Here is a 144,179-nt window from a genome sequence, read left to right as displayed (position 1 = left end):
GGCATATTTTGATTTCTGGGGACCAGTTGCAGACAGGTGATTAGACGGACAGATGACTGCCATTTCCATCAAGGGGGGTGATGATGGTGGTGGTGATGAGGGGGGTTGGGGGGTTCATGGTTGAGTCAAAAAACCCATCTTCAGCCTTGTTTGTCATGAAACAACCCTGAGAGTACAGGCATCTGAAAGGACACCCCTGGACACTACAGACAGGCACCTGAATGGGCCCCATCAGGACATTACAGACAGGCATCAAAAAGAACACCCCTGTACACTACAGACAGGCATCGGAAAGGATACCAAAAGACAACCCTGAACACATCAAAAATTTGTTTAGATGATCATTTTGGGGTTCCCCCCCAAAATGAAACCTCACCTAATCGGCAGTTGATAAGACTACAAAAGAACGCCATGTGGAATACTTCGGAAAAGGTAAAACACACTGTTCGGTGCAAATTGTGTGCTACCAAATTCGGATTAACCATGCTGACGTGATGTTACCCCGACTAACAACCACACACCAGATGCTAACTGAGGGACAGCAAACTGGGATCCATCTTGTGAGAGACCTCACCAGAGACAGTTGTCCAGCAGAAACCGCTAAAACGGAAACGTAAGAATCTCCCCATAAGATTGTAGGCAAGATGTTTCAGGACCTGCTGGCACTTGAGGCAGTATACTCTTGTGTGATATCGGCTACGGTTACTGTGTGGAAAAAACGATCGCAACTCATCGCTGCCATTCCATCCAAGGCCGACAATGTTGCAGTAACCATGAGCAGCACAAACTAGCGAGTTCTTTGCCATATAGCTGATGCTTTTATCCAAAGTGACTTACAGTTGATCAAGGGCCAATCCCCCCCCACCCCACCCTACACCGGGACTTGAACCACCAACCTTTCCGGGTCCCAGTCATGTACCTTAGCCTCTAGGCTACAGGCTGCCCCCTGAGTCTGACGTGACTCTGACTAACATTAGAGCCCCAGGTCTCTCTGACTGACCGTAGCTGTGATGGTGTAATTTGACCCTAGAGGGAGGTTCCATGTCACGGTCTGAGGTTAACATGCAAATGGAGATGGAGGCAAAATGAGCATTAACAAGATAAATACACTCAAACAAAAACAAAATAGGAAGTGGCTGGACACAAAAAAAAAGAAAAAAAGAAAAAAAAAAGGACAGGACAGACGCTGGTTCCTGATTGGCTGTACATACCGATAGGATTTCAACACTCTGAAGCCACGCGCACGGCAAAGGAGAAAGAGGAAGCCCATGTAAGTGCTGCAGCTGAAGGACAGCTTCTCACACACACACACACACACACACACACACACACACACACACACACACACACACACACACACACACACACACACACACACACACACACACACACACACACCTCTCTCGCTCTCTCTCTCTCTCACACACACACACACCTCTCTCACACACACACACCTCTCTCTCACACACACACACACACCTCTCTCTCACACACACACACACACCTCGCTCTCACACACACACCTCCCTCTCTCACACACACATCTCCCTCTCTCACACACACACCTCCCTCTCTCACACACACACCTCCCTCTCTCACACACACACCTCCCTCTCTCACACACACACCTCCCTCTCTCACACACACACCTCCCTCTCTCACACACACACCTCCCTCTCTCACACACACACCTCTCTCTCTCTCACACACACCTCTCTCTCTCACACACACCTCTCTCTCACACACACCTCTCTCTCACACACACCTCTCTCTCTCACACACACCTCTCTCTCTCTCACACACCTCTCTCACAAACACCTCTCTCTCTCACACACACCTCTCTCTCACACACACCTCTCTCTCTCACACACACCTCTCTCTCTCACACACACCTCTCACACACCCACACCATCTCACACCCACCATCTCTCACACACCCACACCATCTCACACCCACCATCTCACACACACACCCACCATCTCACACACACACCCACCATCTCACACACACACCCACCATCTCACACACACACACACACACACACAACCATCTCTCACACACCCCTCTCACACCCAACATAGACACACTCACCCCATCTTTCTCGCTCTCTCTCACACACGCGCACACACACACACACACACACACACACACACACACACACACACACACACACACACACACACACACACACACACACACACACACACACACACACACACACGTGACGCCTTCAGACATGCACACACCCACACAACCATTTCTTCCCCCCCATTAAGAATTATTATTATTATTTTTTTTAATAAATACTTGTAACTTTAACATTGAGAGGGTAAAAAGTATTGCCCTGTTACAAGCGCATGTAAGTTCAGTTTCAGGTCGAGTGTAGAAATGCCATACACAGAAAAACAGGCAGTGCACATTTCACACACTGAAGCAATTACAGAGAGAGCTGCAGGGCGGGGCTTATCAAACACCTGCTCTTGCATTGGTCAGGAGAGGAGCTCAGGGGCGGGACTTGTGACAGGCGCTCAGGACAGGCCGAGTGCACATGCAGCATTAGGCAAGGGGCGTGTGTGTGTGTGTGTGTGTGTGTGTTTGTGTGCATGTGTGCATGTGTGAGTGAGTATGTATGTGTGCATGTGTGAAAGATGGTGTGGGTATGTGTGTATATATACGTACAGTGGGTGTGTGTAGGTGTGTGTAGCTGTATATACGGGTTACAGGAGGTCAGAGGGCGAGTCTCACCTCTTGAAAACAGCGGTCTCGGTTTTGGCATCTACAGTAAGGCTGACGGTCTCCTTCATGGACCCGTTAGTGACCGTCTCCGTGATGCGGTCGGAGGTCCGCTCCTCCTCCACCTCTGGCCCCACCCCCTCCGTCTTAGTCCCGCCCTCGGGCTCCGGCGCCACCGCCTCCTCCCCCAGCCAATGGTCCACCCCTGTGAGCAGGAGATGGCAAAGGTCAAAGGTGACGGCAGGGTTCAGCTGCAGCGCTGCTCTCTGTGTGCTTCCAGAACGTCCCCCCGACACCTGCCTTCAGGCTGCGCAGGTGCGTTGACGCCCAGGGGGTCGACCGTCTCCGTGCTGGTCTCCATGGCAACCGGGGAATTGCTCCTCAAAGGACCCTTGGGGCTGAAGGAAAGAATAAATAATCAGTACCCAGAATGCTTCACTTCAACAGCAGCCTGTACAGTATACAGGGCTAACAGGCTAGTTTTAGCACACCTGAATCAGGAGTCTGTTGAGAGGCTAACACGCTGGTTTCAGTTGGAAGAGCTGCCATTAACTAACCAAGCTGGCCTCAGTGCACGGAGCTGGCATTAGCTAGCCGAGAGGCTAACAAGCTGGTTTTAGTACACCTGAATGAGCAGTGTGTAGAGTTGGCATGAGCTAGCCGAGAGGCTAACAAGCTGGTTTTAGTACACCTGAATGAGCAGTGTGTAGAGTTGGCATGAGCTAGCCGAGAGGCTAACAAGCTGGTTTTAGTACACCTGAATGAGCAGTGTGTAGAGTTGGCATGAGCTAGCCGAGAGGCTAACAAGCTGGTTTTAGTACACCTGAATGAGCAGTGTGTAGAGTTGGCATGAGCTAGCCGAGAGGCTAACAAGCTGGTTTTAGTACACCTGAATGAGCAGTGTGTAGAGTTGGCATGAGCTAGCCGAGAGGCTAACAAGCTGGTTTTAGTACACCTGAATGAGCAGTGTGTAGAGTTGGCATGAGCTAGCCGAGAGGCTAACAAGCTGGTTTTAGTACACCTGAATGAGTAGTGTGTAGAGTTGGCATTAGCGAGCTGAGAGCTAGTTTTAGCACACACACGGGCCACGTTTGGACACCTACCAAGCAGCCGGGGGAAAGCTGCCGAAGTCGGCCCAGCCCGTGTCCTTCCCTGACGCCTGATTGGGCGAGCTCCACCCGTCCGGCACTGCCGGGACAACGGCTGCTACAGAGGGCCCGCCGGTCGCCGTGGAGCTTGCCGTCTCCATGGGGATGTCGTCGAAGTTAGCCGTCCACGCAGGAGCTGGAATTGGGATATCAAGTGGAATGAAGGGATGAGTCACACCTGTGGAACATCACTGCAAGGGACTGCAGCGGGGGGGCCTCGCTCTGAGACAGAGCAGCAGGGGGGCCTCGCTCTGAGACAGAGCAGCAGGGGGGCCTCGCTCTGAGACAGAGCAGCAGGGGGGCCTCGCTCTGAGACAGAGCAGCAGGGGGGCCTCGCTCTGAGACAGAGCAGCAGGGGGGCCTCGCTCTGAGACAGAGCAGCAGGGGGGCCTCGCTCTGAGACAGAGCAGCAGGGGGGCCTCGCTCTGAGACAGAGCAGCAGGGGGGCCTCGCTCTGAGACAGAGCAGGAGGGCCTCACCGTCTCCAGGGTCCACCTCCATGCGCTCGTCTGTGTTGGGGCCGCTGGGCTCGAAGGGGTCCCTCTTCGCCTCGTCCTCCTCAGAGTCTGTGCTCTCCTCACTGTCCGTGCTGCCCGAACTCCTGCACACACACACACAGCTGCTTACTGCGCACGCACGCACGCACGCACACGCGCACACGCGCACACACACACACACCTGAATACAGCGCACACGCACACACACACACACCTGCATACCGCACGCGCGCACACGCACACACCTGCATACCGTACGCATGTGCGCACACACACACACACACACACACACACTTGCACAGCGCGCGCACACACACACACACACACACACACACACACTTGCATACAGCACACACACCTGTTAACTTCACGCACGCACAGCAGTACAAGGAGGCCCTACCGGGGACGCCTCTGAGCGTCAGGGGCAAAGGTCACGTCCTTCTCGTCCCAGATGTCCTCCTCGTCCGACCCGGCATCCTCAAACTGCTGGATCTTCTCCTTACAGCAGGCTTCAAACAGAGCTATGTTCGCCTGCAGGGCCCGGTCAGCACACGTTACATTACACTACATTACATCCCGTTACGCTACATCACATTACATTACGCTACATCACATTACGTTATGCTACATCACATCCCATTACACTGCATCATATCCCATTACACTACATTACATCCCATTACATCCCATCCCATTACACTACATCACGCTATATTAGACTACAATCCATTACATTACACTCCCATTACATTACGTTACGCTATATTAGACTACAACCCATTACACGACACTACATTACACTACATCACAATACATTACGCTATATTAGATTACAATCCATTACACTGCACTCCCTTACACTACATCACATCACGCTATATTAGATTATGATCCATTACACTAAACTCCCTTACACTACATCACATTACGCTATATTAGATTACAATCCATTACACTACACTCCCTTACACTACATCACATTACGTTACGCTATATTAGATTACAATCCATTACACTACACTCCCTTACACTACATCACATTACATTACGCTATATTAGATTACAATCCATTACACTACACTCCCCCTTATGCTACATCACATGTCACTATGCTGCATTAAACATCACAAAACTGTACATTACACTACATTTAGCCATGTGTGAACTGTTTGATTCTAAATCTAAAACTCTGGAGTAGAGCCAAATCAAGAAAGAAATGTCTGTTCCAAACTTTATGGGGCTCAGAGTATATATACGTTACTGTACATACACTAACAATGCACCTCAAAGTCAAACAATAGACAGGTGAGCTGGTATATAATACACTAAAATATTCCATTACATCCTCAATTGATATCATTTCACCAATTCTGCCAACTGTAGAAGGGATACTTACACTTTCATTTGTATTCAAAGAAAAATTGATGTCTGATATCCTATCAAATGGAATACTGCAATGAGAGAGAACATGATTTAAGTACAGCACAACTAGGCAGTGCACTGGCATGGACATGAAACGGTTTCCCCGTTTCTACCCCATCTGCCCCCCGTGTTAGAGCTCAGAGACGGAGAGACTGAAAGGAGCAGGACAGCAAAGCTACCCAACCACCCGAGACACAGCACTGCCCCCACCGACCCGTCCTGTCCGTGCCCAGCCCTCCACAAGAGAAGTCCCATTTCCCAGCAGTGCTCCGAGACTACAATACCCAGAAACCCACAGGAGGAAGGGGGCGGGGCTTTAAGTGGACTTGCCTTCTGATTGGCACAGCTCTGGAACAGGTCCGCTGTGTAACTGAATGCTCATGCAGTCTCTGAGCGAACCCAGCTGCCGGAGTGTCACAGCTCATTCAACCTCCCACCACCCCACACACTATTCTTACAAACTCAAAGGAATGCATTTCAACCAGGGCTGGGCGATATACCATAATCAGGGACATTTCTGAGCGCAGTAACAAACATCGCCACCGTGTGGGGTGTTGACTTTCTATGTGTCCTCCTTTCTTTACGAATACCTGATGTGGTAGTAAAATATCAACACCTCAGGAGGTCACGTCAAATGCTTCGAGGACAAAAGCATCACCACTGATATCGATTGGGTGCTGATAAAGAGCTGACCAGCCACACGCACTAATGTTATCCACCCTGGGAACATTTCATGTGGCTCCGAAGTTTGGATGTTTACAAACAGCATCAGGTGTGAAAAATCATACCAGATCGATCATAAAGCCAATAAGCAACACAGTGGCAGACACAGGATAATGTCCTTATGGTTTATGGCCCAGTCCTGGTGCTAACGCAGCCACCCCGCCCCCCACCCCTCTGACGCTATGCACCTGCGCTTGAATACGGCAGTGTCATTCGCTCGCAGATAGCCGCAGTCTCCGCTAACATCCACCCCCCACCCACCCCACAGAACATCTGCAAACTGCATGGCAACAAGGGGGCGTCGTTATGGAAACGGCGTGCGAGCGCAGTACTCACTCCACGACATCGTCCTGATCGGCAAACTCCTCGTCATTGAAGCCAAACTGCTCAATAAAATTGGACGTCATTTGTTGCATCTGATAATCAGAAAAGGCCTGGCAGACCCAGGACCAGTGATAATGATATAGCCTTGGCACTAGACACTCTGGAGCTCAAAGCACCTCCATCACAACAGCAGGACATTAAATCACATCGTTACATTACAGTCATTTATCAAGTGTATATGCATGCATTCAAAAGGTATGTACACGTACATAAACATTAACGTTAGTTTAACGATAACAGCAATTAGTCAGTTCATCAGAAATGAGGCACATACAAGTTGTAGACATGACTATGAGCAGTTAATATGTAATAATGGTTAATAATAATAGTTGGTATATCTCTACCGTTTAAGCTCATCCGGATTATCAGCCCGTCCGGTGACAGACTTACCTGCTGTAAAGAGGAGTCCTGGTGGAAGCCATTGTCCTTAAAGTCCACTTCGTCATCACTGGAGGAGTGGATGTGATGCGTATTTACCTGGAGGGGGGGGGGGGGGGGGACAGGCACCATTACGGAGTGTGACACAATAGTCTTAATAGACACAATAGAGACCTACATTTTGGGGTACAGTGGTTCCAAAATGAATTATGTACAGTGGTTCAAAAATGAATTATGAAACGGTAAGCTATCCCATTAGCTGGCAGAGTCAGTGCACCAACATAGCAAGAGAGGGCATCCGTGAAATGAATCACTTGGCAAGAAAACAGAACATCTAATATCAGCAGTTTTAATAGGCTAATGCTAATGCTAATGGTAATGTGTCTGTTCCAGGATGAGAGGCAGTTTCTGAGGCACCAGGACGAGAGCTGAGGTCGGACACTCACTAGATCTACAGTGTTCTTCTTGTTTGTGTCCGCTAGCGTCCCGGAGACAAAGGCCTCCCATCTCTCCCGCTCGTCCTCCTGGAGCTCTGGAAGAGGCAGAGGGACACGGTTTCTCTCCGGGTCGGCCTGGCCCTGCGGGCGGGAATGTTCTGGAAGGCGGCGGGGCGCTGCCTCACCTGAGATCAGCTGCATGATGAGGGTGCTGTTGGGCCCCTTGTCACTGTTGTGCGCGATGGAGTTAGCTATTCTGGTCAGGTGACCCATGTAGCCTCGTCTCCTCCCGCCCTCGGCCCTGTACGCACACACACACACACACACACATCAGGGAGAATACCATTCTGATCAACCCATTACCTCCTCCCATTCCGTTACTATGGAGATTACAGCAGGGCCGTACTTACAGAAAGCCCTATAAATACACGCAGACAAGACAGCCAGACAGCCAGACAGACACCCAGACAGACAGTCTGGCTCCCAGTCACTCAGATTAATGGTGGTACTCACTGCTCCTTCTCATTGGAGACCCAGGCATCAAGTATTCTCTGTATCAACTGGCACTTCTGGAACATCTGCAGGGAGAGAAGGGGTTCAGTGGCTCTTTAGGGGCACAGAGGAGGCACCCCGGAAGAGCCCCCACACACTCACGTGTTTGACGAGGTGGTTTTCCCTGACCGACTCCTGCTCGCTGTCCCTGTTGATTTCGGGGTTCTCGATGTGGGCAGGGGGCATGGCGAGGATCATCGCAGTGCAGATTTCTACTTGGATGTGCAGGAAGTTGTTCCATATATATTTAAAGTACATATCCTGAGGACAGAACACATGGAAAAGACACCAGTAAACACACTTTTCACACCTCTTTCTACCACAACACTGATCTGTAGAGTTTCTGATGCTGTCGGAGAGCTGGTTTAAGCAGTACTCCAGTCGCTGTTTAAGGGAGAGAAATGCAGTTTGCCTTTAACTGGGCCAATTCACACCAATCCAGACAGGAGGTGCCTGGTCCTAACTGGGCCAATTTACACCAATCCAGACAGGAGGTGCCTGGTCCTAACTGGGTCAGTTTACACCAAAACTACCCCCTAATGTTTGAAAATAAAGGGAAGAGATTTCCTGTGCTGTTGTTCACCCAACTGGGTCAGCCAATTCTGACAGCAACATTATTTCTTACAGTAAATGTATTATGAACTTTTCGATTTTTGTTGTACTCTGCCAGCTATACCTCAAAGTCAGGTTTAACAAACCAAATGACAAAAGCCCACACAAATCATATTAATCATTTTACACAGGATTCACAGCTCCCATCCGATTCTGAGGTTCAGGATTGACGACTCCTGTTTTGAGTCTGAGGCTCACGATTCACTCACCAGAATGACTCCTCCAGTGTTGAGGTGGCTGGCTCACCAGAATGACTCCTACAGTATTGAGGTGGCTGACACCAGAGTGACTCCTACAGACTCACCAGAATGACTCCTACAGTGTTGAGGTGGCTGACTCACCAGAATGACTCCTACAGTATTGAGGTGGCTGACACCAGAATGACTCCTACAGACTCACCAGAATGACTCCTACAGTGTTGAGGTGGATGGGACTCACCAGAATGACTCCTACAGTGTTGAGGTGGCTGACTCACCAGAATGACTCCTACAGTGTTGAGGTGGATGGGACTCACCAGAATGACTCCTACAGTGTTGAGGTGGATGAGCTCCAGGTTGATGATGTGAGTGTTGGTCTGCAGCAGGCTGGCCACCAGCCGCACCACATTCAGCCGAGTGTTCCCCACAGGGGGGTCCAGAACCCCCCACGTCGTCTTCATCACATTTTTCTGAGACGGAGAAATAGTTGTTTTTTGTAATTGTAGGTGTACGTGTGGAAAGGTGTGTGTGTGCATGTGCAGGTGTGCATAGGTCTGTGTGCTTGTGTGTGTGTATGCATACCTTTGGAGGCTCCAGCAGCAGGGAGTGGAAGTCCTTCAGTCTGGGTTTAACTGCCTGCAGGACACTCTGATTCACAGAGAAGGAGGGGTGGGACATCCCTGGGGGGCAGATCTCCAGGTGCCCCTCAAACCTGCAGGGGGGCCCACACGGATGAGTCAAAGCGCTTATTGGCCAATCAGAGTGCTGCAGGGCCCATCCCTGGCCTTGTTGGTGCCATGCATGACTTGGTGTTTGTGGGTGAGTGTGTATGTGTGTGAATGGGTGAACAAGAGGTATTATTTGCAAAGCATTTTGGGGGGAAAGCACAATACCTTTTTTTATACAGAGGGGTGTGTGTGTGTGTGTGTGTGTGTGTGTGTGTGTGTGTGTGTGTGTGCATAGGCCAGTTTTTATTCGTTCATTTACTCAATCTTTATTTCAGCATCATAAAGTATAGGTTAAACAATAAAACAATCACATTACAAGTGCTATACAAATAAAGTTTGACTGATATAAATGCAATCCATTTAACATTGGGACGACACACACACATAAATCGTTGGCATTTATATAGCGCCTTTATCCAAAGCGCTGTACAATCGATGCCTCACACTCACACTCACACTGTGATTGGTTGCCATGCAAGGCACCAACCAGCTCAGCAGGAGCATTGAGGGGTTAGGCGTCTTGCCCAGGGACACTTCGACACGACCAGGACTGGATGGAACCGGCAACCCTCCGACTGCCAGATGACTGCTCCTACCATCTGAGCTAATGTCACCCACACGTCAGACGCCGCCTCCCAGAGCAGGCAAATTGCCCCACAAACCCCAGAGGATGCTGGGAACTCACGCGGGCCGCCGGGTCTCGAAGAGCGTCAGCAGGATCTGAATCACGCTGACGATGGCCGACTCGTTCTTCTCCTTGTCGAAGATGTTGGACAGCAGCTGCTCCACGGTCTCCTGCCTGAAACAGGGAGGGAGGGGTCAACTTCCTGTGAGCAGAGGACGGAGCGGTGGGCTCTCAACCAGGCCAGTCAGAGAGAGGTCTCACTCCAAGGCTGAACACGCACAGCAGTTTACAACTATAAACCTCTTCCACCCATTTCATCTAAGAAACGCAAGTCATAATATGGATATTATTTGACAGCACTAGGTTAAAATAAGGTACCGACAGGCAGCACTAAATTAGGACTCTATATACAGACATGGATGGCTGACAACTAAGAAGACAGGGATACAACAATAAGAACAGGCCCTTCTCATTCAGGATTAATATTACTGAAGACAAGCTGGATGCTGAGAAGCCACTGTAGATTGAGCCGAGACACTGTTATTAGCATTGCTGACGACAGGAATGTGTGCACACGTGACCCTGAGAACAGGGATGGGGTGGGGGGTTGTGATGAGGGGGGAGCGGGGGGGGGTCATACTTTTCAAGTGTGGCCAGCAGGGGGTCGGGCTCAGAGCATCCCTGCACCTGGAACATCTGGTCCCGGCTCAGACGGATGATCTCACACAGAGACTGTGACGCATTCGAGTGCCTCTGTGGGACACACACACACACACACACACACACATACACACACACACAATCAGAGCAGCCAAAAGTGCCTGGGCAAGTCGGCCAATGAGAGAGGAGAGCATCATCGTACTTCAACCTGGGCTGGGCTCACTTCCATTTTAATGAGTCAGTTCTAGAAATGAGCTAAATTTCACCACACTGCAGGACACTACACAACATTACAACACACTACTGTACACCACATTATAACACGCAAGAGTACACTACATCACAATACAGTACATTACATATACTACAGTATAACACAGTACGCTACATTTAAATAAATCACATTACATTATTGCCATTTAGCAGAAAATGTTGAGAAAAGAGACTTCTTAATTTCAACTTGTCGTCCTGGAATTAAGAAGCGCCTTTAAAATCACAACATCACAGAACTGCACTCAACATGAACCTGTTCATGAGGAAGAGGAGGGTGTGAATGTTACTCACATCTTCATCCTGAGAGGGCTGCACCATATCGACCAACCGCTGGACCACCTTCTCCTCGTTCAGCCACTGAGGACGAGATGCACTGATTAGCTCTGGAGGGCCCAGAGAGCGACAGAGACAGACACTCACACAGAGACAGACACTAACAGAGTGACAGAGACAGACACTCACACAGAGACAGACACTCACACAGACACTCACACAGAGACAGACACTCACACAGAGACAGACACCCACAGTGCTCGGGTGAACATTACCAGCGCTATCTGATCTGTTTACAGGCTGCCTGCTTAGAGATGCCAGGCAGCCCCCTTTCAAACACCAAAAGCACCTCTTCCACAAAACACCGTTTTATGCCCGATTCAGCAGAGTATGAAGTACGGCGCCCCCTTGAGGCCGCTGTACAAACAGACCCGGGGGTGAAGAGGTGTCCTGCCGTAGCTGCTGGGGCTCAATGCAGGTCAGCATGCAGAGCAGGAGGAAGGGGGTGTGTGTGAAGGTGAGTGTGTGTGTGTGTATGTGGAGGGGTGTGTGTGTGCGCGTGGGGAGGGGGTGTGTGTATGTAGAGGTGTGTGTGTGTGTGTGTGTGTGTGTGTGTGTGTGTGTGTGTGTGGGGAGGGTGTGAGACTCACGTTCAGGACGTCCTGCCGTAGCTGCTGGGGCTCGATGCAGGTCAGCATGCAGAGCAGGAGGAAGGGGGTGTGTGTGAAGGTGTGTGTGTATGTAGAGGTGTGTGTGTGGGTGTGTGTGTGTGTGTGGGGAGGGTGTGTGTGTATGTGGAGGGGTGTGTGTGTGTGTGTGTGTGGGGAGGGTGTGTGTGTATGTGGAGGGGTGTGTGTGTGTGTGTGTGTGTGTGTGTGTGTGTGTGTGTGTGTGTGTGTGTGTGTGGGGAGGGTGTGAGCCTCACGTTCAGGACGTCCTGCCGTAGCTGCTGTGGCTCGATGCAGGTCAGCATGCGGAGCAGGAGGTCCATGATGGCCGACGTGCCGATGTGTTTGATCATCAGGTCCACAAAGTCCTCCCTCTTCCGCAGGAACTCCACGATCTGCAGGGAGAGAGCAGAGAACAAACTGAAGCCCGCTACTAAACCACATTACACACCCTACGCAAGAAACTCCACGATCTGCAGGCAGAGAATGAGCAGAGAACACACTAAAGCCTGTTACCAAAGCCCATTACACATCCTACGCAAGAAACGTGCGCAACCACATATAGAGCAACACAAGGGCTGCTCCTCACATCCTCGCGTAGCACAACGTGTGCGGCAATCCCAGGCTTTTCTTTCAGAGGCGCTAAATGTAAACAGGATGTAAAAAGTGCTCAACTAACAACTACAGAGAAGTAGTCCTTTCTACTCCAATGGTTACTCTCAGAATCTAGAGGAGCCCAGGCTGCCACCTGATGGACTGGTGGTGTATCGCCTCACATAGGGCAAAAAGACACCAGTAAACACATGTTGGCTATATTTAACCAACAAGATCAGGCAAGTCTGGTTTAGCCAGACCCTGATGTAGCTATGGGGAGAGAAAAAATTAAGGGAACACTTAATCATCACAGTGTAACACCAAGTCAGTTAAACTTCAGGGATATCAATCTGTCCATTTAGGAAGCACAAGTGATTGTGAATCAATTTCACCTGCTTTGGTGCAAATGAAAGTGACAACAGGTGCAATGGAGATGCAAAAGCAAGACAACCCCCAAAAAGGTAAGGGTTTTGCATGTGGTGACCACAGACAATTGCTCTCTCCTTATCCTTCCTGACTGATTCTTCTCTAGTTTTGTGTTCTGCTAGTGTCCTTGTTACTACTGGTAGCATGAGGCAGTACCCGCAGCCCAATCAGGTTGCACAAGGTAGTCCAGCTGCTCCAGGAAGGCACCTCCATATGTACGGTCGCAAGGTCTCCCAGCACAGTCTCAAGAGCATGGAGGAGATACCAGGAGACCGGCCGTTACACAAGGAAAGCTGGACAGGACCATAGAAGGGCATCAACCCAGCAGCAGGACCGGTATCTGCTCCTTTGTGCGAGAAGTAACAGGAGGAGCTCTGCCAGAGCCCGACAAAATGACCTCCAGCAGGCTACTGGTGTGCCTGTTTCTGACCAAACTACCAGAAACAGACTCCATGAGAGTGGCATGAGGGCCGATGTCAGCACAGGTCCCACTAGAGGACAACCCAGCACTGTGCAGCTCGATTGGCATTCATGAGAGACCACCAGAATTGGCAGTTCCGCCATTGGCGCCCTGTTCTCTTCACAGATGAGAGCAAGTTCACAAAGAGCACGTGACAGACACCGTGGTGAACGTTATGCTGCCTATAACATCATCGAGCATGACTGGTTTGGCAGTGGGTCAGTGATGATCTGGGGAGGCATATCCTTGGAGGGTCACACAGACCTCCATGTCATAGCCAACAGTACCCGGACTGCTGTTAGGTACTGGGATGAAATGCCCAGACCGATTGTAAGACCTTATGCTGGTGCAGTGGGCCCTGGGTTCCTCCTGGTGCAGGACAATGCCCAGCCTTATGCGGTGTGTAGGCAGTTCCTGGATGAGGAAGGCATTGATGCCACTGACGGGCCCTCACGTTCCCCTGACCTAAATCCAATTGAGCACCTATGGGACGTTGTGTATCAGTGCATCCGATGTCGCCAAGTACCGCCATTAAATTTATTACATTATTGGCATTTTGGCAGACACTCTTATCCAGAGCGACGTACAGTTGATTAGACTAAGCAGGAGGACAATCCTCCCCTGGAGCAATGCAGGGTTAAGGGCCTTGCTCAAGGGCCCAACAGCTGTGCAGATCTTATAGTGGCTACACCGGGAACCAAACCGCCGACCTTGCGTGTCCCGTTCATGTACCTTAACCACTACACTATGCCACAGACGGTGGAGCTCACTAATCCAGGTCTGGGAGGAGATCCCCCCAGGACACCATCCACCGACTCATCAGGAGCATGCCCAGACGTTGTTGGGAGTGTGTACAGGCACACGGGGGCCATACACACTACTGAGTCACATTATGAGTTAGTGTGATAAAGTCGGATCAGCCTATGATTTCAATTTTTTATTTAGATTTTCAGTGTGATTTTGGTCAGGGCTGATGAGGATGGGGTAATGGCTCACCTGGTCAGGTTAGGGCTGACAAGGGTGGGGTACTGGCTCACCTGGTCAGGTTAGGGCTGATGGGGACAGGGCAGGGGCTCACCTGGTCAGGTTTGCGGCTGATGAGGATGCTGAGGACCTTGCTGAAGAAGCTGGCCAGCAGGGGGTTGAGTGGGGGCTCGTTCTGCAGGAAGCTGTAGAGCTTCATCAGCAGGTTCTCGTCTTCGCCCAGACGGTCGTTCACCTGGCCCACGTCCGAGGTCAGCAGCTCGCACGATATGTTGGGGTACCTGCGGAGGTCAAGGGTCAAAGGGTTAAAAACGGTCAAACACTACCCCGCACGATAATCACATAAGGGCAGGCGGGGGGACATTTTATGATTTTCTCATGGGTTACGCTGTCGGGAGCTGGGACGTCAGGCGTCAGAACTGAGCAGACTATACAGGCTCCTGACCAGATCAGAAAAACGTCAAAGGAATTTGTGGTGTACGGGAATCAAAACACAGAATCTGCTCGCAAGGCCCCTCAACTTGGGACCCTGCAAACCAGACAGATCGGCTCGGAACGGAATAGGACACTTCGCGAGTAGCCACGTTAAGACCTGACGTTTTTCTCCTGATCTCCTCCTGATATCCTGATCTAAAAATATCAATTGGGAGCCTGTAAGTACGGCCACCTTAAGGTAATCGCAGGACAACACATCCTGGGAGTTGGAGGAATAAATAAATGAATGAATAAATAAATAATACGAACCGCTATACTACACCCGCCCTCTATTCGTAAATGGCGGAGCATCCATTCAGAATGCAGGCGGTTTTGCTGGAATGCAGGCGGTTTTGCTGGAATCCCGGCGGGATGCGGGACCTGCTCATTCATATTCACACTTAGGCCTGAAGCCTGCAGCACAACGCTCTTCCACAGAGCTCCTTAACCCTTTGAAGAGCAGGAGCCCTGGAATGTTTTTCTCCTCAAAATTCTAAGTCGCTGTTCTAGAACTTCCACCGCCTTTCAGTCACCGGCAGTGATAGTTACAGCGTCAGAACGTTCAATTTAGAACATTCTATTCACATATTTTGTGACCTCACACCTTAACGGTTTTCAGCAGGGGTTTTTGAATGTGGTGTACTCTGGTTTTAATTCCAGCCTCAGATCTTGATTATGTAATTTGTTCCAATTATTTGCTGAAATAGGGCTGTAGATTTGCACGCAATATACATAAAGTGAAATGCATATTTGTGTTGTCCAAATAACAACAGTTGCTTATATTCTGCACTTCAACGCAGTTAAATGCATATGGATGAACGAGTCATTGGAATCGATTAAGGCGGCGTTAATTGGTCGGAATGAAAGCCGGCTTACACGCGGCCCTTTTGAGGCAACGAGTTTGAGATTTCTGCTTTAGAGGGTTTAAAGCCAGGGCAAATAGCAAGTGAAAGCTTCCAGGTTTTCCTATAGCTAGAGGTAACAGTATCATACACACATACATATGCGTATTCTTCTGACATTTTCTGTAAATTGTATGTCTCTGTATGCCATTCTAATAGTGCCTGTAACCGGGGGTGTCACATGTCCTTGCCAAATGGCTCAGCCAGAGGCTCTGACGGAGACGGCAGTGTGATCAGGCCGTTCCCAGCCCTGTGTTATGTATGATGAGACTGTACTGCAGCACTCCATACACTGAAGTCTTTTGACAATTTCTCAGAACTGACTGCCCGAATGCTCTGTGTTTGTCTCGGTGTTTGTCTCTCCCTTGCGTACTGTAATAAACCGGAGATCTCTTAAGAGATTCCGCGTTCGTCATCATCCTGCATTTGATTCAGGGCAGCACGTAGCCTAGTAGCTAAGGCACATGACTGGGACCCAGAAGGTCGGTGGTTCAATCCCCGGTGTAACCACAAGAGCTGCACAACGGTTGGGACCTTGAGCAAGGCCCTTAACCCTGCATTGCTCCAGGGGAGGGGACTGTCCCCTGCTTAGTCAAATTAACTAAGTGGCTTCGGTTAAAAGCGTCAGCTAAATAACAAATCATCATTATTATCGATTCCACGAAGAAGGGCGAAATATCCCGGCGCAAAGCGGAACCCAGGAAGCCAGAAGCTCACTTGTATTTGATCTTCTCGTCCATGTCGTCGCAGGGCTCCTGGGTAATGTAGGACACCAGGTCCTCCATGCACTGCGGCCGCACCAGGAAGTCCACCAGCTTGCGGTTCTGGGCCTTGCACTCCTGCAGGACATCCTCCTCGTCCATGACCTCCGTCAAGGTCACGTCCTCCTTCTCCAGGAGGGTGTCGATGTGCGACGTGGTGTGGAGGTCAAACTTCCAGAACATGGTGCCGCTTCTGTCAGGAATGGGGGAGGAGAGGGGGGGGGCGTGATGGTGTTACTCGACCACAGGGGAGCGTGATGATAACCTGCTGCTCGGGTGGGACCGCTGAGCATTCTGGGAAGGTAATACGGTAATTCCCCCGACCCTCCCCATTAACATCACTGCAGCATCTCCTGCTTTATCGTTTAATTTACAGTGTCCATGAAAACACCCTTTTTACATTCTTGTGGGAGGTAGGTTGTTGCAACCCTGCCATTCCGCATTGCCCACATACAAGCACACAATACAAGGCGACACACTGAAACGCACCACAGAGATTAAATGCATAATTACATCTGATTAAATAGGGCCCTATAGGGCCCTGTAACTGCAAGGAGAGGCTTACCTGGGTGAGGCAGTTCGCTGAGGGTAAAATCGGAGTCAAAAATAAAATAATGCTTGTTCTCTCTGGGAGATCTGGCCCATCACAGGCTCTGGTAACCGCGGCGACAGGAGAAACCCTCAGACACAGGACACATGCAGCGGAAACGACCTCGGCCCCCACCAACCAATCAGCGCGCACCTGTGAGGCAGGACACAGACATGAGGGCATCATGCACCAATCACAGCACAGCTCTGAGGCAGAACACAAACACCAGGGCATCATTCACCAATCAGAGCACAACTGTCCCCAACTTCAGGGCAATGTCACATCACAAATCTGAGAGGAACAGATTGAGCCAGGAAGCAGGAGAAACACTCCCCAAACCAAGACTAAACTGAGCAAATAAGTGAAAATAATAGCGCTTAAATTAAAGCTCTCCAAATACATTCATTTCCAAAAGGGAATGAAGGGGCTTCCTGATTGGACTACAAGTTCACCTTGAGGTCACTTTTTTGCAAGTGAAACTAACTGGAGGAAGGTTTTCCTCTCTGTGCTGTAATCAGCAGTTTCTGTAACATTTTAAATTGAATTCACTCATTTGGAGAGCAGATCCATGCAACAGTCACGTCTAGCTGTAGACAGTTAGTGGTACAGAGATAGAAAACGTAAAAAGGTTAAGAAGCTTTGTCAGAAGACCTTATACTTGTTTTGACACAGTTCAAACAGTCTGATAACAAAGCTTCCCTTACTCTTTCAACTCGCAATCACTTCACCTTCTCCCCTCCCCACCCCACCTCACCCTCTCCCCACCCCACCGTCAGTCCCCCAGCCTACAAGCGGCCGGTCGGTTTACCTGTCTGGCACAAAAGTGTTCTGTCTGAGAGAAACCCAAACCAGCCGACGCCAGGCGACCTGAAAACCATACTTTCAGCCTGAGTCACCGGGTTTAGCACTTCCCTATTGTGAGGTCACATGATGTCATAATGACAGCGCCAAGGGAAGCCGACACCTTCCTCCAAAAGTTGCCTGTGTGAGCGGCCCCGCCCTCCCCCGGCCAAAGGACAGGCAGCGGCCGGCTTTATGACGCAGATAAGCGCGGCAAACACTGCTGAGACGCCTCTTTCCTAACCCCACCGAAACGTTATCGCACTCCCGTTGCCACCAACACAACCGTATCGCCTTCAAAATCTCCCATCAACATGAATAATTAACGTCATAAACCCTCGCAAGGTGCATCAGCAGCCTGTTAAACACTGGAAAGAGACGACACTGCATTCAGCAGAACCCACTTTACCAGAGGTAGGCAGCGAGGGCCATATAGGTGTGTGATTTTCATGCCATTCTGGCTTTAATTACTTAACGAGGCCCAACATTTACACCTTTTCACATTCTCACAACATTTCATGAAAAGGGCGTTAATGACAGCCGAAGACTGTTCTGGTGTTCCCAGATGAAGCGTTTTACTGTGACCTATTCTGAGTGAACCAGAGTTGGTGTGCACAGCCAGATCGCTCATTTAACTGCAGACACCCCGGTCCTCCCGGACAAGCAGATATTCTCCGGGATCGAGTAGAGTCACATTAATGCACCAACTACACTAGACCATGACGAACAGGTCATTCAGCCCAGCAATGCTCACTAGTTTCCTAACACTAACATGTACCTACTGCTTAGTTTACCTAAAAGCTATATCAGGGATGGGCAACTGCAGGATTGTGCTGTAACCAGTTACCCTAGCTCAATCAGCTAAGTATCCATATGTACCATGTTCAGAAACTATACCACAATGAAAAGCTACAAGACGAGAACATCTGTCAGCTGCTGTTCATATCACAGAATGTGGCGTTGAATGACAGGTCATGTAAATGATTGGGCTAATTCAATAATTAAGAGCAGAAGTTGGTCTGCAATCCAGAAACCGATACGCCCCTGCTGCTTTGCCCATCCCTGAGCTTGATGGTATCTAGCACCGTACCAAGCCTGGTGTATTAGCAGAATAAAATATCAGGGGGCAGTAACATTGCAGTGGAGCTGCAGTGGGGCACTGCACGCGTGTGACACCGTAGACGCGTTTGCTGCGTGTTTTCCTGTCAGGTGGTCAGGGGTTAAAGGTCACAGCGGAGCCAGAAGCTCTCGTGAACGACACGAGGAAGGGGGAGCAGTGTATTAGACCCTGCGAGGGGTCGGCGCTCCGGCCAGGAACGGCAGGGGTCCTGGACACGCTCCAGCTCTTTCCGCTCATCGGATGAGCCTCCGTCGCTCATTAGTGACCGCTCGGCTGCGCAGGGGGAGCGGCGGAAAGAAAAACAGCGCTCGTGATGGACGATGCGCCCTCCCCCTCTCCCTCTCCCTCTCCCTCTCCCTCTCTCTCTCTCTAGTGCGTTTTCTGACGCAAACCACTCGCTGTGACCAAGTTCACCTCTCCTGCTACATCTACATCACACCTCCACCTGTTCACAGGATTCTAGCAGCAGCTACTACGACGAGCAGTGTTCTTGTGGTGGGTGGGTGCCGTTTCAAAGCTCTCCCGAACCTGGCACTAGGGGTCCATTCTGAGCACGGGTAGACCACGTCTCAGCCCGTTTCGGGTTCCTCGCTGGGGCCAGGAGCAAAGCTCATAAGTATGACAGATCAAAGTCCAACACAACATTAGCGAGGACTATGGGACGTTGTGCTTTCAGAAAAGATCACAGAAGCCTCTGCTCTCCCAGAAAACTGCCACATTACACATGTGAACTCGCACACATTACACAATTAAGCCTGCCATTATCTGAAATAAGCTTTTCCCATATCAAGGCAAGAACACAGCACGTTTACTCACTCTCAAAGAACACAACATGGACTGCCATCATGCCACCACTGAGAATAACGCACACTGGCCGTCCCTTGGAGAGAACAGTCCTAGCACAGGTAATCGCAACATTTCAGGTGGCATGGTGCCTTTCATCTTTAATTAGAGAGTACTTGGGTCATTCTACTGTAGCTAAAAGGGGGTTGGGGCACCCACAGCAGACCATACCATTATAGTCACAGATCTGATAGTGTTAATGTGACTGCACTTTCGAGCTCTCTCAATTTGGATCCGTTCCGACATTTCATTCTGGTTATAAAGCCAGCAATTATAACCTTACCTCTTAACAAACATGCTCTTAAAAGTCCAAACTGCATCTGAAAGACTGATTTGTCTATGATAAAATAGCGAAAGTGACAACCACGGTACCGGCCATCGTGTAATATGTAATCAGCACTGAATCTGAATATCCAACTAGTCTAGCTAACTACTATATTCACATTCACAAACGTTATAGCTAATTGCCAAATGTATTCGCCAGATAAGTTAAGTTAGCTCACGGCTAAGGGTTAACTAAGTTTAAACAAGAAATTTAACTAACTTACGCTGTATCTGATGACCACGGAGATGCTTGGCAGTTGTATCTATAACTTAGATTCGCTAATGTTACTAATTTGACTAACGCTATCTGGCTAACGCTACGGCTCTTAACTAAGATTACGCTAACAACGTTGCTAGCTAACGTTAGCCAACTTAACTAACGAATGTTTCCAGTCGGCATCTTCAGCAGGCCAAACCTTTGCGATCGACCTACCTATAGACAGCCTATACCATATTAACGTTATACAGCTAGCTAACTAGCATTTTATGAAATCTCTTACTTGCTAACGTTAGCTATATTTATTTGATTTATTCAAAACCAGGAAGAAAGTATTAGAGTCAGGTAATGTACAACCAATTTCCAGGTAACTATAACTATATCAACCTAACTACCGTTGTATCAGCTAACTAGCTAACAATGGCCAGAGTTGGATATCGAGTCCGGGGCATTAAGTTACTGCCATCAGCAGGCTAACAAATAATAACGTATCCCTCATTGCTGAACGATTTTTTTAAAGTGCCGGTTCTAGCTACAGAATAATGTCCATGTACCCAGCCAGCTAGATACCAATTTTAAAGCAATACAACGTAGAAAGCTCGAACATACAAGAGTGTTTCTTGCAATAGAGCTTGTTATCAGAGCTAATAGTATGCTATCCAGCGATGAGAGAAAAACAAAACAAGTCATAACTTCATAAGCTAGCAATCATCAGCAATAAACCCGGCTTCGTATCACTTTTAGTCTAGCTACAGATACTGTTAATATACATAGAAAATAGTACGTCGTTGGTGTATCTACATTACAGATTTCGGGCCTTAATTCCACGTCTGCATTAAAAATAAAAACGTTACTAACGAGCTAGCTAATGAACCGAACAAAATAACAGAACCAGTCTGACTGTGCAAAACAGATAGGAGTTAGCTAGCTGGTCAGCTAGCTTTAGCTACCTACTCCTGTGGCCAATGCTAAGAACTGCATGGGCTAGCTCATACGTACCGATAAACAGCGGGAAATGGCGAGTCCCCGTCATGTATCTTGTAAAACCCCTGGCCGCAAATGTTGCAAACATAGAATGTGATTAAATCTGGAACATAAAGGGCAAAATAATATGTTTACAGCAGATTTTAGCGGGCGGGAAAAGGCAGATCATCAGAGGAGACTTTTCAAGATGGCGGTTCTATCAACTTCAACGACCCCTTCCCCCCACAGAGCTGCTTCACCTGTCAGTCAAACATGCTGTAGGCTAGCCATTGGCTGGAATTCACGCCAGTCAGAGATAACGCCCGTGTTCGTCGGGTTTTGATTTGACAATTTGAGTGTCTGTCACATCTTAAAGCCCAGTCTATCAGTGTGTTCTGTTCCATATTACTGGCTAAGAATTAGTGGAACATCCGCTAACTGGAAACTCCAGCCTTGGGTCGCCATTTTGGTTCAAATTGTTATGGAATTTACAGAACAGTACTGACGATTGTTGCGCCAACATGGCGTTACTTTCATGCTCGGTTTTATTTATTGTCATCTGATTGGATTAAAACGATGTCTGTCAAGCACTCGGTCGTTCGGCAAAAGAGGAAAAGTAAATGAAAATACTTCCCAAATCATTAAATTGAGTGCAATTTAGGATTGTTGTGCTTCATACCGCGTCCTGAAAACCGCTATGACATTCTAACACAACACTGTGGTAAAACAGTTTTTAAGTGTATAATATTGCATCAGTCGGCCTACCTTCAACGCCCCATCCTGCTCGGTTTCGGATTCGCTACGAACGTTTTCTCCTCGGGTGTTTTCAACGCCCCAGCAACAAAAGGACGTCACACCGATTGACGCGACCGTGGCTCAATCGGCGCCCTCCTGAAATCATGCAGCTGCATACAGTAGAAATACCAATGGCGAAATTCAGTCGCTGTCGCCACAGACAGTTGCTGAAACTTTGCAGAGTAGGGTATGTGCTTGACACATGTCTTTTAAATATATTCCGGCTGCATTATTTTTCATTTTTTATATTCTCCCAACCAGGTGCACATTTGTACCCAACCTTGCGGGATATTTTACTGGAACATCAGTTATATATCTTCCTACATAAATACATACATTTGCTATCCCAATTGGCTTGAAAGTTATTTAGAACGTAGCTATAAATCAAATAATGGCAAATATGGTCGCATTCTGAAAGCATGTGTCGGGTACTGATGACAAGACTGAATTAGGAACATGCCAATTATTTCTACCTGTAATTGAGACCACCTTTCTGTATTGGAATTGCATCAGCGGTTGTGTTATGGATAACACAATGGCACTTGTGCTTGGTTAGACGGATATTCCCAGTTCCATGAAGGATTCAGGGTTTATTTGTTTAAATTGGCCTTCAAGTAGGTTAAGCCTGGAACCATACAGAAGCTGAGAGATGGAAGGAATGAATAATAATAATAATAATAATAATAATAATAATAATAATAAGAAATAAGAATTATAATATCATGTCTAATAATAATAATAATAATAATAATAATAATAATAATAATAATAACAGGAATGGATAGGGAGGGGCTAAATAAGCGTGGAATATTTTACATTTTTTGTGTATGTGTCCCATATCCACCCACCCCCACTGATCTTTCGACCTCCGCTTTTCTCCCATTGATGAAATTGGGGTCAGACGCGTTCGTGTCTGCATGAAGCACGGGCGGAGGACGGAGGATTGCCCGTATGACAGCGCAGTCAGGCGGCAGCCCGGCTCAGTGCAGCGAGGCGAACCGGTCCTGCGTCTGACCCCGCGATTACGCGCGTCCCGGGGACCACGGGGATTACCGCGCGTGTGCCAGTTGTCGCTATGCTAATCATCGCATGGCTCGGACATTGTATTGCTGTAAACACAGATTAAAACCATTCCAGCTGGCCGGTCTGTTTTTTTTCCTGTGTTTCCCTCGTGCCCGATAAACCATGACTGGATTCAGGAGAGCCTTGGATGCACAGCTTTCAACCCATAGGCTATTCACTATTCACACATACTGTGTTCCTGAGTGCGTGTGTGGGAGGGGTCTACAGCAGACATCTGGACTCAGACCTCTTTGAGCTGTTGTTGAAAATTTTAAGGTCATTCCAAGGCAAGTGGGGTAAAAAAAAAAGACAAAGACTAAGACAGCTATATTTATATACACAGGCTTGTATCAGCATTGTGACAGCTGACTGTAAGACCGACAGCACTGATATTTGTGATGTCCCTGGTCTTACTGAAAGATCGACAGCAATGATCTTTGTGATGTCACTGGACTAACTGTAAAATCGACAGTACTGATCTTTGTGATGTCACTGGTCTTACTGTAAAATCGATAGCACTGATCTTTGTAACATCACTGGTCTTACTGTAAGATCGACAGCAATGATCTTTATGGCATGTCACTGGTCTTCCTATAAGATCAACAGCACTGATCTTTGTGATGTCACTGGTCTTACTATAATGTCAACAGCACTGATCTTTGTGATGTCCCTGGATTAACTGTAAAATCGACAGTACTGATCTTTGTGATGTCACTGGTCTTACTGTAAGATTGACAGCACTGATCTTTGTGATGTCAGTGATGATGCCTCAGTGCAGTATGCAGGATGTGTGCATGCTTGGAGCGTGCACTAAACCCTGGGTAGACGCCATCTGGAGCTCAGCTCAGACCTGTGTACCCCTCCTCCACCACTCCACCCCACACACCCCCAGCCTAAAAATCCAAAATGGTGGGAGGTCACAGCTGAGGTGGAGCCAGTGAAAGCCACCAATGAGTGTGGCGTGTGTGTGTGTGTGTGTGTGTAGCATGTGCTTGTGGCATGTGCTAGCACAGGATCTTTGAGCCAGAAGGGTCTAATCTACATGTGACTCATGATGGAAAGTGGATCAAGGTGGAACCGGTGCATGTTCTAAAGGCAGGGTGAGCCAGAGCAGGCCGTGTGTGTGTGTGTCAGTCATTCCATATGAAACTCAACAACACCCCTCAGTTTCAGTTTACTCTCTGGTGATCCACAGAACCTTCTTACAGAGTCTGGGGGTGAAGTTTGTGTTTTGAAACACTTTCAAAGTGTAAGATATGCCTCTGGGCCTGTCGCAGCGGGGTGAACAGGGCTTTCTAATCCCTACTACCCCCTCATAACCCCCCCCCATACCCCCCCTCACACCGTCACCACATGCACCAGAACTCCTCCAGCAGCCAGGGTCAGGGGTCAGGGGTCAGGGGTCAGTTACATTTCTATTCAGTCAATTAAAAAAATGACATCATCAACTGAAAAATTTTGGATTTCAGCGTTGCAACCACAGGCACCCCACCACCACGCCCGGAGGTGCGTCTTCTCCCTCGAAGCATTTTCTTACACCCTTCACACCCATATACATACACACACGCACACACAGTCCTCCCCGTGCCGTACCTGTTGTGACCTGCCTCACCTGCCTTCCCCTGTTTGCCTGCGGCCATGTCTCTGCCCCGCCCCACTTCACTCAGACACAGGGGGCACGTGGGGACACTGCTCTGCCCCGCCCCCAAGGCTACAGTCCCCAACCACAGGAGCACAGGCCCCTCCCCTACACCACTGTGCTTCACAGCTCAGACAGAGAGAGTGCTGAAAGCAGCATTGTAGCAGTTTGTTTCCGTGTGATTTTTTTGGTTGTTTTTTTTTGGGGGGGGGGGACAAGTTCTATCTCCTAGGAGTGAGGAAAGAGACTTGGACTGAGATTGAGAAAATGATAATAAATATCCAATGAATGTGAAACTTATACAATGGAAGATTCTTACCTTTGTGTGAAGTAGTTGCAGGGGTGTGATATAGACAGTCCTGGGACTTGTGAACACACAGGTGGGAAGTCAAACTGGAAAAATCTGATCTCGTGACCATAACCTTTTCATGTCCTTCCTGAGAGCTGGAAGTTCGACAAAACAATGACTAAAATTCAGTAACAGTTCGGCTGAGTCAGATAGAAACCTTCAACAACCCTGTGACCTTTGACCTCTCGATCTCGTGACATGGAAACAGATGAACTGTGTAACTGAATATCAAAACATGATAATGCCTTGACATAATTCTCACTGGCAAATCATAAAAAAAATTAAAAGTGCTGTTCACGTGGGTACTATCTGAAACACGCAACATAAAGCCTGATTTCACAGATAAAGAAGGGCACCTTTCCATAAATGCGGAAGAAAACATGTTGCAAAATATGTCCACAAGAGGGCAGTATTTACTAATGACACTTTACTGACAGCTATTTGAGCTGCTTGTTTTTGGACGCACAGTTGAAGTACGCAGATGTACCCTTCGTAGCTGTGATGACTACAGAGTCTGTGCAGATAACAGCACTGTCTGCTCAGGTAACAACAGCACCTGTGCAGGTAAAGGCAGCAGCGCAGTGCATCTCAGTACCTGCACATTGCAGTCCTGAATCCTGGTTCCATGGACTCCATGTCAGCTAAGCTTCAGCAATCAGTCGATCATGAAATCATAAAATGATTGCCAAATGTATGATTATATTGTGAGTACAGGAGGCAGGTGTTGAACAATGGACTGCATTTATATTGCACTTTTTCCAGCAACAAGGGTTACACAAAGCACTTTACAATGAATGTCTCTCATTCACCCATTCACTGCACATACACCAATGCAGAAGGCTGCTATGTAAGGCACCGGCCAGTTTTTTTGGGAGCAATTGGGGGTTAGATGTCTTGCTCAGGGATACGACAACACACCCAGAGTGGGGGACTGAACTAGAGAGACTCTTCCTGCAGAATCCGGAGAAGGTCAGCTGCCGAATCCCCTTGGAAACAAACACCTCTCAGACAATGCTATGCTCACGGAATGCTGTGGTAAGGTTATGACATGCTAAGGAGATGCTATACTAAGGCCATGCTATGCTACGGGGATGATATGCTCAGGGAATGTTATTCTAAGGGGATGCTATGCTAAAGGCATGCTATACTAAGGGAATGCTATGCCAAGGGGATGCTATGCTAAGAGAATGTTGTTCTAAGGGGATGCTATGCTAAGGGGATGCTATGATTATGAAAGCAGAAGGGTCACTTGACCGATATAGACTGATAAAGGGTTCCCCATTAAAAATGTTTTTATTTATTTACTCATTTATTTGTGGGAGGGGGGTAGGTGCAGATAACAGGGGGCTAAAGTATCGCGAATGGCCATTCACAGTGTTTAAATAACTCTTTCTACTTTAACAAATTAAATATACGATTTCAGGGTTAGTGTGCATTTTCAATTGGCACAGTGTATGCGTGATTTTAGATTTTAGGAACAGATGTCTGATGGCCTGCCGGCTGTACTATGGTATTGCGCATTTTCGGTTTCATGGCGTAAAAAAGAAAATACACTTCAAATTACACAGTGAGATTATGTATCCAGAGGCTGTACACATGTACATTAGTCACATAGTTAAATCTTACACGTGTGCATTACTCATACGGTTAATCTTGCACACATGTACACTACTCATATTGTTAATTGTGCACACATGCACAATCACTCCTGTTTAATCTTACTTCAGCTGGATCTATTTCCTGTGGCTTATGAAACCTGAGCTAAGACTGCTTCACTCAAAGAACAAAGTGCCAGCACAAAAATAAAATATTAATACTTATAATTGTAAATATGGCGGCACCGTTGGTGCAGTGGGTAGCACTGCCGCCTCACAGCAAGGAGGTCCTGGGTTTGAATCCCCATCGGCCGGGGCCTCTCTGTGCGGAGTTTGCATGTTCTCCCCGTGTTTGCATGGGTTTCCTCCGGGTACTCCGGTTTCCTCCCACAGTCCAAAGACATGCATGTTAGGCTGATTGGAGAGTCTGAATTGCTCGTAGGTATGAGTGTGTGAGTGAATGGTGTGTGTGCCCTGTGATGGACTGGCGACCTGTCCAGGGTGTATTCCTGCCTTTCGCCCAATGTATGCTGGAATAGGCTCCATGGATGGATGGATGGAAGATTGTAAATACAGTAAATGCTAGAAATGTATATTTATAACATTCATTATTTATAACATTCATTGTCTTTGGACTGTGGGAGGAAATCCACGCAAACACAGGGAGAACATGCAAACTCCACACAGAGAGGCCCCAGCTGACTGGGATTCGAACCCAGGACCTCCTTGCTGTGATGCAGCAGTGCTACCCACTGCACCATCCGTGCCACCATTTATAACATTCAAATATAAATTAATATCACGTGCACAGCCTCTCTGAGGATTGCTTCAGTTGATATGCAGATTTGGAGTTAATCAAAGTGTATTTTCCCACTTTTGACAACAAACCTGTGAACCCCCTGCACCTCACTTTGTAGGTAACCACACTGACCAGATACCAAACACGGTGCATCTCCACATCGCTGTTGGCTTCCTCCAGATTCCCTTTACAATCTTTTATTCATTCTTCTTTTTTTTACGATATTCGCCACTGTATTCAGAAAGCACGAGCACAGGCCCCCCCGTTACAATGACAAGGCACAGCCACACAAGGAGTTCCTTAAAATAGAACCTTTATTATATAAAAAATTGCTTTAATACAAAAATTGTCACAAAGGGGAGATTTTACACGCACTGGAACATGAGAGACAGACAGCTCATTTGGGCAGAAGTGACTGCTGCTGCCACCAGTGGGGTGTGGCTCAACTGGGCCCCACCCACGGGCGGGGCTTGAATCCAGGAACGTTACCTGTGATTGGTGGTCACTGCATCCAGTTAGCCACACCCACAAAAGGATCAGGCAGTCATAGTAGGTGGACAGAAGTGGAGAAAATGGTTTGGGGATTTTAACGATCTTAACATCGTCGCCAAGGTTACACACCAATTAATCTCATTATCGTCATAATTACCACCAGCGGATACCACAGAAAGGACGGCCCAGGAAGTCCCTAATTAACAGTGCCGGTGTGACATCAGAGCTGCTGACATCATTTCCTGCCTTTACAGTGGGGCATCTTTAAACAACTTTTTTTTTTTTCTCTCCAGACAATCCCCCTCCACTGCTCCTCTCATTAGCGAGCAGCAGCGTTTAATGACGTCTCTGTCATTGCTCGGAGACCCAGGAGAAAGCCAGGGCTCAGATGGGAAGCCATGTGATGTCATTAGACAGTCTGAGTTAAAGGTATGATGGTGCGTTCGGATGCCCCGCCCCCCAGAGCGGAGTCCATGTTGCAAATAAGTGCTTTTTAAAAAGTTTCACAGACACAGATTAAAATTGTCTGAATTAAATTTTGAATGGAGATTCTCCATACAAAGCTACAAGTTTAGTCCAGGAATAAGCTTAATCTGTGTTGGTGAAACCCGGCAAAAGTGTCAAACTGACCACGTATCCTTCACCGGAACGTTTCGGAGGGAACTCGACAGGGAAACAAAGTGGAAATCTCACCAATCTCATTCCTGAATCATGCAGAAATATTCACTAATTAGGTGTCCTCACCCGAGATAACTCATCTCAAAAGACTGAGCTCATCTGGGAGAATGCACTATTCATGCTGTTGGCGACTACTACATTTAACAAGTGAAGGTGTGTGTGCGTACGCGAATGTATGTGCAATCGTATGCATGTATGTATATATAGGAGGACATTTTATCCACAGTGGTCGAGTTGTAGCTTATCCGTACAGAGGACTTTTACTTAAACATGTCCCACATTCAGAAAATCAGGAATCAACCAGCTGCTGGGAATTCTGGGAGGAGACTTCCTCCACCTGCATGTCACATAGCCAGGGCTCAGGCACGTCACAGTGATGAGTCAGCGCAGGATGCTGAGGGGGGCCGGTTTAGGAGGAGTCACAGCCGAGTCACAGCCAGGTCCCTCTCAGACTCCGCTGCCTCTGACCCACCTTCTGCACTACTGGAGCAGCCATGGCAACGCGGTCCCCACACACCAGGGGTACCCCACTCTGACCCACAGAACAGGGGTACCCCACTCTGACCCCACAGAACAGGGGTAACCCTCTCTGACCCACAGAACAGGCGTACCCCACACTGACCCCACAGAACCAGGGTAGCCCACTCCCCTAGAGAGCTGCAGGATTCACTCCAGCACTTCACTGACCAATAAAAACAGCGGAAAGCACAGGTAACTCGCCTAACCTGGTGGCTGACTGGCTTAAGGGTGAAAGTAAAACCCAATCAGAGCCCACTGCTCCCCAGGACTGTTCCAGAACCTTCCAACAGCTGAGCAGACTGCTCATTTACTGCTCGTGCTGGGAACTGAAAGACCCCATTGAGCCAATGCACACTCCTGCCACTGGGGGGCAGTATAGATATATGAGGCTTTCCTGACTGATCTTCCATCAGCATTTCTTCAGAAATGCATTTTTTTTCACAAATTACACACATATTCATATATAATTGTTCTAAACAAAATCAAAATAACAATTGCTATGAAGGATTAATAACTTATTACCATTTAAAAAAAACATTTTATATGATTTGTTATACATCTGGATTGGAATCTTATGTGATGGGACAAGTCTGAACAAAAACAAAAAAAAAACATATGTACAATAGCAGCAAACACTCTTTTGGTAAAAACTTAAAACAAATTTTTTTTTTAAACAAATGCGTAGGGACTTTCATATTCACATGGGAAATAAGATCACGGCAGTAATCAAAACAAAATGTACATATTTACATTATTTGTGTTTGAAATGATTTTGGTATCTGCAGACTGAGTGGGCCGATTGCGTCATGTCGCCGTTGCCGGGGGTGAGCAGCTGCCACGGCTGCGATAGCCAATCAGAGCAGCTCGTCCTGCTACACATCCCGGTTCTCTTAAAGCTTTGAGCTCCCTCTCCGAGTTCGAGGTCTCTTCTGTTTGTTCCGGGGTTTGAGGTTCACAGGTGAAACCAAAACAAGCTAAACTATGATTTGGGCTTTAAAAAACAAAAAAAACAAACGAACGAACAAAAAATGAAATAAAAGATGAGTCATAAATACATTTCAGCTGTACACAGATTTCACAGGGCCCGGCAAACTTTATCTGCAGAAGACATGCAAGCTTTCTCACTCCAACCATTCCCAAAACCGTCTAAAACCTTTCTCTTTCTCGCAGTCTTTCTCTCCTTCCCCCTTTCCTGCTCTCCCTCCATCCATCTCACTTTCTCTCGCTCTCTTTCTCCTTCCCTGCCCACAGAAAAACCGATGACAAATTAGTGGAAATTAATAAAATAGAATTATCTTATTTGTTCATAATTAAGAGTATTTACAGGCAGGGCTCTGGTTCTGTTCGGGGGGGGGGGGGGGGTCACGAGGAGTCGGTGCAGGGCGATGGCGGGGGGGGGCAGAGGTGGAAGTAGCTCCGCTCCGTGGAGGGGGAGGGGGGGCAGCTCTCCTCTGCGGAGAGGTACTGGCTGCGGGGGGTGGGGGGTGGCGGGTAGGGGTCTGAGTCGGAGTTCAGGTCCATGTAGTACTTGTTGCTCTTCCAGCGGCAGGTGGTGTAGTCGCTGTCGCACACGTCCGTGCTGCAGGGGGTGGTGGGCGGGGCCACGCCACGCATGAGGTACGGCCTTCAGTGACAGGGCAGAGGTCAGAGGTCAGGGAGGAGAGGAGAGGAAATGCTCGGTTAGCAAACAGAAATAGCACAATAAACACATTTAAACACAAGAAATGCATTTAAACACACACACGCTTTTAAATACACTGGTAGGCTAGGGATCGGGGCCACTGTAGGTAGCTGACTGTAGTAGTGACTCACACATACACACAGAAGAAACTAGCACTTGTTCTTCTACAGAGGACTAACTTCTACACTGACTGTAATAGACTAAGGGGGAGGAAAAATTGGTTTCTGTACTGGCTTGAGTGGATTAATGAATCATTTCAAATTCAGTTGTGAAATCCAGACAGTGGAGCACATAAGTGACTCTGTTTTCAGGTCCCTGCTGGCACACTAATGCCACACTGTGGTATGTGTCCTGCAGGGTAACATCCATCCATCCATCCACCCATTATCTTAACCTGCTTCTCCTGAACAGGTTGCAGGGGGGCTGGAACCTATCCCAGCATACATTGGGCCAAAGGCAGGAATACACCCTGGACAGGTCGGAGTCCATCGCAGGGCACACACACCATTCACTCACACACTCATACCCACAGGCAATTTAGACTCTCCAATCAGCCTAACCTGCATGTCTTTGGACTGTGGGAGGAAACCGGAGTACCCGGAGGAAACCCACGCAGACACGGGGAGAACATGCAAACTCCACACAGAGAGGCCCCGGCCAACCGGGATTTGAACCCAGGACCTCCTTGCTGTGAGGCAGCAGTGCTACCCACTGCACCATCCATGCTGCCCTGCAGGGTAACAAGGGGATTTATTTCCCATAATCCCTCTGTGGGGAGGCAGGAGGACGCACCTATAGGATCGGGTGGTGGACGGACTATTGGACGAGTAGAAGATCTCTCCATTGTACAGAGACCGGTCAGTGGCCGGAGACGGGGGCGGGTTCAGCATCTGCAAACCAATCAGAGATGGGGGGGTGAGGCTGGAGGCAGGGGAGTATGGGGTATCAGGGGGTAGATGGGGGTAGATGGGGCAGCTGTGTGTGGGGTACCAGGGGGTAGATTGGGCAGGTGAGTGAGGGGTATCAGGGGGTATATGGGGTAGGTGAGGAGGGGTATCAGGGGGTATATGGGGTAGGTGAGGAGGGGTATCAGGGGGTATATGGGGCAGGTGAGTGTGGGGTATCAGGGGGTAGATGGGGGTAGATGAGGAAGGTGAGTGAGGGGTATCGGGGGGTAGATGGGGGTAGATGGGGAAGGTGAGTGAGGGGTATCGGGGGTAGATGGGGAAGGTGAGTGAGGGGTATCGGGGGTATATGGGGTAGGTGAGGGAGGGGTATCGGGGGTATATGGGGTAGGTGAGTGCAGGGTATCAGGGGGTAGGTTGGGCAGGTGAGTGTGGGGTAACGGGGGAGATGGGGCAAGTGAGTGTGGGGTAACGGGGGAGATGGGCAGGTGAGTGTAGGGTAACGGGGGAGATGGGCAGGTGAGTGTGGGGTAACAGGGGAGATGGGCAGGTGAGTGTGGGGTAACAGGGGGGAGATGGGGCAGGTGAGTGTGGGGTAATGGGGGAGATGGGCAGGTGAGTGTGGGGTAACGGGGGAGATGGGCAGGTGAGTGTGGGGTAACGGGGGAGATGGGGCAGGTGAGTGTGGGGTAATGGGGGAGATGGGCAGGTGAGTGTGGGGTAACGGAGATGGGCAGGTGAGTGTGGGGTAACGGGGGAGATGGGCAGGTGAGTGTGGGGTAACAGGGGAGATGGGCAGGTGAGGGGTACCTGGGGGTAGAAGGCTCCCTTAGTGCTGGACGAGCTACTGGACGAGGCGCCGGTCACATGATTCCGGTCGTAAAGTGGCGCCCCGCTGCTACTGCTGCCCATCAGACTCATCGAGCTCATCATGTTCTTCCCACAGGAGATACCTGCACAGAGAGACCAGCACATAGTCATACACAGAGATACCAGCATAATACAGCCACATACAGGAGAGACCAGCACATGCCGTTACACACAGGAGAGACCAGCACATACCGTTACACACAGGAGAGACCAGCACAACAGCACTGTCAGAAACAGGACAATCACACAGCACACACACAGGAGACACCAGCACACGGTGCAGTAAAGAGATAGGAGATACCAGTCAGTGTTTTGACAGAAGGTTCAGAATGACTGCCAAAAACAACACTGATAGCCTTCATCTGCAGTGCAGAGACGCACACATGGAGCCGATCCTAACCTGGCAGGAATACACAGCCCAGCAGATGTGTGAAACACAGAGTCATAAACATGCGATTTAAGAGCACAGCCTTACAGAGGAACAGAACCATAACACTGTGGATCTTCCCCAGAGAACACAACCAGGGAACAGAACAGAACCAGAGAGCAGAACCGGAGAGCAGAACCAGGGAACAGAACCGGAGAGCAAAACCAAAGAGCAGAACCAGGGAACAGAACCGGAGAGCAAAACCAAAGAACAGAACCAGAGAGCAGAAAACCAGAGAGTAGAACAGAACCAGGGAACAGAACAGAACCAGAGCGCAGAACCGGAGAGCAGAACCGGAGAGCAGAACCAGGGAACAGAACCAAAGAACAGAACCAGGGAACAGAACCAAAGAACAGAACCAGGGAACAGAACTGGAGAACAGAACCGCAGCTCAGGCTTGCGGGGGGGGGGGGGGGTGAGGGGGGTGAGGTCTGACCTGTGAAGGTGGGGTGCTGGGAGCTGCCCGGGGCGATGAAGTTAAGGGGTACGTGGGGGGTGCTGCTGATGTATTCGTGGGGGAAGGCTCCGTTCGGACCCTTATAGCGCCTGCAGACCACCCTCTGGCACAGGAAGTACAACCCGCCCATCACAAACACGGATAGGATGATCCCAATTACCGGGCCGATGGTGCTGCTGTGTCCCGGGTCGCTGGAGGAGGGGTTCCGGAACTCTACAACACACGGGCGGGGGGCAATCAGACATGGGGGTCTGCTACAAACAGCACCAGCACTGCCAAAATAAAATGACACTACATTACAGTTATTTAGCTGATGACTAAGCAGGGGCCAACCCCCCTTGGAGGCATGTGGGGGCTTTGACGGATGGGAGGTTCACAGGGGGGTCTTACCACAGTACTCCTCGTCTGAGTTATCCGCACAATCGCTGTACGAGTCGCACTGCTGCTTCTTCAGGATGCACTGGCTGTTCCCACAGCGGAACTGATTCGGCAGGCAGATCACTGCGGAGATACACACACTGAGTAAGGGCTGAGTAGAGAGACAGGGCCTGATTTACACACAGTGTGTAAGGGCTTAGTAGAGAGGTATACAGGTGTGTATTGCATTCAGGTGTACAGGTGTGTGCTGTATTCAGATGTACTGGTGTGTGTGGGTTATATTCAGGTGTACAGGTGTGTGCTGTATTCAGGTATACAGGTGTGTGCTCCATTCAGGTATACAGGTGTGTGCTGTATTTAGATGTACAGGTGCATGTTATATTGAGGTGTACAGTTGTGTGTTGTATTCAGGGATACATGTGTCTACAGGTGTGTGCCATATTCAGGTGTATAGGTGAGGGGAACAGTACAGGTGTGTACAGGTGCACAGTACAGGTGTGTACGCCCCTGTACAGGTGTGTACAGGGGCAGCCTGTAGCGTAGTGGTTAAGGTAAATGACTGGGTCGGTGGTTCTAATCCCAATGTAGCCACAATAAGATCTGCACAGCTGTTGGGCCCTTGAGCAAGGCCCTTAACCCTGCATTGCTCCAGGGGAGGATTGTCTCCTGCTTAATCGAATCAACTGTACGTCGCTCTGGATAAGAGCGTCTGCCAAATGCCAATAATGTAATGTACTGTCAACAGTACAGGTGTGTGCTGTATTCAGGTGAACAGTACAGGTGTGTGCTGTATTCAGGTGAACAGTACAGGTGTGTGCTGTATTCAGGTGAACAGTACAGGTGTGTGCTGTATTCAGGTGAACAGTACAGGTGTGTGCTGTATTCAGGTGAACAGTACAGGTGTGTGCTGTATTCAGGTGAACAGTACAGGTGTGTGCTGTATTCAGGTGAACAGTACAGGTGTGTGCTGTATTCAGGTGAACAGTACAGGTGTGTGCTGTATTCAGGTGTACAGTACAGGTGTGCTGTATTCAGGTGAACAGTACAGGTGTGTGCTGTATTCAGGTGTACAGTACAGGTGTGTGCTGTATTCAGGTGTACAGTACAGGTGTGTGCTGTATTCAGGTGTACAGTACAGGTGTGTGCTGTATTCAGGTGTACAGTACAGGTGTGTGCTGTATTCAGGTGAACAGTACAGGTGTGTGCTGTATTCAGGTGAACAGTACAGGTGTGTGCTGTATTCAGGTGTACAGTACAGGTGTGTGCTGTATTCAGGTGTAGAGTACAGGTGTGTGCTGTATTCAGGTGAACAGTACAGGTGTGTGCTGTATTCAGGTGAACAGTACAGGTGTGTGCTATATTCAGGTGAACAGTACAGGTGTGTGCTGTATTCAGGTGTAGAGTACAGGTGTGTGCTGTATTCAGGTGAACAGTACAGGTGTGTGCTGTATTCAGGTGAACAGTACAGGTGTGTGCTGTATTCAGGTGAACAGTACAGGTGTGTGCTGTATTCAGGTGAACAGTACAGGTGTGTACAGGTGAGGTGAACAGTTTTGAGCGCACGTACTGTCGCAGTCCTGCTCGTCGGAGCTGTCAGCGCAGTCCAGCTCTCCGTTGCAGCGCAGCTGGGCGTCGATGCACTGGCCCTTGTCGCACTGGAACTGCAGGGAGGAGCAGACGGGGCAGTTCTCCTCGTCACTGTTGTCCTCGCACTCTGCGAAGCCGTCACACCGCCACGCCATCGGGATGCAGTCGATGTCGCCCGTGGCACAGGTGTACTGCTCCGTGGAGCAGGTGGGCGGCTCTGGAGAAAGACGGGGCGGGATGTTAAAATTCAGCTGCGCAGGCTTTGGAAGGGGGATTGGGAGGAGGCGGGGGGGGGTCATATCTGCGAACGAGAGGATGGCAGAGGCCAGGAAATCCTTTGATGTTTATCAGAACAGATCAAAGAGCCTCCACATCCCCTGCGTAAGCTAATTATTGCTCCTGCCTACAATATTACAACATTATGACCTCACTCTACTGTAACACTCTGTACTGAGAGAGCACAATGACATTGCCCTACTGTAACCCAGGGGAGAGAGATTATGACATCACCAGAGAACAGAATGTGATTGGCTACCTCCACAGGTGAGCAGATTCTGCAACAGGACCAGGTGCATGGGGCAGGAGCAGCGGGGTGTCCCGTCTCCCTTGGCGATGCAGATGTGAGAGCAGCCTCCGTTGTCACGGGAACAGGGATGTGATGCTGCAGAAGGGGAGGGGGTTAAAATGTCAATTGTTGCTGTCATCAAAAAATAGTACAAAATACCCTTTCCAAAAATGTATTTTTCAGGTGTGTTGTATTCAGGTGTATGTTGGTGTGTGCTGTATTCAGGTGTACAGGTGTATGAGTGTGTGCTGTATTCAGGTGTACAGGTGTATGGGTATGTGCTGTATTCAGGTGTACAGGTGTGTGTGTGGGTATGTGTTGTATTCAGGTGTACAGGTGTGTGTGGGTAGGTGCTGTATTCAGGTGTACAGGTGTGTGCTGTATTCAGGTGTACAGGTGAGTGCTGTATTCAGGTGTACAGGTGTGTGCTGTATTCAGGTGTACAGGTGTGTGCTGTATTCAGGTGTACAGGTGCGTGTTGGTGTGTGTCGTACTCAGATGTGAGATGAACGTGCAGACAGGGTTCATACCGATCCTTTGGGGCTCCAGCTCCTCCACGGCGTGGATGGAGGTCAGGTGGACGATGCGGCCCTGGATCCGCGTGCGCTTGTCCCCCGACAGCTTCTCCACGCGCTCGATCATCTGCTGCTGCCGGTCGATCCAGTACAGGTGCTCACCCAGCACCGCCAGCCCCACCGGCTGCAGGATGTTCGAGTCCTGCAGCGTGATCCGATTGGCTCCTGCGGGAGAGCGGGGGGGGAGCGTGTTAACACCGGCCGCGTCCTCACCGGTCAGGGGTGCGTAACCTCATTCCTCGGAGGGTCAGTGGTGTTTATTTGGGCTTAATTGTCTATGCAGTGTACACACCTGTGCTGTATCAGACCATGTACAACATTTTCGACACGCAGCCTCGTCTTGTCGCCACATGTAATGAGTAGTTAAAATGCTTGTTAAATGATTGTTTTGGGCTGCTTGCGATCACATGGCTCTGTAGCGCTGACAGGAAGTGGGGTGAACTGTGTTGAACTGTGCTGATCTTTAGGCTTGTCAGAGAATCGCTCCTCTTTCCTGAGGATTTCGGCTAAATTCTTAGTTTTGTTTTTGTGCAGTGTCTGTTCAGCAGACTGCCCTCACCCCTCATAAACACGTTCATCCCAGTTAACCATTCTGAGAGTTTTTGACAGGGTCTGAGAAATGATGTGTACACTGGTTTTGCTGCCAGAGCGACTGGCTCGCACATGTTCCGAGTTCTATCAGCTTCTGTAACGAACCACAACATTATCGGAGAGGGTGTGGAGGGGGGGGTAACACTAATTTAACCCCCCCCCCCCCCCCCCTCCGGGATAAGAATACCCATCTGCCGTCCACCACATCACCAGGAGCTTTGATCAGGCAATAGGGCGGGGGAGTGCAGTGTCATCGGTTACTCAATGTCTCTGTGAACACATGGTCGCATCATGACGCTTGCAACCTCATAAATCATGCTCTATAAAGGGGGGGGGGGGGGGGGGGCTGGGGGCTGGAGGCCACATGAAAGAGGAGCGTCGTAACCAAGCACCCAAGAGCAGGGTGACAGCCCCACGTTCACCCGGGTGGTCCATTAGAAAAATAAAGAGACACAAAATAAAACTAAAAAACTGAAATGAAAATGGAGGGAAGCCGGAGAGTTGGAGACACCCTGCTGTTCCAACTCCCCTAGAGCAGAGAGGCTCATGCTTTTGAGTGGCAGGAAGCCCAAGTCAGAAGATAAGAAACCCAAGACATGGACAGAAGCATTCAGAAGACCCCGGACAGCCACCCGACAGCAGGATGGGTTCGGCGGACCGGGACCGGTACTGCTTCTCAAAACATCAGAGAGAGACACGGAAGCGGGGAAGAGCTCCACGCTGATTAATCATGAACTAACAAACAGGCGGTTAAATGAATAAACGTGAGGGCGGCAGCGTCTGTGGCTGGGATGACTTCAAAAGGCCAGGCCAGAGTGTGGAGATCAAAGAGCTGTAATGGAGAGGGAGAGGCTGATATCTCCCAGCGCTGGGGAATTACACCGCTAACTTTCACCACAGAGGTCTGAGGGCAGCGCCTAGCCGGGTGAGGGGGGACAGGCTCCTGAACCCGAGCTCCCAGCTCAGTGTGAGAGGACAGAAGGGCGTGTCCCAATCACTCAGTTAATTACCCGGGAAAAAAACCCAAAAGAAAACATGGCTGGATCTGGATCTGAGGGCCAGATTTGATTATCCCTGGTCTAAGTGTGTACATAACACACAGTTTAATGGAGCTGGGTGGAGGGTGGCAGTTGAGGCTGCTGTCAGGGTAACAGGGTGGCAGTTGGCGCTGGTGTCGTGGCAATAGGGTGGAGGAGGGCGGCAGTTGGAGCAGTTGTCATGGTAACAGAGTGGCAGTTGGAGCTGTAGTCTTGTTAACAGGGTGGCAATTGGAGCTGTTGTCATGGTAACAGGGTGGCAGTTGGAGCTGTAGTCTTGGTAACAGCACAGAGGGGGTGAAGCTCACCAGACAGGTCGCTGCTCTCGATGCGTTTGAGGTCAGCATCAGCCCAGAACAGCTTCCCCAGCCGGTTATCCAACGTCAGGGCGACGGGCCGGATCAGCCCCGTGGTGAAGAGGGACTCGCGCTCCGTCCCATCCAGAGACGCTCCCTCGATCTTCGCCGAACGCTCCTGCACCGTGGTGAAGTACATGTACCTGTGGAGGGCAGAGAGGGGCTTTTAGAGAAAGGAAATAATCTCCAAAATGTGCACACGCCCAGGAGAATTTCACTGGAGTGACAGGTGGATTTGAATCAGTCTACCTGACTGGCATTTCCCCTTGTGATGCGATGCGCGCGCACGCACGCACGCACGCACGCACGCACGCACGCACGCACGCACGCACGCAACCACACACACATAAACACATTCACCTTGGCAGGTCAATGTCACATTCCTGTCAAGGAGGACCATCGCCCCACATGAAGTGAATAGCAACAGCATGTTGGGAGTTGCTGTGGTGGAACACACAAATGTTTCTGAACTGGTGGAAATAGAAACAAAGGAGGAAGAGTATGTTCTGACAGCAGCGATGTGCGTACAAACACAGAACCGAACGCACAAAGCAAGACCTTCAATGTGAAACACAGTACATTTTAGTCCTGCAAGAGTACAATTTTTCTCTTCAGGATTGACGATTCAGCTCTAATACACTCAAAGGACCACAGGAAGGGTCATAATTTAGTCCCGTGTTTGATGTTCGAGCCAAATCCCCAATTCCCCCATCTGCACCCCCACTGCCCCCCAGCTTGTAAAAGCTCAGGAGGAGGCATGACGATACACACTTAAGACAACCTCTCTGGGACAATCTTCCTCATCTGTTTGCAATTAGCTCTTCCTCTTTCATGAATGGAAAAATCAACACATTTCGATGTACTTGCTTTTCTTCATGCAGCATCTGAAATGCTGTTTTCTGTAATTAGGGTATGTTTAAAATGCCGCTGCCAAGAAGTCCGTGCTGGCCTTCACCAGCTGAGGAACTGAAGTTGGCCAAATACCTATCAATGCGTACCCCTGTTTGACATATTCTTCTTGGGGCATTTCTGACACCTTATTTTTCTTGTTTACAAGCACTTGTCAGCTTAGAAGAGATTTTCAAAGAGGTGCTTGTGAATGACGGAACCCTCGACAGTGGGTCTCTGTTGACCTCTCTGTGGTTTTAAACGCTTCTAGAAAACAGCGAAGCCCTTACTGACGTAGGACGTACGATTGCGCTGAAGACTCCAGAAGCAAACTCAAAAGCTTGTTTATTTATCTTCTCTCTCGCTCACATTGTGCTCAGAAATCTCCGCCCACTGCCTGTTGGCCACACCCCCGGCCTCTCCAGGCTATATATAGCGCTGAGGAGGAATGGCAGAGGCGTTAACAGTGGGCAGCGGATTATAGAGGAGCCGGCCAAACCCGCGACCGCACTCCCCACCGCGAGCATCGCAGATGTCCGCCTGCTCCGCACATGCAGGGAGAAGCTCCCGCCGACGTTCCCGAGTATTCCCAAGTATTCCGGAGTTGGAGCGGAGCTGGGAGTGTCTCCTGCCCCCATCGAGAGAAATTATCTCCACAAAACGGCACCGCCAAAACGGCAAATGCCACATCGCTTCACACCCCAACACCCACCAATTACCAGCCGAGAGCAGTGCCAACTCTAGAGCTCCCCCGGCTAAAAATACACCTCCTCTGTACATAAATATGCATCTAAGAGCATGTGTGTGTGTTTACAGAGAGAGCTTTGAAATACTCTGGATGTCAGTAAGATAGTAGAACACTCCTCACATCACTGAAACCAAAACATTTCAACGATAAAACTTTGGTTCTTTAAATTGTCTGTGATCTACAGAATACTTTCTGTCAACTACAATTCAATCCAGATTTATCTGTAAAGCACACAGAGGATTTACTGCAGTGGTCACCAACCCTGTTCCTGGAGATCTACTGTCCCGTAGGTTTTAACTGCAGCCCTGATTTGGCACACCTGATTCTACTAATTAGCAGCTCAACAGAACCTTTAGCTGTTGAATGAGGTGTGATTTGTTCCTGTTGTAGTGAAAACCTACAGGATGGTAGCTGTCCAGGAATAGGGTTGGCAGCTCTGCTCTAGCTGTTGAATGAGGTGTGCTTTGTTCCTGTTGTAGTGAAAACCTACAGGATGGTAGCTGTCCAGGAATAGGGTTGGCAGCTCTGCTTTAGCTGTTGAATGAGGTGTGCTTTCTTCCTCTTGTAGTGGAAACCTATAGGATGGTAGATGTCCAGGAATAGGGTTGGGCAGCTCTGCTCTAGCTGTTGAACGAGGGGTGCTTTGTTAGGGATGGAGTGAAAACCGACAGGACGGTAGAGGTCCAGGAACAAGGCTGGCTACCCCTGATCAGGTAAAAGAACTACAATCCCCCAAACCCCTCACCCTCTCTCGGCATTGACCACGATGGCGCGTGGCTTGTCGTGGTCGTCCCTCAGCACCACGCCGATGGAGACAGAGTCCAGCCGGTGGACGTTGATGGTGTTGGAGGACTCGCAGGTCCAGAATACCGTGCGGCTGTAGGGGTCGAGGCTGAGGTCGTGGGGCTGCCGGTCAGGGCTCTGCTGGTGACCCGGAGCCGTCGTCACGACAACAGAGGACTGTGGAGGAAGAGGAGGGTTCGGGTTCAGGTTCAGGTTAGAGTTACAGTGATTGGCACAGACACTTTTTAACTTCCGGGACAGAATTAAATCAACCCAATTTTCTGAAAAGGAGTGTAAGTTAAAAATAAAACAACTAGAGCTGTGATGCTTTAAGTTATCATCTACTGTACATTTCAAAACAGCAGTGAAATAATGTTACACTTTGAGAATGTTTATTAGTTTATTTTACTTACTCAAGTCGAGGTTTATTTTGACTTATTTCATTAATGGCACATCACACATTGAACCATGCAGTTCCCTGGGGAAGGGCACCCCCTCTGGTGAAGCGTGGTATCGTTTGAGAAAAGTAAACTCATGATTTTCATTAACATTCACCCTGGTTAACACGCTGCTCTAATTACATGCACTTCAAGACTGACCATGCACAGGCAGGTGCTTTGACATGGATTACAAACGTGACATTACTTTACTTTATGTCATTATTTTATATTTTAATGAGCATCGGAAATGTATTGGCTCGTTACGTGGGTCCTTGGGCACACAGAGTTTGGGAACCTCTGTGTTGGGCAACCCTAGCTTTGGACTCCTGTTTTAGGGAAACAGAGGGTCTGTTTTAGGGAACCCCTGTGTTGGTAACCCCTGTGTTATTGGGGGAGCCCCTGTTTTAGGTGGCCCCCGCTTTAGGTAGGCCCTGTGCTGGCGGAACCCCATTTTTTAGACTGCGCACCTGTGACCCATCGTCCCGTGCCCGCCGGATGTTCTTCCCGTCCACCCAGTACACCAGCCGCTCCACGGGGTCGAAGGTCACGGCCCGAACGTTCCGCTGCACGTGGATGGGCAAGATTATGTCAGGGCTCTGCTCTCCCAAAACCATCCTGCTGATTGAGCCCTTCTGACTGAACAACAGGAACCTGGAAGGAGCTGGGGGATAGAGAGAAGGAGAGCGAGGGAAGGAGGGGGAGAGAGAGGGAGGGGAGAGGGAGAGGGGAGACAGGGAGAGAGGGAACGAGGGATTAAACATTATGTTAATCACACCACAGAGTAAAGATGTTTTCAAAAAATAAAATAAAAATGTGATCACTTCCACATCGACGTTTGAAGCCCCCCCCCCCCCCCCCACACACAAACACACACACACACACTCCACCTGTTTCTGTGTAAGACCTGCATACCAAGGCAGCGGGGGCCCCCTCTGATCCTCAAACTCATAACTCAGCTGGGCCTCATTTCAGACCGGAGAGAGAGGGGGACGAGGGAACGAGGGATGAGGGAATGGAGGGGAGAGACTCAGCCCTTCATCTCCTGCCAGACCCAGTGAAATACACCTGAGAATGTTCCGGAAAACGGCGGCCTGTGTGTGCATCAGCCGGCTGTGCGTTAGCACCGCCAAACTTCAATGAAGAAAAGCGCCATGTTCTTTATTCCTCCGAGTGCTGCATCTGGCACTCAGCCAGACGGCTGGAACTGATAAACACAGCACACCTAGAGCAGAGCGTTTATAAAACGCCCCCCCCCCTTTCCTTCTCTCTCAATTCTCTTCCCTTTCTTTTCTTGTTTTCTTTAGTAATGGGAGGCCATAGCCAGCAGCTCAGGTGACAGCAGTCACTCTGTCTGTCTCTCCCAGTCTCTCTGTTTTGACGAGACCATACCCCTCTAAGCCCCGCCCCACACTCACAGCTGAAGTTCCTGCCATTGGCTGCCAGGGTGCAGCGTGCGACCATACCCCTCTAAGCCCCGCCCCACACTCACAGCTGCAGTTCCTGCCGTTGGCCTCCAGGGTGCAGTGTGCGACCATACCCCTCTAAGCCCCGCCCCACACTCACAGCTGCAGTTCCTGCCGTTGGCCTCCAGGGTGTAGTGTGCGACCATACCCCTCTAAGCCCCGCCCCACACTCACAGCTGCAGTTCCTGCCGTTGGCCTCCAGGGTGCAGCGTGCGACCATACCCCTCTAAGCCCCGCCCCACACTCACAGCTGCAGTTCCTGCCGTTGGCCTCCAGGGTGTAGTGCGATGCGCAGCGGCACTGCGCGCCCTCGGGCGAGGCCAGGCACAGGTGGGCGCACTGCCCGTTGCCCTGGGAACACTCGTTCCCGCCCTCCTGCCGCGATGAGTGGAACACCAGGATGTCCATCACGTAGTCCAGGTGTCCCTGGATCAGGGTGCGGTTCAGACCCGTGCGCTTGTCGGCCCGCTCGATGCTGCGCAGGTTCCAGTCGGTCCAGTAGATGTAGTCTCGGTACTGCGTGAGCCCGAAGGGGTGCGGCAGGTCGTCGGCGATCGTCTCCCTCTGCAGTCCTGAAACGTATCGGACGTATCGTCGTCGTTATCGTGCGACAGACACGACAATCCACTTCGGTAAGAGTGTGAGCCAAAATGGCGGTCGTAAGAGCAGAAGCGGTGCTCGTACCCAGCATGTCCGAGGACTCGATCATGCAGGTGTCCAGGTCGGTCCAGTAGAGCCGCTGGTCGATGAAGTCGATGGTGAGGCCGTTGGCCCGGCCGACCTTCTCCACCAGCGTCACCATGTTGCTGCCATCCATGTGAGCGCGCACGATACGCGGTTTACCCCCCCACTCCGTCCAGTACATGTAGCTGCAGGAGAACCGGGGGAATCAGGACGGGACAGGGGCACAGGGTATACAGCATAGATACAGGGTATAGTTACAGGATACAGGGTATAGTTACAGGGTACAGGGCAGAGCTACAGGGTACAGGGTACAGGACCATATGTACAATTTAGAGGACACAGGGGCAGCACAGGACACATTAAAATGTCAATGTGAATCTAAAGGAGTCTCACTCTTCAGACACTAATCACAGTGCAGGAGTACACAACTGTAATAATGTAATGTAACTCCAGCAGAAAAGGATTCCCTGAACCTCCCAGGCACTTCCTGTAGAGGGCAGGAAGTGTGCCTTACAGGCGTAAAATCGCCCCGCTCCCAGAGCTGGATATTTACTGTTGCAGTTGAATTTTCTTAGACCAAGTGTACAACTGTGCCTCAGCAGTCTACCTGGCATTCAAATCGATAGGATTTTTCTTGATTAATCAACAAATGCTGATTAGATGCGAAGGGCCAGTCTCACAGACGCAGATTAATTTTAGTCCTGGACAAATTGAGTCCAGGTATGCAGAATCTCCATTAAAAATGTGATTTAGTCTAGGACTAGACTTAATCTGTGCCTGTGAAACTGGCCCTAAATGTCTAGACGGGGCTGCTTGTGTTGGGCTTTACTGCGGAGCGTTCTCTCCCGTGCTCAGCTATCGGTGTGTAAAAGCTTGCGTGTGGCTGTGCCTCCGCCTCTGGCTGAGCCCTGGAATGGAACTGGCAGCCTCTGAGGCACAGCCCCAGCTCCCTGCTCTGCCATGCGGCTCGTACCCGTTGGCTGGGTCCAGGGCGAGGGATCGCGGGTTGTCCAGGTCCTTGCACACCAGAACCTGCCGGTACTGCCCGTCCAGCCGCGACACCTCGATCCGGTTGGTCCCGGTGTCGGCCCAGTACACGTTCCGCCCCATCCAGTCCACCGCCAGGCCTTCTGGGGAATCCACCCCGAACTCGATCATGTGCTCCACTGAGCTTCCGTTCATGAAGGCTCGACTTATCATCTACACAAGAGAAGAGGAGAGAAGGAGGAGGAAGAAGAGAGGATAGTTCATGTTGAGACACAGGAATTACACCTGCTCTAAATATCAACAGCAGGGATCTCCTCTGACCCACAGAACACCAGTCCTGGGGGGCCACAGCAACTGCTGGTTTTGTTTTTGGCATTTCAGCAGGTTGGTGCTCTAAGTCTGAACATCTCACACCTTGTCTGCAAGGCCGAAAACGGCAACCGATTGAAAGGAACCCACAAAACCAGCAGAATTCCCAACATACAGTAGTCTGTCAGCCCCACAGGCAGATAATGTGCACAGAACACCATCTGAAACACCACATTCTCACACTGCTGCCAGAACAACTCGCCTTTCACAAGAAACTATTTTCTGTTTAGCCAGAGAAGATATCCTGTGCATATTGCTCTCTGCAACAAGCAGTGCCATGACAAAGCACACACAGTGCATGCGTGTTCAATCAAAATCCTTTCCCCCACAAATTGACAAACCTACAATATAACCTGCCAATAATTCTCCAAACCCTTCCTACTAGCCTAGTTCAAGGCATTATGCCACATTATCAGCGGGTGAGATATTTATGTACACATACTTGCACGCAGCATGCCTGACTAATCTAACTCTTCGCCCATGACTGTGTCTTTGTTGACATTCTCTTCGTATTTGCTTCTTTCCACAGCCCAATAAATACTTTACATTCTTGAGTCTTGACGGTTTCGAGACTATCTTCTGAAAGAAGCCATGACACTCAGTCAATCATTAAATTGACCAATCAGAGCTTTGTTTATCCCAGAGGGGAAATCCATGCAGACAGGACTGCGCACAACAGCAGAGATCTTTCTTGATAAATCACAAAAACCTTTTTTTATGATTAAGGTCATTTAAAGGTCCCATATTGTGGAGAATTACATTCCCCTTGCTATGTGGATTATTAAAGAATTGATGGTGTTATAAAAACACTCAAAACGCAGTCCCAAAATAAAGCCACACAATCTGTATGAAGAAAATGTGCATTAAAACGAGCCTTTTTGACTTTGTGAAATCAGAACCATGCACTTGTCTGGTTCAGCATGACTGTAGCCAGAACAAATCCGAGCACTCTGCACAGACGCCATTCAGCTAGTTGGAGCTAACCAGCCAATCAGAACAGAGGTTCACTGGTATCACTAAAACAGCCTGTTCTTGGCAAAGCTCATGAGAAGCTTTGGAGACATTTAAAACTGGATAGAGTTTTTGCTCTTTAAAACCACACAAACGCCTTCTTATGGCTATCACAACCTAAAATAAAACGCAAAAAAAATCCACAATATGGGACCTTTAAATCAGGAAGAACGACATCTCTGAAACAGCGAGACGAATGGGACACGAGGAGCCCGGAACATGAACACCCTGTGAGACAGGACCATGAACACCCTGTGAGACAGGACCATGAACACCCTGTGAGACAGGAACATTCACACCCTGTGAGATTATGGAACAGGAAAAGCCCTGAACATTCACACCCTGTGAGACTATGGGACAGGAGAAGCCCAGAACATTCACACCCTGTGAGACTATGGGACAGGAGAAGCCCTGAACATTCACACCCTGTGAGACTATGGGACAGGAGAAGTCCAGAACATTCACACCCTGTGAGACTATGGGACAGGAGAAGCCCAGAACATTCACACCCTGTGAGACTATAGGACAGGAGAAGCCCTGAACATTCACACCCTGTGAGACTATGGGACAGGAGAAGCCCTGAACATTCACACCCTGTGAGACTATGGAACAGGAGAAGCCCTGAACATTCACACCCTGTGAGACTATAGGACAGGAGAAGCCCTGAACATTCACACCCTGTGAGACTATGGGACAGGAGAAGCCCAGAACATTCACACCCTGTGAGACTACGGGACACGTAAATCCTGGGACATTCACACCCCGGGGCGGGCGAGTCGCGGTGGCGGTGGCGGTCGGACCTTGGTGCTGACGTCGGTCCAGTAGATGCGGTTCTCCAGCACGTCGAAGTCGAGGGCGGACGCCTCCTTGACGCCGGTGAGCGGGATGGCCACGTCGTTGCTGTTGGTGCCCAGCGAGATGCGGCGGATGTCGGGCCGGTTGGTGAAGAGCAGGAAGGCCTCGGGCACGATGCAGCTGCGCAGGTCGCTCAGCAGCTCCAGGCCCATGGGGCAGGCGCAGCGCAGGCCCTGCGGCCGGTGGAAGCACAGGTGGCTGCAGCCGCCGTTGTCCTCCGCACAGCCGTTCGTACCTGCGGGGGGAGAGAGGGGGAGAGGGGGGCGATTACTGGGGTCTACTCCTGGAGAAACGGGTGTATGCACAGCCCATCCATACTCACTGCAAAAAAACTAAAATAAAAGTATTTTTTTTAAAAAGGTATTTTAGTCTATTTAGACAAACTATTTCTAGTTTTTTCTTTCTTTCTTTTTTTTAAGTAAAAATACTTAAATAATATGAGTATACTTATATATAAGAATATTATGTAAGAATAATATTATATAAGAATATTTATCCTTTTTTATAAATAGTATTTTTCTTCTACTTTGTTAGCTAAATAAGACAAAAATATTGCCAATGAGGTGAGACTCATTTCAAGAACTGGGAAAGAAATTTCTCACAGCAAACTAAAAACACAAGTTCGTATTTTTATACCAGGGAGAAAAAAATAAGATCTTTTCTCTCATTACAAACACTTATTTTTGCAGGGCTGTGCTCCAGATAAGATGTGGCAGGGGATTCCTGTATCAACAGTACCACACAACGAGAAGTGCCTCAACGCCGCAACAACCCTGCAGAGCTGGCTCAGCAAAGCACAATACTTAAATACTGGGAATCCGACGGAGACCTCTGCAATTCCGATAGATTATGAGCAATTTCGAAAGAAAGATCCATTTACACTTATTTTCCAGAAATGTTCTTCCACACGCAATGTGTATGTTTCGGTTGAAAACGCGCTTGGGTGAAAATTCAGAGGGATCTGCGGGAGGGTAACTCACATCATTCCACAATAAAAGCGCGAAACTGTTTGAAATAAGAGCGTGACCCAGGTCTGCACCAGGGACTCGGAGCCCTGCTCGCTGAGGCAGGCTGGGACTTGCGGTTCTTTTTTTCCTCCCCGCTGTTTTACTGGCCGGATTTTTCCATCTTTTTCCAGTTGCTTGCAAGCCTTTGAAGCGACTCCTGAACGCTTGTATAAGACCCAGTGAATGGAACCAGACCTCCCTAAAACCCCATTTACGCAATTTCAACCCCCCCCCCACCATTACCCAAGTGGGAATCTGCGCTCTCTGACTGTAAAATTAGGAGGAAAAACATTCACCATATGAACAAGAAAAAAAAAGGCCGCTTTGAATTTCCCTCTGTTAGGTTCTACAATATTTGAAGTCATAATGGCCTTGTTCACAGAGATGAAGAGGAAGATAATCTTATATCTACCGTCCAAATCATAGTGGTGATAACCGTTAAAAGAGAAAAGATGTTTTTTTGTAGTAAAAAGTCCTGATTATATCATTTTTCACCTTTGAGTTAACACTTTTGTAAGGGAGAAAATACAAAAAATGCACAAGAGTTTGAGATTTTAAACATCACACTGCCAAAAGGCTGCTGAGTACCAGAACTGGGTCAAATACAAAAGTAATCGTTTGTGTTCAGGCGGGAGGAGGACACCCTTACCGTGCACGGTGGTGACGCGCGTGGCCTTCAGGCCCATGAGGTCGGGCAGCTGGTCGATGATGACCTCACGCACGGCGAGGGTCTTGTGCACGCGCTCGATGCTGCGTCTCTGCCAGTCGGTCCAGTAGATGAAGTCTCCCAGCAGCGTGAAGCCGAAGATGTGCGGCAGCTTGTCCTCCAGCAGGACCCTCCGCTCCGACCCGTCCACGTTTATCACCTGCGGCCACAGGGGGCGCCACAGAGTCAGAGCGGGGAGAGGGAGAGAGCCCATCCTCCAACACAAACACACACACACACACACTAATACACACACACACACACACACACACACACTAATACACACACACACACACTAATATATACACACACAAATACACACACACACACACACACACACTAATACACACACACACACACTAATACTCACACTCACACTCACACTCACACTCACACTCACACACTAATATATACACACACACACACACACACACACACACACACACACAAATATGCACAGGCACATGCGCGCACACACACACACACTAATATGCACATACACATACGCAGACAATAATATACACAACAGACACAAACACACACACTAATACACGCACAAACACACACACCAATGTGTACACACGCACACAAACAGACACACACACAATAATACACACACACACACTAATATGCACACACACAGACACACACACAAATATGCACAGGCACGTGTGCGCGCGCGCGCACACACACACACACACACACTAATATGCACTGACACACACACACTAATATGCACTGGCACACACATGCACGCACAGATTGCTGTTCAATATTTCACTTAAGAAATAAGTGAATGTGGTCATATTGATATGCAGCCACAAAGATTGCATAAGTAGAAAATTAAGTTTGAAGCAAAGCAGAGCAGGGCCAAAGCATGTTCCTGTCTTATGAGGGGTGGGGGGGGGGGGGGACCCCTGGTTTGTTTCTGAAAAGACTAATTATTCCAACGGATTCTCTGGCATTCCGGACAGCGGAAACAAACCCTGGAGCGGACGGGTTTCTCACCACACTGGTGCCAGCTGCAGAAAAATATTTTATTTTACTGGAGAGAAAGAAATGTCAAATACGCAAAATACGCAAATGTGGGGTGTACGAAGGGTGAGCCCACTGCTGACCGCAGGAAAAACAAACCCCGCTCCGGAGGGGAAACGGGAGGGTACAGCCAGCAATTTCTCCAGTGCCCCCACAGTCCTAACCACCAGCCCCAGGGACCGCTGTTAATCTGGAGCTGGGGGGGTGGACGGGTGGACGAAGAGGCCTGCAGGTGGTAACATCAGGAAAGCCTGAAGTCAACAGCTTTCACTCCCCCTTTCTCTCTCTCTCTCCCTTTCGTTCCTTCTCCCTTGCTGTCTCTCCTTCTTCCCCTTTTCCTCCCTTGTCTCTTTCTCATTCAGCCTCCTTCCCTTTCTCTTACTCATTCTCCCTGTTTTGCTTTCTTTCTCCTGCTCTTTCTCCCTTCCTCTATCTCTCTTCTCTTCTCTCTCTCCTCTTCTTCCTCCGCACACAGGACTTTATTTTAAACGCTCACAGTTCATGAACACAGACACGGCTGTGACTGCTACGCCCCCGCAGTGGAGAAGTAAGGGTTCTCGGGATCAAACTGCGGAGGCCGGTGACTAATACGAGCTTGGGGACTTTTCCGGGGTTTCGCCGTTCCACTTTGGAGAATTAAAATGATTCATGTCTTTGTGCTTCCATGGGAGCAGTTTCTCCTCCCGAACCGAGAGACGTATTAATAAATCATTATGCGCAGAGACTAATTCACATCAGCGGCCGGTGTGCTGGTCGTTCGGGGAGAAGGCAGAGACCTCGGGCGGTCTTGTGAGTGACGGCTGTATTAATGAGCGGTATTGTTCCTGGTGAAGGAGCTCTTAAAACAAGCACTTCCTGTGCAGGGCCGGCGAGCTCGCTCCCAGTCCGAGCACTTCCTGTGTGGAGTGGGGAGCCGGCCAGGGCCCGTTCTGCAGCGGTGGGGATGTGATTTATTTCAGTAATACACCCCCCCTTCCTACAGCTGCTGGAGCGCCAAACTTCCTCTCATTAGAGAGAGAGAAACGTAATAAAAAAACCTGACTGGCACGATGTCAGCCGGCTCGAACGCTCTTCTGACCGTCAAAATCACCCAATCAACAGGGTGACCTCCTATTCCCCATGAGACCAGTGCTGAGAAATCCAAAGCGACTTACAGTTGATTAGACTAAGTAGGGGACAATCCCCCTTGGAGCAATGTGGGATTAAGGGCCTCACTCAAGCTGTGAGGATCTTATTGTGGCTACACCGGGGCTTGAACCACCAACCTTCCGGGTCCCAGTCATGTACCATGTACCACGAGGCTACAGGCCGCCCCAGGCTATGCTACAGGCTGCGTGTTTATAAACACACGTATAAACACATATACAGAAACACACGTGTATGAATATACACACACACACACACACACACACACACACACACACACACACACACACACACACACACACACACACACACACACACACACACACACACACACACACACACACACACACACACACACACACACACACACACAGTAGTTCATTATTGTGGAAGTACTGTTTTGCTCGTAATGAAGACTGCAGACTCCGCATTTCAGCTGCAACTGCACCTTAGGACCATCTGATGGGATTACAGGCTGCCTAACCCCCCCGCTCCCCTCCCCTCCCCAATCAGAAGGTGAAACAATCATGATGGAGAGGGAGAGGGGGTGCTAGAGGAACCCCGCCCCCCCCCCCCCCCATCCAAAACAGCCCTGTGAATGTTCCCGATCCGGGAATTGCCACGTCGGTCCGGGAGGTTTCTTCTTTCACGCCGCTCCATTCCCGAAAATCCTGCTGGGACCGGCGGAGCAGGCAGGACTGCGAGGCGGAGCCCCCTCTCTGGAGCGGGAATGTAAATATGTACCACACTGGACCTAATTACCACCTTATCTCTGCTCCAATCACAGCCAGCCAGCAGACAGCGCCACATGTGGGGATTTTTTTTTTATAAAAAAGGCTTCCTGCTGAGTTCCTCTGCTGAGTTCCCCTGCTGAGTTCCTCTGCCGAGTTCCCCTGGTTTCCACACAGATCTGCAGTGTCAGGACAGAGCCAGCAGCACACAGTGCATCTGCGACAGGGGAGTTATTGTCGTTGTTGTTTCTGAGTAATTGTTGAGACGCTGAGCATCGTGGAAGATTTTGGGGACCGTTGGCGAATGGTAAATGGACTGCATTAATATAGCGCTTTTATCCAAAGCGCTCTACAATTGGTGCCTCTCATTCACACTGTCACACACTCACACTCACACTGACTGGAGTTATGGTGTCTTGCTCAGGGACACAACGACACACCCAGGGCGGGGATCGAACCTGCAACCCTCCACCCGTCAGACATCCGCTCTTACCTCCTGAGTTGCCATTTTTCCTGTTATTTTGGACATACTAATACTATTTTGGCACAATAAATACTGCAGCCAGAGACTCATTCTGTGTTTTTAAGAAGAAACGACTCCTATGTTTTTAAGAGGCTCATTCTGTGTTTTCAAACAGAGACACAGACTCCTGTGTTTTTAAGCAGACTTATTCTGTGTTTTTGAGCAGAGATTCATTCTGTGTTTTTCAGAAGATGTCTCTAAGTCTTATACCAGCTGCTGAGACCAGTCTTCCCTGTTCAAACAGAGCCAGCCCCTGAGATCATTAGACCGTACACATTAGCAGGGGAACAAAAAGAAACAAAACAAACAAAAAAAAAGGGTTCGAAGGAATCAACCCTAACCCCCCTCCCCCCAGTACCCACCCCATTTCCCATTGGAGAACTAAAATGTTACTTTCATTCAGCAGCACTCTGGGGGGAAAAAAGGCAAAACTTTCGCAACCTGTTCAAGACAGAAAATAAGCATACAAAAAACTTTGGGTCAGGAGATGGCCGCTGGTTTCTGAATCCTGCCCTAGAGTCTACGGGGTCAAATTCGCCCTGCAAGTCCGATATTTTCCGCTATTTTCTATTCCATTGAGTCGAATGGAGGGGGAAAAAAACACACTTTGATGGCTTTTGTATCAGCAGGAGTCTCTGTAGAAAAACCCCATTCATTTTCACAGAGACAATTAGACACGGCCCGCGCTTCTGAGAGATGGGAGTGACGCTCCTCTCCCTGCTTTCTCAGAGAGAAATACGCTGTTTTTCTTTTTCTTTTTACGCTGTGAGAACCCTTCAATCCGCTGGGAAAACATGACAAAACAAAACCCAACATAAAAGTCTCATCTGCAATTCAGACATAAGTCAAGCCTCCAAAGGCTGCAATGAGAGGCGATTCTAAACGTCCTCTTTAGTGTGAAACGCAACGGTGATGCCATGCTAATTCAATCGGTAAGGCATGCCCCCCCCCCCCACACACACACACACACTCACACACACTCACACACTCTCACACACTCTCACACACTCTCACACACTCTCACACACTCTCACACACTCTCACACACTCTCACACACTCTCACACACTCACACTCACACACACTCACACACACTCACACACACTCACACACACTCACACACACTCACACACACTCACACACACACTCACACACTCACACACTCACACACTCACACACTCACACACTCACACACTCACACACACACACACACTCACACACTCACACACTCACACACTCACACACACACACACTCACACACACTCACACACACTCACACACACTCACACACACTCACACACACTCACACACACTCACACACACACACTCACACACACACACTCACACACACACACTCACACACACTCACACACTCACACACTCACACACTCACACACACTCACACACTCACACACTCACACACTCACACACACTCACACACTCACACACTCACACTCACACACACTCACACACACTCACACACACTCACACACACACACTCACACACACTCACACACACACACTCACACACACACACTCACACACACTCACACACACTCACACACACTCACACACACTCACACACACTCACACAGATATAGAGGCAAGTCGAGCCCATCGGAGGAATGTGAAATAATCTCAAACATGGCCGGACCCCGGAACATTATTGTCTTGTGCAGTTTTCATTCTTCCGGCTGTAAGACGTTTCTCCCTCCAGGGCAAGAGTTTGAAAGACGAGCTTCGCAGAGTTCACAAGTCATCTCTGTTTTTACAGCAATTAGATCTATTTGTCAACGAGCGGACCAGAACGCACTTCAACAAAGAAGACAAACAGGCTTTAGATTCCATTTTATCTGCAGGCTACAAATAAACTTCACAGTGTGGGACAATACATGGACATTTTTGTGTTTTAAAAAAAATATATATATATAAAAAAGGTTTGCGTTGGCTAATTCTCCGATGTATTTGGATGTCATCCATCATAAACCCCCCGAGGTGCCCCCAAACTGCCAGGGGGAGAGGAGAGGCGGGTGAGAGCGGTGATCAGCTGGGACGGAAAGCGCACGCTTCCCGGCGAACCTGACCGTAGAAGGAGATGCGTTTGCACGGTAAGAACAGCGCAGGGCGTTCTCTGGCTCGCGCGCGCGCTCCTTTTCCAGGCCCGGTCTCCGCCGTTCGGGACGGCCTCACCTCAAACCCGGTGCGCCGTGTTACCGCCGACGCCAAGGAAAGGCTCACAAATCAGCACTTCTGTGCGAAAGCCCGCTCGCTACCTGCCAAATTCCCCCTGCAACCCAGCCCCCCCCCCGGACCTCAAACCCCCAGCCGCTCCCCGGCCAGCCTCCTCGGGTTTGGCTGTGCGTGAGGTTTGGCCCGGCCTTCTGAAACTGCGGTTCGGCAACAGCCGATATTTTCTTTTTATCGGGGTGCGCGTCTCTCCTCTCGCCAAGAACGGTGCAGAAAACGGCTTTAATTTGAACAGAATGTTGGGCGGATTGCCCCTTTCTCTTCTAGGCATTTCAGAAACACGCCATCCACGTTTTCTCCCAAGCCTACAGCATCAAAGTTTCTTCCACTTTGAGACACGCCGCCTCAAAAAAAGCCTCATGTTTTTCCACATTTTTAAAATGAAGTTGTTCAACCAGCGAGTCATTCGGTTCTGGCCCACGGCTTTGGCATCTGAGGCACTGGTTCCACTGGTACTGCTGTACCAGTATCCCATGGAAAAGGCAGACTCTGAATTCTGCGACAGCACAAATGCAAATTAACTCTTAACTCATTTTTCAGCAGCTCTACATGGACATTTAAGAACATCAAAACAAAAAAACATTTGAGGAAAGGATTCGCAGAAAGATTAAAAGGTGATCAGACTGATTTCCTGGAAAATGGAGGGAATGGAAAAAGAAACAGGACAGCCATAGGAAGTGGAATGAAAGTAAACGCGGGACAGATCAACATCCTGCCATTACCCACAATTACTCACATCAGAGCTGCTCGGCAGCCAACAGAACATCAATAACGCTACGCAGAGAGAGAGGGAGAGAGAGAGACAGAGACATCAATAATGCTACATAGAGAGAGAGGGAGAGAGAGACAGAGACATCAATAATGCTACGCAGAGAGAGAGAGAGGGAGAGAGAGAGAGAGAGAGTGAGACAGAGAAAGCGAGAAGTCTACACAGGCCTAGTGGTAGCAGCAACATTATCGCAAGTGTGCGGTGTGGAAGGGTGTTGGGAGGACAGGAGCTTCCAGTTTTGGAACCGTGACGAGACGCCTTTCACACAGAACGCCGGCGGTCCCGGGAACGTGTCGAGCAAGGGCGGAATGGCGTCTGACGAGGGGTTCACACGTGAGAGAGCCCCGCCCACCCACCGCTGAGCCTCATCGAAGAGGAGGGCCCGTGCGCGGAGAAGGGAAAACGGAGGAAGCGCTGGGAAAAGGCGGAATGCCGTAGCGTGTGAGCTCCTCACATGTGGGAGGCATCGCTAACAGACAGCCTGACAGCTGTGGCTGGGACTCCTCACCACAACATCTCTGTAAGGGGAGGGGGGGTTTGGCACAATCGTGTTAATAACCCGCAAACACGGGCCGAACGGAAGCCAGCGAACGCGGAAAACTCCCCCGCCCCCAGTCCACCAGCGGCAGCCGCAAGGGAGTGAGCCCCTCCTCCCCCATTCGTATCGCATTTGTACCTTCTTAGGCACCGTTCGTACCTTCATTTCCGAGAGCGTGGAGCATCTGCGAGACAGGTGGGGCCAGGCTTCAGCGAGGCCCCTTTTCCCCGGAGACAGTGAAGGGTGAGCCGTCTGCTTTCTGCGCTATCTGTCACTCCCGCACTCCAGCCAGGAGCGCCGTTATGTACGCCGCCGTTCGATGAGTGCTGCTGTCCGGCTCCCGCGGAAGGACATTAAACAATCGCGGGACCACGTTCCAGCGTTTAAGAGAGATGGAGCGCTTCCCGGAAAAGCGCCGTTCCTTCAGCGCTGACACAGCCTTTATTTGGGAGGGTTATTAAGTGGAAACACAAACACGGGGCATTTTTTCGGAACCAGTGCAGTTGGGTGCCGGTTGTGAATTAATTTTCATTGCTTAATTATTTCCATTAAGAGCCCACATCCAAGAGCCCCTTTCCCCAGGGATTCATCATTCCCAACATCAAAACAAACACGTGTTCCCTGAGCTATGACGCAGAACTGGAGAAATGGAGTAAACTAAAATGACCTTTTTATTCAAACTCAGACAATGAGTGAGGATTGAGTTTGATGGGACTAACCTGGACATTCACCGATATATTAATGTATATGGTATATTTATGTAGTAGAAAATAAAAACTATAAAAATTAGGTTATTCAGATAGGTTAGTTTATGCACTAATCAATGACGAGGCCGATAATTGTATTATAGTTGTTAATGTGAGGTCTGTAACATAAACAACAGCATAAATAATAAAACATTCTCAATAGAAACCGCTTCTGAGAATATGCCTTTCCATGTGTCCAAACACATACAGATTTTGCACATTTGGAAACCATGAAAGAACAAATTTAAAACAATGAAAGCCAAAATGTTCGTGGAAAGGTACTAAAGCCCCACTCCCACTCCCACTCCCACTCCCACTCCCACTCCCACTCCCACTCCCACTCCCACTCCCACTCTCACTCTCACTCTCACTCTCACTCCCACTCCCACTCCCACTCCCACTCCCACTCCCACTCCCACTCCCACTCTCACTCTCACTCTCACTCTCACTCTCACTCTCACTCTCACTCTCACTCCCACTCCCACTCTCACTCTCACTCTCACTCTCACTCTCACTCTCACTCTCACTCTCACTCTCACTCCCACTCCCACTCCCACTCCCACACCCACACCCACACCCACAGTTTGCTGGTCGTAGAGGAGGACAGGACAGTAGATTTCGGGGTCACACTGGGCACCCCCTTTGTCCATCCCCTCGAGCCACTGATTGAAACAGCATGGCTAACGCTAGCTGGTAAGGTGCTTCATCTTAAACCCTTTCATGTTCCCGGACCGCGTGACTTACGGGCAGCGGCTCGGTGAGAGAAACCTTGGCCCGACTCAGCCAGCCGTCCGGACTGGAAAATATGAGACAGTCAGGTGTGTTCCATTCTCCCGTAAAGAGAGAGAGAGAGAGCAAACCCCTGTGGAGTTAAAGCTCGCACGGCCCGAGCCCACCGCCCCAGCATCAAAGAGCTCCGGCAGAACGCCAACAAGCCCAGTGACACAACAAACAGCGTAACCAGGCAATTTAGCACTGTGCTGCACTGACAGCGCTATTAGTGAGCTTATATATACACACTAGTGGGCTACACTATGTCGAGTGAGTGAGTGAGTGAGAGAGTGAGAGAGTGAGTGAGTGAGAGAGTGAGTGAGTGAGAGAGTGAGAGTGAGTGAGTGAGAGAGTGAGAGTGAGTGAGTGAAAGAGTGAGAGAGAGAGTGTGTGTGAGAGCGAGAGCTGGCTCATAATTCAGCCCATAAAACTAATTGGTTAATAAAATGCTGTGTGGAGTGGGGGTGGCTAATGAGGGGAAAAGGCCACTTTACTGCAGTAATACAGAGGCTGTTTGTGGGACGGGGGGTCGATACGGCAGCCACACCCTGCTGTAACACACTGCATGTACAGAAACACACACACACACACAAACAGCAAAGCAGCACAAACAACACCAGATATGGGGGGGGGGGTTCTTTTCAGGAATCCTCTACAGGAAATGGGGACATGAAAATATGTGTGCTGTCTGGAACCTGACAGTGGGGGGCGGAGTGAGACACGTATGTTGCATGTTTGTGGTTCATGTGTGACAGTGATAGCACGTCTTCGCCCAGAGTGGACCATCCTCCCCCCACCCTCCCCGGTCCCAGGGTGTGGGCGGGGGGCGGGAGGGTAGTTTCACGGCGGGACAAAACCGTCACAGCGCAGAGTCTCTGAAGGCAGGGGCCCCCGCTGATGTCATTAGCATGGCCACTGTTTTACAGCGCCCCCCCCAGCCCAAAACCTTCCGCAAATCAGGTTTCACACCTCCCACCCCCCCGCCACACTCGCCACAATGTAGCCAAGAAAGAGCTGAAAGGGAGGTGGGAGAGAAGAGAGAGGGAGAGAGAGGGAGAGAGAGGGGGAGAGAGCGAGGGGCACAGACCCTTTTCTATAGCCCAATTTCACCAGCGGCATCAGAACACAAACCCCCGTCCTGGCAGCCTGTGGCTTCCCCAGTGTCCCGGAGAAGGCGTTAAAACACACGTCGCACGTTAAAGCGAGCACGAGAGTGTTTACCTCGACCCACAGAAACACCGCCGTTCATCCGCTACAGCCGCGGCGAGAACTAAAACCGGCCAAAACAACTTAAAAAGAAACACATTTACAACGTTTCTGCAGTTTCCCCCCCCCCCCATATTCCCCTCTCTGGCCGGTGGACACTGAAGACGTTAATTAGGAGGCGTTTTGGGGAGAGGCGCAGGTCGAGTTAATTCTGCATTTTTCGGGGGGGAACGCAGCGCTTCTGAAAAGCAGGCTTTCTGCCGGTCTGTTCAGCGTCTCGCTTTGATTCCATTCAGCCCTCCGCGTCTCCCCCGGACTTCAAACACGCGGCGGAGAAAGGGTTCTGACTGGGCACGGAAGAAATATTTAGAACTAAAGATGCCCCCCCCCTCCTCCCTCCTCCCTCCTCCCTCCTCCCTCCCTCCCTCCCCCCCCGCACCTTTGAAAAAGAAGAACAGAGCGGCGTTTCAGCAGAAGAAAGATGTCAGGAACGAAACATCCCCGTCCCGGGCGGAGCAGATGGTCGGACACAGATCCCCTCCGTTCCAGGGCGTTAAAAAAGGAACAGGGGCTTGTGTCTGCGGCCTGTCCCTCCCCGTCGTACACATTCACAATTATGCAGATCCGCCGGACACATATGGCAGCCAATCAAGGGAAACAAAACCGCCGGCGAGCGACACGGCGGCACAAAGGGGCGAAACTCTGCATCACAAACCGCGCATCAGTCACGCGGCCGATCGTACGCATCTCCTCGCCGAGGGGGGGGGCGGCGACTTCAGAGGCTCTGAGGAGGAGAGAAAACGGGGGAATTGGATTCCTCCACACACAAAAAAAAGCAGGAGGAAAGAAGGAAAGGGCGAAAGAGAGGAGAGAGAGACGGGAATAAAAGCACAATTCCTGCTCTGTGGAAGACGACGCTGCGATCGCGAGCAGCAGAAGCTCAGCGCTCTGCCGTCTGTCAGTGGAGGAGCAGATGAAAGGAGAAGTTTCTGGAAGGGCTTCAAAACACAGCGCAGAAACGCAGCTACGCACGCGCTCCACAACTCCACTTTAACCACAAGCACACACACACAAACACAGACACATTCACTTTAAACACACACACAGCGCGGAAACGCAGCTACGAACACGCAGTCACCAGTTCACAACTACCCTTTAAACACACAAACACGCACGCACGCACGCACGCACGCACGCACACACGCACACACGCACACACGCACACACGCACACACGCACACAGCGCAGAAACGCAGCTACGCACACGCAGTCACAAGTTCACAACTACCCTTTAAACACACAAACACACGCACACACACACACGCACACACACACAGGCACACCTACAAACACAAACACACACATTCACTTGAGTTTAGCAAAGTTCCCAGGACAGGAGCATGCAACAGGACAGCAGCAACATTTTGCAGTGAGAGAGAGAAAAAATAAAAGCCTTTTTCAAGACCTCCTTTCAGCAACACAGAGACGCAGGGGCAAGAAAAGGCAAAAAGAAGGGAAAAGGAGAGCGAGAAAGAGAGGGAATGAAGAGGAGGAGGGCTTCAAAGGCTCCAGACTTCTATTAATAACCATTCAGGCGGTGAATGGGCACATTCCAAATGCCAGAAGGCACTTTCAAAACCTTTCATTCAGCACCCAATGCTGGCTTCATCTCCGAAAACACCACACCCCCACCGCACCCAACCCAACCCCCAACCCCCGCTCCATCCACAGAAAAGGTAAACAGTAACATGTAAATGCCTACTTCACTCCGCAGAGTAAAATCAAGGCTGAATCACTCAAAAGGAAGAAGGGGAGAGAGGGGGGGAAGAAGCTAAAAAGAGAAGAGTTATGTAAAAATGTTTAATGAGAAATTACGATGGGCTTTTTTGTTCAATTAAAGAGGATTTCAGCCCATTAGCACTTCAAGCATTTTCTTTTTCTCTCTTTCAGGAAAAAGTGTGTGTGTGTGAGTGAGTGAGTGAGTGAGTGAGTGAGTGAGTGAGTGAGTGAGTGAGTGAGTGAGTGTATGAGAGTGAGTGTGTGAGTGAGTGAGTGAGTGAGTGAGTGAGTGAGTGAGTGAGTGAGTGAGTGAGTGTATGAGAGTGAGTGTGTGAGTGAGTGAGTGTGTGAGTGAGTGTATGAGAGTGAGTGAGTGAGTGAGTGAGTGAGAGTGAGTGAGTGAGTGTGTGTGAGTGAGTGTGCGTGTGAGAGTGTGTGCGTGAGAGTGAGTGAGTGTGCGAGTGAGTGAGTGTGCGAGTGAGTGTGCGAGTGAGTGAGTGAGTGAGTGTGTGTGTGCGTGTGTGTGAGAGAGTGTGTGTGTGTGCGCGCGCGCATGTGTGTGTGTGGAATAACTCCTCCCCCCCCCCCCCCCCCCCCGGTCCATTAGCGCACTCTACACCCCCCTCCTGAAAGGAGCAGAGCCCTGAACACTGCACTCAGCTGTTGGGGTGGGGGGGGTGGACCACTTCAGTGTGCAATCAGGAGAGGGAGAGAGAGGGAGAGAGCCCCCCATCCCCCCCCCCCATCCCCCATCACAACTCATTAGTCAGTATTTGTGTAGGTATGCAAGTATGACAGAGTATGTATGTGTATATACGCCAGAGTATGTGTAGGTGTTGTATAAGAGTTTCTGGATTATGGACTCATACCCATGTATTGTACGTATGATATTATTCTTTTATTCAAGCTGTTTTGGAGGCAAAATAAATGTCCGTGTCAACAGATAAAGTACTATCTAAAATAATCTCATCTCTATGGTCAGCTCAGCGGCAAAATGTGGGCCTGCAACCTACCACAACCCCGCCCCCTCCCTTACACGCACAAAGTGGACACGTCTCCATGTCCCACAGATGCAGTCCGAGAAACCATTCTTCAGCCCAAAAACGTCCCACAGGGCCCATCTGGGCACAGATCTGAGACACACCATGACTGAACATCCCGCTTGGACGGTCCACCTCCACAAGTAAACCCATCTCATGATTTTATCATAAACAGCTCCGCAAAAGTGCTCCGAGCGAACTTAGAAAAAGACATATTTACATTAAAAAGCCGTGGCTAATCTGTAGAGCTCATTTCAGGCACTTTTCACACGAAAAGCTTCCCTTAAAAGCCATAAAATTAGGAGACAGAAGGAGTGTTTTGAAAAAAGAGAAAGAGTTTGTGGGTTTGTGCTCTGAAACGAGGCATGGCGGATTAGCACTGGACATCCCGACTGCACAAAGGGCCCTATCTGCGGCTTTGTGTGCCCCCGGATCACTTCCTGTGCGGGAATGGGAGCCGCTCGAGGTCCCAGACACGCACAAAACCGCCGCAGACGGGGTGGGGGGTGGGGGGTGGGGGTCGGATACATATTTCCCTGCAGCTGCAGAGGAGAGCCAGGACCTCAAAACGAGGGGGGGGGGGGGGGGGATAACTGCACGTGGACACAAGCAGTGATTGAGTATAATGTCTCAGCAGGGGGGGGCTAATCCCTTTCAGCCTCAACTCATTCAGCTAGCCCCCCATTAATGAAAATCAACACCCCCACCCCACCCCCCCCAAAAAAACGAAAAACACAACCCTCTCCATCTCAGCCAGTTTCTGCACTCAGGAGGGCTCAGGGAGCCTCACAGGTAAAAAACTAAACAAACACCTTCTACCCAGCCCCCCCACCCCCCTCCCTGGAGGTCAGTCAGGGCCGGTTCATGTCTTTAGATGCTGTGAGTCGTGCTCCTGAGGGGGGGGGTCTGCTGTCACACACAGTGCGTGACGGGCCCTGCCACATGTGTGTCTGAGAGTGGCTCGAACCCGCAGCCCTGGGTCTGACTGACTGGGCCCATTGTGCTCACACTGACTGCACAGATGGGAACGGTCTGGTGTGGGGGGAGGGGGGGGGGGGGGGGGGGGGGGGGGCACAGCGCTCTCACCAGGAAGCCAAGAAATGAGTGCCGTTAAGGGGGTGGGGGGTGGCGGTGGGTCTGTGGTACTGGCTCAACTCTCCATTCAGATTCACAGACCTCCCCCCACCCCCCCCCTACATTTACACCTGCAGCTTTCTGTTCACTTCTGTGCCCTGTCCTTTCGCTTCCCGTCGAGTTGCACTGGAGCTAAAACCTCTCATACACCCCCGGCAGAGAGGGAGCAGCACAGCCAATCACACAGCAATGCAATACAGCGCAGTATCACACACACACACACACACACACACACACACACACACACACACCAAGCCAATTACAAACATCAATACTGTTCATATTTCCTTGTATACTCAACACAGCACATTGTTGGTTTTGTCTCAAATGCCATTTTAACAAAAAAAATAGGAGATATGGAATGCTTTCATGACAAACGACACAGTGACTCCACCCACTCAGCCATAATCCCGCCCCCCTCACTTCTGACTCCACCCACTACAGCTCAACCCAGGAGAACACCTTTTTGCCCTGGTAGAGTTTATTTCTGTTGTGTACGATATGAAATTTTAATTCCGGACTTTTAAGTTCTCCCTTCAATTTCAAGGGCTTTTATTTCTTATGGATTTAGGATTTCAACACAATGTACATATATTTAAAAATTACGAGTGAAATTTTTGTGGAATGTGTGTAGGCATATTTATTTTTAAAAAAAGAAGAAAAACATTCCATTTTCCTATCGGCCAAACACAAACAGTAATCTCGTATTTGGACATTCCTGATCAACAGACAGAAATGAAACGTGTTGCAGGGCTCATGGGGAGATAAGTATAACATCCGCGCTGCGTACGGAGCTTGGGTGGTGACACAGGCGGGAAAGGACCGTTAGGAAGCCTCTTGGGATGTTACCCACCCAAAAAAACAAGCGGTAAACGAGTCCCTTGTTCCGTTCCTTTTTTGGGACCAACTTCATCAATCAACTTGTCCTCAATAAATACATACAATTGTTTCTGGTCTCTGACTTAATTTGGAGTGATGTGATGACTATGTGATGAAATCCTGTAATTGCAATAATATTGAGATAAACCTTTGTTTTTTTATGAAAAGAAAACGTCTTTAACATGCTTAATCATTTTTTTAATAACAAAAAAAGAAATGTCTTTTTAATTGATTGGGGCTCCTTTTTCATTGAATTGCCATCGTAACTGAAATACGTTGGTCACTCGAGGGTTAAAAGTGTGTGTGATTACGCAACCACACCCGCCCTGGAGCACGTGACCCAGGGGAATATGGCCGTGGCGTTATTCCCGCAGCCCGGAGCGTGTTCGCACAGGTCGCCCCAGGAGACGCACGATCCGCTCTGCTTCCGCACACAGAATTCTGTCCGGAATGATACGCTCCCAAGAGGGCACACCCCCCCCCTACCTCCCCAAAACTGTACCACTGTGCCACTGTGCCAAAAAAACCACACGCAAAAAGCAGCACAACGTTCAACACACGCACGCACGCACACACACGCACGCACACACACGCACGCACACACACACACACACACACACACAAGCACACACATAAGCACACACACACGCACGCACGCACGCACACACACACGCACGCAAGCACGCAAGCACACACACACGTACGCACACACGTACGCACACACGTACGCACACACGTACGCACACACGTACGCACACACGCACGCACGCACGCACGCACACGCACGCACACGCACGCGCACACGTACGCACGCACACGCACGCACACGCACGCACACGCACGCACACACACAAGCACGCACACACGCACGCACACACGCACGCACGCACGCACGCACGCACGCACACACGCACGCACACACGCACGCACACACGCACGCACACACGTACGCACACACGTACGCACACGCACACACGTACGCACACGCACACACGTACGCACACGCACACACGTACGCACACGCACACACACTCCATATGTCTGTTCATGTTAGAGGAAGCAGACGGCTACCAGACAGGCCAGAATGCCAGGCGGCCTTTATGAGGAAACAAGGTGAATGGAGGCAGAAGGTTTCTGCATCAGGATGTGAGCAGAGGAAACGACCCAAACCAAACGGAAAAGGGACGAGGCCTCAGGCCCCAGGAGCGCACCGCTACAGCCCAGCGCAATCCAAACACTCCCCAAACCACAGCCACTGACAGGGAGCCACCTGAGCAGGTGTTGCATAACCGCTAACCGCTAACCGCCCTGGTTCATAACCGCTAACCGTTCTGGTGTATAACCACTAACTGCCCAGGCGCATAAACGCTAACTGCCCTGGCGCATAACAGCAAACTGCTCTGGCGCATAAACGCTAACTGCCCTGCTTAACCACTAACGCTAACTGCCCTGTGTAACCACTAACTTTCCTGGGGCGTAACCGCTAACTGCCCTGGTGCATAACCGCCGACTGCGCGGGGGTTTAACCGCTAACTACCCTGCATAACCGCTAACTGCCCTGGGGCGTAACCGCTAACTGCCCTGGCGTTCCTCCACATTCCTCCTCTCTGGTCAGATCGGTCTGAGGTCCACGTCTTACTCCTTATCAGGGAATGCGGAACTGATGCATTTCACAACAAGCACACACCCTTCAGAAAGATAAACGCATTCCACCTCACCAAGTGAAAAACAAAACACTAAGAAACACTCTTGACTTAGCTTGTCCTCCAAAGGACACAGCAAACATTTAGCAAACATGGGCACTTATAAACACCGGAGGGACTTTGTGCTTTGGGAGCAAATATGGAGGGCCAGCAGGGGAACAGATGAAAATCACATCTCAAAGGGGAGGGGGGGATTGGGTAACTGTGCGCCAGGAGAGGAGTGGGGAGGGAGGGGGGAGGACACAAAAAGAAGGAAATGTTCAATTTGGTGGTGAACAGGCAGCAGCGGTTCAACCCCTCGGTTACATGAGCAGACGGTGCCAGACCCGAGGCTACAAAATGGCTGCCGGCCAACGCTGGTCTGCTGGGCTGGGTGCCCTGACTACACGTCGTCACCTTCCCCCATTTTCACAACTGCCACCGTTATCGTGGAGGGGCCAGCCTATAGCCTAGTGCTTAGTGCCTAGTGCCAAAGGTGCTTGACAGGGACCTGGAGGTTGATGGTTCAAACCCCAGTGTAACACAACAGGATCAGTGCAGCTGTTGGGCCCTTGAGCAAGGCCCTTAACCAATTAAAGGGTAAATGGTCTGCATTTATATAGCGCCTTTATCCAAAGCGCTGTACAATTGATGCTTCTCATTCATCCATTCTCACACACACACACCAAAGGTGAGTGGCTGCCATGCAAGGCACCAAGCAGTTTGTCAGGAGAAATTGGGGGTTCAGTATCGCAGTGAGGGCCAATGCAAGGCGTTCTCTCGAGTCTCTACCTCGATCTTGTCAGTTTTGGCGTCGCCCCAGTACAGCTTGCCGGCGGTGTAGTCGATGGCCAGACCGTTGGGCCAGCCCAGGGACGAGTTCAGCAGGATCAGCCGGTCGGAGCCATCCAGGTTGGCCCGCTCAATCTTCGGCAACTCACCCCAATCTGTCCAGTACATGTACCTGTGTGTGTGAGAGAGGGTGCACAATCAGCACAGTACATGTACCTGTGTGTGTGTGAGAGAGTACAATCAGCACAGCACAGTACATGTACCTGTGTGTGTGAGAAAGAGTGTACAATCAGCACAGTACATGTACCTGTGTGTGTGAGAGAGGGTGTACAATCAGCACAGTGCATGTACCTGTGTGTGTGAGAGAGAGTGTACAATCAGCACAGTGCATGTACCTGTGTGTGTGAGAGAGAGTACAATCAGCACAGCACAGTACATGTACCTGTGCGTGTGAGAGAGAGTGTGTACAATCAGCACAGTACATATACCTGTGTGTGTACAATTAGCACAGTACATGTACCTGTGTGTGTGAGAGAGAGTGTACAATCAGCACAGTACATATACCTGTGTGTGTACAATTAGCACAGTACACGCACCTGTGTGTGTGAGAGAGTGTACAATCAGCACAGTACATGTACCTGTGTGTGTGAGAGAGAGTGTACAATCAGCACAGTACATGTACCTGTGTGTGTGAGAGAGAGTGTACAATCAGCACAGTACATGTACCTTTGTGTGTGTGAGAGAGTGTGTACAATCAGCACAGTACATGTACCTTTGTGTGTGAGTGTGTGTCTGGGTGTGAGAGAGAGAGAGCATAATATAGTGAGAGAGAGCGAAAGTGTGTGTGTGTGTGTGTGTGTGTGATAGAGAGGGAGGGAGGGAGGGAGAGAGAAAGAGAGAGAGAGAGAGAGAGAGAGAGAAAGAAAGAGAGAACAGACCCGTCTGATATGGGGGGGGTAAAAGGAAGAAGTGGTCATAACTGTGGGAGAGAATGAAAATAAAAACGCTCTTCTTGTGTGGTCTGAACCATGACCAAGCGCGCTGGGAAACTGGGTCACAGCGTTTTAAAAAAGCCTCCACACGCCGTGACAAACACGCATGAATGCTGAACACGCTGCCGTCATGCTAAAGGTGCTCCGCGTTGCGTGATTCCCAAGCATTAGCGTGTGCTAGTAAACACAGCTCATTACACACAATGCAATAATTAAGCAGTAAAAGAGAAAACTGCTCGTTAAACTAAATAACCACCAGACTAAAGACACAAAGGAGACACAGATCTGTGGTCCAAGTCCAGCTGAACTCTGCATGTGCCACGAACTGTAAAACTAAACTGCACACCAGCAGAACCGTGTCCAACCTCGGGGCGGAATTATATTGAGTTCAGGTGTGCAGGTTCTACTTTAACTTGCTTTTCTAATACCTTAAATTGCCTTGCACCCTGGTCGATGTGAGTATCTCTACACTTACTCTATATACAACCATTAAAAGCAAAATATGTTTTTGTTTTTTTTGAGAATGAACAAAAACCAACTTTCCAAACTGAGTTTGTGAAGACACAAGATGTGCAGGTGCCAAGAATGGAGACACTGTGGCCCTCCAGGCCTGGAGATAAACCAGCAGATACCGCGGCCCTCAAGGATTGGAGTTAAACCAGCAGATACTGAGAGTGAGAGTGAGAGGGAGAGAGAGAGAAAGAGAGAGAGAGGAAGAGAGGGAGTGGGAAAGGGAGAGAGAGAGAGAGAGAGAGAGAGAGAGAGAGAGAGTGCTCACCCTCCAACCGGATCCAGGACGATGGCTCGGGGCTCTGCCAGGTTTTCCGACACCAGGATACGGCGGGAGGTGCCATTGAGCCGGGTCACCTCGATGCGGTCGGTCCCGGTGTCGGTCCAGTACAGGTTGCGAGCGACCCAGTCCACGGCGATCCCGTCAGGGTGGTTGATCTCCGTGGTGATCAGGGTCTCTGCGTCGCTGCCGTCGATGCGCGCGCGGCGGATGGCTTTGACCTCGTCGTCCGTCCAGTACACGTACCCCTCCACGGGGTCGTAGTCGATGGCGATGGCGTGTCGGATATCATCCACCTGCAGTCCACCACATCACGTTCGGGCATCAACACACAGAGCCTCTTACGCAACACAACACACACAAGCCTACAGGGTGATGTATATCCCCTGTTTGGGAGAGGAAGCAGATTTGGGAGGGGCCGTTTTGAGAAGGACAGTTTGGGACGGGGAGCAGACGGGTCTGGTGGAGGTGTCAGTTCAGAACCAAGAGGTTGTTACCTGCAGGACGATGTCGGTGAAGTCGGGCAGGTCCAGGGAGATCCGGCGCAGGTCGGTCCGGCGAGCCAGGAGCAGGACCTCCTCCGCCCCTGAGGACGGGAAAGGAGGGCGTCAACACAACGGAAACATCCAGCTCAGAGAGGACAGGAGCGCATCAACACAACCGAAACATTCAGCGCAGAGAGGACAGGAGCGCATCAACACAACCCAAACATCCAGCGCAGAGAGGACAGGAGCGCATCAACACAACCCAAACATCGAGCGCAGAGAGGACAGGAGCGCATCAACACAACCCAAACATCGAGCTCAGAGAGGACAGGAGCGCATCAACACAACCCAAACATTCGGAGGGCGGCTGGGTTAAGGTACAGTTCTAATAAGCGGATGGACTGGCGTTGAGCTGTGTGTGACTCATGTATGTGTGTTCAACTCTGGAGTGAGGAGGGACATGGGGCACCAGTGCTTAAGAGCACAGTCCACCCGCTCGCTCCTCAAATGATGGCGGAGGTCGTGGCAGAGCGCGCTGATAAAAACACTACCAGGCATTCAAAATTAGGACGGAGAAGGGTGACAAAAAACCCCACAAAAAACTGTGAACACAGCATCAGGTATATGCATATTAACAAAAATGTATTTGTGCTGATCTGTGCGGAGAGCTTCAACCGGTGGCTCGGAGCGTAGGCAGACATAAAAACATGTGCGAGTAATTCACGGCGAAGTCATGTTAAACATGCATGGAAACACGCTTAAACATGTTCCCACTTCCACCCCCATTGTTGACGATCGGAGCGCGCTTTTGCGGAGGTGGGAACAGGCGCCGCTCGGTGAAAAGCTTGCCGGTTTGAGGACAAAGCCAAAGACAATACCCAGACCTGTCAGGCCACATTCCTGCCTTCCTCACCCCTCCTCTCCTCCTCTCCTCCCCTCTCCTCTCCTCTCCTCCGCAGGTTTATCAGCCCAGCGCTGGAGCCTTGGAGAGGGCTGTTCCCAGCCCCACTCGCACCAGACCTCCCCGCTTAAATGGGAGCAGACAGTCAAATATTTTAACGTTCTGCAATTTTTCACTGGAGTCACGTTCTGTCGAAGCAATTAGGCCGGATTTTTATCCCTCTCTTTCGCTCCTGTTTATCCTGACTCCCTGCGTTAGCGATTCACGCTCCATTGCTGAAAAGACCAGCTGCCCAAATCCACAGCCAATCAGAAGTGACAGGGGGGGGGGGGGGGGGGGGCGGCTTCTTTTGTTTTTAATATGTCCCCTGGCCCACTTTACATCTGACAAGTGACAAGATGTCTGGGAAAAGGAGAGAGCGAGAACACAAACGAACGTCTTTAATTTACCCACCCAAGCTAAACAAATGAAGGGTGGACGGACAGGGAACCGCTGGCCTGTTTTTAATCCCGACCCAAACCCCCCACCGCATCAGGGCTCTAATCAGAGAGCGATACAATGGGGCATTGTTTTAGGTGGGGTTTAGCTGTCCACGCTGTGGGAAGCCAGCGTAATCCCCCGGGGTCGCTCTGAATGTATCCGTTCAGGATCAGGGCCCGGCCCGGGTCCTCCCAGCCCGCCGCCCCGCTCGCCCGTACCCACGCCCGGTCTCCTCAACGAGCCGCCATTCCACACAGCCAGCGGCCTGGAGAATGCGCGCCATTGTGCCCCGGACCCTGGGAAAAGGGTGCCTCTAGACTCTTAAGAGGGGCGAGTTCTGCCACCTTGGGAGAGGACAGTCCAACACGCCCTCTTCCCCCCCCCCGAAAAAAGAATGCGTGCTCTTTAACTGGGATTGGGGGGAGGGGGGGTGGGGGTGTGCAGACAATGGGTGGGGGAAGCAGGAGGGCTGGGAAAAGAAGGAAAGCCCCCACCACAGAAAAAGAAAAACTAAATCTCAAGAGTAACCTCAATTTTAAATGGGGGAGTTCTGGCAGTGTGGGGCGGGGGGGGGGCACTTAATGTTTAACCCATTGTTTACTCAGCCAGGGACGATCCACACGGAAAATAATGGGCACTTAATAAACACACATTCAGTTCGGGGGGAGGGGTGTTTACACAATCAACAAAAGACACCATTCACAAATCCCAAAGGGGCAGGTCAGGTTTGGATTTTCTTTTTCTGGTCCAAATAAATTTCATTACTACCTTTATAAACAAATCAGGACTGAGACGCACTGACCCCATAAATCCTGTGGCAGTCATCAATTCTGCGGGAGAAAAGAGTCCCTAAGGACTGGAGTCTGGAAGGGGGGAGGGATGGGATGTAAACAGCCTCAGCGCAAGTCAAACAAGCAGGTTTCAGCTGTGAGGACAAACGGATCGGCCCCGTCTCTGGACAGGAGAACGGAGCAGTGCTGATTAGGCCGGGTTTCCTGGGTAATTGGTCTGTCCCCCAGTGGGATTCTGGGATTGGGTGGGGTCATGGTGAAGGGGCCCTGAACTTAACCCTGAAAAACAAACATCCCAAAGCAAGGAGGATGAGAGGAAGACCGAGGAGAGGGGGAGAGGAGGAGAAACGGGAAGAGGAGAGAAGAGCGGGGGAAAACAGAGGAAGAGAGGGGAGAGGGGGAGAGGAGAGAGAAAGAAACAGGAAGAGAAAGAAAAAAGAGAAAGAAAGGGGAGAGGAGAGGGAGAAAAGAACAGAGGAAGAGGAGAGGGAGGAATGGTAGAGGGGGAGAGGGGGATACAGAGGAGGAGAGGAGAAGAAAGGCACAGAATCCATTGTTTTCACAAGTGGTTTTTTGGAGCACTCCTGGGAAGGTGGAAGAGTGCACACATGGTCGCCCGGGGCAACAGAGCGGAGAGAAGTGCTCCATTGCCACAACCGGGTGAGGGGTTTTACCTGCCGAAAACCACCAAGGTCTGCCAAGCTCCGGGGGTCTGAGTGTCTCATACACCAAAACGAAAACCTGGGGCCCGGGTCCCGTTATTACAACCAGACGTGTGCTCAAGATGGCAACCGTTAACTAAAGTTCCCGAACGTATTCAGGCTTTTTTCTGTTCGCCATGAACGCTCGCTAACAAAATGGCTGCTGATGGGAAGAATGGCGAAACAACAAAAGTTTAAATTATATAATATATAATGCACTTTAATCAATGTAATATTTGTTCTTCCCTTTAAAAATGAATCACAGGTAAGCAATAAATCAGCTACTTAGCATTGTTTGACCTACACCGCATGCATTGGTATTAAAAAAGCATTAGGGGAGAACTAGATGGAATGTTCATTTAAAATCGTTCAGTAGTACCCGTTCACAGGCCGGTGTGACTCATGAGCCGGCATACAAAAGGGCGATTGTGCCCCACGCCGGACAGCCCCAAAACCGGGGTTACAACACGCAGGGGCGGGCTTCAGAACTCTGCCGCAGCGCGAAACACGATCACCTCCGGGTGTGAACAGGGAGCGGAAAATAACACGCAACGCAGTCTGTCCTGGCACGGACACGGGGTGCGAACTCACCCAAAAACAACCCCCCACTGCCCCGGTCCTGCACGGAAAAAAAGGTTCAAGGGGAGCCAGAATTTTGTCTGAAACTAAAGATCTGCAGAAAAATGAGACGGGGGGGGTATGAGGGGGATATTCTCTCCAGCGTCCGGGGGGGGGGGGGGGGGGGGGCAGCGAGTGGCAGAGCGGTCAGAGAGCGGGTGATAGAGCGACCATCCTCAGGAGAATACATTACAGCACAGGCACTTAGCTGACGCTTTCATCCACAGTGACTTACAGTTGATTGAAATAAGCGGGGGCCAATCCGCGCTGGAGCAACGTGGGGTTAAGGGCCTTGCTCAAGGGCCCAACAGCGGCGCTAATCGTACTGTGGCTACAACGGGGCATGAAGCACCAACCCTCCGCGTCCCAGTCACGTCCCAGTCACGTCCCAGTCACGTACATTAGCCACAGAGCGTCCTGTTCGTGACAGAGCATGCTGGGAGTTCTCTGGGAGAGAGCGATGACAGCGTTACTCTCCCCACAAACATCTCAATTGAAGCGCTGCCGGGGAGGGGGGCCAGGACGGGACCGGGGGGGGGGGGGGGGGGGGGGGAGAAAATCCAATTATACGCCTCATTAAGGCGGACGTCACAACGCAGTGAGTGTACGAGACAACAAGACTCCACCTCCACCCTCAACCCCACCTCCTCACTAAGCTATTTTAAGGATTCAGGGCCACTATGTAAAAGTTTTTTTTTGAGAAATATAGTTAGAGTAGTTGTCTGTTTTTAATGACTGCTGCATGCTAACCCACAAACCGCCATCTAAATGACAGCTTAATTCCTTGTGGGCTGCAAACAGAAAGGGAATCCAGGGAATTCCTGAGATTTCCACAGATTAAGTCATCGACCAGGGAATACGTGCAGGGAGTCCACTCAGGAATACGCGCAGAGTCCAACTCAGGAATACGCGCAGAGAGTCCAACTCAGGACTACGCGCAGAGAGTCCAACTCAGGACTACGCGCAGAGAGTCCAACTCAGGAATACGCGCAGAGAGTCCAACTCAGGACTACGCGCAGAGAGTCCAACTCAGGACTACGCGCAGAGAGTCCAACTCAGGACTACGCGCAGAGAGTCCAACTCAGGACTACGCGCAGAGAGTCCAACTCAGGACTACGCGCAGAGAGTCCAACTCAGGACTACGCGCAGAGAGTCCAACTCAGGACTACGCGCAGAGAGTCCAACTCAGGACTACGCGCAGAGAGTCCAACTCAGGACTACGCGCAGAGAGTCCAACTCAGGACTACGCGCAGAGAGTCCAACTCAGGACTACGCGCAGAGAGTCCAACTCAGGACTACGCGCAGAGAGCCCAACTCAGGACTACGCGCAGAGAGTCCAACTCAGGACTACGCGCAGAGAGTCCAACTCAGGACTACGCGCAGAGAGTCCAACTCAGGACTACGCGCAGAGTCCAACTCAGGAATAGCACCTGGAGCAGTTTTTGGTTGTGGTTCCGGACCATACTATTCTGGGTTCTAGTTCCTGATGGTACTGTATGCTTTGTGTTCTGGTTTCTGACCATACTGCAGGTATTGGGTTGTGGCTCCTGACCATACTGTACTGGTTTTTGGGTTGTGGTTCCTGACCATACTGTACTGGTTTTTGGGTTGTGGTTCCTGACCATACTGTACTGGTTTTCGGGTTGTGGTTCCTGACCATACTGTACTGGTTTTCGGGTTGTGGTTCCTGACCCTACTGTAGGGTTTCTGGGTTGTGGTTCCTGACCATACTGTACTGGTTTTTGGGTTGCAGTTCTTACCGGGCCGGCAGTTCTTGCCGTCCTCCTGCAGTCGGACTCCGGTGGGACAGGCGCAGGTGTGGAAGGGCTCCACAGGAGAGAGGAGACAGAGGTGGGAGCAGCCCCCGTTGCCCTCACTGCAAGGGGTCCGGACTGGGGAGAGAAACACACACACACACCCTTAATTATTCATTCAGGTCCACATTCATAAAATACATTACAAGAGCCCATTTCAGCCGCTGTCTAATGTCTTTCACTTGAGTAGCAGAAGGTGTACCAGTAGCAATAAACAAAATGCAAAATAAACATTTGCATCTCGATTGCACCAGCAGGAAACATTATGTGTACAACAAACATCATCTTCCCCACATACAGCGACTGCCTATAATGGTGGAGACTGAGTTATATTTTGCTAGACGCTTTGCTCTACATTTGGCCAGCCAGTATAATCTTAGACCTCTGACCACTAGCCTGTGGACATGGCCTAAACTTCGAAATATAATAACTAGGAGCCTACACTTATACCCTAGTTCTGTTATAGCACGCACACGCACACGCACACAGTTATTCCTCTAAACCCATCATTACACACACCCACACATTGAAAAACAAACACTACACACTTTAATGCACTTCCTTAGGCTCACATTAGCAGCGGGGAGGGTGTTATATGTGGAAATAATGGTTTGGGAATAGAACTGAAGTTTCTGAGGTTTATTAATATTTTAACGCTCTTCAGATAGAATATCGCCTTAACAAGAGAGCTATGGCCAAGACAGCAGCAATAATAAGTAAACATTAAAGTGAATAAAACATGGATTATAAACAAAACCATAACATTAAGGCATAAATACAATCATAAAACAGGAACGTCCCACGGGGACAGGCAGGATCTAAGCCCAGGTAGGCCTCCGCAGTTACACAAGAACTACTCCAGGAACACATGGAGATGTAAACACGGACTTCTTGTAAAAGATGGAAACTGTGTTTGGGTGGGTAAAAAGGGTCTGCTTACATGCCCAACCATAACTACTGCACACCCTTTGCGTACACTCTGCTGATACTTACTGCTGCCTACAGCAGCTAGATCACACAACAAAATTACCATGAACTCATTTCAGAGCTACGAAGCAGTAAGCAGAGTGCGGTCTGCCAGGAACAGCTCCTGTACAGATGATAACTACTAATGCGCAAACTCAGTGACAGGGAAAAACCTTTAACCTACGAAATATGGAAACTTCACCACAAATATCTGGAGGTGGGTGACCATGCTGAGGATTATGGGAAAAGTTAAATGTGGTCTATTTTACGCCAAATAAAAAAAAAACACAAAGCGGAGGGGAGACTATCAGACCACTCTGATTCCTGACCTTGTTTGGAGTTTTAAAAACAGGGCTTGAAACAGCCACAGGTGTTTCACAGCTCAAACCCAAGCGTTCCCGGAAAAGGAGAAACACAGGAGGAGGTCTGAAACGCGCCGCCCAGTCGGGCGATTTACTGCGAGCCGCACGTTAAATCGGCTGCGTTTTCGTTTTTTCCCAGAGATTCCAGAGTCATGTTTGTTTTTCCACCTTGGGCAGTGACAGATTTAAGATGGGTGGAGGGAATGGGGGCTGGGGGGGGTGGGTTTGTTATAGAACAGAAGCCCCCCCCCCCGCCCCCCATCGCATGTAGAAGGCAGGCACAGGAAATGCCAGCAGGTGATGTCATTTCCTGATACGGCACATTTTTCACTTATGCCGACCACTCCCTCCGCCAATCAAAGCTGGGAGCTCCGCCTCCTAACTATAGCCTGTTGCCACGACGTCCCTGTACCCAGTTCCTCCAACATCAACAATGTCTCCAACAGAACTGCAGCCTTTTTAGGGTGCACCACGTTCCCCTGCTCCAGAATGGGCCATGGGCCATGACACACACTGACACACACACACACTCATGTAATTGGAAGAGTTGGGGGGAGGCGGTTATAAATATAATTTAAAATAATTGAATTATCTTGCAGATTCTTTTTCATGCGGGACCACTGGCACCCTATCGGGTGGAAAAACAACATGGCCGCCAGCCGCTGAAGGCTTCTGCCCCGTTAATCATCCACAGCTGCTATAATCCCCAACGCAATAAGGGCTGACAGTCCAATGTGCTGTCTGCTCAAAGGGCCCGAAGGATACTCCATCTCCAACACCAAAACACACACACTCACACTCACACTCACACTCACACTCACACTCACACTCACACTCACACTCACACTCACACTCACACTCACACTCACACACCACAACCCCAAAACACACACACACATACCACAGCCCCAAAACACACACACACACACACACACACACACACACACACACACACACACTACAGTCCCAAGCCACGCATAACACACACACACACACACACCACAGCCCCAAAACACACACACACAAACACACACCACAGCCCCAAAACACACACACACACACACCACAGCCCCAAGCCACGCATAACACACACACACACACACACACACACACACACCACAGCCCCAAAACACACACACACACACACACACACACACCCAAAACACACATATACACACACACACACACACACACACCACAGCCCCAAAACACACACACACCCAAAACACAGCCCAAAACCCACTGTAGAGATATCCCACTTTCCTAAAAGGTTTAGCCCACGTCACACAATCCGCACAATCTGTTCCACACCTGTGAACGCCGTTTAGAAAAACAACTCTACGGAAGAGGAGAGAGCTCCCCCCAACGCTCTGTTCTCTGTGCATTTTGTACATTGAAGACCTTCAGCAGATGCTCTTACACAGCTCACATACTTCTACACGCAGTCCATTTATACAGCTGTAAATCTCTGCCGCAGACATTCAGGTTCAGCAGCTCAGGGGCACAGCAGCGCTGCCACACCTAGGAGTCAAACCCACAAGGCCAGAACAGAAACCCAGCTCCCCAACCACTGCGCTACGCTGCCGCCATTTTGTGGAAAGCTGTGGAGTGGGGCCTGGACTGATATCCCACTCCCCCCAGAAAAAACACCCTGAACCCCTATTGTGACACACAGCACCGTGGTCCATCCCTGCCCTGCCTCACTTCAGATTAGACATTCAGTGTTCAGTGTTAATTCAACTCTTACAGAGTACAGGCAGGTCCAATTGTGACAACATATAGTCCATGAATGCCATTTTATAGCGACAGAGCATCAGCGTGACCAACGACATTTGGTTTATACCCAGGGTGACGAGAGCGCATTTGTACTTTTTTTGCTAAAGACAACCACCATAGTCTGTGGGGTGAAAAAAAGAATGTTCATGAATGTTCTGCGATTTCTCAGAACGATTTACTCTGCCACTGGACTGGCCTTATGCGTTGAGTTAACACTGAACATTTAACTGCGTATGTGTTTATTGGTCTGGGGGGGTGGGGCAGATGGGGCGGGGGGGGGGGGGTTCAGCAGAAACAGAGGAGCACAGGCAGCAGGACAGCCACATTCCTCTGGGTCCTGCGGCCTAAAGCGGCACACTGTTCTTCAGCCGGGAGGGGGGGGGCGAGGAGGGGGGGGGGCACAGCCGTGAGAAAAGGGACGGAGGGTCCAGTTTATAAAGAGGCATCTTTGTGCTGCTGACGGGGGGACAATTTTAGCCCTGAATTAGGGAGGGTGAGGTAAGAGTGCCGGGGAGAGGTGCGAGGCGGCCGGCCAATCGCGGACCTCGCCGTCCGGTCACACCTTATCTGGAATTCCGGAGATAATTCCGACTAATTCGTCTCTGCAGATGACTGCGGAGCGGAGCGAATTCCAGAGCCGGCCGCTCCTATCGGAGCGCGATCACGGAATCTCGGAATCGCTCCGCTCCCCGGGAGAAGGCCAGAGGACACGGCCGCGTTGGAGAACTTATTAAGAGCTCGTTTGGCAGATCAGCTCCCTGTAATCGCACCCCACCATGGGGGCTTCGAGAAATCCGTCCAAAAAAAACAGAAAGAGGACAAAAGAAAGGAGGAAGAAAGGATCCCCGCATAAGCCGACACACACATCAGTATCAGAGTGAGGGAGAGAGAGAGAAACACTTCCTTCTATGCCCACAAACAAACTGCCCCACCCTCACTGAAAGACCCCCAGATTGATGCTGCTGGTCCAAAGGAGGGGGGGATAAATGGAAAAGAAAACAGAAAAAGAAGAAACGCTAATGGAGCCCTGGAGAGAGGAGAGGAACCACGACGGGCCTGGTAAAGCGCTCAGAAAAACTGCCACAACTCAAGAAACAACAAAAAACACAAAGATCCAATCAACTGCTAAACTCTAAAACTAACTCAGCAAACAACTGCAAAAAACACTCCAAAGAGCTGCACAAAGATCCAATCAACTGCTAAACTCTACAACTAACTCAACAAACAACTGCAAAAAACACTCCAAAGAGCTGCACAAAGATCCAATCAACTGCTAAACTCTACAACTAACTCAACAAACAACTGCAAAAAACACTCCAAAGAGCTGCACAAAGATCCAATCAACTGCTAAACTCTACACGATAACTGCAACAACTAACTCTATGAGCAACTGCGACAAGATCCAAAGTGCTATACTCTAGGCAAAAACTACTAAAACAACCACTATGAACAACTGCAAAAAGATTCAAACTGCTATACTCTGCACAAAAGTGCAAAAAGCTCCGAACAGCAGCTAAAGGGATGAGCACGGGTCGAAACGCTGAGCTGGAGGGGCGTGCGGGAGCACCTGGTGGATGAATGTAGTGTGATGTGGAAGGACGCGGGGTGGGGAGCTCACTGATTGGCTGTCTCTCGGGGCCCAGCACTTGGATGTCCATGGGGGAGTAGATGCCGTTGAGGATCTCGCGCCTCTTGTCACCCGTCTGCTTGTTGCAGGCGTGGATGGAGCGCGTCTGCCAGTCCGTCCAGTACAGTGTCTCCCCCGACAGCGTGAGCGCAAACGGGTGTGTGAGAGTGCCCTCCACCACCGTCTCCCTGCGAACACACGCACACAGACACAGACACACAGACACACACACACAGACACACACGTACACACACAAAAAGAAACATATTCTTAAGCCTCTTCCAACATTACAACCACTCCACCCCCCCCCCCCCCCCATTCACAAACTTTCACAAACACTTTAAGCCAATGCTCCGAAAAAAAGCTTCTACACATTTCCATGATTTCAAAACACAAAATGGAGGACAGAAACTAAAAAGTATTATGTTAGTTAACTTCCTTAGAAGGCTTCTGCTAAGTTGTAAAAATGGACCGGTCCATATGAGGGGTTCAGGATGCCTATGTCCTGTTGTGAGACTGCTAATTCACACCAAGCGCGCTGAAACGATTTGTGATAATGTGGGAGCTACACACAGCAGCCCACGCCGAAGCCTTGAGCCTGGTTTAGATCATTACAGCCGACCATAGCGTGCACAAAAAATAAATAAATAAAACTTTTTTTTTAAAATCAACCCCTTGTTCACAAACTTTTCCAACTTCTTTCCAGGGGGAGATTCAACAAATCGGCCTGTCATCAACCTCTCAGCCAGCATCTGTTTCGGTCGTTAGTGGGGAGCTTGTTTTACCTTTGGGGGGGTGACTTACGATGCAGGAGATTACCGAAACCCTCTCCAGCCCCTGACCCCAGCTCCAGCCCCCCAGCTCCCCCCCTCCTCTGCCGGTAAAGATGAAAGGAGGCACGCGGCACACATGTTGTGCAAACCAGCGGTTCTACAGAGGAGCGGACTCCATCAATCACTGCCGCTCTAACGGACACGGGCTACTGCAGGAGACGGGCTACAGTACCATATGAGAGAGGGGAGAGGGAGAGGGAGAGGGAGAGAGAGTGAGGGACGGAGAGGGGGTGAGAGCATGAGAGCGAGTGAGAGAGAGAGAGAGAAGGCACAAGCTGCTGGTCTAAAGGACACAAGCTACTGCAAGAGACGGGTAACCGTACCATATGGGGGTGGGGGGTGGGGAGAGGGAGCGAGAGAGGGAGAGGGGGTGAGAGAGTGAGAACCAGGGAGAGGGGGTGAGAGAGAGAGAGAGAGAGAGAGAGAGGTGGGGGGGTGGGGGTTGGGGGGTGAGGGCGTGAATATCCTGGTAGCCATATGGGGATGGGGATGCAGTCTACTCCCCCCCCTGGCCCATTTGGTCTCCCAAAAAAACAACCCCAAATCCAGGGGTAGTTAAAATCGCAGTTGGGCAGGTTACAGAAAAAGAAAAAAATCCTTCTCAGACAATAACAAAAACTGTGATGCATATTTTATTTGTTTACATTTCTAAATGTGGGTTGAGAAGAGAGGAACCAGAGGAAAAGAGAAAGGGACAGAAAAGGACAGAGAAGGAATGAGAAACAGTGATAGAGAAGGAAAGGGTGGGAGAGAGGGGAGAGACTGACCGCGAGGACCCGTCCAGGTTGGCTCGGTGTATGAAGCTGAGCTTGGCGTCGGCCCAGTACAGCTTCTGCTGGTCCAGGTCGATGGTGAGTCCGTTGGGCCAGTAGATGTCCGTCTCCACGATGATCTTCCTGTGACTGCCATCCATGCCCGCCCGCTCAATCCGGGGCTCCTCCCCCCAGTCCGTCCAGTACATGTAGCTGTGGAAGGGGATAGGACACAACACGTGTCAATCACCCTGTCATAGGTCTCATCATGATGTCATTCATAAAACGGCTCAAGTTTTATCACTCAGACTGGTCAGAAATCCGAAATCATCAGACCATTGTGAAGAAGTGCTGGAGGAACAGAACACAGGCAGTGGTGTGCCCAAGAGCCGCAGGTATGACATGGAAATTAGTTATCATCATTTCTAATGCCATTATGCTCATATTTTCCTTCTGAAAATGTTTATGTAAAACATGCTAGTCGGTTCTCATGCCACTACACACCACAGAGCAGACACACGTATAAGGGCGCACACGCGCGCACACACACACACACACGTGGCTACAAGCACACACACGCGCACACACACACGTGGCTACAAGCACACGCACACACACACACACACACACACACACACACACACACACACACACACGCTTGTGCGTGCACAGTATGCATGCAATCCACAGCGTGGAACCCACCAGGCCTCCTTCCCTGACCCTCTTTCCCGTCCGTGACAAAGCCAGGGAGGACTACAGTCAGGAGCAGGAGCGCGGAGGGGCCAGACTCAACACAGGCTGACAGAGCTCAGTTTCAAACACAGCCGCTTCTGAAAACAAGCCTTATCAGGCAGTGTGTTTGTGAGGGCCCGTCTCCCTCCAAACACACATCTCCACTTCATATTCATTTCCTTCCCACAGGAGATAAATAACAGGCCATAGAGAGCGATAGAGATCTGCTGCCCCTGGAACCCCTCCAACACTGCGCCTCTGTTATAGCAGAGACACCAGCAGTGTGTGTGTGTGTGTGTGTGTGTGTGTGTGTGTGTGTGTGTGTGTGTGTGTGTGTGTGTGCATGTGTGTATGCACTGGCATGTGTGTGTGTGCATGTGTGTGTATATGTGTGTGTGCTGGCGCGTGTGTGTGCGTGTGCCTGTATGTGTGTATGTGCTTGTGCGCGCGCGCGCACACACACACACACACACACACACACAATAATAAGTAGAAACCAGCACACAGACTGGGAAGGGTTGCTACCTCATTAGAATGCACTAAGGTACACCAACTGACACATTTCCAGCCTTCAAACGGCTTGCATTCCTTTGTCCAGCCAGGCAGAGAAATCAATTAAACCAAGGGGGGGGGTGCAGGCTTCTGGGGACGAGCTTGATGTCTCAGGGGAGGGGCCTAACAAGACGAACATGCAAGCGTGTCGCCAACAGAAACGCTTATCAACCAGCACCGCTACCAAAGAGACCGAACACCTCACCCCCCCCCACCCCCTCCCGTTAAGCTCCATTAGCCAGCCTGCTGCTCATTCATCTCCATTACCCCAGTCTCTCCGAGCCGCGCGTTAATTTCCCCCAGCCTGAGCGCAGGCACCCGAGTGTGGCTGAGGTGAGGAGCGCTCAGCCTTGGACTGTTCCTTGTTTCACAGCGAAACAAGGGCAGGAGAAAACCACAGAGCCACGCCAAGGGAAAAGACAATTAACGCAAGCACTGAGGTGCCAAGCCTCATCTCTGAGCAGTCCTGTAAACTCATTAATAAAAAAAACAAAAAGCAATCCTTTTCTTTCCCCTGGACTGCTGGTTTTATCCACTGCTGCTATAACCGTGACAACAGTGGTGTTTGAGCAACCCGCTCGGTAAAGAAAGGGAAGTCATCCAGTGGAGGACCGGCATCGAGGCTGCTCCATCCCAGAATTCCAGGCAGGGGAGCATTTCAAAGAAATGACCCCCGATTAATTTAAAGACGATCGTGTATACGTCATATCGCGGAAACTAGTGCTGCTCTAACTTCCCATTCAGCTTGTCTTTAAGAAGCATCCGCGAATTTGCAAGACGACATAAAACCTTCTTACAACGTTGCTGCAATGCAGTGCCAGTGTTATGACATTGACAAAACATTCCAGTAACTTTGGGAGAACATTCTGTGTGAGCTGCGTCCACATCCCCTCGGCTGTTTGCGGCACGGTGAATTTTCTTGAATGTTACGATTTCACGCAAGGTCTTTTACAGTTTTACAGTTTGTGGGTGCATGTTTTTGTTTTAACCCAGCACTACGACACCCCCCCCCTGTTCAACAGTCTTCGATGAAGAACGTGGTAACTAGAATCAGGTGTCTTAGTGCTGGCCTGTTTTTGGATAATATTGGACAGAGGGATAAATCAGATCTGACACTTTCCCAGCGATACTGCGATCAGGGGCAGATTTTCACACTGGCGCCACTTCAGTCTGATCCCCAGGCCTGGATACCGAACTCACAGAACTCAGAACCAATCACAAGCCCTCCAATCACCCGTAACTACGCACCGTGTGGAGACGGAAAACAGGCTCATCGGGAGGAGACGTAATAAGACCAAATACAGCATATACGCTGCAAAAAAAGATTCTCTTCTCTTCATAAATACGAGTCTGGGGAGCCCCGGATCTGTGCTGTGACTGGACATAAAAGGCAGGCTGGCTTATGCGCAGGGTGCAGACACACCAGGTATGTCGTTGGAAAATATCTCCCTACACTCCTCCATCAGAAATCTGGCTGCCCAGTCTCCTCTGTCTGGCATCCGAAACCCTTGGAACCTGAAGAAAGGCTTTCTCTCCCCCCCCCCTCTGTTTAATTCAAAAAAGGCCAGTCCATTTCATCTTTTTTATCTCCATCTTATTTCTCTTCAACGTGATCATAAATCACGTTAATTTCTCTTTTCAGCAGCTGGAAAGAATGTAAGAGAAAGAAAAAGAAAACAATGACTATTCTCCAATGCAGACAATACTGAGGCTACCTCACTGGAATAAAGCCTTCAGATACCAGCCCAACCTAGAGTAGTGTGTACTGGGGGCAATGAAATAATGAAGCCCCCTGTTTCTGTTCCCAACAAGGCCGGGCTTCAGCCAAGGCACAAATCAACAACTAACTACCATTTCACCTTCATCAAACAATAACAAAAATGCAAGCACCTCTAGTTCTCTTTGGATCATTTTTTCTGTGAGGTCTCAGTTCCTAAAACATCACCTGCTTCACAGGCCCAATAAGAGCTTTTAAATAGAAATACACGGAGGAAAAGGAAACAACATCACCATACCAGCAATGCAACATTTAGAAAAGAGCAGAATATGCAGAACCACCATTTTATATCTCCACTCTTTGAAAAAAAGAAAAAAAAAGAAGAAAATCTATCTTCCATCTGCCTGTATGTTAATTCACTTCCGTACAGTGTTTGGGGGAGGACAAGCACATTTTTAAAAGGGGGCAGGATAGACACTGGTGTGATTTAGCGGTTAAGAGATTAGCCGATCCGCCGAGACCCCAGGGGAGCCCAGCTGCTGTTCTGGCCTGAAGCAGAACAACGAAGCTGAAATGCTTCAGCTCTTAAGCAGCTGAGTAAACAGGTAAACATCCCTTACCCAGGTCAGCCAGGAAAAGGACTCACGCTGAGCAAATAACATGGACATCGACAACACATCAAACAAGTGCGCTGTGCCACAGTTCATAACATGGGGAACACTGACATTGACAACACATCAAGCGTCAAACAACTGGGCTTATAAAGAGAGCTGTCAGTTCGCTATTTCATAATGGGGAACACTGTCATTGACAACACGTCAAGCGTCAAACAACTGGGCTTATAAAGAGAGCTGTCAGTTAGCTATTTCATAATGGGGAACACTGACATTGACAACACGTCAAGCGTCAAACAACTGGGCTTATAAAGAGAGCTGTCAGTTAGCTATTTCATAATGGGGAACACTGACATTGACAACACGTCAAACAACTGCTCTTTTTAAAGAGAGCTGTGCTACAGTAAGCCATTTCATAACACAGAGAACACTGACATTGACAGAACGTCAAGCGTCAAAGAGAGCTGTGCTTCAGTTCTGTGATGCCTTTTTGACCAAAGGGATACGTGCAGTTTATTTAGAGGCATGAAATACCTTCTGAAAGAAAAACGTACTGGCAGGGGAGCCGATATTAACGTATTTATACACAAAATTCAAGACGTGCCCTGTGACCCATCCCACATTGTAACTCAATCTTCTGCTGGGAGCAAGAGGAGAGGAAAGAACTAAACTCCAACTCCACCCAACCAAACCAGAGACTGACACTCTCTCTCTCTCTCTCTCTCTCTCTCTCTCCCTCTCTCTCTCTCTCTCTCTCAAAAGGGGAAACTCCAGAGTTTCAAGGGAACAGAAAGAAACTACAGTTAACCTTTCTTTGTAGATTTTCACATGGAGTAGCTACCGAAAAAACTGCATTGCAACCATGTCTGGCAAACGACAGAGAACTGAGTTCCCTCCAAATGCAGAAACGGTTTATTACAGCTCTGTTGACTGTCCTCGTTATCTTTGAAACTTTGAAACATTAAAAACATTCAAGCTTGACCTCACCCTTTGTCCGTTTATGCAAGAATAAACACAGCTACCTTAGACCAGATTTGAGTATGGTGCTGGAAACAAACACACAGTGAAGATAGCTTAGTCAAACAGGCTTAAACCTGGCCTGTACCACTAATATTTCTGCACAATATTAAATAAAAAATAAATACAAAATAATCTAACATTTGACAATAATGTTACATGAATTGGCATTGACTAATAGGTGGTAACACACTGAGAAGTCTGAACAGCTTTGCTTATGTATTTGTACACCATGAGTTCATGTTAACAACAACAATAGTGAATGCCAATTCATACAACAGTATTATAAAATATGACCAAAACAATTTCCACCAATACTCAGGACAAAATCTCCTATGGAACAGCATTCATTGAGAGATTCACAAGGGTCTTTCAGGAGTGTTTTCCACTTTTACTGGAATCCCCTTTTCCCGTCATCGCTCCGATCCGGAATGTTCGATCACGCACCCGCTGGAATGCTGCTCACAGCCTGCATTGTCATGTTCTCTGCTGAAACATGCAACGTCAACTGCTCACATGCACACACGCATACACGCATACACGCACACAGCCCTGGAATGGCCCAGGTTTGAAACCATCCATGCAATGGAACAGAGCCTTAACAGATAGCAAACCATAGAGCTCATCCAAGCACTAGAACAGTCCCTAGAACAGTCCCTTAATAGATAGCAAACCATAGAGCTCATCCATGCACTAGAATAATGCCGTAACAAATACCAGACCATAGAGCTCATCCACGCACTAGAACAGTGATTTACAGATACCAGACCATAGAGCTCATCCACGCACTAGAACACTGCCTGAACAGATACCAGACCATAGAGCCATTTTTTACAGTGGCGCAAACTATTGTGATTCCCAGTAAAATCCACAGGAAATACTGCCAACAAGAATACACAGCAGCAGCAGAGTTTAAACGAGGGCTGGGATTGGCTGAGCCACCTGTTGTTTGCGAGGTGTCGGATCGCACGCGGGCGAACACATCAAACAGGAGTTTAGACCACACAGCGCAAGCCGGCTTTAAACAGCCCTCTAGGATTAGCACCAAAGCAAGACGCTTTTTTTTTTTCTTTAAAAGGCCAGCCAGGTGGGTTTTGGGCTACAAGTGCCCCCCTAAACTGTGGCCAATTGTGAAAACCCCCCCTCACTAAACTGCAGCAAAGGGCCCTTCTGTAGTGATGGAAAAGCTAGACGTAAGGTGGTTTCTCCTGCAGGGTGAAAGGGCTTCAGGAGGTGGTTTCTCCCGCAGGGTGAAAGGGCTTCAGGAGGTGGTTTCTCCCGCAGGGTGAAAGGGTTTTAAGAGGTGGTTTCTCCCGCAGGGTGAAAGGGTTTTATGAGGTGGTTTCTCCTGCAAGGTGAAAGGGTTTTAGGAGGTGGTTTCTCCTGCAGTGTCTTTGGCTCACTGGATTGAGGCCCTGCTGGATGTTCCTCATATGTGGCTGAACAATGAGAACAGATTCTAGCCCCCCTCCCCCCTGCCCCACTGAAAGGGGGAAACATCAGGCCCTCGGAGGAAGACTGCAGGAGGGGGAGGGGGGAAGGAGGGGGTCAAGAGGAGGCTGACCCAGCGCTACAAGGACAGGAAACAGACGCGGCTGAATGCCACGCACATCGTCGTGGGTTGCGGCTCCAGACCGGGCGGGGTCGGGGGTCACCGCCTATAAATACGGCCCGAGGACAGATCCAGGCTGGCGGTCGCCAAGCGACAGGGTGTGCGGCGTGACCCCCGGACGACCCAGGAAGGGAAAACACCGGTGGGGGGCGGGCCAGAACTCACCGTTGCGCGGGGTTGAGGGCGATGGCACGCGGCTGGTCCAGGTCCTGCCAGAACAGGACCTTCCGGAAGGTTCCGTCCAGCTCCGCCACCTCGATGCGGTTGGTCTCCGAGTCGGTCCAGTAGAGCTTGCGGGCCAGCCAATCACACGCCAGCCCGTCGGGGGAGTCCAGTCCCGACACCACCACCGTCTGCCCGTTACCCAGGATGCCTTCCTTCACAGCTACAGACACAAACACATTCAGCGCTGTTAATTTTTTTGGAAAAAAATCCTGTTTTTTTTTTGTATAGCACTTTACAGCAGACTGTTACAATGATGCTTCACACAGTAACAGTCACACCAGAAATGAGTAAAAGACGGCAGATGTACGCAGTGAACCGTGTTCTATCGTGTTCCCCAAAACATCCTAAACCAGATCACAATCCATAACGAGCGAAAGGACTAACCTGCCCCGAGATCTGTCCACTGGATCATCACCTCAACTGTAACCTGCAGATCCCATATTACTCATATGTTACACCCATTCTACTAGGTTACACAAGGCTGGCTGGCGAAGGATGGGGGTCCCCCCCCCATAGTAGTGGTTCCTCCCGAGATTTTTCTCGTCACCATTTGAGGGTTTTCTCCCCAATGTGGAGCCATTTTACCTCAGGTGCTCGCAATCTGGAGGTCTAGGCCTGGTTTTGCCTTTTACTGCTACTTGGTAAAGCACCTTTTTGAGTTTTCAGTGTAAAGCACGATACACATAGAATTTATTTCATTTGTATTGATAAAGCACTCCATGTAGGAGTGCTGATGTAGGATCAGATCCTCTGCTCAATCACCACCTTTGCCGATCATGTACCAAAACACACAACTCATCTCAGATCAGCTCTCAGACAACTTTTCAGCAAAGTAATACAGCACTAAAAGCACATTGGAACACCTCCATAGGGCTCAAACAGTGCACATGGATGTAAAAGGGGATTTGGCGTTATCACAATAAAACACGGCTCAGCTTAAAGTGTCAGTGCAATCACATTTTTCCGCACATTTAGTGTTCACTAAGCTTTAAATGTACGGAAAAAGATACAGATAAAGACGTACGCAGTACATTTTTTCAGATTTATGTTTATTTTATATATTTTTTAAGGTTTTTATTTTTGATTTAAGGTTTGGTGAATGACAAGGCGGATAGGCACAGTGTGGTCCGTTCACTTCTGATGTTAGAACCACAGAAGAAAGCACTAAAATGTGAATGACCATGTTCTTAATGTAAGGAACACGGTCTCCAAAAGATCAATACAAAATTCACTCATAATGGGCACTACACAAGCCTTGTCGTTTTTCAGATGGAAGAAAACACATTTAAAATATGCCCACTATGACGTATAAAATGGTGTTTTTTGATGAGAATGAAGAGCAGGGTGAAAGTGTGGGGGGCCCCACCATTGCTGGACTGGTTGTAGTAGGTCTGCTTGATGGCCTCCTCACTGACGTCAGTCCAGAAGATCAGGCCTTCGGCAAACAGGAAGTCCACCGCTGCCGCATCCTCCAGGCCACTGACGACCACCGCTGACTCCGCCCACCCCCCCTCTCCGTCCACCAATCGCACGTCTCTTCGGTTCGCAAACAGCAACAGCGGCGATCCTGTGCGGGGAGAGAGGGGTGAGAAATAAGTATCGGCAAATGTGTCTCCCACCTTTGGTGCCCGCACAAACACATTCTCTCTCTCACACACACACACACACACACACACACAGATATGCGCGCACAATATCAACAGCTGCAAGAATAAAAAAGGTTTAAAAATAAATAAATAACAGAAAAGCATACTAGCCCCACCAATCTTGGAACATGTAGGTGACAACCAATAGAAAAACTCCAACGCTGAGTGTGCAAGCGGACACTGGCTACACTTCCAGGCTCCCTGTGGGAATTATCAGGAAGTAGCCAGAGAATTTCCACCAACCACAGTCAGCAATGTTTGTTTGTTTGTTACCAGTGTTCTCCGCGATTGGTAGAGCTGCTCTCCCTTTGCAGTGGGTAAGCTGACATAACAGCCATTTTAATAATCCTGCTCATTTCAGGTGTTCAACAACAGCGTCCCTAATGACACTGGAGAGCCCGAGTGGACATTTCTTGCAGGCGACTATTAAGTTTGTATTTTGGAGAGCGCAGTAAACAGCACTGTGGTGACTCCTGTACAGGCCCCCGCAGTGAAGCGCTCTCGCCCAGGACTCCTGCGCAGTCTGGAGCCGGAGCTCACGGCTCTACAATCTGAAGTAACCGGCCTGAGCGGCAGCAGAGGGATTTCGGAAGTGGCTCTGCCCTCGCCGTGCACCCCCCCCCCGCTCCGGTCTCTCGCAGATTCCAGCTCCTAATCGTGTCCGTAAGCCGGGCTGCTGGCGCTGAGCCACACTGTCATCTCTGGCAGAGAGCAGACGAGCCGCCCAGAACACATGTCGTCAAGCTGGAGCTTCTGTTCCAGTCCAAGTGCAGCCGCGAACCTCACACAGACACTACGGCACAGCTCTGATACACGCGGTCACATAAACTAAGGCACAGCTCTGATACACGCGGTCAAATAAACTACAGCAGAGCTCTGATGCAAGCAGTCAGAGACACGACTGCACAGCTCAGATACAGTCAAAGACACAACTGCAGAGCTCTCTTCAAATACACGCAGTCAGAGACACTGCTTTAAACCACACAAAAAGTGTCTTAACAGATACCAGAGCATAGGCCCATCCACACACTGGAACAGAGCCTTAACAGATACCAGACCATACGGCCCATCCACACACTGGAACAGAGCCTTAACAGATACCAGAGCATAGGGTCCATCCACACACTAGAACAGAGCATTAACAGATACAAGACCATACGGCCCATCCACACACTGGAACAGAGCATTAACAGATACCAGAGCATAGGGTCCATCCACACACTGGAACAGAGCCTTAACAGATACAAGACCATACGGCCCATCCACACACTGGAACAGAGCATTAACAGATACCAGAGCATAGGGTCCATCCACACAGTGAGTTAGCGCGCTAACGCTACAGCTCATTTCCCACACCTCGTCCTTGCAGCTGTTGAGTCACCTGAGTTTATGTGCAGTTGAGGCATTCCAGGGCCTTTGTGTACGTTTGCCCTGCAGACAGCACCGTATCAATTACACACCTCGCTGAACACACCGAGCATCTCCCACAGAAAGCAGCGCTTCTCGCCTTACACACACTGCCTCTCAGGTGGCAGAGCTGAACTCACACTCACACACGCCAGTTAACACGCCTCGGCCGTGGAGCCTCGGTGCGCCTAAAGGCGCCAGGATACCGGTGTAGGGAGAATTCACGGAACAAGAGATCTCCCTCCTTATTGTGATTCATTACTTGCAAAGTCAAAATCAGACTCTGCCCTAATGAGCAAGCTGGTTCCTCCAAAACTCTCGATGATTTATGCTAAAAGTGTATCTATATAGCCTGTAATCAAAATATCACATGTATGCTGCTTGTTATCAAATCAAATGAACCTAGAACATTTCATTACAGCTGAGCTTATGAAAAAGCAAGAAACCACAGTGTAAACTGTCGAAATGAGAGCTGCAAAAAATGCATCAGGCTAAAGAAGTACATTTACTCACTTAGAAGAGCGTATTAATCAAATGTTTAGTGGTATATTTTCAAAGATTCACTGATGTTTAGTATGTCTATATTTTCTACGATTTACTGCAGATAAAAAATTTTGTTAGAAGTGCATAAGTGTAGGGATGTGTACCGAGAGCCGGTATTTTTTGGTACCGGTTCCTAATTGGTTGGGTCCAGAGTACCGCTATAGATTCTGGACAAACGATACTGTTTTCGGTATTTTACCGAAGTCTACCTAACCGTCGACAGGTTATGACACAGCGCCCCGTTGTTTTCTCTAGTAGTCAATATGTCGGCCGTAAGAGCTAAGCGCTCCAAGGTATGGGCTCACTTCATCAAACTCAATGAATCCTCGGCTCAATGCAATATATGCAAGAAAGTAGTCGCGTCAAAGGGGGGTAACACCAGCAACATCATGAAACACTTGCAGTCTACCCATAGCATAAAGCTGAAGGAGAGCGGCGTGTTTGACTGCCTAAACAACGCGTCTAAAGTTAGTAACCCGGCAGACGCTAACAACACCGTGCCCTCCTCCGTGCAGGCAGACTCCGACAGTGCTTCTTCATCAAGTCACGGTGAGTGTATGAATCATTAAAGGGGAAGTGAAATACTAGATTAAGTTGGCATGATTTACAAGATTGATTCCCAATATATACATCCTTAAAGGTTTAAGACTGCCAGTAAAACTAGATTAAAAATAATAAGTAATTAAATTACCCTTTTTTAAAACATGCGCAGCGCCATTTTATCCGAGTGTATAGCGTGACGTCACTCTGTCCATACCAATCTCGGCTGCTGCAAGTAAATATGTTGCTTTTCCATAACAAAAACTGTTAGGGCTAAATGCGTTCTGTTTACATGTATGTGTCTGTTGGGTTGAACATGTAGGCAAGGGCTTTGGTCATCTCCCTAGGTTTTTTTTTAATTGAATCTATTCTGAGAAGCATTTGTAATTTTAAGTTAAGCTTCTGTTCTGTTGAAGCATTATCACATTGACAGTTACCTTTAAGGCTGTATGGAACTGCCTGCTTGTTTTTTTGACATAGCTCGCACTGCACATGTTGACTTGCTAAGGGCTTAAAAGGCAGGTGCTGTAAGTTGTTTAATGATGTTGCTGGTGTTACCCCCCTCGTGGTAATAAAAAATGATTGAATCTTTTACCATCTTGTAACGTCTTTATTTCCTACACTAAATTACACGCCGTGGTATCGATAAGAGTATCGATAAATACCGGCACCAATAAGGAGTATCGGAATCAATAAAATCCTAACGATACACATCCCTACCCATGTGTAATCTAAAGTTGAGTAAAATGCTTAATATGAAGTGGAAAGTACTAAGTCTAAATCCTTGTAACGCAGCCAAGTCAGCTCATGATTTTTGGGAAAGTTATTGGAGTTGAGATAAGAACAGTACATAAAATGGGTGCTAAGTCTGATATTCAAGGTTGGAGTCTACGGATTTGAACCGGCTGTTGTGCACTTGTGCCAATAAAGTCTGATTTTCTGAAGAGCTTGCTGCCTTGGTATCTTTTCCTTCTTGAAGTTATTTTTCAACAAACTGAAGATCGGACCTTGGAGTCTGCCGTTTCTAGCAACGACACCGGAAAAACCAACCACGGCTTTTTGTTCCAATTCTTGGCATGACATTTCCATGAAGCTGGATACCGACAATCCCGAGTTCTGCAAAACAACTTGTGCGACGAGTTCATGCACCCCTCCAACAGCGCAGAATGACACAATATGAACTCCACGTCCTTTATTTTGAGTTCATGACAGCTGTGTTTGGCGACGTTTACCGATGTGTCGCTTTCAAAAAAGTTTGTACGTCGTTTGGAGAAAGTGGCCTGCGTTCCTGCAGTGGTGAGACGGGACATGGAGGGGTCCATCTATTTTAGCAGCAGTTTGGCACAAGACAACAAGTGCGTCGGATCCATTAACCCTCCACACTGCCACTGTTCACACCAGTGGTGGCATAAAACATCCCCTTAAGCTGATTATTGGTATTGGGTCAATTACAATAATTTTCCTTGATTCAAAAGTTTCCCAATGATCTGAAGACTCCATTGGCAGGTAAACACACAGCTGGTGTTTTCATGCCATGTTAGAGAGATTGAATAATACATTAAATTCAGAGAAATATGTTTCATTCACTACCCGGTAAAGGTGCCTCATAACATGTTGAATACTTGTCCCCTAAAGGGGAGAGTTTCTGGGTGAGGCATCCTCCCAGTCAAGACAAAATGTTCTCACAATGTTTCTCGGATGTTTCGCGGATGTTGTAACGTCCACTAAAGTGACACTAGCAGTACATTTTTGTTCTTCATGAATCACATTTCCCAAATGTACCCTGAAAGTACGGTAAGGTCCTCATTTGGTACAAATCATAGACTGTCAAAAAATACAGACCATGTGCCGGTTATGTCACCCACTGACTATCAACGGACATTTTGAAACCCAGGAAGTCAATATTGTACAGTTTGGAGCCAGACATTGCGTAGTAAGGAAACCAATGCAGCTCCTCCACTAAGTGTGTGAGAGAGAGTGGCGGATTCATTCACAAGGTATTGCTGTATTGTCCTAAAAACACAATCATTTAAAGAGAATTGGCACATGGGGAGGTATTAGATGAAGACAAAAAACACAGATTACACTTTCTTGTGAAAAAATTCTTTTTTTAAATTTATTTTATTAATTTTTTTACTTCATATTTTGATCGCAATTGTACCATTGACTTGAAAATGTAAACATTGAAAACAGGTCCGAATGACTTATACTGGAGCCAACCGCAGTGGTGCTAGTGAGCACCGTCTCAGCATGACCAGGAAATGAGCTTCAAAGAAGAAGCCCGGTTTTGGCCATTTGGTACAAATGAGTATGTTTTCCAAGAAAAAAAAGGTATAAATGAATTACACACTGCTGACTAGGGGTACAATTGTATGTACCTATAGGGTACCGCACCAACGACAAGCATTTGTACCTTTATAGGCAGTTTCTGTACCTTTATTTCTGAGAGTGTGGTGGGGGTGGGGTGCGGCACCACAGTCCAAAAACACTGTGGGGGGGTGTTGGACAAAGGGCTGGTAAACAACAACCTCAGTGAGAGCTCAAATACTGCCATCGCGTCTCACTACGGAGACTTCTTTCTCCCAGCAATGCTATCTGCCCCAATCCGGAACATTCTTTGACTGGCCAAAGAACACCTGGCGGCAAGATTTTCCAAGTGTGACTTTAAAAAGAAAAGAAAAAAGAATAAGAAAAAACATTCCACCTGGAGAGGGGTAAAAAAAGATGAAACAGCCAGGGAAAGAGTCAACTTCCTGTGCTTCACTCAGACTGACAGAATGTACGGCAAGCACAGTACGTCAGAGCAGCACGGTGAGTATGAGAGCTGAACATGGAACACGGTAAGAGCTGAACACGGCGAGTGTGTAAGAGCTGAACATGGAACACGGTAAGAGCTGAACATGGAACACGGCAAGTGTGTAAGAGCTGAACATGGAACACGGCAAGTGTGTAAGAGCTGAACATGGAACACGGTAAGTGTGTAAGAGCTGAACATGGAACACGGTAAGAGCTGAACACAGCGAGTATGTAAGAGCTGAACATGGAACACGGTAAGAGCTGAACATGGAACACGGTAAGTGTGTAAGAGCTGAACATGGAACACGATAAGAGCTGAGCACGGCGAGTGTGTAAGAGCTGAACACGGGGAGTGCGTAAGAGCTGAACACGGCGAGTGCGTAAGAGCTGAACACGGCGAGTGCGTAAGAGCTGAACACGGCGAGTGCGTAAGATCTGAACACGGGGAGTGCGTAAGAGCTGAACACGGGGAGTGCGTAAGAGCTGAACACGGGGAGTGCGTAAGAGCTGAACATGGGGAGTGCATAAGAGCTGAACACGGCGAGTGCGTAAGAGCTGAACACGGGGAGTGTGTAAGAGCTGAACATGGAACACGGTAAGAGCTGAACACGGGGAGTGTGTAAGAGCTGAGCACGGCGAGTGTGTAAGAGCTGAACACGGGGCGTGCGTAAGAGCTGAACACGGGGAGTGCGTAAGAGCTGAACACGGCGAGTGTGTAAGAGCTGAACACGGGGAGTGCGTAAGAGCTGAACACGGGGAGTGCATAAGAGCTGAACACGGAACACTGAAGGAAGCAGGAAACAGCTTTTGTGCATTTTGCTCATGTATAAACCCTCTGTACTGCAGATAAAGAGACACACCCCCCGCAGTCCAGCTCAGCAGACCGGACCCACAGAGCCCTGGGCACAGGCTGCTCCTCTCTCTCCGGGGCAGAATTCCCGCGCGGTGGAGGCTGTTATGGATGGCGTGCCGGATCGCAGATCGAGCGAAGGGTGTGGTGGGGAAGAGGAGCTGACAAGCCAGAGTCATTTTTATTGATTTATAACGGTGTGGCAACCGAGCATACACCTGTACCTGCAGAGTGTCAGGAGCTGTTCTAGTCTCCCCTAGGCGTGGCACTGAACACCTGAACACAGAGCGCTGAGGAGGGAGACAGGCCGGAAGCCAGGCACAACCAGCTAACCGCAACACAAACCAGCTAACCGCAACACACCTAAACACAATGACACGAACCAGCTAATCGCAACACATCTAAACGCAACAACACGAACCAGCTAACCGCAACACAAACCAGCTAATCGCAACACATCTAAACACAACGACACGAACCAGCTAAACGCAACACAAACCAGCTAACCGCAACACACCTAAACACAATGACACGAAGCAGCTAATCGCAACACACCTTAACACAATGACACGAACCAGCTTACCGCAACATGTCTGATCCCAGAGAGAGGGAGAGAGTGAGAGTTAGAGAGAGAGGAGGGAATGAGAGAGAGATTCTGATACTGGAGTGTATCTTTATTTTTTAGACACACGCATGCACACACACCCTTACAAACACACACACACACACACACACACACACACACACACACACACACACACACACACACACACACACACACACACACACACACACACACACACACACACACACACACACACACACACACACACACACACACACACACACACACACACACACACACACACCACCAACTGAGAAGCAGCACCCAAGCCCAAGTCATACATTCCACATTGCTCAGACACCCTTTCCTGGCCCTTACAATAACACCAGCAGCAACGCAACACCCAGCAGTTCGTTTTACTGAGCGCTCAGCTTTTTATTTTTCCGAGGGCTGAGGATTCCCGGCAGGAACGCCGCCCGGAACGCCGCACTCGGCTGCGGTCAGCTCAGGTGACCCGCGGAACCATTGTGCCGTACCGGAATTTCCAGTCCCGCTAAAGCCGGCTGGGAGCACCTGGAAGGACCGGACCATTGTGGAAGAGTGAGGGGGGGGTGGGAACAGTTGAGTCCCTGCATGTTAGTGGGATCAACCATTTGTGAAGAGGGGGGGTGGGGGCACAGACACTGGAGCACAGGAAGTGTTTATGAAGCAGCCCTGCCCAGCGATTGGGTTCCCACCGACACCATCCGGGGTGAGAAAACGCCATTTGTTTTGGTTGTTTGGTTTTTTGTGAAGCAAATAAAAGCCCCCTGTCTTGTGAGGTTCACTCAGACCAGTTATAGCAGCGTGGGTTGTTTAGGCGTGTGTGTGAGGGAGGTATGGGGGGGTTGGCTGCAGATTTCAGACCTCCGAGACATCCGTCCCTGAGTCCACCCCCACGTCCTACCCCATTCATGTAAAACAAAACAAACGGCAATTTTACAAACCCTATCCCCTACGGCTGGGGCAGTGCTTCCCTTTCTTTCTGTCCACACCTCCAAAAGGGTCACAAATATCAAGTCCACACCTCGGCCCTAAAACACAGATTTGCCACCACATTCACAGCAGTCTAGACTCTCAAGAAAAAAAAGGGTGGGGGGGTGGGGGGTGGCAGTGGTACAAGAAAAACAGAAAATCTTTATTTAGCATGGCCCTCAGCCATATTGTCTCACGTCAACGCTTTCATAATGGTGTAAAAAAACAATGTTTACATGCTCACAAAAAGCCTTTACTGACGCATTTCACATCTCATCCATTAATTACGTCTCAGTTTGACGCCGTTAGTCTTTATTTGTGATGAATAAATGAGCCAAACACATTCACCAGCGCTGACGGACCTCCGTCACCCTTTAAAATCTTTTATGGTCCAGCAGGTCCTTTGCACATTTCCTTCCACGTCTCCACAAAGGTAAAAAAAAAAAAAAAACCTAGCTGATCCAGACCTCGTTTTAGGTGGGTTTCTGTTAAAATAACATTCGCAAAACCTGCACATTCCGACACACTGCATCAGGCAAAGTCGTCTTTCTTTGGTGAACAGAATTGACACACACACACACACACACACACAAAAAAAAGGTTTTAAAAAAAATGAGTCATGAGTGAGCAGTCAGGGTGAGAGAGGGGGGCCTGGCCGTCCATAACGAGGAAATTAAAGCACAGGGGCCCTGACGCAGGAGCGACAGGCTTTGTCTATTCAGCACTCCGCTTTCTATGGTCCCTCATTGAGCACTCCGGAGCGCGCACAGCCCTCTATGGTCCCCCATTCAGCCCTCAGCAGCACAGCTAATCAAGAACTTTAATTCCCCACATTTACATAATGAAGGAGCGGAGTGACTTCTAACAGGCGCCCAGGCGATTCCATCTGGTCTGGCAACGCAACGCACCCAAGGGCTCGGAGCCTCGCTTCTCTCCTGTGCTAAAAACCCCAGCTGAAGGATTCATCGCTCCTCTGCACCAAAGTGCTGTTTGGTTTGGATTTAAAGAAAGAAAGAAAGTTAAAAGACACACAAAACCTTCTCTAATGATGTTAACAAACCGAGCACATAAAAAGCGGGAAAGAAAGGCCCAGCCTTTCACACCTGGTGGGAGGGCGCTGGACACACACTCGTGTTCTCCTCCAAGGTCTTACAGCTTGCACACTGCGATGGCAAAAAACAAAATGTTCAGCTCTCAGCAAAATGTGTGCGCACCAGGTTGGCAAGAGGGAGGGTCAAGGCAAAAAGTCGCAGCAAGCTCCCGACACCTAGAGATAAGAAATGACTCATCACTGAGAAACATGTGTCTAGATTTGTATAAGAAGGGACTGTCCTGATGTCTTTATTCAGAGTGCTAGGTAAGAGCATCCTCATTCTTTGTGCGAGCAAGTGAAGTCTTATGAACAATATATTGTGTCACTGTCTTTTTTCGACCTCCTTACCTTATGGAAGATACAGATCTTCCACCACAATGCACACACATACACTTATGCACACACACACACAACTTCATATTTGAACACTCCCTAAAACAGTCAGTGCCTTTTCACACTCCTGAGTGCAGTGTCACCCAACACCTTGACTTCTGCTTAGTGCCCGTTCGCTGGAGACCTACTTCCTCGTCTTAGTCTAGATCGCTCTTTCCGGGCCTATACTCTCATGCACATCATAACTGCAAAACGCAGAACACACCACTAGTTCATCCAGCGTGAGAAGTCCCAGCATTTCTCAATACGCGCTTGTGTGCGCACCTTTGACATGTCTAAACGCGGGCGTTAATTGAGAGCACTTGGAAACGCTTTAGACAAAAGCCTCGTCGCAGAATGATGCTTCATGCACGACAACAGAGCAACAATGGCGCAGAGAGCCCCAGCGCGCCGCAATCGCCAATTACTGACAAAACCTTTTCCACCACAAACCTACTGCAGCGGAGTCGAATTTTTTTCGCCCAAAGTCACAAATTATAGAACAATCTTCCACAGCCTGTCTGGGAACGCTTCCCACCGTCCGTCTAAATCACCAACACAAGCACTGCTCTGGCCCGCTCCTAACTGCAGAACACAGCCGATAATTAGTGTACTTAAATAGTTTTAAATTTGCATGTCTATTAAAGACGTGCCAGTGGATTTACATGTCTATTCCCGAGCTATGCATTCAGGTCGTGTTGCGCATTTGCTTTTTAAACACCATTTGATTTTTAAACTCAAACAGGGGTGCAGGCGGAGGAGAACACACGGGACATGAGGGGAGGGGGGGAAACTAGATACTGAACCTTTCCCGGGGCATTCCCCTTCCGCACCCTCATTAAGCTCCGGGATCCGTCGTTTTCATCGTCATCGTCCCCTAATTCCGTTTCAATTGCACGAGCAAACCTTTTTCCAACTAAACTGCTTAATGTGCTTAAATAAACGTTGCTCTAAGCATGTACGGTCTGGAGCAACGCGCCAGTGTCAGCAATTTGCAAATCTTAAAATTGTTTATAAATAATAAACAAAACAAACAAGCAAAACAAAAAATAAACGTGTGGCACTTTAGGCTACATAATTGCAAACTGATTTATTAAAAATATATCATTTCAAATAATCGAAAAACGTATCATAATTGAACAGAAATATAATAAACTAGCCATTCGTCTCAAAACGGGTGTTAAAATGCAAAGTGGGCACATTTTATGCAGCCTATCTTGGTTGTTTTTTATTCATTTAAAACATGTGGTGAAAGGGTGTGAAAACCATCACAATTAAAATAAAACACACAACAATACTGCTTGAATCCATACTCAAATACGAATACGATTAAATAGAATTACATATGCCATTTCGTATTATTAGATGTTTTAGAACACAAGTGACCGCCGTAAAGAACAAAAACAAATCGTCCTTGACACAAATCTTCATTTCAAACGACTCGGAAAAATAAAGGACACAGAGTAAATCCAAAGACAAATTCAAATGTAACAACCAAACAGTTATTTGACCATTTTTGTGCGATTAACAAAATGCCCATGTCTGCTGATAAAACTTAATAGGCTACTAACACTTGCGAGTGCAATCAATTTTCAGACAGCAACCATTAAAATGCGCTCTCGTAATCAAGTTTTTTTAAAATATTTTTTTATTTAAGGAAAACTGTTAAGTAATATTCATTTTAATGACACCGCAACTTCGTGAAACATGATTCATGGAACCTATAGCCTACTAATATATCACTAATTCAGGTTGTTAAATCAGCATTATTCAAATACACACGAAACAAATTATTATTATTATTTTTTTAACACCGCGCAAAGTATAACAATAAAATTGGACATCCTGCCGTTTCTCTTTGCAGGAATCAGAAAAATGTATGAAAACTTTTTAAGTAGCAGTTGTTTTTGAAGCCAGTCAAAGGACTCTAAACTTTCTTGGACACCCGACACCGAGGTGCACCGAGGCCTCGGGAGTTGGCTTTTGAAATAACTTTTTTCCCTCGCCGTACCTTTAGACCGAAACAGAAATGCAATTGTTCTTCACAAAATGTTTGGGGGAAAAACACACTTTCTGAAAAGTAGGCGAACTCGAATTCATTCGACACAAGACTAAGCCTACGATAAAATAACGCGGACAGTGAGCTACGTCGACTTTCTTAAACCAAAGCCACAAAACACATGTGCGAGCAGAAATTAACGCGGAGACACAAAGGCTATGCCAAAATAATATTTTTTCATACTACAATACAAAAAACAACAACATTCACAGCACGAAAATCTAGAACTCAATCAAATGGCCGTGCTGCAAGACTTTCAGCAACTCCATAGACTTTCTGTTCGTCCATACACCAACTCTGGGATCGGGGACAAAAAAGTATTTAACTTACCATTAACTACAAAGACCAGACTACTGTAGAAAAGTATTTCCGCAAGTAAGATCTCCATTGCAATCACTTCTAACTTCAAATTCCCCTCACTCCGGCTCCATTCTTCGAGCTATTTGCGCTAGAAAGAAAGTTTGTATCCGACGGGGTGAATTGATCGCCACTTTGTTAAAGACTCAACTCCAGCCTGCTATGGTCCCTGCAGAACCACGGCGGCGATGACAGCGGAAACTGAGTGACGTCACTGGACATAGTCCACCAGCGTACGGTCCGGCGCTGCGATTAACAGTGCTGTAACTGAAAAACTGACTTGAGGGTCCTCAGTCAAAAACTTTAAGATTGATAACCGTAATGATATAAACAGAATTAACCGCTTAACCGTAGCCTACGGTATTTTTAATGTAGCCTGCTTTGACAAGACAAATCTTATTTGTGGTGCTGCTATAGGCTACATTTTCAAAATATTTCCTTTAGGCTATATAAAAGCCTCAGGTCACATAAAGTGAACCATTCTTATAATAACATAATTGGCGTAATCTCAAATTTGAATGTATGTGAATCCGCATATGAATGCCAGTTCATATTTTCATATATATATTTTTTTTGACACCCACATTCTCAGCCTTGAAATTTAATAGAGCACCTTACCAAAGCAAGAATGGCATCGAAACGTCTTGGGAAATTAATATACTGAGTAGAGTATATTTAAAATATCAAAGGGTTGCAAAGAGTTTAAAGATTTCTTCATTAAAATAAGAAATAACCAAGTTGCCTATATGTCGCTATTCCAGCTTCCATGCATATTTGTAGTTTCTCTTTAATGTACTGTGCGATAAAATGGTCTTCATGCTGTAATCTATTAGTTTAGAGTATTCTACAGTGCATACCATTTACAGTGCGAGTTATACAATTCCCAGCACACACACACACGCACACACACACTGTGTCAATGTCCTGTGGGGACATTAGATGATGGCGATAATTGTGAATATGAATAAAATAGTTTGACTCTTAATCTAGATTTTACATCTGTATTGTGGTATATTAAAAACAAAAATAAATTCTGAAAATTCAAACAGCCTTGTTATTTTATTTTAAGTTTTTGATCACAATAGAAAAACATACAAAATGACTATTGCAAATGTTGAAATATGTTCATTATATCATGCCCTGAAGACTTGATACCCTTTTAAAAAAACGGTCTAAAATATGAATTATTAAAGGGGAGATAGATGTCAGTGTTGGGTTTCTAAAATAGCAAAACCATGTACTTATCCAGGGATATTGGCGAAATAAAACATTTTCAGGAGCAGAATGGAGTAGAGTCTCAGCCGCATGTTCCTCTGGTCCGAGTCTCTACACATTCCTGGCTGATAGATGTTGGACTGGGCTTCAGCATCCACTCCTGCTGGACACTTCCACTTTGTCATTCAGTGTTTCAGCACAAGCAGAATAACGGGAAGGGGGGGGGGGGGGGGTATGTGGGAGAGGGAGAGAGAGAAAGAGAGGGAGACGATAGGGAAAGTGATACAGAGAGGGGGAGAGAGACAGTGAGAGAATGAGGGAAAGAGTGTGAGAGAGAGAGAGAGAGAGAGAGAGAGAGAGATAGATGTTCCAGACACCGTAATAACACGTGATGCTCTCTCCCTGGTAGAACTGGGAACGTAACATACGCTGCATCGGCAGGAGTTTCTCATTTGACAGACAAGGCATGAAATTAAGTCATGGGGCAGAAAATGTCCCCCCGAATCGCCTGCTCTTACTTAATCTGCTTCTCCACACCCTTTCCCTCACTCCCCCACGCTGCTGTTCTTTAATGAATTGATGGATGAAGCCAGGCAGCGGTGCCTGCATGTTAAACCAATGTCACAGGAGGAGGAGGAGAACCACAGCGTCACTGCTAGGTGGATCCAGGAACTGCACTGTAGCCTGAGCAGTCTTCTTTGCTGGTGGGGGGGTGGGGGGGTCAATTACTCATCACTGTAAAACGCTTTCGGTCACCTCAGAAAAGCGCTATGCAAAAAAAAATAAAAAAATAAAAATACTAATAATAATAATAATAATTATTATTATTATTATTATTATTGATTCATGGGATTGAAATTTAAATTCACTGAATTCTGTGTGTACTGACCGGAAAGTGGTTCTGTGTGTACTGATCCAAAGTGGTTCTGTGTGTTCTGACTGAAAGTGGTTATGTGTGTTCTGACTGAAAGTGGTTGTGTGTGTTCTGACTGAAAGTGGTTGTGTGTGTTCTGACTGAAAGTGGTTCTGTGTGTTCTGACTGAAAGTGGTTCTGTGTGTTCTGACTGAAAGTGGTTGTGTGTATTCTGACTGAAAGTGGTTGTGTGTGTTCTGACTGAAAGTGGTTATGTGTGTTCTGACTGAAAGTGGTTGTGTGTGTTCTGACTGAAAGTGGTTCTGTGTATTCTGACTGAAAGTGGTTCTGTGTGTTCTGACTGAAAGTGGTTGTGTGTGTTCTGACTGAAAGTGGTTGTGTGTGTTCTGACTGAAAGTGGTAGTGTGTGTTCTGACTGAAAGTGGTTGTGTGTGTTCTGACTGAAAGTGGTTGTGTGTGTTCTGACTGAAAGTGGTTGTGTGTGTTCTGACTGAAAGTGGTTGTGTGTGTTCTGACTGAAAGTGGTAGTGTGTGTTCTGACTGAAAGTGGTTGTGTGTGTTCTGACTGAAAGTGGTTGTGTGTGTTCTGACTGAAAGTGGTTGTGTGTGTTCTGACTGAAAGTGGTTGTGTGTGTTCTGACTGAAAGTGGTTGTGTGTGCTCTGACTGAGCGTGGTTGTGTGTGCTTTCCTTGCGTGTGCGCTCTGTAGGCGTGTGCGTGCGGACACTGTGGAATGCTGGCCTGGCCCTCACCTGCACGGCTCTCGCCCGCGGCGGTCTCTCAGATCCTGCCTTCCTGTCGGTCTGGGGCAGCTTCTAAACACGGGGGGCTTCACGGCACTGCGTGCCTGACCTCACCGAAACCAACACCCCTCACTCCCTAATAAAGGCCAGCTGGGTAGTGCTGTCACTCAGACCAAAACAAGGCGGGGCTTAGGCTTTAACACACCAGTAGGTGTTCAGCGAGATTACCACTCACTCATCAGTTGAAATTCATGAGACGCAGATATCGCCGTCTCGACATCCCAAAGTACTGCGATTTCTGGCACACACTGCCTACCCCCCCCACCACATACATCCACCCCCCCCTCCATTTTGTACTGTGCTGGATTGGTCTTCCACAACCAGTGCCAACAGGAGTGTGTTGCAAGAGCAGTTAGCTGTGCAATTAGCCAGGGAAAAACACGGATGAATTATGCCGCTAAAAAATCTTTCTCTGGCACTGGTGTTGGGGTAAAAAAAAAAGGGGGCTGGGGGGGGAAGTCAGAGGTTTGCTAAATTAACTTTGACAACATATTTTTAAAAAGCAGCTCATTCGATTCTGCTGAGAGCACTGTTTTTTGGCACGGGTGAGAGGGAGAGGGGTCCCACACCATTCCCAAATCGATATGGCGGGAATGGCGGGATTAGCCGTGTCTGTACAAACAGGCACACTTGGGAGAGAGGCTGGCGCACAGACCAGAAAATGTGGGTTGATGATCATCCCTTTTCCTGCACACAGATAACTGATAGGATGCGCAAGATGGGCGGTGTAAAAGTGGTTGTGTTTAGTGAGCACGTTAGCCCATTAGCAGAGCGTTGGTGCCCCATCAAGCACCCCTGATGGCCAAATGGCAGCTTGGTAGTATTAGCATTCTCGCTAATTTTGTTTTAATGCGAACCACCTTTCTCTCTCTTGGCCTTAGTCACCTCCCTCCCCCCCCAAGCGAGAGCCTTGTAAAGGTGTCTAACCACCTCCCTCCTGCCTTTCTCCTTACCTCGGCCCCACTGCCAATTATATTTCCAGACCTCCAGAATTTCCACTTTCCTCCCAAGAAAAGCAAATAGAAGAAAGCCCACATCGGGAGCCTCATTCCAGGGCACAGTTACCGTCCTCCAGATGTAGCCCTGTTTATATTTGCCGGCTTGTTTACACTGGTCGACTAATTGAAGCCCACCTCTAATTAAACTCTTCCCATCGAGGCCCAGCCCGGCGCAGTTCTCAGACGGACATTTGGCGGAAAGGAGAGCCATAGAGCCCTAAGTGGTTCCAGAACAGAGCGCCGTCGTCTCACACAGACCCCGCTCTGTTCCGGAGCCTTCCGTCGCACGCAGACCGCACAGAGACAATCCGTACATGTCAAGTTTGTGAAAGCAATTTCGTAGCCAAATGAAAGCCAGAACAAGGGAAAGCCTGTGGTTCTCATTTTATTATCAGTGCAAAAAAAAATGTATTTATTTATGACATTTTACATTTTTTTTGGTAAGATTGCACAGAAGTATCTTGGCGTAGAGTGGACGGCACAGCCTGTTAGGGTTCCTACGGGTTGGTCTCTGGGATATAAATCAGGCGGACGTTTGCTGGAATGTTCCGCGGAATGGCTGTGCGAATCCCGGGGCGCGATGCGAACGTGGCTCAGCGACCGCGCGGACACGTCGGCCTCGTCGACCGATAACAGACCGCCAGACAAAGCAAAGCAGCGTGCGGTCACGGTCTTATTTCTCCTGCAGGACCCGGGGACACAGACCCCAGAGCTGAGGAAGTCTGTTAGCGTCGCCCAGACTTCTGCCAAGGCACGGAAAAGTGTGCAAGTGGAGAGAAAACAAATGAAAGAAAACATTGTCCAGAAAATAGGAAAAGGTTTAGAATTATTTTGTGCACAGGAGATCCAGACAGCAGCTGGGAGACTGGAGGGAATTATAAAGCCTCAGGCTTCTAAGCCAACGTGTGAAAAATGCACCTCCTGGACAGGAAAAGCAGGTCAGAGCGATACAGAGGAAAAGGACATGTCAGGGTTAGGATTAGGGTTAGGGACAGATTTAGGTTAGGCTCAGGGTTAGGTGAGTAAGAAATCTTTATTTCCCAATTTGTCCCATATTAGAGCCTCTTGGGAAATAAACTGAAGCCTTTAAGTAGAAAGAATTTGGTCCCTCTTGTGTTGGTGTTCTATGTGCGTTGGTTCAGTCCTCTTGGAAATAGCGTGCTAAGTTTGAGAATCCAGTGTTTCTCTAACCTGCGTCTCTCCTTAGGCTCAGGGTTAGGTCTAGGGATAGGGTTAGGGTTAGATTTAGGTTAGGATTCGGGTTAGGATTAGGGTCAGGATTACAGTTAGGTTTAGGGGTAGGGTTAATGCTAGGATTAGGATCAGGCGTGATCAGTCCATTCTCTAAAGGCAGTGGGTAGAACAGTCCTGCTCATTCTTATGAACCAGGGCTGGAGAACTGGCCAGCAAGCGGACATATTTCACCCGGTTCTCCCGCAGTCTTAAAAAGAGCACAGACACCACACTAATCCCCTTTAAGCAAAAAGCAAAAGGAACATGGCCGCCTATGGGCATCAGAGGGTGGGATCGGAGTATATCCCGTTGATCAGGTAGTCCATCTGGGTGTAGCCTTTCTTCCTGTAGCTATCGCAGGCCTTCCTGAGGAAGAGGAGGATGCTGATGATGAAGAACAGCAGGCCGAAGAGTAGGACGGCCAGCAGGGTGTTGGTGTCTGATGGATTTCGTGACAGAAGCCCTCCCACGGTGCTGTCTGTGGGGGCTTCAGCTGCCTTCCCTTCCCCCGCCCGCCTGGTGGAAGCGGCCGCTGGTTGGGCCACTGGCGCTGAGCTAGCCTGGCCACTGGAAGGGGCTAATGTAGGGGTGGGAGCGCTTGTAGCTTTAGCTGTGGCCGTAGTCTTCACTGTAGTCATAGGTGTGGTCTTGGTTGTCATCCGGGTTGTGGAGGCGGTCTTGATTGCCGTCCTAGATGTGAGCCTGGTCTTTGTTGTAATCGTAATTGTAGGTGTGGTCTTCATTGTAGTTTTTGGTGTGGGCTTGGTTGTAGTTGTAGTTGTAGGTGTTGTCTTCATTGTAGTTTTGGGTGTGGTGTTGGTTGTAGTCGTAGTTGTAGGTGTTGTCTTCATTGTAGTTTTGGGTGTGGTGTTAGGTGTAGTCGTAGTTGTAGGTGTGGTCTTCATTGCAGTTTTTGGTGTGGGTTTGGTTGTAGTCATAGTTGTAGGTGTGGTCTTCATTGTAGAATTTGGTGTGGGCTTGGTTGTAATCGTAGTTGTAGGTGTGGTCTTCATTGTAGTTTTGGGTGTGGGTTTGGTTGTAGTCGTAGTTGTAGGTGCAGTCCTCTTTGTAGTTGTAGGCATGGTCTTGATTGCAGATGTAGTCGCAGCTGTGGTCTCCTCAGTAGTTGTGGGCGTGGTCTTGGTCACATATGCCTTGGTTGTCATTTTTGTGGGCAGGGACTTGGTTGTAGGTGTAGTCTTATTTATTTGTTTTGTGTGTGTGGTCTGCATGGGTGTGTGGGTGGTAGACATACTGGTGGGCCCAGTGGTCGTGGTGGATATTTTGGGGGACAGGCTGGTGGTTTTGCTGGTTGTGCCAAAGACAGGCGGTGGCTGTGAAATCACAGGTGACTTACCACTGGCTTCAGTCTGTGTCCCGTGGGTGGAGCTGTGATTCTGGGCAGACACTGCAGGGGGGCGGGGCTGGGCAGCACCATGGCCACTGGCCCATGAGGCCTGGCCTGGATTGTGAGCTGGGAACCTGGAGTCTGGAGGTGCCAGAACCTTCTTTAGGTCCTGAGCTGGAGCCTCATTTTGGTTCTGGTCTGCAGCCTTATTTTGGTCCTGGGCTTGGGGCTTATATTCAACCTGGAATGGAAGCTTATTTTGGTCCTGGTGTGGAGGCTGATATTGGGCCTGGTTTGGAGGCTTATATTGGACCTGGGATGGAGGCTTAATGTGGACCTGGGATGGAGGCTTATTTTGGTCCTGGGCTGGAGGCTTATATTGGGCCTGGACTGGAGGGTTAATGTGGACCTGGGATGGAGGCTTATTTTGGTCCTGGGATGGAGGCTTATTTTGGTCCTGGGCTAGAGGCTTATTTTGGGCCTGGTTTGGAGCCTTATTTTGGTCCTGGGCTGGAGGCTTATTTTGGGCCTGGTTTGGAGGCTCATATTGGGCCTGGAATGGAGGGTTAATGTGGACCTGGGATGGAGGCTTAATTTGGTCCTGGGCTGAAGGCTTATTTTGGTCCTGGGCAGGAGGCTTATTTTGGTCCTGGTTTGGAGGCTTATTTTTGTCCTGGCTTGGAGACTTATATTGGGCCTGGAATGGAGGGATAATGTGGACCTGGGATGGAGGCTTATTTTGGTCCTGGGATGGAGGCTTATTTTGGTCCTGGGCTGGAGGCTTATTTTGGGCCTGGTTTGGAGGCTGATATTGGTCCTGGGCTGGAGGCTTATTTTGGGCCTGGTTTGGAGGCTTATTTTGGGCCTGGTTTGGAGGCTTATCTTGGGTCTGGTCTGGTGTACTCTCTTCACCAATGTGATGAGACATGGACCCAGCTCGGCTTTCAGGTCCAGAGGTTGACTGGCCATTCATTTCTGAAATAAATTTAAAATAATAACATAAAGTGTCAGGTCTGTTTACATGAAACTATCACAATTTTGGTGAATAGCAGAATAACTTTAATTTTACAACAATCCAGGTGTCCATAGCAACCAGGATACACCCCTTTGAAAGGCACATACTGCGGTCCGAGAGCAGGTCTTCCAGGGAGATGTGCTGGCAGGCGGGAACATCTGGACACCGAAAAAGATAGCACTTGCTGTTCAATTTCTCAAAAAGATACCGCGTACATGCTGGATTGGCCCGACCTAAAAAGCACACAAAGTTTCAGCACGTTAAGAGTACAGAGAGGGGGGGATCCCCTTTATCCAGTGAGTTAAAATGAAAACTTCTCAACTTAATCAATCTCAGAAATATAGGAGGAAATTCCAACATTTTTCATCACACCATTTCAAGCCCACACATTCCAAGAATAATACAAAACGCAAGGTCGGGAGAGTGAAACCAGTATCCTCAGTCCAATGCTGGCAACGCAGTGATTTTCTCACAAAGTCTATAGACATTTTCAACTTGAACGCCACATTTACATACAATCGGTAGCTATAGATTCAGCCTTGTAATTTTAACGGAATAAACCAGCTGTAACATGTGTTTACCATACCGCCACCACACCCAGATATGTGAGAAAACACAGAAAGTATGTAAACTTTGCCCTTTGCCTACCCCTGGTGACTTCTGGCCGACAAAGAAAAGTGACTTCTGGGAGTGAAACGGTGACTTTCTGGGAGTTAAACGGTGACTTTCTGGGAGTTAAACGGTGACTTTCTCCACAGAAATGTGGACACGCTGCAGCCTGAGGCCGTACCCCGACTCTATTTCAAATGGAAAGATCAACATTGGCTGGTCGGGCGAGCCAATGCGGGCCCGGAAATGTGCTTTCCCGCTGGCTGCGGACGCCTCGGTGGGCTGTAATGGTGTGTGCTTTGGACCGAGACCCAGGAGCAGCCTGCAGCTCCCCAGGACAGAGGCCTGACAGGTCATCAGGCACAAGAATCTGTGAATCACACACCCTACGTGCTCGCGAGCGTCTCTTTGTTTGAGAGAGAGAGGGAAGACAGGAACAGAGAGAGGGAAGAGAATAGAAAGAGAGGGAGAGAGAGACAGGAACAGAGAGAGAGGGAGAGAGAGAGAGAGAGAGACAGAGACAGAGAGACAGAAAAAGAGAGACAAAGAGAGAGAGGGGGAAGAGAAAAAGATGGGGATTGAGAGAGAGAGAGAGAGAGAAGGGGGATTGAGAGAGAGTGAGAGAGAAAGAGAGAGAAGGGAAGAGAAAGAGAGGGGGGATTGAGAGAGTGAGAGAAAGAGAGAGAGAGCGAGGGAGAGCGCAAGGCATTTTTGACGTCCGGAGAATGTCTAAAAGAAAACAAACAGCCGTCGCTAGACCGCGCGCTGAAATAACATTGGTTTTTGTGCACAGAGATATGAAAAGCAAACAATTTTACCAAAATTGTTTCTTCGTCCTAATTCCAGACTGCCTGCCTGCACCCCAGAAGACAAAAACAAACCAAGTCAGCGCCCCCCACCCACCCCCCCCCCCACACACACACACCCCTTTTAGCGGGACAGAACCCCCTCAACTGGCCTCTGCCAGACACAGGACCCCCGTCTTTTCAGGGTGCAAAGTTGACAAAGAGCCCCCGTCTCACTCCCCAAATGCCCCAAGCTCTGTGGCAACAGTGTGCATTTGTAAGGCAAAACACAGAGACAAAAGTTAACTTCAGTGAAATGGAAGATAGTAACTCATATATTGAAATGAACAATATTATAAAGACGGACAAAGATATTACAACGCCTTACATATATCTGTGCACTGATACATAGCTGTGAAATATATTTGTATTATTCTGAAATATTAACATATTTTTTACAATATATTACAACATGCGGCACTTTAATACAGATGTGTGGTTTATAGCTTTGGCTAAATTTGACCTCCCAGGAGCACCTTTTTGCCTGTAAAACCTTCGCATTATTTCATGTTGGTGAAATCAAAACCTTGTTTTGTATTTGTATTGTAAGAATGGTTGATGTAAAATGACAGTACGGTTGATGTAAACGTAAGTACGGTTGATGTAAAATATAAGTGCGGTTGATGTAAAATGTAAGTACGGTTGATGTAAAATATAAGTGCGGTTGATGTAAAATGTAAGTGCGGTTGATGTAAAAGGTAAGTACGGGTGATGAAATAGGTAAGTACGGTTGATGTAAAAAATAAAAGGTAAGTACGGTTGGCGTAAATATAAGTGCGGTTGACGTAAATGGGCGTATGCTGGTCAGAAAGCAGGCTGCTCACTCCGAGTCTCGGGGTCCCAGGCCTCCCTGCTCAGGGAGTCTTCCACACATGGGGAAGACATTAGCATTAGCGTCAGAGGGCCAGTGGGTCTGTAGCCGGCTGTGAATGCTGCTGGGGGCCTGTGTTATTTCCTGAGTCCGCTGGGGGAGTGTTGGGGGTGGAAGAGAGAGGCATTGAAAAAAAAAAAAAAACAGAATTATGTTTTACGGTGCTGATGGCAACCCCTGCCTCAGAATGGGGTCACTTTCATTGGAATTCAGTCACAAATTTTTGGTCTTTTTCTGAAATTAAGTGGAGCGGAATGAAATTGACCCCCAAAACTGAACAGCATATCCCAGCCCAGCCCAGCCATGCCTGAAACGGCTCTGCACAAGTCAAGTCTCATCCCCGCAGTGCGATCGGGGATCTGGAGACACGCTGATGAGAAAGGCAGGCCGTCGCGGCTGAAAAAAACCCTCCCGCTCCTCGCTCTGAAAACGCACGCCGACGACAACCTGCTATATTTCATATCTACTCGCTAACCGCAGGCCGCCGCCGCCGGCGACTGGAAGCTAAGCGTGCGGCAAACGGCCGCTGCAGGCCGACGACAGGCCCGACCGTCTGACGTCAGGTCCCCCGAGCTCAACCGAGGGCCAGCTGTTTTCCTCCGTTCCTTTTCTTTGACAACAATCGTTCCAAACACTCCCTGGGAAAAAGGAATACATATGAGACCTACTACCCTGGAAGTCAGTGGAGGTCACTGTAGAAGTAGAGAGTAGCTTCCCTGCTGTAAAACCCAGCTACGCCAGCTTGACCAGCTTGAAAACTGAGCTGGTCAAGAGCTGGATACGAGCCGGTCAACCGACCAGGTTGTCTGAACAAGTAGGTGGTCAACCAGCCACCAGTTGTTTCAAAACAGCTTGAGCTGATCAAACTATGTCGAGCTGGGAGCTGGTCTGAACTGGTCAACCAGCTAAACCATGTCAAGCTGAAAGCTGATCTGAACTGGTCAACCAGCTAAACAATGTGGAGCTGGGAGCTGGTCTGAACTGGTCAACCAACTACCAGCTTGAGCTGTTTTTTAAGCAGGGTTGTCTCCTAAAGCTCTCTGCTGAGGCATGCCCGGCCATTATGTCTATTTAGCCCATCTTTACACCACGCTGCGTATTTCCAGACGGTGACGACGACTGTGTTTTTCTGCGGCCTGACACCCCGCATTTCGCTATAAGCCTTTTTGGAAACTCAGGGCAAGGGAGGGTCGGCTCTAACGCTCTTCCAGACTCTTCCGCTCGTAATCCAGAGGTGAGACCACGTCAAACACCCCCCCTCCCCCCCATATCTTATTGTGCGATCACAAAAAAAAAGAAAAAAAGTCAGGCGACGGTGTGTGTGGCTCACCGCAGTCCCGATTAAACAAACGTGAACGTGTCATGACAGGGAAACCGCACAGTCATCACAAGCAGTGCCCAGCTCATAAACATCACCGCTCAGGCCAAACGCTCCTTTCATCTCAAATCTTAAACACATGGGCCCACTGTTCAAATAGATTTTTGACGCTCAAATATAAAGATTGATGAAAAAAGTTTTTTTTCATAGATTTAAAAAAACACCATCCCTGCTGTAAAATCCAGTGACTCCAGCTTGAAAGTTGAGTTGGTCATGAGCTGCTCTAACTGGGTATGAGCTGGTCAACCAGCTAGCGCAGGTAGCTTGAGCTGTTTTTTGTTTCCTGCAGGGGTTTAACTCAGCAATACTTTGTGTCAGTAGACCTGCTCTGAAGTTGGAAATGTCAATAGGAAGTGTAATCACTGGAAATTCCTCACAAATGAAACTACTCCAAAATTTCTGCATTTATTTTCACGGATTGCACAAATAGTCTCAGTCCCAGTAATAGGCTGAGTGATGCCAGCAGGAAATCATGTCGCAACTGCCTCCTGACTGCCTGTACACATCCAACAACAACAATGAAGTTTAAATAATGAGTGAAAATGTAAAAAGCGCTTTTCAGTGTATTTTATCTCCTGCAGAGAAAACTGCTGCTATTTATGCAACGTAATACTATAAATGTGTACAGAGTTCCTTGAGAATGTTGAAAAATCAAATTATTATTATTATTTTTTTAAAGAACAGAAGGGAAAATGGGCAGAAAGCTTGGGAGGAACCAGAGGAAGATTATTCTGATATTCAGATATAAGCATACATATATTACAGTAGTAATGTTATTTAAGCCACCAATCCACTGGCAAAAAAATTGGTGATTTGATTTACTTTGAAACATAAAAACTGTTCCAGACCTGGGTCAAATACGTAATTGTTTTTAGATTCAAATACTTTTCTGTGTTTGATTGAAGTCGCCTGGTGCAATTGAGCCAACCAAGAGGACCAGAAGGCAGGGTTCGCATTTCGTGTGAGCATTTCATAGGTTCCAGACAAGGTCAGTAAAGCGTAGAAAATATTTGGATCCAGAACAATTACACATTTGATCCAGGTCTGGACTCATCTATACACAGATGGTGTCCAGGAAAGAGCTGCAGTGGTGTCAGTGGATCTCCTGTGGGGTCAGGGGTCAGGGGTCAGGGGCGCAGACTCACACTCAGTGTCGCAGTGTGTTTGGGTGGGGAGGGTGAGGTCCTGCAGAAGCGTGGGACGCCCCCTCTGTTCCATTTGCTGGGAGTAACCGGGGGCGATGAGCAGAGCCAGCACAGGGGAGAGGGCGAGGATCAAGGGCAGTGCCATGGCAACAGCGCCTCCTTCTGGAAACAGGGAGAGAACAGGAGTCACACTCAAACCAGCGTCAGAGAGAAAACAGGCAGCACCAACACACATCCACAGACATTCACAAAATAATACATCCACACACACTCACAAAATACAGTATTACATAAACACACTTTCAAGAAATATTACATCCACACACAATGACACAATATTACATCCATACACAATCACAAAATATTAAACACACACACAATCACAAAATATTATATCCACACACATTCAGAAAATATTACATCCACACACAATCACAAAATATTACATCCACACACAATAAAAATATTACATCCACACACATTCTGAATACTGTATTGACACTCGCAAGTTTTCAAAACGTTACTTTTAAATCACTTTCCCGACCTCCGCAGGAGTTTATTTGTTTTGGACACTTCCAAAATTACGACAGGACTTAGAACAAATTTCCTGCCTTGTGTATCACAGAAAACTCAGAGAACTCAGAAAAGGTAAGCATATGTGAGCATCTCTTCCGACACAGCCCTGCACGTTTATACCCGTACTGCCTGAGACAGTGCAGTTCATCATCTCCCACCGCTGAAGTTTGACTCAAGGGCGCCATCTAGCTACGGTTCTCAAAACAGCATTATACAAGACCGTAAATAAAACAAGAAAAAACACACAAAAACACACCTCATAATTCTAAAATCTGTAAATAGACACACCAGTTTATCCAAAATCCTCTCTCCGACTGGATAAACCCTGTACATTAAAGTGACTGCAGGTTAACCCTTTTTACAAATTAAACAGGTTTATCTAACTGAAAACCTCTCATGCAACCCCTCACTAGACCTGTCTTTACAATGTCAAGCGTAGGCCTGGATATGATATGGTTTAGGTGGTGAGCCCCATTATATGAGAAAAAAACATTTTCACAAAAATGTATCTCCAAAGTCTCAGTTCAGGTATATAATCCCACATTACACGAAAAGGTTGTGTAGAATAACGGCATCATACAGCCATGTCAACAGGACATGCTGTTGCTTTATAATATACAGAAATATCAGCAGTGTCTGAAGAGGACTGAAAGAATCAAATAAAACAGACTTTTAAAAAAAGAATAAAGATAAAAAGTCACTCTTCATTAACAGAGGCATGGTAGTTAGACAATGTCCGAACCACACTTGCATATTAAAGTAACTCTGCAGGTTATAAACTGTGGCTTAGACGTAGCCACAACTTTAGGGAAGTACAGTAACTTTATTAAGCCCCAGTACAAGAAATTGATGAAATTTAAATGAAATGACTCTGATTACTGTCACTGCAGCACAGTGCCTCCAGTGACTGCACTGCTCCAGGGAGAGGGGCTCAACTGAGGACAGGGCCACACCTCAAATAACAATGACAGTTCCCCCCCGCCCCCCCAAAAGCTACCAGACTGCACTGAGACTCTCTCCCCCCCCCCTCACCCCACCATCCCTAAAATAGCAGCACACAGAGGGAACTCCCTCCTGCGGGAGTATTTTAAGGACCCATAAATTAAGGGGCTCTCTGAACTCTGTGATTCCACCAGCTCTCTTAGTTTTTTCCCCCAGGCATTCGCTCTGCCGGTTGTGAACTCTTCCTGGAAAGTGGATTTGGAAAAACAACTCTTTTTTTCCCAGCTTCTAGGCCCTTCTGCAATCCCTCGTACGAGCCCAGCGCCGTTTAAACGCTGTCGCCCGCTCCCCCTGGAGGGCGCTCGTAAAAGTCGGCCGGGCTGCTCGCCCGTCTTCGACGAAAGCCACAGGCACGGCCAATTGGTCCACGGTTATTTCCTACATCCAAACTGCATCCTCCTGCCTCCTGTTGACCGTTTGACTTTGTAAAGGAACAAGGGTGCGTTTGCAGGCCATGACCACAACGGGACCGCAGATAGGACCAGGGAGCCAATGAGGCAGAGAGACTGCTGTATGCGTGTGTGACTGTGTGTATGTATGCATGTGTGTGCGTGTGCTGTAACTCCTCTGTCTGATGCGTTATGAGTGTACGTGCTTGTGTTTCTAATGTTCATGCTTTTAATAATGCTGCGGAAGTGAGTCTGTATCTAAACAGGAGTTGAGATGAAATAAAGTTTCAAAATGAATTGAAGAGATCAGGCCCACAGCTATAAAAACACAGATGCCGTGGGCAGCATAATGCAAATCCTGCCACTGTCATCAGGGGGATTTCACTGAGCGACTTCCTGGAAATCGAGCACATTGTCAGTGTCATTTTACCGCCGGCTCTGACTACGGCTCCAAACAATACTGCAACATGGAGGCTTGGCCACAACAGGGATAGATGGATAAGGACAGGGAATAGCAGAGAATGACAGGGAAGGACAAGGAATGACAGTGAATTATAGGGATGGACTGGGAATGATGGTGAAGGACAGGGATAGGACAGTGGAGGACAGGGAATGATCCACACACTGTGATTAGGGTCTGTAGGGCGGCCTGTAGTGTAGTGGTTAAGGTGCATGACTGGGACACGCAAGGTCGGTGGTTAGATCCCCGGTGTAGCCACAATAAGATCCGCACAGCCATTGGGCCATTGAGCAAGGCCCTTAACCCCGCATTGCTCCAGGGGAGGATTGTCTCCTGCTTAGTCTAATCAACTGTACATCGCTCTGGATAAGAACATCTGCCAATGCCATGAATGTCAGGTAATGTAATGTAATGATTGCGCCCACACACTGTCTGACACCTGAAGTAGCGCATTCCTGCCAACCCAACAGCCTGCGAAGAGACAGGCACAGCCCAGCCACCAGGCTTCATGGGATGAATAATAACAAATGAAAAAAAAATATCTTGATTATATTCTAGTATTCAGCTCTTATAAAGCCCTGGTTAGTGATCTCATACACAGTGCATATCTGCCCAGGGCCCAGATGGTCTTTAAGGAAGGATAAACACGTGATCTGAGTGGACGGACTCTCTGAGAGAGAGAGGAGCTCAGCGAGAGGCAAATGAGCCAGTGACAGCAACTGAAGCAGAGCTTCAGACTGAGCTTCAGCATCGGAGACACAGGGAACCTGCTGTAAACAGCCCTTCGATAAGAAGAATAAAGTAATCACAACCGCCGCCAATAAGCAACCACCGCCTGGGCGAGGCGCGGCAGCCATGTTGAACCAGAACACTCAGCAAACTGCAGCATTTCCACAATGCAGGAAAATGAATGCATTCGTAAATATAATCATATTGTCTCTCGATTTACATATCTTTCTGTATCGCGGTAACAAAGCAGGGTTGAGATACAAAATGAATGTTTGAAAAATGGATAAGAGTGTATCATCGGATCTAATACACAATCCACAAACAGACATTAACAGCACCCTCACCAGCAATCAATAATGCCAGCAGTGTCATCGACTGATAATCGCAAACCGCAAATCTACTGATAATCCCATACCGCAAATGTATTGATAATCCCATACCACAAACCAATTGATGATCCCATGCAGCAAATCTACAGACCATACCATATCTCAAATCTACTGATAATCCCAAACCTCAAACCTACTGATAATCCCATACCACAAACCTACCGATAATCACATGCCAGAAATCTATTGATAATCCCATGCCTCAAATCTACTGATAATCCCATGCAGCAAATCTACAGATAATACCATACCTCAAATCTATTGATAATCCCATTCCACAACTCCACTGATGATCTCACACCACAAATATACTAATTATCCCAGACTGCAAATCTACTGGTAATCCCATACCTCAAACCTACTGATAATCCCATACCTCAAATCTACTGGTAATCCCATACCTCAAACCTACTGGTAATCCCATACCACAAATCTATTGATAATCCCATACCACAAATCTACGGATAATCACATGCAGCAAATCTAGTGATCAACATGGAGGTCAGTGCCTCACCCCTGTCTATCTGTCCACACTGACTAAGTCTGGATATTGAAGGCTGATGCATGTACACATAGAAACATTCTTTAACTCAGTGTGTGCCTTCTGCACCAGACTCTGCTTTTATGGTTGATGCTCAATCTTTTTATTGCCGTTAAATTATACTGATATGCGGCTGAAGGTCTGTGACCAAACCGTTCAATTTGAGCACCTTGCACCTGTTGCACAATGCACTTCATGATATTATTAATAATTGAACCATATTATTTTATCTCCCACATCTTTCTACAATTCATATTGGACCGACGCACCTGTTTTCAAACTTGAAAACAAAGGGGCAAGCCTTTCCCACAGTTTCACAATTATATTGACATTTATATAACTTTTATGAAAACTATCACTATATTTTCTGCATTTGTGTTCTTTTACAATATGTACAGATAGTATGTATGTCTCACTCTGTTTATTAAAAAAACACTGAACACAGCCCACAAGTTTCAAAGTACAACAAATAGCACTGTGTGCAGAATAGCCCGTTTCGTTAGGCATAGTCACCTAATTAAACACAGCCAGGGTGAGGCAGCACTCTGCTCAGATAAAGCCATTTCCTTATAAATGCCAGGGCCCTGGCCACAGGCCCAGAAGGCTATGGGGTGAGTTCAAGCCATAAAAGAAGAAGTGCTGTTACCTTTAAGGAAGAAACAATTCACGCCTCTGATAAAATAACATTATACTACATACTTAACCTCAGTTGCCATAGTAATCTGTGTAATATGCCCTGCATAACATGTATATGCCAAAATGTATTATTATTATTATTATTGATCATAATAATATTATCTCTTCACTAAATAGCACTGCATTCAACTGTTTTTCTATTTATTTGTCTTCATGATTTATATGCATTTTCTATTTATTTCATCCTTTTTTTCCAATATTGCTATTTGCATATTGTGAACATTGTGTGCCTGTTGTTGGTTTTGTTTGTGCTCTGCTATATCAAAAAAAAAAGATTATTAAAATAAAATTATTATTAACAAAAAGAAGCCAATAGGTCAATAGCAGGGCCTCCACGGCACCCTCCCAGTTCCCAGCTGCAGAGTAGGCCCACTTTATCCCACAACTCTCACGATACTGCAGCCATTTTGTGTCCATACCACCATCACCGCTAACTACCCAGCCAGCGCGGTTCGGTGTGTGACGGTTTCAGAGAAGCTCACACGGTGCCGTGTACTGTGCTGTGCCGTGTCCCGTCTGTTCTTAGTGGCCCGTCCTCTGCCCTGTTTCTGCTATTCCCAGACATCTCACCTCACCCGGAAGATCTGGGTATCTCCTGGAAAATCTGTCACCTGCTCCCTGATACACTTGTGGCGGTGGGAAATCTCCTGAAAACCAGCAATGTGGACCGCAGGTGAAAGTGAAGTTTTGAAAATCGCATTATTATCGTGTCACAAGTTGACAAACAGTCCTTAATTGAGGAACCGAAACGTGCAGGGAATACCCCCAGGTTGTGTAATACAGTATGGGGGGGGGATGTCTGTATTCAGCTCATTTTGCAGTGGGATGTCTATATTCCACTGATCCAGGATCAGCAGTCAGAATGGGTGCACACCGTGTGAACAATTTAGAGCTAATCGGGGAACAGCTTGGGTGTGCTCACAGGTTGCACGAGGCACTGTATTTTGTCTGTGGCTAAGTTCCAAACTGCAGACTATGTACTACATACTGCATACTACATATTTATTTTCTTAGAAAATTAGTATGAGTAGTATGCGGTTTCGAACACAGCGGGTTCAATCATAGGTCTCTCTTGGGCTAGCCCCGCCTGGATCCCCAGGTGTTACTTTCAAACTGCTGCCAGTTCTGGGCTGTCTCTCCTTGCCTGAGGGCGGGGGAGGAAGGAAGGAAGGGGTGAGGGCAAGAGGGAAGGAGGAGGGAGGGGAGAGACGGCCTTCCTTACCTCTCTACCCAGGAAACAACATTGCAGATCTCCCGTGTTGATATAACGGGGTTCTGTGCCTTCCCTCGGGATGAATAAAGGATCTATCTATCTATCTATCTATCTATCTATCTAGCTTCCCTGTTTTAATCCCTTCTGCCCTTCATAACAGAGAACACATATCCCCAAAGGAGCTCTTTATTTCCTCAGATTATGGGGAAAAATAAAAGCACAGCGTTTGTATTCAAGAGCTACCTGTACATGTAGGTAACTGTACGATGTGTGGTATGCTAAAATCAAAACTCAGATGAAGAATCTGTCCCTGTTCGAGAGTGCTCTCACCAACACTGCAAGTCTTTTATAGAGTGCCATTTAGGGCAAATGGCAAAGACCAGGCTCATAGCTGCGGGGTTGCAGGCTTGAATCCTGGGTGGGGCACTGCCATTGTATCCCTGAGTAAGGTACTGAACCTGAACTGCCTCAATATTTTACATTACATGTTATTTAGCTGAGACTTTTATCCCAGTGACTGACAGTTGATTTGACTAAGCAGGGGACAATCCCCCAGGAGCAATCAAAGGCCTTGCTGAAGGGTGCAAAAGCTGCACTGATATTATTGTGGTTACATCAGGGTTTGAACCACCAACCTTCCGGGTCCCAGTCAAGCAGCTCAGCCACTAGGCTATCGGTAGCCCTAGTATATATGCAGCTGTATAGATGGGTTGCGTGCAAAGAATGTGTACAACTTCGTAAGTTGCTCTGGATAAGACCATCTGCAAATTATTTAATGTAATAGAATATAATTCTGTGGTGTAATTTTGATTCTACTTTTCACAGCACAGGACTACAGTCCTTGTCTTATAGGAAGCTCAGTTTGTCACCCAAATCAGATGTGAGAAAGTAAAGAAAACAGGAAACAAGACAGACAACGAACAACAGGTGACCTCTTGGTGGACTCTTGTGTGGTCGGAAAATGCTGAAGAGCAAAGTCCCATTTGGAATTCCACATTGGAAGTCCTTGAAAATTAGATTGAAGTTCTCGAGCACTGAGATTTGTGGAATGCTAGCATTCTTTTTGCTGTCGTTTTGTTCACAAGAACAATGCAGAAACCTGAGACCTATACACAGTTCAGTGATACAATCACGCAATCACGGTGTTCTGTGCCAACTACAGGTTTAATATTTCAACAAATCTAATTCATGATCTAGCATAAAGAGGCGTAAATGTCTTGGTAGAATCAATGTGTGGGTCAGTTATTGTACTTTATTAATAACTAACTTTACAGCAGCCGAAGTAGGCCTACCACAAAACCAGTAGTGCTATCCTTTTTGTCAGTCAATGTTCCCTCAAATTGTTGGAAAAAATAACAAATTACACTCCCTCTGCAAGGTTAAGTGGCAGAACGCACTTGGTAAACCACAAATTGTGGATGACGCTCGGCCAAAAATGCGGTATATTGCGCATGAAAACCGACAATGAAAACAAAGTCAGTCTGTAGTATGTTTATTCTCCGAAAGCCACATCTTTGTCTCTGCTGAGGTCAACCAACATAAAGTATTCCGGGTAAAAAAAATAAAATAAAATAAGATTGGCTGAAAATCTGTCCCACCTGTCACAGAAAGCAGCCACATGTGCCCATGTACCCAACAACCCTGTATGTATAGCGATGCTCCTCTTGCATGTTTTCTAGACATAAGCTGGTAAGCAATGGTAAAAAAAAAATATATATATATATATATATATATTTAAAAAATAAATAAATAATAATAATTCAATTTTTGCAAAATTATGAACAAATAAATAGCCTACCACAATTGTAGGCTCGTGGGCAAGTTTACGTCACTGAACTTGTGGCATCGTAAACCGCGCTGAAACCACTGCAAGACCGTCGGGTCATCATTTAAGTAAAAGTTGTGATGAAAAAAACAAAACAATTAAAATGGTATTTGATCAGGAACGTTCCGATTCAAATTCGGGATTTAACGGCTATTACGTTAAACACATCTTCCTGAACTAAGTGTAGGACACATTAACTAACTTTCCGTTCCGTAATTCATGTAGGTTACAGCTTGAATACAACGTAATGAGTGTAGCTACAAATGAACGTTGATCTTGCTCGGCTCCAAATCAAGAACCTTGAGAAATTACAAGAAGTGCCCTATTCTTATTTATATCTATTATATTATAGCTAATACAATTCAAAACTCTTCGGCAGGTTTTACTTACCACTGATGAAGACACAGAGCTAATTAACTGGGTTAGCTCATGTCAAACACTGACCAAATCGTCACAGACGTCGTTGTCAAAGGTTGTTTCGTCTCGGTTTTCCCCCCACAGTTATTATTAGCGGTTTCGGAAAGTGTCGGGGCGTTTCATTTCTCTTGAGTGTACCAGAAAGACGTGATTGTTCTTTCTTATGAGAGTTAGCCTGATCGGATATATATTGTGGGGTTACAACGCCATGTTTTCTCACTGGGCTTGTAATTCTGACCAGGAACCTACATGCAAAGTTTAGAGGGAGCGGAACTATGTCGGTAGTTAGGCTACTACAAGCGGTAACGGTGGGGGCATTGCCACTTTGTAAAATATTCTAAGGCGAAATATTTTCACTGAAACAGTTTTTTTAAATACTGTTATGAATTAACATGGTCACCTTCAGACGGATTTGCGAAATACCCTTCCCGAAAAATTAAGCTAGCCTACACCGGCACCTTTTACGCGAATTTTCTGTGCGTTGCTGCCATATACTGCATGCATTTACTCGTCTCAAATATGCCTAAGTTATTCATATTATGGCGTTCCCCATGAATGAAAATGCAATTGTATAATAGCATAATAACTAAATGTCTCACATTTACATTTGTATCTGTATGGCCACACTAGGACAAATCTCTGAAGTGTGCTAGGTAGCCTAATAGGCTATAGTATAGGCTACTATACTATACTCATAGTAGCCTAATTCAAGTTTCCACATTTTAATTCATAGGACACAACTAGGTCATGTTCAGCCCTGACGAAAAACCTTATCCTGACCATAGGCGCCCAAGATACTTTCCTTCCCTCAGTGACGCCTGGAAGGCAGCAGGTTCAGCTCAGCCAACCACAGATTATGTGCACATACATTAGCATTTAGCAGACGCTCTTATCCAGAGCGATGTACAATGAAGTGCAGATCGAACACAGGAACAAGTATGAAGAGGACCCGAGAGGACGGTACGGTTCCGAGTCCTAGTGTGGCCATACAGATACAATTGGAACCCTTGCAGAATCCATCAGTTTATGAACTAGCATACCACGGTTGGCAGCTAGAATACCCCGAGTACAACAATACAATATCTTATGTAATACAACACTATCTATATATAACTGTTTATAAGTGCCATAATCTATGGCATATACAAGGCTAATCATGGTGGTGAGGTAGGGAGGGAAAGGTTTGAAAGTGGTCAGTGGAATTCTGCTATTCTGACGTCCACAGGAAGGTCATTGACTGAGAAGTGCAGGTGTGGCGAGGGGGAGGTGCCAGGTGTCCCGAAGTAGTGGAACGGAGGGGTCTTGCTGGTGTATGCGTCTTGATAAGCGATTCAATATATACAGGGGCTGGTCCCTTAACTGCCTGGTATGCGAGCACAAAAGGAGTCGGCTTTAAAGCAGACACACCCACCAAACAGGGAACATATGGAACAAACATTCCATGAGTGATGCAGTATATTCTGTTATAATTTGTCATCATTTAATTGGCCATAATGGCATCATTTCAACTGAGGCAATTAAGTATGAGAAGTCAGATGGAGAGGAAGATGTCAAAGCAAATTTGAAAGGCACATATAGTTTATCATCAGAATGAGTGAACTAAGAACTTTATTGTCCACAGGTGAAGGAACTGATGTAACTCATCCCCCTTGCACCACTACTGATTGAACAATATTACAGAATTACCCCCAACGTAACGGAATAGGCTGTTCGTTGCTCCATTGCATGTTCTGGAGGATCGTATCCCTTAAACTGGCCAAAGTTATGGAACAGGTGAATTCTAATCTTTTTAAATAGATTTCATAATAAATATAATTGTCATTCTGTGTTTCTTTCACCCACAGTACATTCGCATTATACACAATATCGAGGACCAAGGTTTTCATTATCCAATACTGCCCCCTATTGAAACATGCAAGAAAGTTATTATTTTAAAAGATCTTCTCTCTGCACAACTTTGACCAAGTGCGCATTCCTTCTCGGAGTTGGTTTATAGACATTTTCTCTGTACATTTATACTGGTATGTGTGTGTGTGTGTGTGTGTGTGTGTGTGTGTGTGTGTGTGTGTGTGTGTGTGTGTGTGCATGGGTGTCTGTGTGCGTAAATTCCAGGAGAACAGCAGTTTTGGAGAGACTGAACTTCCCCCTCTGGCACCAACCACTATTCCTCAATCAAAGTCACTTTCATCGCATTTCTTCCCTATTTTGAGGTTTGGTCTGAGCAACAACGAACCATGTCTACATGCTCAGTGTTTCTCAAACTCGGTCCCCCTATGTAAATTGGTTTTCATTCCAACAACAGCAATCCCAGATTTTTAACAATAATTACATTTTTAAACTTTGGCACAGTGCAGGTTTTGTTTGTTACCTTTTTTTTTTTGTAAACGTCCTTTCACAATGATTAATGATTACAGGGTGGCCTGTAGCGTAGTGGTTAAGGTACATGACTTTTGAAGTTTTGGAACAGGTGAATTCAAATCCTTTTAAATATATTTATTAGCGAATACAAATGCTATTCTGCGTGTTTCTTTCCCACACTTTTTATCATTAATTTTACAACAACATGAACTGATCAGTTTTTTTTTTCTACAACACTTTAATATTATAGAAACATTGTATACATGTTTAAGCAGTTTAAACAGGAACATTATATGAAAATGTCAATTTCTTAATAATAGCAAAGAATATTAAGCAAAATTTTTATTCATTTTTTCTTAATGCAAATGGTAAAATACAAATTGGTAGCAGGGCTTTAATGGGGACGAAAGAGGCAATTAAGGAACGAAGCACCTTATGACAAAATTGTGTCCGTTAATTCCTACGGATATTAATGGCATTAGCAGCGGTCGCAGTTCCCGCTGCAAGCACGATGATGATGATGATGAAGAACAGCAGGGAGAGACAGAGCGCCACGATGTTTAAGCAGCGCGCTTTGGACCCGTATCCTCGCGCCCCTTCTATGTCGCCGACCACTTTTCGGTCTCTGGCCTGAAAGAAAGAAATGTTAGGGACTTACTCACTATCCACATATGCACCTCAAAAAACAGGCAACGAGATATGCGCTGCTTGAGCGCGTACAGATGAAATGCTGAGAAAGAAAGCCCTGCTACCAATTTGTATTTTTCCATTTGCATTATGGAAAAATAAATCAAAATTTTGCTTAATATTCTTTGCTATTATTAAGAAATTGACATTTTCATATAATGTTACTGTTTAAACTGCTTAAACATTTATACTGTACATGTATAATGTATAATATTAAAGAAAAAAAAGTTGACTACTGTCCTGATCAGTTCATGTTGTTGTAAAACTAAAGAAATATCACAACCTTCGACATAAATAGTAGGTACATTTTAAATAGCTACTGAACCGCGCCACTTTTAAATTGCGACCAAAACAGAACAGACTGTCGTCATTTGATGGATTTACTGTCGTTTTTAAAGTATATTATATTTTAGGTTTCACGGTGGACTACGTTTCTGTATGCGTGATCTGTATGGTTATTTATTCTACAGGCAGCTTTGCTTCTTTGCTTTTAACCGCGTGAAGCGCTTAGAGATGCGCTGTCAGTAATCCAGTAAATTAATTTAGTTGTGTGAAAGATGTTTGCAAACCCACAACGCGTTACCACAATGCTATTCACTCTTGACAGTGGAGTGACTAAATTTTATTTCCAGATTAGAAGTCCCTGCAAAACTCAACTTCTTTTACTGACAAGTTCAGTGGCGAAAAGGTAAATATTGACGATCTTCGAGTACAAGAATAAACATTACGGCATCCACAGCATTTTAAAATTCAGATACATTTTATCCCACAATTGGACCCCATCATTTATAAATACGCAATCAACAGGGCCAATCCCATCACGAGTATACCCTACTATTGAGTAGGCAAGTTCGATATTCAGAATGATGGGGTAGAGCTTTGAAAGAGTAAGTGAGTTGAGGAAAAAAAAATATCTGAGAGAAACGGAGTGGCATCGGGTCGTGCTCACCTTTATTGAGAAGTAAAGAGCCCCAAATCCAAGGCAACACACGTTCATGTAGAAGAAGTTGAACAGGGACCAGAGAACATGGTCCCGAGGTGGCGGAATCGAGGCAAATCTCGCCGCATTGTTGGTCATCGGCGCTTCCATCGGTACGTTGTTCTGAACTGGGCGCAAGTTATCACGAATTGTGTTCTTGCAGTCCACGAAAGAAAATGTTGTCGAGGTCTGTCCGATGCTTTTCACTCACGAACCCACAGGTATCGGAAACGGGGGGGGGGGGGGGGGGGGTTTGCCCACAGAACGGCACCATTTACTGTAAAGTAGTGCGTGTCTGTGTGTGTTTGTGTGTGTGTGTGTGTGTGTGTGTGTGTGTGTGTAAATCCGAGATTAGCAGTTAAGCAGACAGACTAAGATTCCCCCTGTGGCACCAACCACTATTCCGTAAGAAAAGTAATATCCCTATTTTGAGTTTTGGGATGAACAAAAACGGAACCTATTGACCATATCTGCATGCTTTTATGTTTTCAGTTTCTGTTACATGATTGTCTGATATTTGCTGGTGTGCAGGTCTACCAAATAAAGTGATCACTGAGTGTAATGTAATGTAACAGAATAGCCTATTGGGCCCTCTTAAAATCCAAATGTAATCAGTTGCCTGTTTTAGAGGATATTATCCATGAAATAACCAAAAGTTAACAGGCGAATTCTCGTCTTTTTAAATAGATTTCGGACCAAATACAAATGACATTCTGTGTTTTATTATATTGCGTCATTCTTTCTTCTGTACAGCACTTTTATTTTTTTCGTTAAATTGAATGAGAAACAAATTTAACAGGATCAATCATTCGGTGGGACCGCCGTGTAAAATAACGGACAAATAGAAGTGGCCAGCAGTGCACTCGAATTATTTTGAATACCGAGGATCAAGATTATCGTTATCAAATAAAAAAAAAAGCGTTGTGCACTGCATAAATAACAGTTATTAGGCAAATTGCAGTTTCAGGCACTACGTATATATGCAAGAAAGTAAATAAAAATAACACCCTCATTTGGTGACTGGCAACAGACAGTGCCAAAGCTGCTTAAACCCCACTCCCTTGGCCATGCTTCGTTCTAAACAGAAGCTCCGCCTTATGCCTGTATAGGAAGGTTTAACCACCGGATTCGGGCAGTTTGAAGAGTAAACTAATGTCTTGATGTTAAACCTGAGATGGATGCGTGGGAGTTGGACCCAAAATGCACGACTCAGACAACAGAGATGTGATAAAGTCCCATCCGGGCTTTATTAAAGGAATGGCCAATGAGCGTAGTAGAAAACAAGCAAAGTTCATACACGTGAAATCCAGCCAAAACCAAAGTACAGTACCGAGGGAGAAGGCAGTCTCGTAATCGGTACATCATGCCGATTGCCGATAGTCCCGTTACCAGGAAAGCGGTCAGCTGCAGTAATGCAGACGGACGGCAGGCAGGCTCGTAGTCGAAGGAGGTGCAAGAATCAAGACCGAAGTACAAAGCACAAAGACAACAGGCAAAATTTCATGGTACAGGCAGGCAGTGGTCAACAAAATAGAAGTCATTAACTTTGGTCAGTACACAGTCTTGGATCATAACGGGTAAACAATGGCTTGCCAAAAACCACTCAACCGTGCACGACGAACAGGAGACAATAATTTCACAAAGAAATGATAAGAACACTGAGCTTTATGCAGGTGTAGACAGGTGCAGACCATTATCTTGAGAGCAGCATGCGAATGGAAATCAGGTGTGGAGGATTGACAAGTTAACAAGATAATTAGTAATCGTTAGTAATAAACCTATCCTGCCCTAGCGTCAGTAAATTAGTAAATGACATGCACAAGAAACGTATGGTAAACATGAACACATGGTTAGAATGTTAGTATTACCCAATTCTGATCTAACGTGAGTAGATTAGTAAGAAGACAAGGGAAATTGAAACAATTAACGAAGCGTGAGTGATAGAAAGGGAGAGCATGAATGCAAGGTTTGCAGAAAGACAGGAAGAAGTGTATGCTAATCAATGAACGGAACAACATAACCTGAAACAAACATAAATCGTGACATAACAAGTTTAAAAACTGTGACATGAATAAACGATATAACGTGACATAACAAGACTAGAAAATACATCGTAAAAAGAACTAAACATGAAACGTAACATGACATGAAAACGAAACGTAACAAGAAATAAAAACATAAGAACGTGCCGACACTAGACTAACATAATACGTGACATGACAATAAAATAAGATAATAACTAAACATGAAACATGATGTGACAAGCATGAAACGTGACAAAACCTTATCTTTCATTACAACCGAGAGGAGCTTGGCTGATTAAAAAGGCTTTAAACTGTATAAACTTGTCTATCAACACTTAATATTTCATTATATGATCTGTATACTTACCAGATAGTCATACGCGAATTGCACAAAAAAGTTTTAAATGAAAATCTTGTGAGCTCATTGGGGGGAGGGGGTGAATTGTTTTGTTATTTCAATATCTTGGTTCGTGCTGGCGTTCACGTCTATCTTAACAGGTGCTCCAGGACCTGTAAACACTTTTATATTTAAAAAGAATAAAGACCCCCTGCCATATTAAAAAATGCATGGGATCTATTCCTACATCAGTTTCAGCACGTGCAGTACCATGTAATTCCAATAGAGGGAATAAGAATGACACTGAATAATGCTACCGCTCCTGGAGCATTTGTTAAGGTAGACATCGTCACGAACACCAGTACATACCAAAAAGTGCAATTCACTTCTGTGTACTTCTATAAGCGGCTACTCATATCATATAATTACATTTTAAGTGTTTATAGACAAGTTTATACGGTTTAAATAATTTTTTATCAGGTTGTGGCTGATCAGTGTTTATCCACACTACTATATCCCTCTGATCATTAAAGTTCTGTCCAAGTATACAGCCTTGACAGCAGCTGACTGTTGGATTTTTGTCTTTGTCTTTTTACCTCTGCTTGTTTGAACTTCCTGGTTTTTGCCTGTTTCCCGACTTTGCTCTGCCTGCCCTGCATGTGCCTGTCTGTTTGGATTCCGACCGTTGCCTGTTTTTTGACAACTTTTTGGATCTGCCCTTTGCCATTAAAGTCTGCCTTATTCACGTAATCCCTGAGTCTGCGATTGGTTCCTCTGTCCCGAATCCTGTAGAATTTTTAATATATGAAAAACCACCTGCCATATTTAGAAATGCATCTAATCCTACATCAGTTTCACCCTTCATTGGAATTACGTGGTACTGCATGCGGTGGAACTGATGTAGGAATAGATCCCATTTATTGTTAAATATGGCAGGTGGTCTTTATTCTTTAAAAAATTCTACAGGTCCTGGAGCACCTATTAAGATAGACGCGATCATGAACACCTGTACGAAGCAAGATATTTAAATAACAAAACAATGTACCCCCTCCCCCCAATGAGCTGACAAGATTTCAGATTAAAACTTGAACTTTTTAATGCAATTCACATATGATTATCTGGTTATACAAGTACAGAGATCATATAATGAAATATTAAGTGTTGATAGACAAGTTTATATCGTTTAAAGCAGGTGGTTTTAATTATGTGTCTGTGTATACACTCAGTGACCACTTCATTACATAGACCTGTACACCAGCAAATAACAAACAATCATGTGGCAGAAACTCAGTGTATAAAAGCATGCAGACACGGTCAAGATGTTGTTCAGACCAAGACCAGTATCAACATGGATGTGACTTTTATTGCGGAATAGTGGTTGGACTGCTGGTCTCCTGGGATTTGGTCACACACAAGAATTTACAGTAAATGGTGCAAAAAAACACCCAGTGAGTGGCAGTTCTGTGGGCGAAAACACCATGTTAATGAGAGAGGACAGAGGAGAAGGGCCGATAGGAAGGTGACAGTAACTCAAATAGCCACACGTTTCAACAGTGGCATGCCAGTATCCAGGCAACAGTGAGCACCAGCAGCTGGTGGCCAAGTCTCGAAAAGGGCAGGACAGCCATTTAGCATTGGCTGGTGTAACAGTGCATTGTGTAGGCCTTTGGGTCAGCATCACCAAGACTTGAAGTGAGCTGGTAACTGCCATGCTGAGAACCATCAGCTGTACAAAAATACAATCAAATAAGGACTGTAGTCAACCTTTTAAAAAATATATATATATTGTACACATTAGCCATCTCAGTTACACTATTTGAAAATGTGTAATAAAAACTAATAGCAAACAATATTAAGAATACGTCCACAGCAAGCAGATGATGACGATGGCGAAGAAAAGCAGGGAGAGACAGAGCGCCACGATGTTGAGGCAGCGCGCGGTGGACCCGTATTCTCGCGCGCCTTCCATGTCGCCGACCACTTTCCGGTCTCTGGACTGAGAGAAATAGGGAATTACGGAATTAGTCACGATCCACATATGCACCTCAACGCCCCCCAAAAAAGCACAAAAACCCCCCCCAAAAAAAACACAAAAAAAAACTGGCAAGCAACAAGATGGGCGTTACAAGATGCTATTCAATCTTGCCAGTGGAGAGACTTCTTTCCATATTAGAAGTCCCTGGAAAACTAAACTTCTTTCAGTGACAAATTCAGTGCCGAATAATATTAATAATGGTGTCTTCGAGGGCAAGAAAAAACATTACGGCATCCTCATCATTTAAAAATTAATCTTCATTTTACCCCATCATTTTAAAATGCGCAATCAATAGTGCCGATCCCATCACGGGCAAACGCAATGCCCGAAATTGATAACTTGTAAAATATTGAGTGAGCCGTTCAGAACGCTGTCCCAGTTTAATTCTCATTGGAGGGTGGGGTATCGAATGACGTAGCTGAGTTTTGAAAGAGAGAGTTGAGAAATAAACAGCTTTAAATATTTGAAAGAAACTGAGTGGCATCGGTCGTGCTCACCTTTATTGAGAAGTAAAGAGCCCCAAATCCAAGGCAACACGCGTTCATGTAGAATAAGTTAAACAGGGACCAGAGAACGTGGTCCCGAGGTGGCGGAATCTGGACAAACCGCACCGCATTGTTCGTCATCGCCGTTTCCCTTGTATCTTCCAGTCGCTCGTAGCCGTCGGACTGCATCGGCATGCCTTCCACTGGGTTTTGCATGTTCTCCTTCCTAAAGTTATCCTGAACTGAACTGCACTCCCTGAAAGAAAGCGTTGTCGAGCAGGCAGGTCCGATGCTTTTCGCTCAGAAATCAAGGTATCGGAGACTGGGGGCATTGTCTGCGGGGCGTGCCCAGAGTACGCTTCAACAAAAAGTTCCTCACAGTAATTTTAAGTTTCAATTTCCCAGCTAAAATGTGGGGAAGTGGAGAGTGTGTATATTGCAACTATTTCGCTTCCCTACAAAGCAACGGTAACCAACCTTGTTGCTGGAGATCAACCGCGCTTTAATTTGATCAGCTAAAAAATATACGTTTCCTGATTTCATGCAATTGTTTGCAATATAGCACAGTAAGGACAATATGAGCATGAGATTTATTAATTATGCCACGCATACCAATTTTAGACATAATGTGGCCTAAGAGGGTAAATAATCCCTCAAAACATGACAAGTATCTAATTGAGAAAAATATGGGGTTGCTGTTGTGGTTGGAATGAAAACCAGCACATACAGGGTGTCCCCAGGACCGAGTTTGAGAGCCGCTGGCCTATGGGCGGACTAACTTACGTAGGTACGGTTTTCTGCTTTGGCGCCTGAGAAGACTGGGCTTTGAAGCAGACACACCAACCAAACTTATATAACATTTATTTTGTCGGGTATTCGCGGCAATTTCGTGACATAATGTGGCTTTTAGAGGGTAAAACAGACATCAATTGATTGTCTAATTCAGGGGTGCACAACAAGGGCCGATCCGTTTCAAGATTTTGTGCCAACTTCTGGTCTTAATTAAAGAATTGGCTCAATCCTATCTTATCTGACATGTGTGTGTGTACCGACTTCAGCAGCAGACTGCTAGTTTATCATTATGATTTTATTTTTGGCAGATGCTTTTAATCCAAAGCGACTTATAAATGTTCTTCCACAATTTAAAGCATCACATCCATAACTAGTAAAATACACATGAAGGGCTGTTCTAAACAAAAATACAGTCATGGTAAGTGCAATTTTATTTTTATTTTATAATTCTTTTTGTTGGGGGTTAGACAAGAGGGATTACGGAAAGGGGGGGGGGGTGGAAATGAAGAGGGAGGACTAAGGTATAGTTTGAAAAGGTGTGTTTTTAGTCTGCATCGACATACAGAGATAACATCATTAACATAACATAATAGCCATTGTTGTTACCATCGTCTTATGACTCTTTATTGGATGATTTGTTGTTTTTCCTGTAAACCCTGGATGTATAGAGGAGACTCACTAATACGACCTCCTGCGCACCACTCGCATATAGCCATTCCAACATCTTGTAATTCTTGTAACACATTGTAATTCTATTTCTGCAATGCACATTGTTTAATCAATTATATTAATTTGAACCTGCATCCTCTTGACTTGCACAACTGCACACTTAGCAGTTTAGAGTCCTAACAGACATAGACAACCTAGGATACCTGCACCCCATAGTCACTCGCCTATACACCAGTGCGGTCAGAAGATACATAAGTGTATCATTGTAGGCTATACAGGCCACAGGCACGTCCGCATTGACATAGATAGATAGCGATCGTACAGAGCCACACTTGGCAGACATTTTCATTTCCTTTTGTTGAACTGTTAGAACAGAGGAGCACTTGAACTTATCTTTTGGAGTCAGATAAACGAGAACAAAATTAAATTAACCCTGCTCCAGTAGCATTGGTCAGACTACACATGTTTCCTTCACCTCTCAGATACTTCCGCCTTTTGGTGTATTTTGGGGGTTCTCCATGGCACTGTGTTTCAGGAACCTGTGCTGTCTAGGCCAGAGATCAGCTCTGGCTCACAAATCCCAATGCAGCAAAATGCAAAAACTAGGGCACGTTCAATCGGGAAATGTTTTACTACATTTCTGTGTTGACCGATAAGTTTCCTTGTGCAGCTGGTGAGTGCAATCTGCCAGGTAGCTGTTCTTGGCGTTATCCATCCTGGTGTGTGGTTCCTCCTGCTCCTTTCTGAGCCTCTGTGTACTTAGGTGGGTGAAGGTTGTGTAATGGATTGGACCGGCTCTGGATAGCAAGTATCCAGGCAACACTGAGCACCAGCTGCTGGTGGACAGGTCTCTAAAAGGGCAGGACAGCCATTTAGCATTGGCTGGTGTAACAGTGCAGTGTGTAGGCCTTTGGGTCAGCATCACCAAGACTTGAAGTGAGCTGGTAACTGCCATGCTGAGAACACATGCCCTTTACCATCAGTTTTACAAAAATCAATCAAGTCAAGACAGTAGTCAATCTTTTTCTACAACACTTTAATATCTTAGAAAAATATTGTACACATTGGCCATCTTGGTTTAAACAGTAACATTATATGAAAATGTGTATCTCAATAATAGCAAAGAATATTAACCAATATGTTTTATATATATATATATATTTTTTTATGTCACCAAGACAAGTGCATAGGAAAATAGAAATAGGTAGCAGTGTTACAATGCAAAGGAAAAAGGTAATTAACGAAACGGAACGAAGCATCTTATGACCAAATTATGTCCGTTAACCCCTGTTCAACATATCTGACACGGTTTGTTTCAGGGCGTAAGCGCTGACAGCAAGCATGATGATAATGATGAGGAAGAACAGCAGGGAGAGACAGAGCGCCACGATGTTGAGGCAGCGCGCGGTGGACCCGTATTCTCGCGCCCCTTCCATGTCGCCGACCACTTTCCGGTCTCTGGACTGAGAGAAAAAAATGTTAGGGACTTGCTCACGATCCACATTTGCATCATAACGCCCAAAAAAAAGAGAAAAAAAAACAAAACAAAAAACAAAGAAGCAAGCAGCGAGATATGCACTGAATGAGCGTGTACAGTTGAAATACCGAGAACGAAATATCACAAGTTTTCGCAGGGCAACAATAAAAATACAGATAAAAGTAGGCTACATTTTAAATACTGAATCGTGCTACTTTTCGCGACCAAAATAGTCTTCATCTGATGTATTTACTATGGTTTTATGGCAGATGCCATTTTTGATTTCACACTTAATGGCCTGCGTTTTTGCGCGATCTGTATGTTTGTTTATTCTACAGGCAGCTTTGCTCAGTTTGAGCTCGTTGATTTGCGATATTTTAAAACAATCTACATTGTACCCCATAATTTTAAAATGCGCAATAAATAGGGCCGATCACATCACAGGCAGAACCAATGTCCGAAATAGCTTACTTATGTAATCCGTTTAGAACACTGTCCCAGTTTATTTTCATTGGAGGGTGGGGTATCGAATGACGTGGTGGACCTTTTAAAGTAAGTGAGCTGAGAAATTATAAATATGTGAAAGAAATTGAGTGGCATCGGTCGTTCTCACCTTTATTGAGAAGTAAAGGGCCACAAATCCAAGGCAAAACGCGTTCATGTAGAATAAGTTGAACAGAGACCAGAGAACGTGGTCCCGAGGTGGCGGAATTGGGACAAACCGCACCGCATTGTTGGCATCCCTCGAATCTTTCAGTCGCTCGTAGCTGTGGGGCTGCATCGCCATGCCTTCCGCGGGGTTTTGCATGTTCTCCCTCCTAAAGTTATCCTGCTCTGAACTGGGCGCAAGTTGTCGCGAATCCTGTTCTTGCATTCCCTCAACGAAAGTGTTGTCGAGCAGGCGGGTCCGATGCTTTTCCCTCACTGACCCGTTGTTATCCGAGACGGGGGCATTGTTCGCGGGGGCGTACCCAGACTACGGTTGAACAAATAAGGAGTGAGTTCCTGTACATTTAAGATTCGATTTCCCAGAAATCGAAAAGTGGAGAAAGTGGAGAGTGTGTATATCGCAACTGTTTCGGTTATCTATAAAGCAGTAGTCACCAACCTTGTTCATGAAGATCTACCATGCTGTAGGTTTTCACTCCGACAAGCACACCTGACATAATAATGGATCTAATCGAGCTGTTAATTGGTAGAATCAGGCGTGCCACATTGGGGTTGAAGTGAAAAACTACAGGATGGTAGATCTCCAGGAACAAAGTTCACCCCTGCTATAAAGGAACTACCTATGAAGCAGGGATGGGCAAGGTGGGCTGTTGAGCTACGTTTGCTCCTGTTTGATGGGTGTGTTGGGGGTGTAGCCTGAATCAATAATGATGGAGGCCTCAGAAAGCCTTCTCAGATGCCAAAGGGGCAAACTGTAGTACGTCAGTCAGTCCAACCCCGGTTTGCAACAGGGTGTTCGGCGTTTCGGTTCTAATAAGCGTTTTGCTACCTTTTGTCGGGGTTGAACATGGCCTTGGCGAAACTGGTTGTGGGCTTTGGTTTCCACTCCAACGAAATCCAGCACATCAAACAGTGCCTACACTTGCCTTTGAAGCGGTTTGCTCCGCCCACACCGAAACGGAGCCAACGCATTGTGTCTGTGGCTTGGCCTCTCCCACACGTTTGAGGAGGCCGTCCTATGGTGCACTCAAACAAGTCGCTAAATGTTCTAGCCCTTCTTTTGTGAAACGGGGGAGAAGTAGGCACTGACCCGACACCAGGGACGGGTGACTCCAGTCCTGGAGGGCTGGTATATATGCAGGATTTTGCTGCCACCAGTTTCCCTGGCCTGCCTTGACCATCCCTGCCCTATACTTTGGCCAACAATACTACAACACCCGTACACTACACTGGAATCCTCTGCACCCCAATCCTACACTTGGTGTCATTGGTTTGCATTCAAATACTTTTTCTGTACTTGATTGATCTTGGCTGGTGCAATTCAGCCAACCAAGAGGACCAGAAGGTGGGGGTTGCACTTTTTGAGGACTTTTCCTAGGTTCCAATATACCAGACAAGATCAGTAAAGCATAGACAACTATTTTAATCCAAAACAATTACTGTACATATTTGACACAGATCTGCGATCCTGATATGGACATTTCCCATCTATCCAGTGCTGTACAAAGCTAATAAGTCTTACCTTTCTAACCCATGAGTAGTATACCTCGCAAACCTTTCACAATCTTCACTAACATTATCCATCGTATTCTCTCCAGTCTTCCCTGTTATTCTCTTGTTAAAGGAATAGTTTTTCAAGTTCATTTCTATGCCCAATTGTAATAAAGTTGGGAGTATTTCCAAATGTCATTTGAGGTAAGGGAACAATATGAATTGAACGGTGGATAATATCTTATGACTAGAAGAATAGGCTGCCCTACATTTTCTCAGGTCTCTGGCTCCAGGCACCAAACTTCTCAAGGGCAACAAGGTGTGTGTGTGTATGTGTATGCCAGTGCGCCAGTCTGTGTGTGTGTGTGTGTGTGTGTGTGTGTGTATGTGTGCATGTGCGTCTGTCTGTGTGTGCATCTGTCTGCGTGTGTATGCCTGCGCACCAGTCTGTGTGTGTGTGCTTGCATGTGCATCTGTCTGTGCACGTGTATGCATGTGCATTGGTCTGTGTGTGTGCATGTCCACCAGTCTTGTGTGTATGCCTGTGTGCCAGTCTGTGTGAGTGTGTGTCTATGCGTGTGCATCTGTGTGTGCATATACCTGTGTGCCAGTCTGTCTCTGTGTGTGGTGGGTCAGTCTTTCTCTTTCTTATACATTGCCAGGAGTCTAGATGGATGGAATAAAAAAAGATGTATATTTGTTTAGTCGATGCAATTGCAATCCTAAAACAAATAACCAGAAATTGGTTCATGACTAAGATACCAACAACTAAAGAATGGACAGATGAACTGTACAAAAAATATACAGTCAGGTCCCTAAATATTGGGACATCGACACAATTCTCCTATTTTTGGCTCTATACACCACCTCAATGGATTTGAAATGAAACGAACAAGATATGCTTTAACTGCAGACTTTCAGCTTTAATTTGAGGGTATTTACATCCAAATCAGGTGAACGGTGTAGGAATTACAACAGTTTCTATATGTGCCTCCCACTTTTTAAGGGACCAAAAGTAATGGGACAATTGGCTGCTCAGCTGTTCCATGGCCAGGTGTGTGTTATTCCCTCATTATCTCATTTACAAGGAGCAGATAAAAGGTCTAGAGTTCATTTCAAGTGTGCTATTTGCATTTGGAATCTGTTGCAGTCAACTCTCAATATGAGATCCAAAGAGCTGTCACTCTCAGTGAAGCAAGCCATCATTAGGCTGAAAAATCAAAACAAACCCATCAGAGAGATAGTAAAAACATTAGGTGTGGCCAAATCAACTGTTTGGAACATTCTTAAAAAGAAAGAATGCACCGGTGAGCTCAGCAACACCAAAAGACCCGGAAGACCACGGAAAAACAACTGTGGTGGATGACAGAAGAATTCTTTCCCTGGTGAAGAAAAACCCCTTCACAACAGTTGGCCAGATCAAGAACACTCTCCAGGAGGTAGGTGTATGTGTGTCAAAGTCAACAATCAAGAGAAGACTTCACCAGAGTGAATACAGAGGGTTCACCACAAGATGTAAAACATTGGTGAGCCTCAAAAACAGGAAGACCAGATTCGAGTTTGCCAAACAACATCTAAAAAAGCATTTACAGTTCTGGAACAACATCCTATGGACAGATTAGACAAAGATCAACTTGTACCAGAATGATGGGAAGAGAAGAGTATGGAGAAGGAAAGTAACTGCTCATGATCCAAAACATACCACTTCATCAGTGAAGCATGGTGGTGGTAGTGTCATGGCATGGGCATGTATGGCTGCCAATGGAACTGGTTCCCTTGTATTTATTGATGATGTGACTGCTGACAAAAGCAGCAGGATGAATTCTGAAGTGTTTCGGGCAATATTATCTGCTCATATTCAGCCAAATGCTTCAGAACTCATTGTACGGCGCTTCACAGTGCAGATAGACAATGACCCGAAGCATACTGCGAAAGCAACCAAAGAGTTTTTTAAGGCAAAGAAGTGGAATGTTATGCAATGGCCAAGTCAGACCTGAATCCGATTGAACATGCATTTCACTTGCTGAAGACAAAACTGAAGGGAAAATGCCCCAAGAACAAGCAGGAACTGAAGACAGTTGCAGTAGAGGCCTGGCAGAGCATCACCAGGGATGAAACCCAGCGTCTGGTGATTTCTATGCGTTCCAGACTCCAGGCTGTAATTGACTGCAAAGGATTTGCAACCAAGTGTTAAAAAGTGAAAGTTTGATTCATGATTGTTAGTTTGTTCCATTACTTTTGGTCCCTTAAAAAGTGGGAGGCACACATACAAACTTGTAATTCCTACACCGTTCACCTGATTTGGATGTAAATACCCTCAAATTAAAGCTGAAAGTCTGCAGTTAAAGCACATCTTGTTCGTTTAATTTCAAATCCATTGTGGTGGTGTATAGAGCCAAAAAGAGGGGAATTGTGTCGATGTCCCAATATTTAGGGACCTGACTGTATGTAGCAGAAAAAATCTCTCTAAGAATAAAAATCCAGGTACAACTACTAAGGAAAAATGGACTACATCGGTAGACAATATGGAAAAAATATAAAGATAAATGCTTGTTTTCTAAGGGAAATAATGGGTTGAACTGAGCTTTTTATGTATTTATTATTATTAATAATAATATTATTATTTATTTATTCTCTCTCTGGCATTTCTCCCAGCGTGCCGTTGAAGAAGAGAAAGGTGCTCCCTGGCTACATAAAGGATTAGAAAACAGAAGAACAAGGTTTCTGAATAAAATTCAATCACAGAGTGACATCATGACATTACATTCACAAAGCAGACGGACCATAGCGGACAACCAGCACGAGTGTTAGTCTGAGGACTGCGAAAGGGCAAAGGCTCATAGAAGGCAGAGGCCCACTGATAATCACAGGGTAATGTTAACCTAACAAACTGCAACACAACGTTATGGTACAATTATTTCAATAAAGCCATCCCACTTTGCAAACATACATGGACAGGAGAAGCCACAGGTATGAAGGCAGCCCAGTATAAGAACTTCTGTGAAACAAATAGAGAAAACCTGAATGGATAATGGTGTGTGTGTTTCCATGAGACAAGAGGACTTAAAGTAAACAATACTTCAGGTTAGAGTCCACTGTGTGCTGCATGTTACAAACAAATATTTGGTAGGGAGAAAATAAATAAATAAAAATAAATAAAAACCCAGTCATGATTCCTACATTGAGACAACTGAGGCAGCACGCCATGCGGGAGATAAAGATCACGCAAACCTCTCACACTCCAGGAAGCTGAAGAATACCATCTTTGTGTACCTGCTTACCCGGTGGCATTTAATAGCCCTAACATTAGAGCAACTGTGCTAACATTACAGTAACTGGGTTTTCGTTACAGAAACAGTGTTTACATTACAGTAACTGTGTTTACATTACAGTATCTGTGCTCACATTACAGTGTCTGTGCGGCATGCCTGTGCCCCTTCATTCTCAGAATAAATATCTCTATTGTAATAAAGAGGATGGCCATACTCCCCAAAGGGGATATCATGCTTAGCACTCAAAACCTCCCAAGCAAACAGAACTGAACTTCAGACCAAGGGCATGGACAGACCAGAAATTCAGTGAAGCGAAAAGCAAAACAAACAAAAACATGTCAGATCTTTTAAAGAAGCGTTAATCATTAATTCACCCTATCAGCAGGCTGGATGGTGAGATGGTGAGCAGGGTTTCTTTCAGGCCAGTCTCTGATTTTCCTTCACACTTGAATACAAAATGGCTGAATGGCTGATCAAAGTGTTAACCTGCCAGTATAGTCAGTGAAGGTGGATCCTATGGAAACATCACATCGTGGGAGAGTACTGATGAACTAGGTGGCATCAGCCTTGTGGCAGAAGTTTGTGATAATTACTGGTCATCACTGGCAAAAGGCTTCGAGCCTGTACCTCCCTATGCAGGAAGGTGTGCAGGGTGGCAGCTTTCCGTCTTAAAGCAGCCCAGCATTTTCTGTACCACCGGGAGGTTTACAGACGAGAGGTGGCCTGTGCAGTCTTGAGGAGGTGGATGTTTAGGGCTTGATCCCCACTGGTTCATCATGAGCATAGGTGGCATTGATACTGGTGGCACGATGGATTCTCATGTTTTAGTGTCACGGGCAGGAAACCTCCTCCTCAAGGCCTCCAGGGCTGGAGGGTTGGGCCCAGGGCACTGGCCCTTTTCTACAGCCCACTGTTGCCATAGCAATGCCAGATAAGAGCAAGAGCCACCTTATACCCCCTGCTCATCTGAGACTACCAGGGCTGTGGGTTGGAAATCAGTTCAGCACTTGGCTCAATAGACCAGTGTAGGCTCTAGAAAGCTGTCAGATCTTTTGTTTTGTGTGTCCAGCAAGCTCTACCCAGTAAGAGTCCAAGTCCCAGAAGAGCCAGAAGACTCGCCACCTGGGAGCTCTTGACTTTTGGTTCAAGAGAACTGGGAGATTCCCAGACTGTGAATTAAAAGGCACTGTACGTGGCATGCACAACACTTTGTAACATTGTGGGTTTTAACTGGTACAACAGGAAGTCCCTCCAGTGCTACAGGCAGAGGGTGTTGTACAAGCTCGCCATGCCAAAACAGGTGAGAACAGTGGAGAACAGTGCATGGAGCAACTGCAACAGACAGGCATCTGGCACACTCGGACCTGGAAGTGGGGGTGGAGAGTCTTTTTTCTTTTTTTTCTTTTTTCTTCCTTAGTTCGTTTGTTTGTTTGTTACCTGAAACACAAGATGTGTTCCTTCATTGTACAAAGTTAGTTTCAGTTTTTTCTTTTTTTGGAGAAGGCGAGTCTGAAGGTGGGGGTGGGCGGTATGTACACCTGGGATGTTTTATTTTGTATCGAGTTATTCAGGTAAAAGCAATTTTACTGCTTTTGTTTGGGCAAGTTGAACAAAGGATATGACTCACGCGGAGGAAAACAGGAGGCTTACGGATTTGGAGAACGTGATGAGGGGTGTTGTCTCTGTGTGCCTGAGGTTTGGACTGAACAAATGTTGGGGGAGGGAGGGGTTCTTAGCATTTTTTGTTTGAGTCTGTCCTCCTCTCCTTGTCCTCTCCCTCTCATTCTCATTCTCTCCCTCCCTCTCTTCCTCTCCTTCTCCTCCCCCTCATTCTCTCCCTCCCTCTCTTGCTGTCCCCCTCTCCTTTCCTCTCCCTCTAATTCTCTACTTTCCTCTCTCTCCAAGGGAATTTGAAACCCCCCCCCCCCACCGTCCCTCAACCAGCTTCCTGTTCCACCGCAACCTCCCTCCTCATCTCTGGCTCCCGACACCCCTCCTTTCCTCACATTGTTCTCCCTCTCCTCTGCCCCCCCTTCTCTCTCACTCTCATTCTCTCACTCTCTAACTCTCTAACTCTCTCACTCTCTCACTCTCTCGAAGTAAGCTATAAATCCCAGGGGTAAGGTTTCTGCTTTGTCGTTTTGTTGCTTTTCTTTTTGCACAAAGTACATACTCTTCTGCTCACCAATGGGTCTGTCTGCCACTGAAAATCACTCTTTGGTGTGGTAGGTGCCTGGGTGGGTTGGTGGGGGGTACTGGGATAAGAACCACAAGGTGAAATGAGGTAAAGTAAAGGAAAATAATGGTGCACATACCAGTGTCCTGGAATTGTACCATTTCGTGCGAAAGAGAGAGGGTAGGTAAATGAGAATTTCTGGGAAGAGGGCAGGGGCGGGGTGGAGTGGAGTGGGAAGAGGAGGAGTGTGTTGCAAGTAATCACTAGATCTGGCTCCACATCCTGTTTCGTCAGAGCTACGAAATTAAAACCACAAACAGTAAAAAGCTTTCCAGAGCATATGGCATGGACAGCGCGTCTAATTGGGGAAAATAAGTGCATTGGTAACATATGAAACCGTGGTTGTCAGGGACAAAGAATATGAATTAGGTCACAAAACACAAAAACAAAAACAGGACCACTGTAGAGTTTACGGAGATTAGTTCGCTTTCAGGGCTGCGGTTCTGCACAGGACCCAGTGAACAAAGCAGGCACACGGCCAGCGCGGGAGGGGTACGATCAGCATTCTTGGAAACAATGAGTCACTTTGACCTCATGTAGCCCCTGTTATGAAGTACTTCAGTCTTCAGCAATGAATTTAGGGGAGTAGAGTGAAGTGGAAAACTTCAAGCCAATTATATAAGACATGGATTATACACGCTGCTGATTGCTGTTCCGTAAACCAATGTATTTAGACTATCCCAATTATTAATTGAAGTAATAATGAACTAATTCACTATTACGGTTAAACATACATAATACATGTTTTGATCTGTTGTTATTATACAAAGTTTAGTTATAGAAGTATGTGTAATCCTGTGATTTTGGAGATGCAGTGCTTTTTGGCTGTGGTCACACTCAGTGATTTGACACCTTGGGCCATCTCTGCCCCCCCTTCCTGCTGCATAGAAAAGGGAGTGTGGCTCTTTGTGCCGTGGACAAGCTCACAGAACCTAACGCTGCACAGCCTGGCACTGCGCTCCTAACACAGGATCTGGTGATTCTCATGAGATACAACCGTTATGAGACTATATGTAACAGTATCCCTGAAAACACGTCAAGGGGCTACGAAAGGGCTTGCTGCAGGCAGGTCAATCCACATCATAGGGAGAGAGCACTGAAAGACTGAGTGCTAAAAACGGTTTCCACAGAGCTTGTTTGGTTCTGTTAAACAGCTCATTAAAAAACTAAATAATAACAACTGTTATTACTATTATGCTGTTTAAGAGGGAGTGTCGGCTACTACGAAGTGAGACCACGGGGTTGGTAGAAGCTCAATTTCCATATCACAAAGCTGACTAAACTAAATCAGGGTATATCAGCATGGTGACTGTAAAAAAAGGAACCAGTAAGCCTCAAGTCTGCTGTATCAGAAATCTGCTGGAAGCCACAGCTGCCATTTTGACATACCAGGCTGTTGTCCAGACATGCTGAAAACTGACTCCACCTCCTTTTTTTGATTGGATGCAAATTGGTACTCACCGAGCACTTTATTAGGAACATTTTTTACTTTATTACACCTACTTATTCATGCGATTATCTAATCAGCCAATTGTGCAGCAGCAGTGCAATGCTTACAATCATTTAGATGCAGGTCAGGAGCTTCAGTTAATGTCCACATCAACTATCAGAATGGGGAATAAATGTGATCGAAGTAACTTTGACCATGGAATGATTGTTGGTGGCAGACTGGGTGGTTTGAGTATCTCAGAAACTTGGGGATATTCACACACACTAGTCTCTAGAGTTGGCAGGAGAATGGTAACTCCAGACTAGTCAAAGCTGACGGGAAGGTGATAGTAACACAAATAACAAGACATTTCAACAGTGGTATGCAGAAGAGTATCGCTGAACATGCGTCAATGTGTTGTAACTCTAAGGGTCTAAGATACCCAAACCGCAAAGTGGTTTAGGGTTGCATTTTCAGAGAACTTCCTGGCAGAGGTATATATTTTTTAACCACTGTAATTTCCTGTTTCTTTGCACATCTACCACCAAGCAGCAAAGGTAACCACTCTATCCAAACTGTCTGTTACAGTTTTTATCAATAACCTTCACACTAAAACTGATTCTATAAGCAAAACATCCCAAACCATTACATCAGCCACAAAACTGACAGGTAAATACCCCAAAACTATTTACAATATTAACCATTTCATTCACACATTGCAGATCTGTTGAACCCTTTGTGCCAAACACTACACATAAATCTCTTCATAAAGCACACGTATGTCACACAAGTGAACTCTCTAAATTATTTTAGGAAGTTTGTGCATCAACTGCGCCATCTAGCGCCTTGGCATTATAAGGTGTATTGGGTGTAAAGTAGTCGTTCATATTCAAGAATCACACACAACTCATGTGCACAATAATGTTTATAGATATCATAGTGAATTGATAGAGTGCCTGCAATCAATATAAAGGTTTACTGTTGCTTTTAATTTTGGATACATTTTTTTTGACGGAGTTACACCCTGCATAGGCTTCACCGTAAATGACAAGACACTACAGGGGATGATAATTAATTGAAAGCAGTGTCTCATGATCACAGCCATTGGCCACCGATTTGCAGGGCCTCACACTCGCACAACCTTCATCTCTCAGTGCTATTTCTACAGCTCCTGGTGCCTGAATTTGATTCTGTGTTAGCCTTTATCTCTTATATAAAACCTTTTCCATTTCACTATTTAGCCAATCCTGCAGGGGTGATACTGTACTTTTCAACCGGTTAGTGGGCATTTCACACCACTTCCATACTCCTCCAGAATAACATTACATAAACAGCAGTATATGCTGGAAGCACAACACCATGCGCCTATGGACAATAATATTATATTATATATTACATTGGTAGCTTTACTAATTGGATTACATTATTACCCACACATGATTATATTAAAAAATGACAAGACCTGGAAATGACAGCGTGGGTTTTTTGAGTACACTTCTGATTTAATAATTTAAAAAAATTCTCAAGTGAAAATTGATAATATGCGTATTTGACTGCATATCTTCAAGAGAACAAGACGAGCAATGTAAAGTTGAAAGCTCGATGCATGTCCAAATCTCCTCACCAAAATACATGTATTAGCTCAAAAATAAATTTACCCATTAACTTCAAGAATCGCATGATCTAGAAATTCTTAAAGGAAACAATTGGCTAAATGATTCCATTATTGACACATACCTGTCATTTTTAATCAGAACAGTACCCGAAAAAAGAATTCTTGCAGTCCCCTCTACATTTGTTAGCTAGAAACTGTATAGTTTGTACTGCGAGACACTTGAGGTCTTGCCAAATTTACCAAATCTATTTAAATTTGTGACCGCCTGTCACTCTATTTATCTTTACAGTTTCCTAGAAGTCCCATCTGTGTCCCTATTTACTTCCCACCGCCTTATTATGTTTTTTTCCCTTGTCTTCCGGTTTTACTGGTGGAGAGGATACCCTCACAACCATCACAACCTTGTCGCAGCACTGAGACACCCCCCACATTTGCTTTAGCCCACATACTGCCCCGGGACCACCACCTCCTTCATCTTCACCCTGCCAATCAAAACCCATCGCACAACCAAATTATTCTGAATCAATTGTTAATTGTCAGATCTGACCATCATTGTCACCCCTGAGCCGGCCAGAGGAGGATGGCCCCCCCACTTAAATCTGGTTCCTCCCAAGGTTTCTTCCTTCTCCACCTAGGACGTCTTTCCTTGCCACTGTTGCCCTAGGCATGCTTTTGTGGGGGAAAAGGCTGGGGCTTGCTCTAAAGCTGTGTTTCTCAATTCTAGTCTTGCCAAAAATGCCCTTAATTAATTAAATCAGTTCCTGGTTGAGAGGCACTGCTCTAAAGCATGTACTGACAAATATAGTGTGAAATGTGCAACACAAATAAAGTTGATTTGACTTTAATTTCATTGTAAAATTGCATGGTTTGGGTTTATCCCTGGGTATATAGGTCTATAATCAGCAGCTCGTGAATTGACAGTCAACAGCAATGAATGCCCACCCTGCACCTGACACACAGAAACAATTGCTGTAAACATGATTTTAGATAATAAATGTATAATTTTATAGATATTATACATAGATTTAATGTATGCGCCTTCCTATTTGGTAAAAAAAATTTCTAACAGTAAGCAGGTATGCAAATGAGCCGTTACTGAACTGACAGTGTCAAGCAATTTATGCTTGGCCTACATTATAGTAACTAGTCAAATAGCAAGCATGTTGCTAGCTTCACGGAGCTGCTTTACGATCAGTTCTGTGAAGCTATTGCTGGCAACAATAGGAGACTTCCGGTTTAAATACATTGGTTTACGGAACATCAATCAGCAGCGTGTATAATCCATGTCTTATATAATTGGCTTGAAGTTTTCCACTTCACTCTACTCCCCT

General features: G+C 47.5%; 6 protein-coding genes across 13 annotated transcripts in view; all 6 read right to left on the bottom strand.

Moving 5' to 3' along the window:
• ppp6r3 (protein phosphatase 6, regulatory subunit 3) overlaps positions 1–22,698 on the bottom strand; it is a 25,309-nt gene extending 2,611 nt beyond the window's left edge. Inside the window, exons 1-24 of one of the 7 annotated variants that reach the window (XM_061221936.1) lie at positions 22,574–22,698; positions 21,845–21,932; positions 17,478–17,654; positions 16,869–17,105; positions 14,870–15,056; positions 12,569–12,706; positions 11,662–11,727; positions 11,078–11,190; positions 10,498–10,611; positions 9,667–9,796; positions 9,402–9,554; positions 8,378–8,536; positions 8,237–8,301; positions 7,909–8,024; positions 7,733–7,818; positions 7,299–7,385; positions 6,861–6,958; positions 5,776–5,830; positions 4,780–4,910; positions 4,362–4,483; positions 3,838–4,018; positions 3,035–3,132; positions 2,747–2,939; positions 1,212–1,229 (exon numbers count right to left, since the gene is read on the bottom strand). In XM_061221936.1, coding sequence (XP_061077920.1) covers positions 1,212–1,229; positions 2,747–2,939; positions 3,035–3,132; positions 3,838–4,018; positions 4,362–4,483; positions 4,780–4,910; positions 5,776–5,830; positions 6,861–6,958; positions 7,299–7,385; positions 7,733–7,818; positions 7,909–8,024; positions 8,237–8,301; positions 8,378–8,536; positions 9,402–9,554; positions 9,667–9,796; positions 10,498–10,611; positions 11,078–11,190; positions 11,662–11,727; positions 12,569–12,706; positions 14,870–15,056; positions 16,869–17,095 — 2,537 coding nt within the window. In that variant the 5' untranslated portion in view covers positions 17,096–17,105; positions 17,478–17,654; positions 21,845–21,932; positions 22,574–22,698. Of the gene's footprint in view, positions 1–1,211; positions 1,230–2,746; positions 2,940–3,034; positions 3,133–3,837; positions 4,019–4,361; positions 4,484–4,779; positions 4,911–5,775; positions 5,831–6,860; positions 6,959–7,298; positions 7,386–7,732; positions 7,819–7,908; positions 8,025–8,236; positions 8,302–8,377; positions 8,537–9,401; positions 9,555–9,666; positions 9,797–10,497; positions 10,612–11,077; positions 11,191–11,661; positions 11,728–12,293; positions 12,344–12,568; positions 12,707–14,869; positions 15,057–16,868; positions 17,106–17,477; positions 17,655–21,844; positions 22,040–22,573 lie in introns of those variants that run through there. The other 6 variants (XM_061221935.1, XM_061221940.1, XM_061221941.1 and 3 more) reach the window with 6 other exon arrangements.
• An 8,372-nt stretch (positions 22,699–31,070) lies between these two features.
• On the bottom strand, positions 31,071–99,912 carry lrp5 (low density lipoprotein receptor-related protein 5). The gene is made up of 25 exons (XM_061221933.1): positions 99,696–99,912; positions 87,847–88,047; positions 86,421–86,640; positions 80,027–80,224; positions 78,418–78,614; positions 73,642–73,773; positions 68,403–68,491; positions 67,894–68,201; positions 66,124–66,295; positions 49,050–49,266; positions 47,339–47,628; positions 45,145–45,371; positions 44,172–44,356; positions 43,736–44,059; positions 42,492–42,685; positions 41,547–41,761; positions 39,118–39,308; positions 37,137–37,346; positions 36,577–36,702; positions 36,022–36,258; positions 34,467–34,577; positions 34,056–34,289; positions 33,133–33,275; positions 32,210–32,307; positions 31,071–31,360 (listed from the first exon to the last, which is right to left on the bottom strand). Exons 1-25 carry the CDS (start codon positions 99,751–99,753, stop codon positions 31,099–31,101), a joined length of 4,839 nt encoding a protein of 1,612 aa, XP_061077917.1. The 5' UTR covers positions 99,754–99,912; the 3' UTR covers positions 31,071–31,098.
• Positions 99,913–103,981: 4,069 nt separating this feature from the next.
• LOC133111518 (mucin-2-like) lies at positions 103,982–120,508 on the bottom strand. Of its 2 annotated transcripts, none has more exons than XM_061221948.1 (4): positions 120,267–120,508; positions 112,057–112,218; positions 107,316–107,441; positions 103,982–107,168 (listed from the first exon to the last, which is right to left on the bottom strand). In XM_061221948.1, exons 2-4 carry the CDS (start codon positions 112,199–112,201, stop codon positions 105,127–105,129), a joined length of 2,313 nt encoding a protein of 770 aa, XP_061077932.1. In that variant the 5' UTR covers positions 112,202–112,218; positions 120,267–120,508; the 3' UTR covers positions 103,982–105,126. The 2 variants fall into 2 exon arrangements, with proteins under 2 accessions (XP_061077932.1, XP_061077933.1); XM_061221949.1 differs by having other exon boundaries at positions 107,316–107,366.
• A 2,507-nt stretch (positions 120,509–123,015) lies between these two features.
• On the bottom strand, positions 123,016–124,504 carry LOC133111529 (dispanin subfamily A member 2b-like). Its single transcript, XM_061221960.1, has 2 exons — positions 124,288–124,504; positions 123,016–123,281 (listed from the first exon to the last, which is right to left on the bottom strand). Exons 1-2 carry the CDS (start codon positions 124,426–124,428, stop codon positions 123,105–123,107), a joined length of 318 nt encoding a protein of 105 aa, XP_061077944.1. The 5' UTR covers positions 124,429–124,504; the 3' UTR covers positions 123,016–123,104.
• A 3,252-nt stretch (positions 124,505–127,756) lies between these two features.
• LOC133111527 (dispanin subfamily A member 2b-like) lies at positions 127,757–129,596 on the bottom strand. Its single transcript, XM_061221959.1, has 2 exons — positions 129,211–129,596; positions 127,757–128,674 (listed from the first exon to the last, which is right to left on the bottom strand). The coding sequence occupies exons 1-2, from the start codon at positions 129,412–129,414 to the stop codon at positions 128,531–128,533; spliced, it is 348 nt and encodes a 115-aa protein (XP_061077943.1). The 5' UTR covers positions 129,415–129,596; the 3' UTR covers positions 127,757–128,530.
• Positions 129,597–131,680: 2,084 nt separating this feature from the next.
• Positions 131,681–133,268, bottom strand: LOC133111526 (interferon-induced transmembrane protein 3-like). Its single transcript, XM_061221958.1, has 3 exons — positions 133,245–133,268; positions 132,750–133,112; positions 131,681–132,122 (listed from the first exon to the last, which is right to left on the bottom strand). Exons 1-3 carry the CDS (start codon positions 133,251–133,253, stop codon positions 131,940–131,942), a joined length of 555 nt encoding a protein of 184 aa, XP_061077942.1. The 5' UTR covers positions 133,254–133,268; the 3' UTR covers positions 131,681–131,939.
• Positions 133,269–144,179: the final 10,911 nt, after the last annotated feature.

The sequence above is a fragment of the Conger conger genome, chromosome 15 (assembly GCF_963514075.1).
Source record: "Conger conger chromosome 15, fConCon1.1, whole genome shotgun sequence".
Taxonomy (NCBI): domain Eukaryota; kingdom Metazoa; phylum Chordata; class Actinopteri; order Anguilliformes; family Congridae; genus Conger; species Conger conger.
This window is presented reverse-complemented; position numbering and strand designations above follow the sequence as displayed.

Coding starts and splice junctions, on each gene's coding strand:
- lrp5 (XM_061221933.1), bottom strand. CDS start 99,753: ATGGAGATCTTACTTGCGGAAATACTTTTCTACAGTAGTCTGGTCTTT. Junction 33,276..34,055: donor CCAGCACCCCACCTTCACAG/GTCAGACCTCAC, acceptor CTCTCTGTGCAG/GTATCTCCTGTGGGAAGAAC. Junction 31,361..32,209: donor TCCACCACCCGATCCTATAG/GTGCGTCCTCCT, acceptor CTGTCACTGAAG/GCCGTACCTCATGCGTGGCG.
- LOC133111518 (XM_061221948.1), bottom strand. CDS start 112,201: ATGGCACTGCCCTTGATCCTCGCCCTCTCCCCTGTGCTGGCTCTGCTC. Junction 107,442..112,056: donor AACACACTGCGACACTGAGT/GTGAGTCTGCGC, acceptor TGTGCTTTTTAG/GTCGGGCCAATCCAGCATGT. Junction 107,169..107,315: donor AGACCTGCTCTCGGACCGCA/GTATGTGCCTTT, acceptor AATTTATTTCAG/AAATGAATGGCCAGTCAACC.
- LOC133111529 (XM_061221960.1), bottom strand. CDS start 124,428: ATGGAAGCGCCGATGACCAACAATGCGGCGAGATTTGCCTCGATTCCG. Junction 123,282..124,287: donor CTCTTTACTTCTCAATAAAG/GTGAGCACGACC, acceptor TCTTTCTTTCAG/GCCAGAGACCGAAAAGTGGT.
- LOC133111527 (XM_061221959.1), bottom strand. CDS start 129,414: ATGCAAAACCCAGTGGAAGGCATGCCGATGCAGTCCGACGGCTACGAG. Junction 128,675..129,210: donor CTCTTTACTTCTCAATAAAG/GTGAGCACGACC, acceptor TATTTCTCTCAG/TCCAGAGACCGGAAAGTGGT.
- LOC133111526 (XM_061221958.1), bottom strand. Junction 132,123..132,749: donor CCCTTTACTTCTCAATAAAG/GTGAGAACGACC, acceptor TTTTTCTCTCAG/TCCAGAGACCGGAAAGTGGT.